We start from the raw sequence: 144179 nt of genomic DNA, 5'->3' as shown, positions 1-144179 counted from the left end.
CAGGCAACCTCAAAAGAAAAACAGGCTGCTCTAGAAAAAGATGGTGTGGTTGTTTTAAGGAGTACAATACGGCGATACTTGAACAAAAATGAGCTGTTTGGTCGAGGTTCCAGAAAGAAGCTTTTACTGCACCAATGCCACAAAAAAGCTCGGTTACAATATGCCTGACAACACCTTGACATGCCTAACCGGGCCTGTTCAGCAATTCAGGTGCAAATCTGATGAGATTTGGCAGCATTCTCAGTCAGTCTCTTTCTCTGTCTCTCTCTTGACTTGGGCCAGGGATGGGAGATAAATAACAAAGCAAAGACTTGCAGAAAACAAACTGTAATTGTGAAAGGACAGATATTGGATTTCCAATCAAGCTTTTGTAGCTACAAATCGCACAGCACTGCACTAAACTCACCAAGGGCCCTTTTTTTAAATCACATCGGAATTGCACTGCATATATGTCAAAGGCCTCCATGGAAACTCATGTTATTTCATGTGGCATGCAATTCCATGCATTCTGGAATGCTTTAAAAATCACATCAGTGTGAACCAGATCCTAAAATATAATTTACTGTGCTAATATTTCAGCACCACAACCATCAACTGTTTTAGCCACTTTCTACGAGCTTTTTGACTAAGGGATCTATTTATCAAAAAAATGGCTGTGCAATTGCCTCTAATATTTGCATGGCCACCATGAATAAACACCTTATTGGGCATATTATGTTTATTTCCTTTGACTGTCCAGTGCATTTAGGGCCATAATGTGGTATGTTGGACCACTTGTGCGGCGATCAGGGACACTGCTGGGACACTTGTGTGGCAATCAGGGACACTGCTTGGCCACTGCGGTGCTCAGAGACACTGCTGGGCCACTTGTGTGGCTATCAGGGACACTGCTGGGCCACTGCGGCAATCAGGGACACTGCGCTGATAAGGGACACTGCTGGATCACTTGTGCGGTGATCAGGGACACTGCTGGGCCACTTGTGTGGTGATCAGAGACACTGCTTGGCCACTGCGGCGATCAGGGACACTACTGGGCCACTTGTATGGTGATCAGGAACACTGCTGAGCCACTGTGGTGATCAGGGACACTGCGGCGATCAGGGCCACTTCTAGGCCACTGTGGTGATCAGGGACACTGCGGCAATCAGGGACACTGCTGGGCCACTTGTTGAACAATCAGGGCCACTTGTGGGGCAATCAGGGCCACTTGTGGGCAATCAGGGCCACTTGTGGGGTGATCAGGTGTCACTGAGGTGGAGGGCAGTTTGTTCTCTTGCTATCTGCTCCGTCTCCTCTCACAGACAGAACTCCGTGTGGGGAGAAGGAGGCGGAAGCCGCACCATGTGGTTTTTGTTTACTTAGGCTGTGCCCTTATTGGACAGAGCTGATCACATGGTATAGGACCGATTTGATTGGTCCTGTACCATGTCACGTGATCAGCCGTGTCCGTCGGACTGGGCGATCATCGGGCTCACGGGTGCACGCTCTAGGAGCCTCATATGCAGGACGACGTTCAAAACCGGCAACCTGCTCCTGGAGGTGTCATGAACAGCGGCCGGATGGGAAGTGGTTAAACTAACTGGAGGAAAGTTCAAAATTAATCTAAAAAAATACTATTTTACTGAAAGAGTAGTTGATGCTTGGAATAAACTTCCAGCAGAGGTAGTGAGCCAGTCAACAGTAAATAGCTCAAAAAATTCTTTAGACTAGCATAGATCTATGCTCAGACAAAAAAAAGTAAACAAAAAACAATACCCCCCCAAATAAACCTTCACAACCCCCCCCAAAAAAAAAAAATTAGCAGATTTGATAGACCACTCTGTCATTTTCTGCCATCACTTTTCTATGTTTCTATAATAGATATCGAATATAGCTTCTATCAAGGAAAAGAGACAATCCCAGGGACAAAAAATTCAGGGATCGTTTTTGGAAAACAGTGGGAATTGGAAGCTATATCAACTAGTTTGATTGGTGATAAATGCATTTTTAATTTCAAATTATCAAGCACATGATAATTTCAGAAGGCAGATTTGAATCTGAATGGTTCCAAAGAAAGACTTTTAATTACATTTTTTCACAGGTGTGTTTAACCCTTTGAGGACCAAGGGACGTATTTGTCCCATGTTTTTAATTGCATGTATCATCTGATTAAGAACTTAAAACTCTTTTTTTTTTGGTTTGAGTCAAAATATTAGTTCTTATCAACAAACAACAAATGGATCTAGCTTTTTGCCAATTATTTCATGAAATGGCTTACTTACAGCAACTGAAGTGTACGAACTTTAAAAACAAAAAAATGTATTCTTTTGGCGTTCCAAAACCTTATGGTCCTCAAAGGTTTAAGAATAGCTTTCCTCCATGACAAGCAAGAGTTCTCAGATCACAAGATTACTGGTAAAAAATGGAATGGTGAAATATGGTGCATCAAATAATGCCTAGATGAAAAATGTAAGAACTTAGCAGGTATGTTGGACTCCTTATGCATATGTATCTTTAACTGTAGACCTGAATTTTGCCTGGAGTGTAGCTTTATTCAAGGAGGGGATCCCTGAGATTTGTTATCTATCACTGTTTATAACCTTTGTAATGCATTAAAACACTAAAATGTATTATTTATTTATTACAGGTACTCATATAGCGTTGTCAATTTACACAGCGCTTTACATATATATTGTACATTCACATCAGTCCCTAACCCTCAAGGGGTGTACAATCTAAGGTCCCTAACTTACATTCACACATACACATACTAGGGCCAATTTAGACAGTTGCCAATTACCAGCTTGTCTTTGGCGTGTGGGAGGAAACCCACGCAGGCACAGGGAGAACATGAAAAATCCAGGCAGGTGGTGCTGTGATTGGGATTCAAACCAATGACCCTAGTACTTCCAGGTGGAAGTGCTAACCATTTAGCCACTGTGCTGCCCTGAATGATATATAATTAAAACTTTGGTAACTATATGATATAGGATGTGCATAAAAAATCTGCAATATATTTTTATTCTACTCAGAGAAGAAGTATACAAAACACACATTATTTTCACTTGTATTTTAGTTTGTCTCCTTTGAAGTTGGATTGCCTGCAATTTCATAATGTCTGATATTATATAAGATTTTCAAGATATTTGTCTAGACACAAGGATAATAAACAATAGGTACAATTGTAGACAATAGAAATATTGCAATGCACTGAAAGTAAAAGTAAAAAAAAAGTTCATTTGAAATTGACAAGATGTTCAAATTGTGACTCTGAATGTAGCCCCGGAGAGAGAAAACAAATTACTTCACAGCATAAGGCAAGTCCATTTCAAGAATTACATAGCTATAACCAGCTTTAGATAAGCCAATTACATGACTAGAAGCTATATTTATAACACCTACTATAAGCCTATACAGTATCTGTATACATAATGCATAGTTGGGGTATATTGAACTGGGTTATCGTATCAGGGGTGCTGTAAACTAAGAGTTAATTTCTTCTGGTTAAAACCCCAGAAAACATACTTATCTTTCCTAGTAAGTAGTGTCAATAATAGGCCTTTTAAATAAAACAAAAAATAAAACATTTAGACATTGGTAATGCTACTGTTTTCATAAAGATTTGAGTGAAGCAAAATGGTTGCATTATCTGCATAAACCAATGGATCCAAGAAAACACATAAAATGGTTAAAAATTACAGGTAAAGTGACTGTCAATAGATGGAGCTGTCCAGTGCTGAAGTCCATTAAATCATAAACAGCAGAAAAGTTTAGCAGATTAATTTCAACATAAAGCAATGCTGTGCCTGACATTGTGTGATATATGCCCTTTACTATTTCAAAAACTTATTAATAGTTCCTTAGGGACAAGTTTGTAATTTCTGGTTCTAATATTTTGATAAGATGGGAGAGGGTTTGCTTATTTATTTCAATAATTCATGGAGATGTGCACTGGGAGTAGAAGAAATACAAATAAACAGTCTATCTAACTTTGGCTAGACATTAACTGAATAGGGGAATATGAGTGCATATTGCTCCTACTCCTGTGTTAGTTTAAACCACCACCCATGGTGATTCTTCAGAAAGTTATTGGTGGAAGCAAAAACTTACTATTTTAAAGTGTATATAAACCCAAAACATGTAATATATTGCAGATGACCAGACTTTAGATGAGATGTCAGAGTTTAGATGAGATGTTTGCATTAGTTTTCTTTTTTCATGTTTTTCCTTTATTTCCTTTTCACCAATAATTCTGCAAATAACATTACCCTTACTGCTGCAATACATCTATGGAGGGAGCTAAAGTTTCACCAGGCTTGACTTCAAACATGTCTGTTTTTGATTGTCTCCACTATATAAAGGTGACTGGATTAGTACATTACAAATGACAGTTAAAATCATTTGGCTTGAAGTTTATCTCAGAGAAAATGACAAGAACACTACATTTCTGGCAAGATCAAATGAATTTTTTCTACTTGCTTAACCCCCTTACAACTGCCTAACACATATATGTGGCAGAAAAAGAGTGGGCTTTAACGCCCTCATTGTGCACATATGCGTAACTGGGCAACCATTGCTTACTGTATGCGCTGAGAGCATGCTCACTGGGTGCCCTCAGCACAAAGACCCAGCTGTTGTAGGCAGTTCTCAGTCTGGGCTACAGATCATTAGCTGGCAGGACCAGCTTCTAATCATGTGACCCCTTGGACAGAGGTCACATGATTGCCAATTTCTCTTGCCCCTTGAACTTTCCAAATGGTTTAAAGGGACATTGGGTTGGGCAGGAAGGGGTTATGTACTTTGCCTGAACAATGAAAATGAAGTCACCAGGTGAGCTGGGTGGCAAAACTGTCAGCTGACCTCCATCTGTGTATTCTTACAGCTGCCACCAGCTGTTAGAATACAATAGCCCAGCAGGGGGGATTCATCCATCTCTGCTATTATCATGAATGGAGGTATCTACTAGATTTTTTACATTCAGCCTCCAGGCTAAATGAAAAAACTCTATCAGTGTATAGCTAGCCTTAGGGTTAAGGTTAACTTTTTGGTAAGGAAGTAAAATATTCGGGGCTACATACTATGAGTTCATTTTAGGTTTAGGCTAACGATTAAGGTAAGTTAGGTGTTAAGAGATAAGAGTAAAAAGTATTATCAAGGGTTAAAGGCTAACTGTTATGGAAGGGTTGTGTGTTAAGGGTTAAGGGCTTGTGGCCACAACAATTTCCACCCCTTTGAAAAACAATATGTGATGGATTGATTTTTAACCACTTGCCTACTGGGCACTTATACCCCCTTCCTGCTCAGGCCAATTTTCAGCTTTCAGCACTGTCGCACTTTGAATGACAATTGTGCGGTCATACAACACTGTACCCATATCAAAATTTTTTCACACAAAAAAGAGCAACAAATTTGAAAAAAAAATTTTTTCTTTGTTTCTATTATAAAATTTTGCTAACAGGTAATTTTTCTCCATCACTGATGTGCATTGATGAGGCTGAACTGATAGGCAGCACTTATGGGCACTGATATGCAGCAATGATGGGCACTGATGAGGTGGTACGGATAGGCAGCACTGATGGACACTGATAGGTGGCATTGATAGGTGGCACTGATGAGCTGGCACTGATGATGCTGCACTGATAGGTGGCACTGTTGGGAAGCACTGATTGGCAGCACAGATGGGCACTGCTGGGCAGCACTGATGGGCAAAGGGGAGTGGCACTGCAGGGCACAGATGGGTGGCATTGATGGGCACAGGTGGGTGGCACTGCAGGGCACAGGTGGGTGGCACTGATGGACACATATGGGTGGCACAGGTGGGTGGCACTGCAGGGCACAGGTGGGCAACACTGCTGGGCACTGATCATCAGTGCCCTGATGATCAGCTCTGATCCCTTTGCTTATAATTGCCAGTTCTCGGCAATACTTTACTCATGCTGTAACAGCGTGATGAAAGTGCAACTGATAACTGGCAACTGTATTTACCCGGTGATCTGCTGTGTCTTTGGACACAGCTGATCACGTGGTAAAAGGCCACCGTGATTGGCCATTTACCATATCGCATGATCAGCTGTGTACGTAGGGCACAGCAATCACTGGTGCCGCCAGGTGCGCGCGGCTGGGGGTGTACAGGTGGACGTGTTCTGGAATGACAATCATGGACTACACAACTGCGCTCTAGCCGTCCTTCAGCTATAGCATGGTTGGGAACTGGTTAAGGGTATTTGGCAGCAACTGTGAGGTAATATGCCACATGCTCACCAACTGTTTTTAGCCTGAAAAGCCCACACCACCATGCCTAAGCTGCATACATTAAATCAATTAAATGGGTCATATTTGGTTGGCAGTACTGCCTACCAATTGTGAAATGGGGTACATTTTTTCCATGAAGCAAAACATCTCATGTAAGGTTAAGACAGGTGAGTTGGGGCAGTAAAACTGCAGCTCAACTGTTCTATTTTACCATCCCCTGGCTGTAAGTGTGAATGAGCCCTTAGAGAGAGGGAAATTATTTGTTAAGGGGTGGTTTGAAACACAGGGACAGAACAAGAGTTGTAGGATTTATACTTGTTTTTGGAGCCAAGAGAGCCACTTCAGAAACTACCAGTACTGAGCTGTGAACACTAAAAATGAATGTACCACTGTTTTATAGATACATATCCAGGAAAACACATCACAAACCTGACAGATAGGGATTCTGGACTTCTTAGTTGTGTGGAAAACAATATGATTACCATTTCTAGATATGTGGGTAGATTTGGTTATTGAAAACCAGACTATTTTTTTCCATTAACAGACATGTTATTAGCAGACTGGGTTTAGCCTAATCTTATTGGAGCTCAACTTGAATAATAATCAGCTTGTTTATGAGTATATGTAAAGTATTGAAAAAAAAACTTTTAAAAAGACAATATTATTAGGTTAGACAGGCTGACCAGTTACTACGGAATGCATTCCTTATCTTACTAGGTAAGCATACTGGAAAATGTAAGGAAACAAAGCGAAATTGTTATATTATTCTTAGAGCATGGCAGGTCACATGTTCTAAAAAGCAGGCAATTATCCTGTGACAATCCAATGATGCGTTCTCAGCTATCTACAGAATACAATACTTTAGGGGAATGTGGAACCAAAGAAACAGGATTAGTAACTGCTTGGCATGTGCTTCAGCAAATAAGCTATAGTGCTACTGCTATCTTGTGGAATGAACTAATTTAAACTACTGATGTAATTAAAACTGCTATAAAAAGACAACTGAGAAGGTGGTAAGACATCATATCTTATAACAGAATGTAAACAGCAATGCGCAAAGCCCAATAGCCCATAGCAAGCAGCCAGATTCTAGTTTCTGAATGTCATATCAGTGAATGATAAATTCTCAGTGGCTGTGATAAGTGATTGTTCCTAGCACATTACTGTTTGTCTTAATGAATAAACCTAATGGAGTGATTACAATTACAAATGTTACCTGTGCCATCCATTAACTATGGAAACAAAGATAAGATGAGTAGATGTACAAAGCAGTCCTGAGATGAACCTATTAGGAACATCAAGTGTCTAAAACCACAAAGCAGCAAATGTGTCTTGTTAAACAATTAAATTATTTCTATGCAACCCCATGAGCCCTTGGATCTTGAGTGCATACTATATAAAGGCTCCAGGCTTTAGCCTTACTTAGAACAAAGCTCTGTCCTGCTGTTTTATTATCCAATGCCTTTATGGCTAGTAGAGGTTCAGCACTGAAATGTTAAACAGCATAGCATAAGAGAGGGCTTAGCTATAGGATCAGAGATACAGAGAAATGTCAGTGCTTTCTCTCATGTTTTGCTGCTTGGGCACCCAGTGCTGTTACATAAGACAAGGAGACAGTTCTTGGCAGTATGTCAGCATCAAGTTCTTTATGTGCATCATTAGATGCAAAATATTATAGCCAGACTGGGCAATAATCTTCAGAAAAAAAAGATTATGGCCACACAGTCCTCATTAATGAAATAATGATTCCTACACATATGACTGTAAAATATGGATCTGCAGTGGGTGGAGGGGGCCATGGGAGAATATGAAAATGAAACCAATGCTAGTAATGCATCACATGTGCAGCAAATTTGAACATTAGAGAGCAAGCAGATTTAAGAGCTGTGGATTTCGAAAGGATGTAACTGGAGAAGTAATGCTTGACAATTCAAAAACAGAGGGGAAGAAAGAAACACTACCACACACCAATTTTACTCGAAAGGCGAATCAACAAGATGGCTTCAGCGCGACTCCACTCAGATCATACCCCCAATGCATTTCACCCCACCCATAGGGCTTAATCATGGAAGTCTTGTTGATTCACCTTTTCGGCTGGGCTGGTGCGCAGCAGTGTTTTTTCCATTTCAATATATGCTACAGAGCCGAAGGACAGGCTCCTTAACCACCTGCACCCATGAGTAAGAGTCACCAGAGCTGAAGGTTGTTTTTCTAGAGTGCCAACCCAAGTTTCTTAGGGTCTAAAACAGAGGGGGTTTCAAATTGGGGTTGATGAAGGAACCAAATGTTACTGCAACCTGGATTACCCATTGAAGAATTGGAAATCTTGTGTACACATTGAAGATTATGGTGTCAATGAATTGATACACGATCGAATACTAACAATAAATGTACTGTATTTCATACACACAGAAAATTCTCCCAGGGTTGTTCCACAGTCAAAAAGCAGTAAATGATCAAGAATGTGCTGCTTTTTCTATGAACAGCTTTCACTAAAGCATAACACATGGTATTTTCTAACTTATAAAGCTGAAATGTTTCTGTAAGTATAATCACATAGATTAGGTGAATTTTCTACATTCATGTTATTTTATAGATTCTAGCAGTATTGTGTATGTAAAAAATAATTCACAAAGATTAATAAAATAGATATCACTGTCTTCTAACGGGTGATAATGATAATGCTCCATTGCTCCATTGGGTGTCTGTTAGGAAGAGCCGAAAAAAGAAAATTTGGGTAAAAATAAAGTTACATGTGATTAATAAGAAATAGAGTTTTGCAGTAGTAAAATAATAGTTTATGTCAGCAACACTGATTCTACAACTAAACAATATTTATGTTAAGGAATTGATCATTTATCAATATTATCATGGACTTAAATAAAGAACACAGTTATAATAAATTTCACAGCTCAGTGTATTGACCCTTATTCCCTGATTTGTTACACAATTGCTAATTTGTGACCCAACAGCTTCTTTTAATGAAACTTGTCACAAGAGAAACATAGAGGCTACCACAGCTTATTTCTCCTGGCATTGCTGGTTGATTTGCTACCATACAAATAAACCTGCTTCATTATCATAAGGCACAAAAAGACATTAAAGCTAAGCCAGTTAAGGAAAAAAACCAGCATTATTATCTTTGAATCCAGTCTTCTCTTTCTCGCAGACGTAAAGTCACCACTGGTCTCCACAATCCTGTATGTCAGATATCTTTTCTGCCTGGCTTAGTTCAACTCACTGGTTGGCTACATCACTAGCTGAAAGACACAGCAATTCAACACACCTCGATGTGTCAGATGTTGAAAACAAAAAAGATAAATTTTTGACCCCTCCAAATTATTGGATACAGGTGTTCCAATCACCTCCATGGCTACAGGTGTTTAAAATCAAACACCTAGGCATGCAGACTGCTTCTACAAGCATTTGTGAAAGAATGGGTTGGTTCCTTAGTTCCAGTGAAGGGAGCTCTTAAGGCATCAGCATACCAAGAAATTTGACAATTTCATGCTCCCAGCTTTGTGGGAACAGTTTGGGGATGGCCCCTTCCTGTTCCAGCATGACTGCGCACCAGTGCACAAAGCAAGGTCCATAAAGACATGGACGAACGAGTTTGGGGTGGAGGAACTTGACTGGACTGAACATAGTCCTGAACTCAACCTGATAGAACACCTTTGGGATGAATTATGGTGGAGACTGCAAGCCAGATCTTCTCATCCCACATCAGTGCCTGACCTCACAAATGCATTTCTGGAAGAATTGTCAAACATTCCCATATACACACTCCTAAACCTTGTGGACAGCCTTCCCAGAAGAGTTAAAACTGTTATAGCTGCAAAGGGTGGGCTAATTCAATATTGAACCCTATGGACTAAGACTGGGATGCCATTAAAGTTCATGTGTGTGTAAAGGCAAGTGTCCAATACTTTAGACAATATAGTATATGTCATGTGTTATGTTAAGTTGTTACATTTTACATGTTGTATGTGTTTTGTTTGCCTATATTTCATTTGTGTGCAGCAAATTTTCTATCAGTGTTTGCTGTGTGTATGTTGTATAAATAGGAGCTTGTGTTCTGGATGAGAATATGGGTGTATTGCGATGAAGTTGTATGTTTGAATGCTCTGGTCTGGGTATGGTATTCAAAAGTGTGTGCGATGGGGGGGTAGGGTCAGTGGTTACTGCTCAGTAGAGAAAGTTATAAACCTAATTATATGTGCCATGCACATTTCATTTTGCATTGACACGGAAATCTCATGCTTCTTGCTTTCTTCCAGCACAGCAGTAGCCCTGATAATATAATCTGCATTAAGTATGCAGGGCTGCCAGATCAGACATTATTTACCCATCTCTTTAATTCATGACATGATAAAAATAAGACTGAGACAAAGTCATTCTGAGGAAATCATGAAAAAATGACATCCCTAAGAGCTGCAAAACTAAGTATGGTTAAAAATCAGCTTCAGCAACATTTTATATTCTTTGGAAAAAAGAAACATTATGGGCCATACAGTATCTATACAGAATCTGATCAAACTCTATATAGCAGCTTCTATTTTGAAAACATAGGCTCCAAATAACATTAATGGAGTTACCCTTCAATTACATCTGCTGATCCCATCATGCTTTTCTGTAACGTCTTTACAAATATCAATCAAACAGCCTACACAGAGAAGGCCTGTTGGTTATTGCTATAAGTCAAAGTTCAGCCTGTGACAGATAGCTCACAAAATAAACAGGGCGGCCCTGTTAATGGCTTAACTGCTGGTGTGCTTTTGTATGTTAGCGGTTTAACAGTGCTGGTTGCAAAATAATTTCAAGATCCCTAGAAAGAAAATAATATATTTATATAACTATTATCCTTAGATACACTTGCCTTTTCATTGAATTATGTTCCCAGGAGTATATTTCTATTATGGGAATGAACAAGTTTAATTTCACAGGAGCTCCCTTCACCACTTTCTCACCCATTGGTTCTCTAATTTCAGGTTATATTGTTCTGGAGAGGAAAGCATGTTTGCGTATATATAGTCAAGTTATTGCAACTTCCAAATTCTGGCAATATTTTTAATAAGTATTTTTTTTTTTGAGATTTTTAAATGTGAACTTCAAACACTGACAAGAGAAAACAAAATATAACAAAGGCCAACATCCTTCAGTCTTTAATGTCCATGTTGTTATTCTGTGTTCTTTTTAATATTATAATCCACCACTCTGACATATACAAATGACAAAGTATTCTTTTTCTCTTCATTTGATATACACTAAACAACCAAATCTCATGAAAATGACCAGGAGTATATGCATATACAAACTACAAACAAGTAAAATACAATAGTGGACTAACTATAAATCATTTGACAACCAATGTTCCGAAAAGTATATATAAAGATGTATCATAAAATATATTTATAGAACAGTATATACTGTATGTAAATAAAATCATATGCAACTTAAGTTTATGATTTCAAGTAGCTAAATTATTGAAATAACTTTTGTGTAATCAGCTCAATAGGTGCTAAACCTGGCACTCATAATCATTGGTCCCACAATGTAAAAACCTTTTGTGAGACACCATTTTTTCTCCTGATAAAAGAAGATTGACTTTATTCCTTTACTCATTGAAAACTCATTGGGTTAGGGGACCCTATGGGGGTGCTATGCTGGTCCCAGGCTGGTGGGCAAGCAGATAATGAAAACATATAGGGAAGAATTCCTAAAAAAGAAGGTACTATAGGTGACCCAGGTACTGTAGTTTGACTAGAAACCACATAAAAATTGCCCAGCATGGAAAACACATTACAAAAATAAATATCCACCCATCACCAATATAAACATAACAACATTGTCAATTAAAAGTTAGGGAGTCCGGACTCAATGTGATTAGTACAAGATGTCAACCGCCAAATAATGCTGTGTCGCATATATTTAATACCTACACTTCAAACCAAGCATACAAATTAAATTGAGCTAAAAACTGGCAAATAAAGAGGTGAGTTCTGGACACAGTATTGGAGGTGAAACACAGATTGCATACCAAAATTGGTCTAGAAATAAATATAACCATACAGGAGGATCAAACATCACTACAAGAGTATAGATCTCTTTCCCGGTGTCAAGATGATATTACTCATTTTAAACCCATATGCAGTCAAGAAGCAAAGCTTGAATAGACTCACCTGTGATGGTATAAGCTGAACAGGAGGATAATGGAAGCTAAATACTTGCTTATAGCACAGGTCAATGCATCAAAAGCAAAGCTGCAGTTGGTCAGTTCATTAATAGATGGTTCATAGCTGTGTTCATAGACATTAAAAAAATGCCCTCTAGCTTGATGAGATACGAACTCACTGTGAGACTTCAATGGAATATAATTCCTTGTCGACCAAGGTGCACAGTTATAGTTACAGCAATCCCAGCTCAAGTGGCTATAGAAAAAGAACATGGGAGAGATGGGAGATCAATGCTCATAAGATCAGACTAGCTGTGGGATAGGTGACTCAATGATTGAAGTAATAGCTAAATCCAAATAGCTGTGTCCTAATAAGAGTGTAGGTGAACCAAGCTGTTAAACTGAATGTAAGATTCCCACTTACGTACAGGATAGTTCGGCTGTCACCATATCTTGCACCGCAAAATAGGTCACAGACCCATGATAAAGTTGGTGTCCACTCTCCCATTCAGTCCATCACCGCTCCTTCCAGAGCTAGAAAGAGGCCACACATGGGTCTTCAGGAAGCACATGTTCAAATCAAGCGGGCAAAATGTGTCGACTGTAGCTCTTGTCTTAGGGTGCTCCAGGACAGTGACTTGCATATCCTTGACCGACCAGCTGTACCGAGCAGAAGATCAGCAAACTTTTCAATGTGCATTTGCGGCCTTCTTCTAGCTCCGGAAAGAGTAGTGATGGACTGAATGGGAGAGTGGACGCTGTTGTTTGGACATGGCTATTTGGATTTACCTATTACTTCGATCCTTGAGTCACCTAGCCAGCAGCTAGTCTGATCCTATGAGCATTGATCTCCCAACTTTCCCATGTCCTTTTTCTAGAGGGCATGTTTTTTGAATGTCTGTGAATACAGCTATGAACTATCTATTAATGAACTGACCAGCTGCAGATTTGCTTTTGCCACATTGACCTTTGCTATAAGCAAATATTTATCTGCCATTATCCTTCTGCTCAGCTTATACCATCACAGACGGGTCTATTCAAGCTTTGCCTCCTGACTGCATATCGGTTTAAAATGAATAATGTCATTTTGACACCAGAGAAGAGATCTATACTCTTGTAGTGATGTTTGATCCTCTTGTATGGATATATTTATTTCTAGACCAATTTTTGTATGTAATCGGTGTGTTGCCTCCAATACTCTGTGCAGACCTAATGTCTTTATTTGCCAGTTTTTAGCTCCATTTAATTTGTATGCTTGGTTTGAAGCGTAGGTATTACATATATGGGACACAGCATTATTTGGCGATTGACATCTTGTACTAATCACATTGAGTCCGGACTCCCAAACTTTTAATTGACAATGTTGTCTTGTTTTTAATGGTGATGGGTGGAGATTTATTTTTGTAATGTGGTTTTCCATATTGGTCATTTTTATGTGGTTTCAATAAAGCTCATTTTCTAGTCAAACTACCTGGGTCACCTATATTACCTTCTTTTTTAAGGGTTCTTCCCTATATTTACATCATTGTCTGCTTGCCCACTAGTCTGGGACCAGCATAGCATCCCCATAGGGTCCCCTAACCCAAAGAGTTTTTGTTGAGTAAAGGAATACATTCAATCTTCTTTTATCAACAGAACAAATGGTGTCTAACATAGAGAATGTCTACAAAATGTTTTACATTGTAGGACCTGGGTCACCTATAGTACCTTGTTTTTTAGGGGTTCTTCTCTATATTTTTTTCATTGTATGTTTTTGGGTACTGTGACCTGCACCAAAGCGGTAAGTTAGTGGACTGAATTTTCTTGGTAATTAATTTACCACCCCTTTTTTTATGGTGTTACTGTCTTAGACAGTTTCACACTTTATATTTTGTATTATGGTGGGCAAGCAGAGCCTGGAATACATGGTGGTGGACGCATGCGTAGGGGGGTGACTGTTAATGTGGGGGGTGTAATTAATCTGGCACCTGCAGAGGTGCTGGACTGCTTGAATCTGACAGCCAGAAGCTGGCTTGTTAGATTTACATGTAGCACACCCATGGGTGGAACTTGGCTAGATATATAGGTTCAGCTCCCACCTGAATCTGGTGACACCTCCGATTATACCCAGAACACTGAGAATATTTTTTATGGGTTTTATTGAAGAAGACAAACCCTGAAAAAGAACTAGCTGATTTAACACAGGAAATGTACATAAAACACAGATACCACTGTGCATAACACAGTTAGTAAGAAGTCACAATGCACTCGCCAAAGACTCCAAAAACTGACTAGTATCACACTGACTAGGGTGGCATATGAAAGTGACATTGACACATGAAACAATAACTGTTAATGAGGTTTAGCAGCTTATTGACATTTGCTATAGCAGTACTATCTAGAGCAGAAATGTCCTACCTAACCACTGGCCAGTGGGATGAAACTTAAAGTCTCTCAACGTTGGGGCCCTTTAATCAATGGAAGAGCGCTCACTCTCTGCATTGGAGAGTATTTGTAATTCAGGGGTAGCAGGATAGCAGTCTCCTTTAAGCAGAATCTTCCAGTGAACATTGCAATAGAAAAACAGCACTTCAACAAAATCTTTACCATTCAGGTGAAATCCTGATATACTGACACTTGCTCAGTATATTCAGAGCAGCAAGCTTCTGTGGGGACTTGGAACTAAACACACTCTTCAGCCACAGCACAAGTTTTGAGGAGACAATCACCAGTAATATACAGAGACAGAGTTCTCTCATCAATCAGCAGCAGGAATACCTAATTCTGAGCAGCTTGGGCTTTCCAAGATCTGTGTCACACTGAGAATTAGAGAGCAGGCTTTTTCATGACCATTCTCCAGAGATGAACAGCAAATGCAGTAATATCAAAATCCCCTTTCATCACAGAGTACTCACTGTTTCTGGATTGTCTTCTAGATAGCATTAGACAGTAGTAGAAATCCTCTCTCTTACAGCAGCTCCAAACTCTGAGAGACACATGCACTTGAGTGGCTGTAATCCTGAGTGTCAGGCAGGACAATCCTTGATTTGCACACTGTCCTCCTGCAACAATTTCTCGGCTACACACTCCCAGCCCAACCCATGGGCTCTAGCAGCACAGAGAGTGAGACTCTTGTGACTTTACACCAGGAGCCCTTGCTCCATGTGGTCCCCTGAAAATGTCTCCTTCCCCACAATGTGTTTCTTCCTTTTTCCTCTCTCCTTTCCTCCACAGCCAATCATAAGTTCAGCTGCAACAGTGCTGCTATGGGTGGATCCTTCTCAGCTGTAGCAACAACCAATCAGAGCACAATCCTGCATTCCCTGTCTGTCACTCACAAAGAGGGAAAAGAAAAAAAAATGCTTTGCAACTGCTGTTTAAGATTTAAAGCAACCAGCACATCTCTACATACACTTTCAGTGTCTACAGCCACTAAGGGCATGTGTAACCCCCCCCCCCCACACACACACATACAAACACACTGTCAGATCCATACAACGTATGGACCTGGCAGCAAACGGGTTAAGAGGGTTGTGGCCTAATGCACATAGGCATATATTATATAGTATGCTACAAACAAACAGGAAGAATGCAATATCAAAGACATCCAGTATAATCATGCAAGAGATTATTGTAGACATGTTAAAGACAATTAATGACAAAACACCAGGAACTTACCTATATGTTCATCTAGCAGGGGACTCAGTTGTTTTCCATTGAGAAATCATCTGAATTTGCAGGTGTCTTATCAATATGCAACCACTAACAGTGCTTGCAGGTTTCATTCATGTTAGAGCACTTCAAATTACACAGAAAGGGTGAGCATGATATGAGCATGGACCAAGCTGTTCCCCGTCAGTTCCCCACTGCTTAACACTTATGAAAGGTGCTTTTTCTGCCTCTGTGTTGGCCTAGCCCTGGATTAGTATAACCTGCAATTTGCATTATTAGAAGGAATGAAGCAATGGAAGCCTGCATATTTGATTTCAAATATATGTATCACAGTTTTAGGTAGTTAGATGCAAACTATAGTTTCTTCAACAGAAATTGCAGCTTTGATTCCTAATTCTCCAAAATCCCAAACTAACTCTGTTCTGCATTTATGAGCATACACATAATTAAGTAACATGTTGCAAGTAATTATTAAATTGTCTCTAGGAGAGCAGAGAAATGCAAGCCATAAAACTTGTAAAGGGTGATAATTTGGACAAATTTCACACTGAGGTTGTAAAGTAGTGAATAATGGTGACATGATTTCATGGTGGTAACAAGCAGTGACATAAATCCCATCAGTTCATTAACTTAGCCGAAGTACAGTTGGCAGCCTAAAGTTGACTAAAGACCAATGAAAACATTTTTAGCCTACACACAGTCTAAAGTGTTAATAACTCACACATTTAAATTAGCATTTTTTTCCTCAGTGAAAAAAAACCTGTTTTTTAACACATAAGTATTTTAGGACAATGATTCAAATGTATAGATTCTTGTAGCAACCTTTTTCTTTTTCACTTCCATTTTGTACTTTAGAGGCCTTAACTAATTTTGGTATTATAACATGCATTTAACAGACTAGCAAGTTTATGAAAGTCCCCCATCCCCCTTAATATATATTTTCTGAAAGTGTATAACCTGTAAAATTAATGTTACTGTCTAATCTCATGTTAGTTGAGGAAATGTTTTGAAAAATATATTTCCATCATTTAATCATTTAAACACAATATATACTCAACAATGCTCACTGTAAAAATATATATAAAAACGGTATTTGCTGAAAATACAAATACATGTAAATTTTAAATCTTGCATTTTACACCAAAAATTTAAAACAGAAGTATGGCTAAAGCTTATTTGGCCATAATTCAATTTTGGATCAGAGAAGTGCATTTACTTCTGCTCTCCTGTGACCCAGAATCATCTGATTCCGGGTCAGCTAAAGCCCGCTGTTGACTGATTCACAGAGCTGGGCCAGGCTCTGGAAGCATTCTGACAATAATATTGGGATCCACCCAGATGCCTGACCTGCAACTGGCTCAGCATCTCAGCAAGCCACTAACGCAGGTTATACAGTATACAATTTTGAAAAAATTGCTTGATTCCCCCATGTACACAGTGAGTGCTAATGGGGGAATCCCTCTCACTCAGCTATTGTATTCTGACAGTGGGAGGTTTCCCAACAATCAACATAGAATGATCACTGCTGACTAATGAAGCCTCCGGCAGTGATCAAACCCATAGATAGATTGAAATTCGTCCAGTTCCTGCTGAACCATCCAAATTTCGATCTTTCTATGGCCAGCTTAAGAGCCTGAGGCAGCTGCTCCTGTTCCCTCCCTGCCCAGTGCTCTAGTAGGGCACTAGAGAGGTAGAACAGAGAACAGCGACTGACAGAGAAAATTAATTTTACAAGAAATGTTTAATATTTTTTAAATCAGCAGCCTCATTAAAATAATAGTAATCATATCATGAAGGCCCTTGTTCAGGCACTTTCTGTACCTGTCTGCCAGTGCTCCTACTCTAAACAGTAACTGTTTCAATGTACAGTAATCAGGCATGGTTCACTGTTGTCACCAGCAGGAAACCCATCTTGAGAAATACCATGCAATCATTGCTGTAATACATGCATTAAGGCATGAAATGGCTGCAGACAGCTGCAGGAACAAAACTGGGCTGCAACACAGTGTTAAAAAGAAATGTGAAAATAGGCATTTATTTTAAAAAAGTCAATCACTTTTAATAGACAGTGCACGAAAAATATATAATGAAATAAAGTCCAAATTTTAATTGATTGAAAAGTCCCCATACACCAATATCTTGTGCATAAGACCAGAAATGAAGTGATCAATTCTTCTTAGTATACCAGCAGTGTTACACCAATGTGTTCGGCTGAATTGTGCTGTCAGGAAAGGACTCACCGCTGGTTGCAGTACCGGGACATACCAGCAGGTGCCTTTTCAGCAGCCAGGATCACCTCCTGCAATCAAGCCATCACCTGAGGCTGATTGCAGGAGGTGTATCTAACCACCTTCCACCCGCCCTATAGTACAATGACGGGCTCAAGGTTGTTCTCTCGTTCTGATAGGACGTCATATGACGTCCTACCATTCTCACTGCGCATGTGAGGCTCAGGGAGCACGCAGCGCGGCGATCGCCGGTGCACTGTGTCCCTAGGACACAGCGGATCACGGAAAGAGCCGAAGATGTCGGCTCGATCATGTGATCAGCTGTGTCCAATCACAGTTTATCACATGTAAACACGGAAATGCTGGTTATCGGCATTTCTCTCCTCTTGAGCTGTCACGCTGACAGCTCGAGAGGAGAGCCGGTAATCGGCTTTCCGCGGAGCGGACATGTACACTGATCATCAGGGCACTGATGATCAGTGTGCCCTGATGATTAGTGTGGCCCCAGAAGTGCCACCTGTCAGTGCCCATCAGTGCCACATGCCAGTGCCCATCAGTGCCTCATCAATACCACATATCAGTGCCTACCAGTGCACACCAATGCCACATATCAGTGCCTATCTGAGCTGCCTTTCAATGTCACCCATCAGTGCCAGTCAGTGCCACCTATCAATGCCAATCAGTGCCACCTATCAGTGCTGCCAATCAGTGACACCTATCAGTGCCAGTCACTATGGAGCACCTTCACAATATCTGTTTAAGCAATCATGTTTTCAAATATAACATTTTAACTTTTCCAGTCCTTTGAAAGCTTAATTGGGACCACTAAGGATGCTGTCAACTCAAATTTACTTTGCTTTTTTTCTTGAGACATAAGACATGCATGAACTAGTATATACAGTATATTGTTAGGGTAAAGAAGACATCACAATTCTGGGGCCATATGACAATAAAATTGTGAGGGCAAGCTCTGAGAGAAAATACGTTGATGCTGGGTACGCTATTTTGGAGCATCTACTATTTTCCCCTCATGCTTTGTGTTTTTGTACATGGAACTGAATGAAGGCGAGCACTGTGAAGAAATTATAATTTTATAACTTCTGGAATTGAAGGCATTTCACCAACAGCATTTCACGAAGAGCAACATAACATTACATTTTTATCACAAAGTACAATAATTATTTATAACACAATGCATATATTATTTGCAGTGAGGCCAAAGGTTCTGTTCATTAATATGTTAATGAGTATCTCAGTAATACTAGTATATTTTTCATCTACACATTGTAAGAAGAAATTCTCTAAAGGAACATTATAGTTAAATGCAGTGTGCACAAACTTATCAGCAATACTTTATGTAGTAATCTTTAACCTTGCATGTATACCTTTTAGCATTTTCTCCTATCCATTGTTAAAATGTATAACCAAATGGCTACAATAAAATTTTATCAACGGGACATTACTGAAATTGTACATTCTGATTACACTGTACCTACTGCACTGTGTGATCTGCCAGAACCAAAGGGTTTATGAAAGAGATTTAGACAGTCTACTATAATATTTATAAATTTCCTATATATGAAATTCTATTGAAAATACTGGTGTTGATTTAATAATAGATTTTTCACTTTGCAGAGTGAATGTTCACTGAGCCTAAAATAAGATAAAGCTGTTTCTATTCAATAAACAAGTCGTGTACTAGTAAAAAAATATTTTTAAATTCCTTTACACATGTTCATGTATTCAAAGTGAATACAAGTTTTTGTTATTTACTATCATCAAATGTGCTACTATTTGTTTAGTAAATCAACCTCACAGGTTAGCTAAGCTTATTCTAACATCTGATTGAATGTGTTCAGGTTACATGCATTCTTTGGAGTGCTATCCATCAGAAGAAGCACTAGCAATGCTTGTTAGTAATTTTGTATCATACAATGCTTAGTTCTCAGAAATGATGTTGAAATAGTTTACATTGCTTGCAAATATCGGGTCATGTATCGACAGGCATACATTGCTTTATAGCATGCATTAAAATAAGATTGGTTCACTAAGTGATTTTGTTTTGCAGGTTCTAGCAAATTCTATACCCCGGGCATAATTGTTAGGACCTGCAATCCAGCAAATTTTCCTTGACCTTTTACCCAACTTCGACCCTAATCCTGACCCTGACACTAACCTATATAAAACCATGATCTAGCAATTTTATCCTCATTTTATTTATTTGCTAGACCCAGAGCTGTCAATGACAACTTGGTTTCTGTGCTGAGCGCGTGCTGTGCAGTGTACACTCAGCACTAACCACGTACGCACGTGTGCAGCTACATGGAAGAAGACTCAATGAGGCTGCATATATGCCTATGCTCAGTGGGAAAAAACACAAAATCCCACACCATCAAGCCATCATCAATCATGTAATCTATTGATACAGATGTTTGTCATGAATGGCAACTGATGCTCGCTGAAACTAAAAAAGACCTGCTCAAGCTGTCTACGCTTGCAGAATGACAGCTTCCCCACTGACAGCTTTATGTAAAAAAAATATTGACAAAATATGGACATGGCTACATTTTGTCAATATCACTGACCAAATTTAGCCATAGCTTTGACCAAATATAACCCCTTTGTTTATATTTCAACTATATGCTGGTAATACACAACTGAATGGGCAAGCAAGATGAGTCATGTTTGTTAGGAAGTCACCACCTCCTTTACAACCATGTGTCTTGCAGAATCTGAAATATTTAGTAGCAGTAATAATACTGCCACTAGATATGACTTTCCAGAACAGTCAGGGGTAGCTGTATGGTAAAACATAAATGTGCAACCAAAGCCTACATATCTCCTATACATACAGTAGAGGGATGAGTGGATGTGTCTGTGTTCAATTTACAAGGCATTCTGAGTTCAATTTAAGAGGCATTTTTTGAACCCATCATAAAATCTAAAAATTGCAGACTGAACCCTATTGAAGGCTATGGGGGAAATTTAATTTGATTTGTTGCTCTCGCTTTCCCCAGTAATATAATGACAGCTGTGAAATTCCACTCTAGGATTAAGAAAGGAGAAGAGCCCTGAATCCCCATGCCTAGACAGCTGATATCACAGTGATCTAGAAATGGGAGCTTCATGTTGTACTCCTCGTGGCTGCAGGATGCTGTTCCAAATAAATCTTGTAAGCGGGCTTCATACAGCAATTGCAAAAATAAATAAATACATTTTAAAACTACAGAAGGGTTAGGGTCCTCTTTTTATGTGACTTTGATGGCAACCAAAACCAGTCCTTTAAACTACATGCCTTTAACTCAGAGGGTTATTAAGTATAGTGTAGATAGCAGAAATATATCTGGGAAACCTATGAAGGTTCTCTATGGATGTCATTAATGTTAAGTCTGCTTGGCATCCAGGAAATTTGAGACAGTCGACCACCTAATTATAAAGATACATTTCTGTATTATGCATCTGATTGTTTGCTGTAATATTGACATGACTCCCTTATGATTGCTCATGTCAGCAATTCACATGGGGCCCTTAGTTTTTCACCAGGCAAAGTCCTTGGCTTCGAATCCTAGGATAAAGATATGAGTGATTTGTTTCGTTACAAATCAAAATTCAAACTAAATTTTCATTATGCTGAGTTTCTGACGTATCTGATTCTTTGAATCACAATACTAAGGAATTTCAACAAATCCAAAATAAATTAAAATGAAAACAACAAATTCATTCATATTAATTTGTTTCATCCATTTGTGACTTCAGAGGTATTAGTAAGTTCAATAATTCTGTCACACAGCAGTATTGTTATGATTGGCCAAATCCAAAGTTGAGCAAAAAAGTCTCAAGCAAGTCACATTGAAATTGCAAGCAAGGCACATTGAAAAGTCACAAGCAAGTCACATTAAAATTGAAAGCAAGTCACACTGAAAAGTTTCAAGTAAGTTGCAAACAAGTCACCAAAATAACATAATGACATAACAAATGAATCCAAATTTTCCATAATAACTTCAGAAAATATGAATCAATTCAGAACAATGAATATATGAAACAAATCTAAATATATGAAACAAATTTTGAAAACAAATCATTTGAACATAATGTATATGACAAAACAAAATGATTGACTTAACAAATACTTTTAAAATTAATCAAATTTTTTTTATTGTTCACATCTCTAGATAAAGGTAAGGTCATTGAGGATGTGTGGTACAGGAGTATGTACAGTTTTGGGTTTATAGGTTTAGCAGAGATGATCCCAGAGAGAGAGAGAATGATGAAGATGGGCAAATAATTGTGCTCCTACCGTTGGCAGAAAGTCACATGAAGTAATCTATTGGTTTTGGGTAAAAGGCAAATGATTTGAATATTTTCCATGTTGGCTGTTATTTTTGGGAATAAAAGTTTGGGAGTTGAGATAACTGTGCTGCATGAAAGTATTTTATTACGTCTGGCTTACCCAAGCCTCCCTTTTTTTGGATTAGAAAGAGTCTGATTATTTGTTCTCAGTCTCTCTTTGCCCATATATATGTTTTGATATTTTCTTTAGGAAAGAAAGAAGATCAGAAATATAAGATCCATGGGAGTATATTCATCTTAACCAAATATAGTCTTCATAACCAGGATGGGGGTGAAAGTGTTCATTGCTCTAGGCCTTATGAAAGTTTTCTGAACAGGAGTGGATAAGTTTGCTGATTGAAGGCCTGGAAAGAAGGAGTTAAATTGGTGCCCAGGCATGGAAGAGCATCAGTTTTCCATCTGAATTGGAAGTTCATTTTTAAACTTTGAAGTGTATGATCATCGATCATATTAAGATTTCAATTTATTTTGAGACCTGAGAAAGTGGAGAACTGGTAGTGTAAGAGTTTATTTAGGATATCATCAGTGAAAAGCACACATTTATGTTTTTGTTTACCACACAAAATTGCTCTAGCTAGGATACTGAAAACTGGGGAAAGGAGCATCATTGACATATTCCCCTATTTATATGCTGACACCCTGTGATTTGTAACCTTTGAGTTTTTGAGCTTTTCAGATTGTGAGAAAATTGGGCCAAATCCCAGCTTCTCTGGGATGTAAAAGATAGCCCACATAAATTATTATTATTATTATTATACAGTGTTTATATAGCACCAAAGGGTTTGCTCAGTGCTGTACATTAGCGAGGGGGACAGAACATGAGACAATACAGTACAATAAAATACACGAGGGGTTCGAGGGCCCTGCTCTTTCGAGCTTACAATCTATGAATTAAATCAAAAGTGTGTTTGAATGTAATCTGTGTAACCCCACACAATTCAAATGGATAGCAGAGATAAGATTTTTTTCTTGCTTGGTCTGAGGCAATCTTCATAGTCTTTCTCTAGTTTTGGAATTATGGATAAATGCCATGTTTTCCCATGAGGGTAGACTTTCTCCATTTCTAATGCTATCAAAAAGGCTGAAGAGATGGGAAACTAATTCCTTTTTTACATCCTTAAAAACTATAGGATCTTTCAGCAGGAACTCATTATTACACCATTGAGCTGAATGAGCTTTGGACCAAAGATTTCTGACTGGAGAAAGATCTGACCAAGATACTTTCAGGAGTTTAGCTGATGGAAGTGGGGAGAGTGTTAATACAGGTATGTGATCAGTGAATGAGTATGTCCTATGTACATGAGAATAATGTTAGGGTTGCATTCTGTCTATGTATATTAGATCATATTGATGTAGTACTGTATTTGTGTTATTTTATGGCTTTGTTTCAGTGGGTGTTTCGTTACCAATTAATTCAGGTCTAACTTATCAAGAATCTATGTGCCTGCTAATCAGGTGCAATCACTTACTTGAGGCTTACATGAAGAGACAGATTGAATGGGTATGTCCTTCATTGAGCCTGTGGAGTTGTTTGGGGTGCTAACAATACAACCTATGTTATATAAAGGACTGCAGAAGTGGAGTTTGCTTAACCTGAGAAGAGGTCAGATTATTTGCTGTCAGTCAATTGACTTTTTTTTTGGGTTGGTGGAGGAATATTGTGCATGATGACCAACACCCCATGTTTTATGTTTGTTTTGTGTGTTTGTTGTAATTGTTGTGCATGTACCCTCAAAAGTAAGTTTTTGTGGGCATTACTTTAATTTTGTGTGTATTTTGCCAGTCTGATCATGTGTTTATGGTTTGTGAGAATCTGCTGACCCTTGTTTTTACTAACAAATGTAATTTGTTCTACTCTTACATTTCCTAACTTTGATACAGTTTGCTTTATCATATAGACAGAAATGCAGCTTTCTGCATACCACAATCAGAAATAGGGGCGGACTGACCATTTGGAAACTCGGCACTGCCCGAGGGCCCAGGGTCAGTAGTGGGCCCCATGAGATCCCCTGGTACCTTTTTCATAGGCTTTTTTGAGTTTGGGCAAGGACACAGGGGCCCCATGATCCCCTATTGCCCGGGGGCCCCATAAGTTGTTAGTCCACCCCTGAGAAATGTATGGGAACTGGCGGTGGGGGTCGGCGTGTTTGTGTGTGTGTGTTTTTTTTTTTTATTACCCTCTTTTGTTTTTGAGAATCTTGCACCTAACAAATTGATGGGGTGAGTGGGTGGGGAGATCTGTTGTACCTTATGGTACCTTTAAAATGTGTTGCCTGGTTAATATTATCCTTATTTTGTTCCCCACTGTACACAGTGAAAGTTAAGTTGTGATTCCTTTTAGACTGTAAGCTCTTAGGGCCCTTCTAACCTTATTATAAAGTGCTGTGCAAAATGTAGCACCATAAATACCGTTATGTCTATTTACAGTCTATTTACACAAATAAATGAATGTACCTGATTGTATTGCCGCTGTCAAAATAAATATTTCTGTATTTGTTGAATCAACAAACCTTTTTTTTTCCCTCAAGTGGAATGTATTGTCAACATTCTAATAAATAGTCTACAAAATAAACATTTTATTCAGCTTACTTGTAAGGTGTTAAATAAAAATAAACAACAACCACCCCCCCCCCCCCAAAGAAAATAAAAAATTTAACCCACTCCAAAGCTGAATTTCAGGGACCATTGAATTCAGCTGGTGGATAGGTATAGTCTTTAACCACTTAGCATCCTGAGGATTTACCCCGCTTAATGGCCAGATCTCTTTTTGCTATTTGGCGTTGCACTATTTCAACTGATAATTGTGCTGTCATGCAATGCTGTACCCAAACGAACTGTACGTCCTTTTTTTCACACAAACAGAGCTTTCTTTCGGTGGTATTTGTTCGCCTATGCACTTTTTATTTCAATAAGAAAAGAACAAAAATTTTGAAGAAAAACAATATTTTTTACTTTCGGCTATAAAAAATATATAGTATATTCAAAGTTAGTTGTAAATTTAGACCAAAATGTATTCTGCTATATGTCTTTGGTAAAAAAAAAAAAATCCCAATAAGTGTATATTGATTGCTTTGTGTGAAAGTTATAGCGTCTACAAACTATGGTATAGATACTGCAATTTAAGCCATTTTTTTGCTATACAGCACTGCACTAGTTTAACTGACGTTTGGGCAGTCATGCAATACTGTTCATAAATAAAATGTATGTCCTTTTTTCCCACAAATAGAGCTTTCTTTCAGTGATATTTAATCACTTGTGTGTTTTTTATTTTTGGCGCTATAAACAAAAAAAAAAGTATTCTGCTACATGTTCTTGGTTAAAAAAAATCCCAGTAAGTGTATATTGATTGCTTTGTGCAAAAGTTATGGCATCTACAAACTATGGTATAGATAATGGAATTTACACAGCTTTTACTTTCTGACTGCCCATCACATTTCTTGAGGTGCTAAAATACCAGGACAGTATAAACACCCCAAATTACTTCTTTTTCAGAAAGTAGACACCCAAGCTATCTGCTGAAAGGCATATTGAGTCCATTGAAGATTTATATTTTTCCACAAATTTTTGGAAAATTCTTTAGGAGGAGCCAACAGAGCGTGATGTCACAGCCGCCAGAGCCACGAGGAAGCCCGGCGGCCATCTTAACTAGGAGGGAGGGAGCCCTGTATCCAGGCTGAGCACCCAGCCATCCTTGGGGGGACCTCTGGACCTAGCAGTTTCACTACAAATCTCCCAAGACTGGATGACCAACCCATAGATGGAAGCTCACCCATTCATTCCACCTACCTAAGAGATCCTGGTGGTTATTGATTATATGCGCATTATCCATGCGCGTCCAGTGAGTGCGCAATTCTATTATTGGTTCTCGCCACAAGCCTGTCTTGGAAATCTGCTATAGAAGTGGATCATCATAATTATATATATATGAACTATTTAGCTTTTGGAGATATATTTACTATATACATCTTATTATAATTTTAGTATTTATTACTTTTTTAGCGCTGCACTTTATTTGCATATATACTAGTGCCACACAGGCACATGGAGAACATGTAATCTCTAGGCACCTGGTGTCATGGTTGGGATATGAACTGATAACCCTAGTGTTGCAAGGCAGAAGTGCCAACCACTAAGCCACTATGCTGCCCATAGCAGCAACTATAATATATAGTAGTACCATGATTCATGATTGAGATATATAATTATGGGCAGCACAGTGGCCAAATGGTTAGCACTTCCACCTGGCAGTACTAGGGTCAATTGTTCAAATCCCAGCCACAGCACCACCTGCCTGTTGTTTGCATGTTCTCCCTGTGTTTGCATGGGTTTTCTCCACATACTTTGGTTTCCTCCCACACTCCAAAGACATGCTAATTGGATCCTGTCTAAATTGGACCTAGTATATGTATGAATGTAAATTAGGGACTCTAGACTATACACTCTTTGAGGGTTATGGACTGATGTGAATGTACAATATATGTGTACAGTATTGTGTAAATTGATAGCACTATATGAGTACCTGAAATAAATAAGCAGATATTATAAGAAAATTCAAATTAGGCATTAAAAATTATTTGTTATATAACAGAGATATAACTGTCATGGATTTGAAGAGGAACCCCATGGCCACTAACACACTCTTATCTGAGCATACAGTCCTGCAGGCCAGGAAAGAGGGGTGGAAGAATGAGCCCCTGCATCTCCCTTTTGCACACGCACACACAATTAGTTCAGGTAATTATAAAGCGCTGTCTATTTACACAGTGCTTTACATACAATCTAAAGTCCCTAACTCAAATTCATATACTAGGGACCAGAATGTCTTTGAAATGTGGGAGGAAACCCACACAGGCAGAACATGAAAACTCCATGCACTTAGTGCCATGTGTTGGGATTTGAACCAGCAACCTTAATGCTGCTAGGCAGAACCAATATATTGCAAATCACTATACTGACTATAATGTTATCTCGAGTTTATACTAGTACCATGACTCAAGAATTAAGACATATAATTATATGTAGACATTATAAGAAAATTTTAATTAGAGATTAAAAATTACTGTATATGTCCTATAACAGAGATATAACTGAAATTTATAGATATATATTTAATATTAAAAAATAGTATGCATTACTCTGTAACATTCATTAAATGCTTTTGTTTGCCGAACATGTAAAAAACACTACAAACAGGAAAGAGAATTAATAATAGAATTAGCATCTCAAGGAGCCAAACAACAAATCACAACTTCCCACTGTTTCTTTTTTTACACACATGCACGCACGCACGCACGCACGCACGCACACACACACACACACACACGATCTTGGCTTAATCCTGCACTCCTACGCCTTCTAGGGACCAAGTTTAGCATTGCCTATTATGTAAATGCAACTATGCTGATTCGACATTTACAAAACGTTATTTGCCTTTTTTAAGTAATTTTTTTCATTCACCATGGCAAGGTCTCAATTGTTTCAATTAGGTTTAATTTGGTGTCTAAAATCTTTGCTTCAGCCTAATCTTGGTAAATCAACCCCTTTAAGTCTGGTATGACTATTAAGGCGGTGTCGCACTCTAAAAAAAAAGAAAAAAAAGTGAGGTCCCCCCCAAAAAAAACATACTAGATCCCTAATCCAAGCTTCAGCTTGACTAGCCAGGAAAGGTTGGATGAACATGCACATCCCCCCCCCTTCTCCTGAACCTTGTATTGTTGCTGTATTGTCTCCAGTTACAGTATATTGTAAAGCACTGAGCAAACTGTTGGCACTATATAAATCCTGTATAATAATATAATAATAATTAAGCTGTCCCTCTTAAGGTGTGCCCTTAAAGCAGTGTAATCTGAAGGAACAGAACAGCTAATCCTTCCAGTCCTCTCCAAGCTGCTCCTGCCAATGGACAAAATCCTGCCTCAAATTCCCAGCGAGTACTTTGAACTTGCGATCAACTCAAATTCAAAGACTATCCATTGTTACCTTTAAAATATTTGTAAAATACATTTGACACCCTTTAAAATTTCTGTTACAGTTAGTGTAACCCAATAAAACTGTATTATAGCTATACAGTACAAGATAGTGACAGCTGAGCAAAATAAGAACACAGCACCCTTATACATCACAAAGTATTGTACATGACTGTTTTGGCATAAATGCAATGCTGCTGTAGAGATTAATGTATAGATTCCAAAGCATCTGTCATTTTAATATTCCTTATTTCACCAGAGATTATGATGGAATATTTACAGTCAAATCCATTTACTTTGGCTCTTTGGAATCATCCAGCAAAAATTTGATTGTTTGCCTTTGCAAGGTGCGCACATGTGATATAGTGCTATGTTTGTACATGATGATTTTGAACTTGAGTCCTACGAATTTGTAATGAATAAAATCTTGACAATATTCCTTCCTGCATTAATCATTTGAAGCTGATCCTACAGGATGCAAGAGCAAATTAAATTCTATTTGCAATTTCATGCATGACGCACAGAAGCGAGGGATGTCTGAGCAAAGCACTTTTTCAGCAAGACAAGCGTGTAAGTTTTTTTCCCCCCATGTGCCAGCACTCTTATTACTGACAAATTTGTAAATGAGAATGTATGAATGGTATTAAATTCACCTTCAAGGATGTGGCAAATTAAAAAGAAGAACTTTATTTTCTGAGAAATGTACATTGGTAAATGTTACGTATGAGTAATGGGATCCTGCGCATAAGTGTCTGCTGCTTATGACCTTCTGTCTCTAAAACAGCCTCCAAATCCATCTCGGTGAAGGAAACCCTCCATATGCCCTGTGCTATTTTGTGCAGCTCAGGCAATGATGATAGGTGATAAGTCTCCTGAATTAGAATGATTGCTTGGATTTCACATTCTCTGCAATCCCTTTCCCTTGCTATCATTAAAGCTGCTAAAAGCTAAAAGTGCATTTTTTACTAGGAGGAACTATGCTCTTTGTGCTTACAGAGGTTGAAAAAAGAAATGAATAAAGAATTCATAAAATGACCAGTTTCTTGTACTATAAAACCTGTACCTTCTTAAGCTTAAAAAAATTATAAACCAGCCTGTGACTAATGTTAAATTAAAATTTATATCACAAAGAGATTCTGACCTTAACATTTCTTTCCTCTAAAAGGACACCTTTATTGTATCAATCTGAGAAAGGTTGTTACCAAGCAACTATTACTGAACATTTTCTGAAGATCCTACACAAGGTCCACCTGGTTCTTTCCAGACTATAAAATCTTGAAATCTCATCCATATGTTATAGAAATTATTAAAACATTAAGAGTTCCTCTGCGATGGACATACACCAAAGAAACACACTTTTGTTTATGAGAAGAAAGACTTAAGTCTTCATGATGGACCTTTCACTAAAGACTCATTCGTGCCACTCCTGGACAACCTTTCTTTATGGTTAAAAATGGACATGTTGCAGCTTTGGCCTGGTTCATATTGATTCTGAATGGAAATACCTCATGTATGAGTTGACACTGTCAGAAATAGGTTCTCTGTGATTATGTAGTATGCCAACTTTTATTATGACTAGCATGATCATTTCCACAAAACTTGGTCACAATAAGCCGTATACCATATTCATTTTGTCTATTTGTCTAAATCTGGGATCCTTCTTATTGGTCAGATTGTAATTATTATATCTACACTAATGTCCTCTTCTTACAAGCAGACATCTGTTTTAATTTGACAGTGTTACAAAGCATATAGTTTTTTCTACTTTTTTTCTTTTGTTTTGTCCTTCAAGTGCTTCCATATGCTATCTTTTCTCACCTCTTCCATTGAGAACACTTTGTTCTAACATACAAATTCACATTTTACTATGCCTCTATAAAAGCATCTGAAAAAAAAAAAGATCTTTCAATTCCATATAGTCATATTCCCTGCTATATACTTGATTGCTGCTGCAAATAGAAGGTCCAGACAACCATCATTTTTGTTAGCAGTCAGGGAGAGGCAAGCCAATCATTGAGAAGTTTGTGTGTAATTCCATGTGCTCCTATTTAGGTCTATACAAAACACAAGCTATTTAGTTGTTTTCACAGCACATAAGTAAAGAAGCACTTTGGGACTGCTTTGGAAGTAGCCCTACAATTAGGAACTACTGACTGCCAGTGATACATATGAAATATCACTGTGCAATATTTCCCAATTATCCAATTAAAAAAATAAATAAACAAATAATTTAGTCCTCAACAATTGTTTTACTTGGTATGATAATTTTTTAAGCAATTTTTATATAACAGTAAATATAGTCTTTCCCTCAGTCTGTCCCTATGTTTTAAGTGCACAGTGGGTTTTATTTACTAAAACTGCATGGTGCAAAATCTAGTGCAGATCTGCATAGAAACTAATCAGCTTTCAGGTTTTATTGCCAAAGCTTAGGCTCACCATACATACAATTTTCGGTCCAATTTCTGCCCAATTTTAGATGTACCTTCAACTATGTAGCGCAAGGGCCTGCCTAATTGGACACAATTGAAAGTGTTGTTTAGGTTTGACCTCATATTACTCATATTATTATATATTACTCCAGAAACCACTAAACAGCTCATCCACTCCCTCATCATATCATGACTTGACTACTGCAACTCCCTCCTCACCGGCCTGCCTCGCCGCTGGCTATCCCCGCTTCAGTCGATCCTGAATACGGCTGCCAGACTCATTCACCTTTCCAACCGCTCCATTTCCGCCACCCCCCTCTGCCAATCCCTCCACTGGCTTCCGATTGCGCAACGGATCAAATTCAAAATCCTAACACTGACGTACAAAGCTGTCCACCATACTGCCCCGAACTACATCACTGACCTAATATCCAAGTACCGCCCAGCATGCACACTCCGCTCCTCACAAGACATCCTTCTCTCTAGTTCCCTGGTCTCCTCCTCCCATGCCCGCCTCCAGGACTTCTCCAGGGTGTCACCCATCCTCTGGAACTCCCTGCCCCAACCCATCAGATTATCACCTACTCTCCTCTCCTTTAGGAGCACCCTGAAAACCCATCTCTTCAGGGAAGCCTACCCCACCCCCTGCTAACTTGCCGACCTCCTCCACTCTTCCTACCACTCCATCCCCCACAGCTATCTCCTCCTGTGCCACTATCCCATCCCTCCTAGATTGTAAGCTCGAAAGAGCAGGGCCCTCGATCCCCTCATGTTTTGCATTGTATTGGTATTGTTCTGTCACATGTTCTGTCCCCCTTTGTAATGTACAGCGCTGAGCGAACTATTGGCGCTTTATAAATACTGTATAATAATAATAAAAATATATGGTTTTCTGTAAATCTAAAGCAAATTTCTCAAGAAAATTGTATACTGTATGGCCAGCCTTAATTGAACAACCTGAAGGTATAAGCTGATTGACTACCATGCACAGCTGCATCAGATTCTGAGTGCACCGGTTTTAGTAAATCTCCCCCATAGTTTCTTGCCATAGAACATTTCAGTGCTACTCTCTTGGCCTTGATGTTTTACAAAACACAGAACTCTGTGTACAATGGACAGAGATCTGGCTGTTTATTCTCCCTGCAAAGCAGGGATAATTTGTAACAAAATAAAATTGTGTAATGTGTATTTAAGTGCTTTAGTAAAGTAAAAGTAAAGTAAAAGCAGCACGTATAACACATATTACACATTGTTAGGTACACAGTTAATGCCTTCCCAGCCAGTTTCATTAGAACAGCGACAGTGTACAGTGTTAGCACTGATCACTGTGTTAGTGTCACTGTTGATGTCAGTGAATCAGCTTCCAGCCAGTCTCAGCTAGTGCCAGATTGCCTACCACACTATCACGGTCCCACTATAAGTCCCCCCCATTACTAGTATAGTGTCATAGCTGCATAAATTCCAGTATAGTTTGTAGGTGCTATACCTTTCACACAAACCAATTAATATACACTTATTGGGATTTGTTACCAGGCATGTGGCAGAATAAAATTTGTCTGACTTTAATGAAGAAATATGATTTTAGCACATTTTTTATTTGATATGGTTTATAACAGAAAGTAGAAAATATTGTTTTTGTTATTATTCAAAATTCTTGGCCTTTTTTGTTGTATATCACAAAAAATAAAAATCCAGTGGTGATCAAATACCACCAAAATAAAGTTCTATTTGTGTGTAAAAATGATAAAAATGTAATTTCCGTACAGTGTTGCATGACCGCACAAATTCCAGTTAAAGTAGCTCAGTGCTGAATAGCAAAAAATGCTGTGGTCATGAAGGGGGTATAACCTTCTGGAGCTCAAGTGGTTAAAGCCATGAGGATATCTGAGCAGAAAAACCAAATGGCAAAATTGTTTGTGGTTTATTGTAGGAACCACAAGCTGCATCATAAATCAGTGAAAATACAATCCCGTTTAATGAACCTAATATCATTGCTTGAAATTGCCGTTTACATATGCTTTCATTAAAATCTTGAGTTTCAGTTGGTTTGTTTAATTTGGTCTTGTCTGTTCATTGTATTTTCCTTTTCAGTAACTCCTCCCATAAAAGTAGCTCCATGTTATTATTGTTATACCTTTATATGTTTGTCTAACCATTTTTTAAATAAGTCCAGAGCCAGCTGAATGCCAACCCATATAGTGTCATGTAAATTTCATTAGAGTCAAAGTGTCAGCCTTATGCAAAATGAGTTTGGCACCTTGACAGCTCTGCATAACACATACATTGTAATGAGATGCATAACATTTTGCATTAGCATTTAATTTATCTATGTAAATGATTTGATAAATGCAGCTCACTACGTTTTTTTCCTCTTTAGGTTTGGCATGGCTTTTTGCTAGGGAGAGTTTGACTTATAGATAATGCATGCCCCCATGTACATTTATATTAATATTCCCACCATTTGTGTACATCAGGGGAAGAAGGTTTTCTGCATTCTTAAATTTGTCAGTGCTGCATGGCACCTTAATATTACTAAATTAATGCATATGCATTGGTAATGAATGTCATAAATAAGCAAATATCTTTTGATCCTCTTATCTGGTAATGTCTCTCATTCACTATCTTTATCCTTTTTGTGGTGTAAAAATCTGATGAAAATTGTGTGTTCTCCTAAGGATACCTTTGTAAGGATACCTTTGTAAGGATACAGAATATAAATATCAGTGCCTATTGAGGTCATGCATATACAGTAAATCAGCTTTTTCCAATATGAGCCCACACACAAAGGTTTACAAATTAAAATAAAACGTGTTTGGCTAAAACAGTGGATGGGAAGCATTTTGTCTTGAGGTCAACCCAGGGAAGGACCGTCAACCCTTTTGCTCAGGGGCAAAAGTGATAGGTTGAACACCCCCTCTTTGGTTCACGGTCGAACATTCGAACCTACCAAATGTTCGACAGCGAACTTCGAACAGGGACAATTTACTGAACGGTATCTTACCGCATCTCAGTATGCAGTAAGATACCGCTCAGTTACTAAAATACTGCATGAGTTATATTATTAAGTAATGCAGTATTTTAGTAGCAAAACATTCATTCATGTTTCAGCTGTCAGTGGGGTTCCCTGCTGACAGCTGAATGTCAAAAGAATTATCGGCATTGCCTGACAATTACATTTAATAAAAAAAAAGCATGGGGTGCCTCATATCCATACCAAGCCCTTCGTGTCTGGAATGGATTTTGAGGGGAACTCCCACGCCAAACTTTTTTTAAAAATGGAATTGTGGTCCCCCCAAAATCCATACCAGACCCTTATCTGAGCATGGAGTCTGGAAGGTCAGGAAAGGTGGGGGGCAAGTGTGCGCCATACCAGGCCACATGCCCGTGACATGGGGGGTGCTTTGGGAAAGGAGGGCTCCCCTCCCAAGCACCTTGTCCCCATGTTGATGGGGACAAGGGCCTCTTCCCCACAACCCTGGCCAGTGGTTGTGGGAGTCTGCTGGCAGGGGGCTTATCGGAAACTGGGAGCCCCTTTAACAAGGGGGCCCCCAGATCCCAGCCCCCCCCATGTGAATGAGTATGCGGTACATGGTAAAGAAGTAGTGTAAAAAATACAGGAGACAGTCTTTGACAAGTCCTTTATTAAAAATAAAAATAAAAAAATGTCCCACTTAGTAGATCCAATGTTAATCACGTTGGCTGCCGCCACTGCCGACCCAAAAAAAGAAAAAAAAATCCACTCCACCCTCAACGCTGAATTCCGCTGTCTGGCAGCTGCACCGTGATGACAGTTCTTAAATAGGGTAATGACGTCACAAGGGGGAGAGATCACCCTTGCCCCCTTGTGATGTCATCATGCCTTATGATTGGCCAAAGCATTGCACCTGACCTATGGTCAGGGTGCAGTGCATTGTTGGGCACCGTGGGCGAATAGTCCGCCAAATGCCCGTACCGTTCGTGTGTTCAGTGAAAACTGCCCATGTTCGAGTCAAATTTACATTTGACTTAAAAATGCAGCCCATACTTACTTTTTACAGTAGAAACACTTTTAAGGCAGTAATGCTTAACAAAACAAACTACCTTTTCATATTCTACAAACATATACACCCTATCCCGCAGTCTCATACTGCTAACATAATGTCCATCATAAAGTCCCACATACAAAAAGTCCAAAAATAATTAAAATGATAAAAATATAAAATAAAAATAAAAAATAAAAATAAAATGTGCAAATAATGATCCTCGCTCTTCAATCTTCCAACTGTGAAAATGTCCAAATCTTCCCTTCAATCCAAAAGTACCTCAAAAAAATATACTAGATATAGTGCATTATCTTTTATAGAAATCAATATACGTGATAACATGCAGCCACACTGGTGACATAAATAAACATCACACATGTGAAGTGAGAAAGCAACACACCACTTGACTAGTGGTCCTGTGAAACCACCACTGCAATGCGTGACACTCTACAAATACACAATTTGTGATCAGTGACAAAATAGTGCCAAAATAGGTGCCACTCTGCATACAGGATAATATACAATTACCCTCTTTAACTTTCAAAGCATACTGGAAATCCTTTGTACCACATACAGTTGCCTTCACTGGGAGTATGCTTTCCTTTATATGAGTAGACAAATGGAATCACTTCCTCATACAATAACGGGCATGACCTCCAACTGACTGGAGGAAAGTTCCCAACTCATCTTAGAAAGTCATATTTTACTGAAAGGGTAGTTGATGCTTGGAATAGACCTCCAGCAGAGGTAGTGAGTCAGTCAGCAGTAAGTGGCTTCAGACATCTTCAGACATTGATGTCTGAAGCCACTTACTGCTGACTGACTCACTACCTCTGCTGGAGGTCTATTCCAAGCATCAACTACCCTTTCAGTAAAATATGACTTTCTAAGATGAGTTGGGAACTTTCCTCCAGTCAGTTGGAGGTCATGCCCGTTATTGTATGAGGAAGTGATTCCATTTGTCTACTCATATAAAGGAAAGCATACTCCCAGTGAAGGCAACTGTATGTGGTACAAAGGATTTCCAGTATGCTTTGAAAGTTAAAGAGGGTAATTGTATATTATCCTGTATGCAGAGTGGCACCTATTTTGGCACTATTTTGTCACTGATCACAAATTGTGTATTTGTAGAGTGTCACGCATTGCAGTGGTGGTTTCACAGGACCACTAGTCAAGTGGTGTGTTGCTTTCTCACTTCACATGTGTGATGTTTATTTATGTCACCAGTGTGGCTGCATGTTATCACGTATATTGATTTCTATAAAAGATAATGCACTATATCTAGTATATTTTTTTGAGGTACTTTTGGATTGAAGGGAAGATTTGGACATTTTCACAGTTGGAAGATTGAAGAGCGAGGATCATTATTTGCACATTTTATTTTTATTTTTTTATTTTATATTTTTATTTTTATCATTTTAATTATTTTTGGACTTTTTGTATGTGGGACTTTATGATGGACATTATGTTAGCAGTATGAGACTGCGGGATAGGGTGTATATGTTTGTAGAATATGAAAAGGTAGTTTGTTTTGTGCACTTTCAAGGGTGAAAGTTTGACTTTTCATGTGGGAAATCATAGAGTGTTGATTTATTATAGTAATGCTTAACACACTTTGAAAAGCTATACATGGTGGATTGCTTTTCAAAAGGTGGTATAGCAACAGCTGGTAGGTATACAGAAGGTGATACTACTACTCTCCTGACACTTTTTTTTTTCTTTTTGGCTTTTTTAAAATTCCTGAATGTTATATTGTGCCACTTTACCTCACTGCAAGCCCAGCATTTGGCTTGTGGTTGCACTGTGGCCACATTAATTGACAAGATTGACAGGTAGCACCACCTGTGAAACTCTAAAGCCTATGTTAAAATTGCTGGGGCCTCAGCATGTGTACAGCACAGTCAGGCTGTAATGTTAGATTTCCGATGGTTGATGGGCAGGGGAGGTGTTAGGGTAGAAAAGCCATGGCTCAGCCACCAGTTTTAACCCCCCCCCCTTCCCGCCACCAGAGCCCTTACACTGCACAGCTCAGCTGAAGCAATTGGTAGGCATGGTTACAGATAGATGTGGTCTCAAAGCGAGCTATATTTACATATACATGCTGTATATGCAGAAAAAAAGTACTTTATGAACTAAACAAGATGACTGATAATTAGAGATGAGCGAAGTATTCAAAAATTCGATTCGACTGATTCGGCGAATTCGTAGAAAAATTTTGATTCGAGTCGAATATATTCGCTGTGAATTTAACTTAAAAAAGGGTGTTTCTAGGCTTCAGAGAGACTTAATATTAGTGCTGAACACTGTACCTTTAATTTAAATGCCCTTGGAGTCTGCTGGGGAAGAGAAATAATACTGTCAGGCAGTATGACATGCAGATGAGTGCCGTCGATCTTAGAATCACCGCACACTTCACTCATTTGGGCAGTCACGGGGCCAAAACCAGAGTGTGGAGCCACAGTGTGGCGGTGGAGGCAGCAGCAATGGGAGGCCATACAGCACCCTATGACAAAAATGGAAACCACCAGCAGTGTGAGGAGACCTGAAAGTGGCACATGGCAGAGTGTGGCGATAGAGACAGCAGCAATGGGAGGCCGTACAGGGACCCATGACACACTCTGGACCTGGCAGCAGCATGAGGAGGCGGTACAGGGGCCCATGGCAGATTACGGGCCTGGCAGCAGCATGAGGAGTCGGTACGGGGGCCCATGGCAAATTACAGGCCTGGCAGCAGCAATGGGAGGCCGTACAGGGACCCATGACACAATCTGGACGTGGCAGCAGCATGGGGAGGCGGTACAGGGGCCCATGACAGATTACGGGCCTGGCAGCAGCATTTGGAGTCGGTACGGGGGCCCATGACACACTCTGGACCTGGCAGCAGCATGAGGAGGCGGTACAGGGGCGCATGACAGATTACGAGCCTGGCAGCAGCAACTTGGACAGGAGGACGTTCAGTTTCTGCACCGTCTGGTGCGTGCTCGCAAACTGTTGTCTCTTGGAAACGGATTCCAAGAAAGACTGCTGACGGAATCCGTGAAGAGGAGTAGCAGGAGAAGGAGCATCTGAACGAGCGGAATATGCCAACAAGCGACAACAGGGGCCCATGGCAGATTAGGGGCCTGGCAGCAGCTATGGGAGGCCCGTAATCTGCCAGCACCCTATGACAAAAAATGGAACCCACCAGCAGTGTGAGGAGACCTGAAAGTGGCACATGGCAGAGTGTGGCGATGGAGACAGCAGCAATGGGAGGCCGTACAGGGACCCATGACACACTCTGGACCTGGCAGCAGCATGAGGAGGCGGTATATAGGGGCCTATGGCAGATTAGGGGCCTGGCAGCAGCTATGGGAGGCCCGTAATCTGCCAGCACCCTATGTCAAAAAATTCTACACACCAGCAGTGTGTGAGACCTGAAAGTGGCACATGGCAGAGTGTGGCGATGGAGACAGCAGCAATGGGAGGCCGTACAGGGACCCATGAGAGACTCTGGACTTGGCAGCAGCATGAGGAGGCGGTATAGGGGCCCATGGCAGATTAGGGGCCTGGCAGCAGCTATGGGAGGCCCGTAATCTGCCAGCACCCTATGACAAAAAATGGAACACACCAGCAGTGTGAGGAGACCTGAAAGTGGCACATGTTTGGGGCATGATTCATGGCGGATTTAGTCAGTTGTGTCAGGAACTGGTGGTTTGAAATCCAGACTAATCCACGCCTGATTCATTTTCACAAACGTCAGTCTCTCCACACTTTGGGTGGACAGTCGTGTCCTCCGCGGAGTTGCAATACCTCCTGCCGCACTAAACACGCGCTCCGATGCCACGCTACTGGCCGGGCATGACAGCCTTTCAAGGGCAAATTCAGCTAGTTGGGGCCAAAGGTCAAGTTTCGTTGCCCAGTAGTCAAGGGGATTGTCTACCTCGGTTGGCAGGGTGCTGTCCAAGTAGGCCTAAGCCTGTTGTTTGAGGTCCTGCTCCAGGTCCACCTGATGCTGCTGCTGCTGCTGCTGCTGCTGTGGCTGGTTAGTAGTTTCCTCACTGCGCTGGTGAAGAAAGCTACTCATCATCGACTGCAGACTGAGGCAGCCGCTGCTGGTGGAGCTGCCACTGCTCCTACCACCCCACCCCTCCCCTGCTGCCATGGCAGCGGAACGCGAGCGCACAGGGCCCACAGTGTCTGAGGATGGACGTTGGCGCAGACAGGCAGAGACCAGCTGACTACATAGGTGGTTTTTATAGTACGTTATTTTGGCCTCCCTCTCAGCAGGTGTGAAAAAGGCCACCATTTTTGAACGGTAGCGAGGGTCCAACAAGGTGGACAGCCAAAAGTCATCCCTCTGTCTGATGGTTATTATTCGGCTGTCGCTACGCAAGCAAGCGAGCATGCTATGGGCCATTTGTGCCAAGGAATGCGAGGGACTCCCTGCCTCCATCTCCACAGCATACTGCCACGGTGCGTCTGGGTCCTCTGTCTCCTCCTCCTCCTCCTCCTCTACCAGATGCTCCTGCTCCTCCACTCCTGTCCGCTGAGTGGAAAAACCACCCATTTCACTCAATAATTCCTGAGCACCAATGTCCTCCTCTACCTCCTCCTCTTCTTCCTGTCCTGCCCCCACAGGGGTCATGTGGCGTTGAGATCTGTGCGCCACGTCTACCGCACCCTGACCAGCCATTGTTAACAGCATTTGTTCCAGGACGTGCAACAGAGGAATGACGTCGTTCATCCCATAGTCCTGCCGACTCACGAATAGCGTGGCCTCCTCAAAGGGCCTGAGCAAGCGCAGGTGTCACGCATGAGCTGCCAATGGCTGACATCTAAGTTACACAGGGGAGTACCTTTATCCGCTTTTAACATCAGGAAATCTGTGATGGCCTTTTGCTGTTCGTAAAGGCGGTCTAACATATGTAGGGTTGAATTCCACCTTGTTGCAACGTCACAGCATGAGGAGTCGGTATAGGGGCCCATGGCAGATTAGGGGCCTGGCAGCAGCTATGGGAGGCCCGTAATCTGCCAGCACCCTATGTCAAAAAATTCTACACACCAGCAGTGTGTGAGGAGACCTGAAAGTGGCACATGGCAGAGTGTGGCGATGGAGACAGCAGCAATGGGAGGCCGTACAGGGACCCATGACAGACTCTGGACCTGGCAGCAGCATGAGGAGGCGGTATATAGGGGCCTATGGCAGATTAGGGGCCTGGCAGCAGCTATGGGAGGCCCTTAATCTGCCAGCACCCTATGTCAAAAAATTCTACACACCAGCAGTGTGAGGAGACCTGAAAGTGGCACATGGCAGAGTGTGGCGATGGAGACAGCAGCAATGGGAGGCCGTACAGGGACCCATGAGAGACTCTGGACCTGGCAGCAGCATGAGGAGGCGGTATATAGGGGCCTATGGCAGATTAGGGGCCTGGCAGCAGCTATGGGAGGCCCGTAATCTGCCAGCACCCTATGTCAAAAAATTCTACACACCAGCAGTGTGTGAGGAGACCTGAAAGTGGCACATGGCAGAGTGTGGCGATGGAGACAGCAGCAATGGGAGGCCGTACAGGGACCCATGACAGACTCTGGACCTGGCAGCAGCATGAGGAGGCGGTATATAGGGGCCCATGGCAGATTAGGGGCCTGGCAGCAGCAATGGGAGGCCCGTAATCTGCCAGCACCCTATGTCAAAAAATTCTACACACCAGCAGTGTGAGGAGACCTGAAAGTGGCACATGGCAGAGTGTGGCGATGGAGACAGCAGCAATGGGAGGCCGTACAGGGACCCATGACAGACTCTGGACCTGGCAGCAGCATGAGGAGGCGGTATATAGGGGCCCATGGCAGATTAGGGGCCTGGCAGCAGCAATGGGAGGCCCGTAATCTGCCAGCACCCTATGTCAAAAAATTCTACACACCAGCAGTGTGAGGAGACCTGAAAGTGGCACATGGCAGAGTGTGGCGATGGAGACAGCAGCAATGGGAGGCCGTACAGGGACCCATGACAGACTCTGGACCTGGCAGCAGCATGAGGAGGCGGTATATAGGGGCCTATGGCAGATTAGGGGCCTGGCAGCAGCTATGGGAGGCCCATAATCTGCCAGCACCCTATGTCAAAAAATTCTACACACCAGCAGTGTGTGAGGAGACCTGAAAGTGGCACATGGCAGAGTGTGGCGATGGAGACAGCAGCAATGGGAGGCCGTACAGGGACCCATGAGAGACTCTGGACCTGGCAGCAGCATGAGGAAGCGGTATATAGGGGCCTATGGCAGATTAGGGGCCTGGCAGCAGCAATGGGAGGCCCATAATCTGCCAGCACCCTATGTCAAAAAATTCTACACACCAGCAGTGTGTGAGGAGACCTGAAAGTGGCACATGGCAGAGTGTGGCGATGGAGACAGCAGCAATGGGAGGCCGTACAGGGACCCATGACAGACTCTGGACCTGGCAGCAGCATGAGGAGGCGGTATATAGGGGCCTATGGCAGATTAAGGGCCTGGCAGCAGCTATAGGAGGCCCATAATCTGCCAGCACCCTATGTCAAAAAATTCTACACACCAGCAGTGTGTGAGGAGACCTGAAAGTGGCACATGGCAGAGTGTGGCGATGGAGACAGCAGCAATGGGAGGCCGTACAGGGACCCATGACAGACTCTGGACCTGGCAGCAGCATGAGGAAGCGGTATATAGGGGCCTATGGCAGATTAGGGGCCTGGCAGCAGCTATAGGAGGCCCATAATCTGCCAGCACCCTATGTCAAAAAATTCTACACACCAGCAGTGTGTGAGGAGACCTGAAAGTGGCACATGGCAGAGTGTGGCGATGGAGACAGCAGCAATGGGAGGCCGTACAGGGACCCATGAGAGACTCTGGACCTGGCAGCAGCATGAGGAAGCGGTATATAGGGGCCTATGGCAGATTAGGGGCCTGGCAGCAGCAATGGGAGGCCCATAATCTGCCAGCACCCTATGTCAAAAAATTCTACACACCAGCAGTGTGAGGAGACCTGAAAGTGGCACATGGCAGAGTGTGGCGATGGAGACAGCAGCAATGGGAGGCCGTACAGGGACCCATGACAGACTCTGGACCTGGCAGCAGCATGAGGAGGCGGTATATAGGGGCCCATGGCAGATTAGGGGCCTGGCAGCAGCAATGGGAGGCCCGTAATCTGCCAGCACCCTATGTCAAAAAATTCTACACACCAGCAGTGTGAGGAGACCTGAAAGTGGCACATGGCAGAGTGTGGCGATGGAGACAGCAGCAATGGGAGGCCGTACAGGGACCCATGACAGACTCTGGACCTGGCAGCAGCATGAGGAGGCGGTATATAGGGGCCCATGGCAGATTAGGGGCCTGGCAGCAGCAATGGGAGGCCCGTAATCTGCCAGCACCCTATGTCAAAAAATTCTACACACCAGCAGTGTGAGGAGACCTGAAAGTGGCACATGGCAGAGTGTGGCGATGGAGACAGCAGCAATGGGAGGCCGTACAGGGACCCATGACAGACTCTGGACCTGGCAGCAGCATGAGGAGGCGGTATATAGGGGCCTATGGCAGATTAGGGGCCTGGCAGCAGCTATGGGAGGCCCGTAATCTGCCAGCACCCTATGTCAAAAAATTCAACACACCAGCAGTGTGAGGAGACCTGAAAGTGGCACATGGCATGAGAGACTCTGGACCTGGCAGCAGCATGAGGAAGCGGTATATAGGGGCCTATGGCAGATTAGCGGCCTGGCAGCAGCTATAGGAGGCCCATAATCTGCCAGCACCCTATGTCAAAAAATTCTACACACCAGCAGTGTGTGAGGAGACCTGAAAGTGGCACATGGCAGAGTGTGGCGATGGAGACAGCAGCAATGGGAGGCCGTACAGGGACCCATGACAGACTCTGGACCTGGCAGCAGCATGAGGAAGCGGTATATAGGGGCCTATGGCAGATTAGGGGCCTGGCAGCAGCTATAGGAGGCCCATAATCTGCCAGCACCCTATGTCAAAAAATTCTACACACCAGCAGTGTGTGAGGAGACCTGAAAGTGGCACATGGCAGAGTGTGGCGATGGAGACAGCAGCAATGGGAGGCCGTACAGGGACCCATGAGAGACTCTGGACCTGGCAGCAGCATGAGGAAGCGGTATATAGGGGCCTATGGCAGATTAGGGGCCTGGCAGCAGCAATGGGAGGCCCATAATCTGCCAGCACCCTATGTCAAAAAATTCTACACACCAGCAGTGTGTGAGGAGACCTGAAAGTGGCACATGGCAGAGTGTGGCGATGGAGACAGCAGCAATGGGAGGCCGTACAGGGACCCATGACAGACTCTGGACCTGGCAGCAGCATGAGGAGGCGGTATATAGGGGCCTATGGCAGATTAGGGGCCTGGCAGCAGCTATGGGAGGCCCTTAATCTGCCAGCACCCTATGTCAAAAAATTCTACACACCAGCAGTGTGAGGAGACCTGAAAGTGGCACATGGCAGAGTGTGGCGATGGAGACAGCAGCAATGGGAGGCCGTACAGGGACCCATGAGAGACTCTGGACCTGGCAGCAGCATGAGGAGGCGGTATATAGGGGCCTATGGCAGATTAGGGGCCTGGCAGCAGCTATGGGAGGCCCGTAATCTGCCAGCACCCTATGTCAAAAAATTCTACACACCAGCAGTGTGTGAGGAGACCTGAAAGTGGCACATGGCAGAGTGTGGCGATGGAGACAGCAGCAATGGGAGGCCGTACAGGGACCCATGACAGACTCTGGACCTGGCAGCAGCATGAGGAGGCGGTATATAGGGGCCCATGGCAGATTAGGGGCCTGGCAGCAGCAATGGGAGGCCCGTAATCTGCCAGCACCCTATGTCAAAAAATTCTACACACCAGCAGTGTGAGGAGACCTGAAAGTGGCACATGGCAGAGTGTGGCGATGGAGACAGCAGCAATGGGAGGCCGTACAGGGACCCATGACAGACTCTGGACCTGGCAGCAGCATGAGGAGGCGGTATATAGGGGCCTATGGCAGATTAGGGGCCTGGCAGCAGCTATGGGAGGCCCGTAATCTGCCAGCACCCTATGTCAAAAAATTCAACACACCAGCAGTGTGAGGAGACCTGAAAGTGGCACATGGCATGAGAGACTCTGGACCTGGCAGCAGCATGAGGAAGCGGTATATAGGGGCCTATGGCAGATTAGGGGCCTGGCAGCAGCTATAGGAGGCCCATAATCTGCCAGCACCCTATGTCAAAAAATTCTACACACCAGCAGTGTGTGAGGAGACCTGAAAGTGGCACATGGCAGAGTGTGGCGATGGAGACAGCAGCAATGGGAGGCCGTACAGGGACCCATGACAGACTCTGGACCTGGCAGCAGCATGAGGAGGCGGTATATAGGGGCCTATGGCAGATTAGGGGCCTGGCAGCAGCTACGGGAGGCCCGTAATCTGCCAGCACCCTATGTCAAAAAATTCTACACACCAGCAGTGTGTGAGGAGACCTGAAAGTGGCACATGGCAGAGTGTGGCGATGGAGACAGCAGCAATGGGAGGCCGTACAGGGACCCATGACAGACTCTGGACCTGGCAGCAGCATGAGGAGGCGGTATATAGGGGCCTATGGCAGATTAGGGGCCTGGCAGCAGCTATGGGAGGCCCGTAATCTGCCAGCACCCTATGTCAAAAAATTCTACACACCAGCAGTGTGTGAGGAGACCTCAAAGTGGCACATGTTTGAGGCATGATTCATGGCGGATTTAGTCAGTTGTGTCAGGAACTGGTGGTTTGAAATCCAGACTAATCCACGCCTGATTCATTTTCACAAACGTGAGTCTCTCCACACTTTGGGTGGACAGTCGTGTCCTCCGCGGAGTTACAATACCTCCTGCCGCACTAAACACGCGCTCCGATGCCACGCTACTGGCCGGGCATGACAGCCTTTCAAGGGCAAATTCAGCTAGTTGGGGCCAAAGGTCAAGTTTCGTTGCCCAGTAGTCAAGGGGATTGTCTACCTCGGTTGGCAGGGTGCTGTCCAAGTAGGCCCAAGCCTGTTGTTTGAGGTCCTGCTCCAGGTCCACCTGATGCTGCTGCTGCTGCTGCGGCTGGTTAGTAGTTTCCTCACTGCGCTGGTGAAGAAAGCTACTCATCATCGACTGCAGACTGAGGCAGCTGCTGCTGGTGGAGCTGCCACTGCTCCTACCACCCCACCCCTCCCCTGCTGCCATGGCAGCGGAACGCGAGCGCACAGGGCCCACAGTGTCTGAGGATGGACGTTGGCGCACAAAGGCAGAGACCAACTGACTACATAGGTGGTTTTTATAGTACGTTATTTTGGCCTCCCTCTCAGCAGGTGTGAAAAAGGCCACCATTTTGGAACGGTAGCGAGGGTCCAACAAGGTGGACAGCCAAAAGTCATCCCTCTGTCTGATGGTTATTATTCGGCTGTCGCTACGCAAGCAACCGAGCATGCTATGGGCCATTTGTGCCAAGGAATGCGAGGGACTCCCTGCCTCCATCTCCACAGCATACTGCCACGGTGCGTCTGGGTCCTCTGTCTCCTCCTCCTCCTCCTCTACCAGATGCTCCTGCTCCTCCACTCCTGTCCGCTGAGTGGAAAAACCACCCATTTCACTCAATAATTCCTGAGCACAAATGTCCTCCTCTACCTCCTCCTCTTCTTCCTGTCCTGCCCCCACAGGGGTCATGTGGCGTTGAGATCTGTGCGCCACGTCTACCGCACCCTGACCAGCCATTGTTAACAGCATTTGTTCAAGGACGTGCAACAGAGGAATGACGTCGTTCATCCCATAGTCCTGCCGACTCACGAATAGCGTGGCCTCCTCAAAGGGCCTGAGCAAGCGGCAGGTGTCACGCATGAGCTGCCAATGGCTGACATCTAAGTTACACAGGGGAGTACCTTTATCCGCTTGTAACATCAGGAAATCGGTGATGGCCTTTCGCTGTTCGTAAAGGCGGTCTAACATGTGTAGGGTTGAATTCCACCTTGTTGCAACGTCGCAGATCAGGCGATGCTGTGGAATTCCGTTCTGCCGCTGCAGCTCAAGGAGGGTGTGCTTTGCGGTGTAGGAATGGCTGAAATGCATGCAAAGTTTACGTGACATTTTAAGGGTGTCTTGCAGTGGGATGGTGGATTTTAAGAACCGCTTGACAACCAGATTGAACACGTGAGCCATGCATGGCGCATGGCACAACCTTCCTTGACGCAGAGCAGACACCATGTTCTTTCCGTTGTCGGTCAACATGGTTCCGATTTTCAGTTTGCGCGGAGACAGCCATCTGTCGATTTCTCTGTTCATTACACTCAGAAGTTCCTCCCCTGTGTGACTACGTTCGCCAAGGCATACCAGGTGCAGAACAGCGTGACACCGTTGCGCCCTGCACATGTGATATGCCGGTCGGGTAATGGGACTTGGCACGGGGGTGGCGGCTGAGGACACGGCGGAAGAAGAGGTGGTAGAGGCGGACATCTTTGCCGGACCAAGGACGTGCAAACGTGGAGGCAAAAGCGGCGTGACCTGTCCAAGTTGCTGGTGCGGCTGTGACGGCACCACGTTCACCCAGTGGGCCGTAAATGACATGTACTGTCCCTGACCATAGTTACAGCTCCACACGTCGGCGCTGCCGTGCACTTTGGCAGAGACCGACATGCTCAAAGACTGGCCCACCATGTCTTCTACATGTGAATGCAGGGCTGGCACTGCCTTTTTGGCGAAGAAATGACGGCTTGGCACTCTCCACCGCGGCGCGGCACAAGCCATCATTTCTCTGAAAGGTGCTGAGTCCACCACTTGGAAAGGGAGGGACTGCAGCACCAGCAACTTGGACAGGAGGACGTTCAGCTTTTGCACCGTCGGGTGCGTGCTCGCAAACTGTTGTCTCTTGGAAACGGATTCCAAGAAAGACTGCTGACGGAATCCGTGAAGAGGAGTAGCAGGAGAAGGAGCATCTGAACGAGCGGAAGATGCCAACGAGCGACAACTCCCCTCAGCAGAGGTGTTGGAGCCTTGACTGGCTGATGGAGGGCGATTGACGTCGGGTGACGGAGCAAGTAACGGAGCGGGTGATGGAGCGGGGGCTGGGGCGGGCAGAACCGCCGTATCTTTATCACGGTTTTCCCAGGCCACCAAATGGCGACGCTGCATATGCTGCCGCAACGCTGTAGTCCCAACATGGGCCCCCTGGCCACGCTTGACTTTCTGGCCACATAGTCGACATACGGCTACGTTTACTTCCTCGGGCGGCTTGACGAAAAATTGCCACACCGCCGAGTAGGAAACTTTGCCCCCGATACTCCTCACTGGCTGACTGCTGCTTCCTCCGTGCACACCGGCACCACTACTGGCCGTGGTGGTAGGCTGCAGTGGAGCTGGTGCTCTACTCCGTGGACGTTTGGCTCCACTGACACTGCTGCGACCCTGCTGCTGTCTCCTGGGCAACCCACCGACTGTTTTGCTCGCTGCCAAGCTGCCACCCTCTTCTCCTGATGATGCGGAAGAAATTGCCTGATGACGACGAGGCTGCCAAGTGCGATCAACCTCCTCATCATCAAGTAGGGTCTCCGCCTCACTACTAGCCCCCTCGGCTGCGTCTGGGTCAGGAGACAGACCTGTCTCTAGACCGGCTACCGAGCCACTCTCCTCGCCACTACTTCTTCGCCTGGCTGCTGAAAAGGCGGATGTCTCCCCCCGTTCCTGACCGCCCTCTGTTAGCTCTTCCTCACTGTACAGTGGGGCTGAGCCCACAGCATGCGATACTTCGCTTGGTGAGGGAACACCAAAGGACAGGGGCAGGTAGAGGACACGTGATTTCAGTGGGCTTGGTCCCGGGCCATGCCAACTAACGGTTGTGTCTGACGTACCCACCGACCGTTGGCTGTAGGTGTCAGAGGTGACCTGGGAAGAGGAAGACGACCGAGCCAACCAATCGACGACGGCAGGGTTGTCGGTGGAGACACGACCGCTGGATGACACCGGGAGCACTGGCCTCTGGCTGCGAATAGTGCTGCCTCGACCCCTTCCTCTGCTGCCACGTCTGCTCGCTCCTAAAACATTGCCTCCTCTGCCACTCCTCTGCATGTTGTCTGACATACTCTTTAATTAAACGATTATGTGTCCCTGAGTAACAATTCTGTGTCCCTGAGTAACAATTCTGTGTCTGTGCGAGTAACAATTCTGTGGCCCTAAGTAACAGTTCTGTGGCCCTCAGTAACAATTCTGTGTCCCTGATTAACGTTTCTGTGGCCCCAAGTAACAGTTCTGTGGCCCTCAGTAACAATTCTGTGTCTGTGCGAGTAACAATTCTGTGTCTGTGCGAGTAACAATTCTGTGGCCCTAAGTAAAGTTTCTGTGGCCCTAAGTAACAATTCTCTGGCACTCAGTAACAATTCTGTCTGTCCCTGAGTAACAATTCTCTGGCACTCAGTAACAATTCTGTCTGTCCCTGAGTAAAAATTCTGTGGCCCTAAGTAAAGTTTCTGGGGCCCTGAGTAACAATTATCTGGCACTCAGTAACAATTCTGTCTGTCCCTGAGTAACAATTCTCTGGCACTCAGTAACAATTCTGTCTGTCCCTGAGTAAAAATTCTCTGGCCCTAAGTAAAGTTTCTGGGGCCCTGAGTAACAATTATCTGGCACTCAGTAACAATTCTGTCTGTCCCTGAGTAACAATTCTCTGGCACTCAGTAACAATTCTGTCTGTCCCTGAGTAAAAATTCTCTGGCCCTAAGTAAAGTTTCTGTGGCCCTGAGTAACAATTCTCTGGCACTCCGTAACAATTCTGTCTGTCCCTGAGTAACAATTCTCTGGCACTCAGTAACAATTCTGTCTGTCCCTGAGTAAAAATTCTGTGGCCCTAATTAAAGTTTCTGTGGCCCTAAGTAACAATTCTCTGGCACTCAGTAACAATTCTGTCTGTCCCTGAGTAACAATTCTCTGGCACTCGGTAACAATTCTGTCTGTCCCTGAGTAACAATTCTCTGGCACTCAGTAACAATTCTGTCTGTCCCTGAGTAAAAATTCTGTGGCCCTAATTAAAGTTTCTGTGGCCCTAAGTAACAATTCTCTGGCACTCAGTAACAATTCTGTCTGTCCCTGAGTAACAATTCTCTGGCACTCCGTAACAATTCTGTCTGTCCCTGAGTAACAATTCTCTGGCACTCAGTAACAATTCTGTCTGTCCCTGAGTAAAAATTCTGTGGCCCTAAGTAAAGTTTCTGTGGCCCTGAGTAACAATTCTCTGGCACTCCGTAACAATTCTGTCTGTCCCTGAGTAACAATTCTCTGGCACTCAGTAACAATTCTGTCTGTCCCTGAGTAAAAATTCTGTGGCCCTAATTAAAGTTTCTGTGGCCCTAAGTAACAATTCTCTGGCACTCAGTAACAATTCTGTCTGTCCCTGAGTAACAATTCTCTGGCACTCCGTAACAATTCTGTCTGTCCCTGAGTAACAATTCTCTGGCACTCAGTAACAATTCTGTCTGTCCCTGAGTAAAAATTCTGTGGCCCTAATTAAAGTTTCTGTGGCCCTAAGTAACAATTCTCTGGCACTCAGTAACAATTCTGTCTGTCCCTGAGTAACAATTCTCTGGCACTCCGTAACAATTCTGTCTGTCCCTGAGTAACAATTCTCTGGCACTCCGTAACAATTCTGTCTGTCCCTGAGTATGAATTCCGTGGCCCTAACTAGCGTTTCTTTGTCCCTAAGTAAAGTTTCTGTGGCCCTCAGTAACAGTTCTGTGTCTGTGCGAGTAACAATTCTGTGGCCCTAAGTAACAGTTCTGTGGCCCTCAGTAACAGTTCTGTGTCTGTGCGAGTAACAATTCTGTGTCTGTGCGAGTAACAATTCTGTGGCCCTAAGTAACAGTTCTGTGGCCTTCAGTAACAATTCTGTGTCTGTGCGAGTAACAATTCTGTGTCTGTGCGAGTAACAATTCTGTGGCCCTAAGTAAAGTTTCTGTGGCCCTAAGTAACAATTCTCTGGCACTCAGTAACAATTCTGTCTGTCCCTGAGTAACAATTCTCTGGCACTCAGTAACAATTCTGTCTGTCCCTGAGTAAAAATTCTGTGGCCCTAAGTAAAGTTTCTGTGGCCCTGAGTAACAATTCTCTGGCACTCCGTAACAATTCTGTCTGTCCCTGAGTAACAATTCTCTGGCACTCAGTAACAATTCTGTCTGTCCCTGAGTAAAAATTCTGTGGCCCTAAGTAAAGTTTCTGTGGCCCAGAGTAACAATTCTCTGGCACTCCGTAACAATTCTGTCTGTCCCTGAGTATGAATTCTGTGGCCCTAACTAGCGTTTCTTTGTCCCTAAGTAACAGTTCTGTGGCCCTGAGTAACAATTCTGTGTCTGTGCGAGTAACAATTCTGTGGCCCTAAGTAACAGTTCTGTGGCCCTCAGTAACAGTTCTGTGTCTGTGCGAGTAACAATTCTGTGTCTGTGCGAGTAACAATTCTGTGGCCCTAAGTAACAGTTCTGTGGCCTTCAGTAACAATTCTGTGTCTGTGCGAGTAACAATTCTGTGTCTGTGCGAGTAACAATTCTGTGGCCCTAAGTAAAGTTTCTGTGGCCCTAAGTAACAATTCTCTGGCACTCAGTAACAATTCTGTCTGTCCCTGAGTAACAATTCTCTGGCACTCAGTAACAATTCTGTCTGTCCCTGAGTAAAAATTCTGTGGCCCTAAGTAAAGTTTCTGTGGCCCTAAGTAACAATTCTCTGGCACTCAGTAACAATTCTGTCTGTCCCTGAGTAACAATTCTCTGGCACTGAGTAACAATTCTGTCTGTCCCTGAGTAAAAATTCTGTGGCCCTAATTAAAGTTTCTGTGGCCCTAAGTAACAATTCTCTGGCACTCAGTAACAATTCTGTCTGTCCCTGAGTAACAATTCTCTGGCACTCAGTAACAATTCTGTCTGTCCCTGAGTAACAATTCTGTGGCCCTAATAACGTTTCTGTGGCCCTAAGTAACAATTCTCTGGCACTGAGTAACAATTCTGTCTGTCCCTGATTATGAATTCTGTGGCCCTAACTAGCGTTTCTTTGTCCCTAAATAACGATTCTGTGGCCCTCATTAACAAGTCTGTGTCCCTGAGTAATGGTTCTCTGTCCCTAAGTAACTTTTCTCTGTCCCCAATTATCGTTTCTGTGGCCCTAACTTTGTCCCTGTCCCTAGTACAGAGCGGTCTGCCTCTGTTCAATAACTGCAGGCAAATGAAGAATTCCAAAATGGCCGCTATTTATAGCTCGACCATTACACAGTGCTGGCACATGTCAGCCGCCATTTTCTGAAAAATTTCGATTTGCGCGTCCGAATTAGGCTATTTTTCGGATTCGGCACGAATCGAAATTTTTCCGATATTCGACTTGAATTCCACTTCGGATACTTCGATTCGCTCATCTCTACTGATAATCTTTAAAAATGACACCAACTCATCTACCTAATGTAATAAAATGCATACCATTCTGTTTCCTTTATCACATAAACATGATACATCTTTCATTATCGTTAGTTGTGCAATGACAAAACCTGGTGGACCATAAGAAGCAAAGCAAGTCATAGAAAACATTTTTTTTTTGCAATGCACTTTTACAGAAGGAAATGAGGTTGATTTACCAAAGGCAAATAGGCACAGACATAGGCAAAGTGAATGTTTTATTTGTAAAGGAGTTCTCTTTTAGCTCAGGTCAATCTCTGCTGACTAGAATCATTCTATCATGTGCAAGCAAAAATATTTTTTTTTAATTTCCCTTGCACATGATTAGGCATTCTTAATTTTTAAAATATAAAAGATAGCGCCACGGAACCAAAAACACAGTGTAAAAATAGCTGCAAAACCTAACCTATAAAAATAGGGTGTGTAAAATAATATATAGGTTGCGCTAAACAAAATGAATAAACTAATCAAAAAAATCAGTGCAGTCAAAAATTAAAATACAATCAAACAAATAATATATAAATCAATAATATTGTGAAGTCCAAAAAAAGTCCAAAGTAATACGTGATGAAATATTTGTTGAACCAAATGTCACCAAAAGTGCGTCCACCACCGAATGAATTGAATAAACTCACCAGAGCGAGATGCTGATCATGTTATAAATCAGCATATAACGCTTTCTGCTCTGGGAGCAATGATCAATAACTTGAGGCTGCAACACTGGGAACATAGTAACTGGTATCCAGGGAGCAATACTCTGCAGGGAATATATATCATCCAGATCCACTTCACTCCTCAATCACCGAATCCTTAAGATGATCAGACCTCCAAGTTTTTTATATGCATTGGAGGTTCATATGAACAAACTGCAGCCAACATAAGAAATAAAGCACATGGCCACAGCATCTCTGAGAGGAAGAGAATCCCAGGCAACCTTTACTTCATTCTCACAGACAAGGTGGCCAATGGAGGCGTCAGCATGTGGTGTGAGCTTTGCCAGGTAATCCGCAGAAAATAAAATCTCGCTCTGGTGAGTTTATTCAATTCATTTGGTGGTGGATGCACTTTTGGTGACATTTGGTTCAACAAATATTTCATCACGTATTACTTTGGACTTTTTTTGGACTTCACAATATTATTGATTTATATATTATTTGTTTGATTGTATTTTAATTTTTGACTGCACTGATTTTTTTGATTAGTTTATTCTTAATTTTTGTTTATGGGGATGGATTTTCCTTTTCTACATGCAGGCTGAAAGAAAAAAACAACAACAACAAAGTATGACCAGCTTTACACTAGGGTAAGCTACACCGTGTGCTTATAGGTGGACCAGTGTTCTCAGAAATCATTCTCAATTAACCTCCCTAGAGGTCTGATTGTGTCAATATTTCTGTGCTCAAAGAGGTACATTTTTTTGCATGGAAATATGTTTTTATTATTGTAGGCCTGTAATTTTTAGGAATAACTCACTGAAATCTGTCCGAACAAAAGTCTAGTAAACATCCCGGGTATGATAAAATTTGAAACACGAAATCATAAATTATAATATAATAAATAATAATTAAAAAAATAATAAAATAATAATAAATTTAATTCAATAATGTAATCAAACCAAAAACACTGAAATTTGATTTAGAGCGCCAATTTCGCACACAAAATCGTTTTCACTCAATTCTGCAAGTGGTTCTAATTTACTGTCGCTGTTTTCTAGCTGGTCTAAAACTGCTTTTGACATAAAGGGACGCTTTTTGGACACCATGGACGTTTCTCAGTTTCAAGGCAGAAAGAACAGTAAAAATGTGGGCAGGGCACAGGACAAAGCACTAAGGACAAAATGTATGTGAAATGGTTTGATACAGTAATGTTTTACTGTGTGATTTTAGTGTATTTAGTGAATGTCACTGTTTAACATTTTTAAATTTCCCGCTGGTTCCATCCCCCGTACGTCCCGTAAGTCCCGTATGTCCTGACGCTCATAGGGAAGCCGGCATCGACCAGAGGAGATGGCTGGGGACGCTGCTGGGGGGACATCACAGGAGCGAAGGACAAGGTAAGAGCAAGAGGGATCCCTGAGCAATGCTGCAGGGTAATCCCGAGTGTAGCTCGGGGTTACCGCTTTTGGTACTGAAAAGTTAACCCTAAGCTACACTCGGGAATACCGCCAGGGAGATTAAATGTGGAGGTGTACAGACTCCTGGGTGGAGGAAGAATCTTCACATATATGTATTAATGGACCTTTATGACCCACTTATAATGTGCTGAATTATCTGTGCTTTGATGTGAGTATTTAAAGTGATTGTAAATCCTTACTTATACCCAGTGAAATGACTGGCCTCAGATGATACAAATCCTCCTACATAAGTTGTATCTGCTTATCTGGAGTCTTCTCATCTCTATATCTGTTTAAAGTCCAGAATTTATAAAGCTTGTCTGAACTGTCAGAAAAAAAAGGGGGCGGGGAGCTGAAGTTACACTCTGTAAAGCTCAGTGAAGAGAGTTCTGAGAGCTGATTGGAGGAAGGAGATACACCCGTCCACACAACTCACAGGAACAGAGCTGAGGCTTTCAATCTGCTGGAGGTCCTTCCTCTATCACCATTTTTCTCTTGGTGTCAAGAAAACTTGTCAAAAGTGATTCATACAGATAGCAGAGGAAGGAAACAGCAGACAGAAATGACACAGTGCTCTGGATTGGGACAAGTACACACTAGACAGGGTCAGATTTCCCATTAGATACTGTACGCACTCTTTATAGAGGGGAACCCGAGAGAGTTCTGCGCCCCTCCTCTCTCTATGGGTTTGGGGGTGCAAGCAGCTGCAGGAGGTTTAGTTATACTACTGCTCCCAGATCTGGCGGGCCCCTTCAGTATATTCAAAAGGGCCCAGGATCTGAAGCATGGAAGGACATTTTCCCTAAAATGGCTTGCAGGTAGATTTACAAAAGCTGCTGGTGCGACATTTGCTGATAAAATTATAGTTCTGGCTCACATTTCCTGCTGGCAGAGTGATATTACTCACAGCTGCTTCTTCACTGCCTGCCTCTTTCAGTGAAGGGCTAAGGGAAGGGTGGGCTTGTGCTGAGATGGGACCAGCAACAATTTGGAAGGTGGCATATGGGTAGACATCACATCATCAGTGCAGCGGGCAGAGACAGCTGTCAGTGTGAAGTAAACACACAGGTACAGGAGAACGCTGAGTGAGGGATCCTCCATCCATCCTCCATTCATCAAGTCTGCAGAGAATTCTGATGTAAAGGACAACTCTGCGGAATATGATGTAAAGGGAAATCTGGGGACTCTTGTGTAAATGGGGGCTATGGTGATCAGAGACCCCCTTTACACTGCAGTCTGTAGTGTTCCCCTTTACATCAAGGTCTGTAGCATTGTCCTTCACACATATATAAATATTTATATAAAAATATTTTATGAAGAAAAAAAAGTTGGTCTTACTGTTTTTTTTTTTTTGGTGGGGGGTGCTTCAGAATTCTCTGCCTATAGGCTCCTGGCATGTAAATCTGGCTCGGACTATAGGGTGTCAAACTGGTGGTGTTCCAGCTGTTGCCAATCTACAAGTCCCATGAGGCATTGCAAGATTGGACAGTTATAAGCATGACTCCCAATGGCAAAGGCATGGTGAGATTTGTAGTTTTGCAACAGCTGGAGGGCAACCAGTTTGACACCCCAGCTATAGAGGGATATACTTTGTTCATGTTTCATGTCTGAGGCTTACAACCACTTTAACACTGCTGATATCATTGCATTATCAGTTTTTGGATATATTTTAATATACCTTTTGTACTTTTAAGGACATTTTTTTTACTGTGCTTAATGAATCATATGTTTTCTTATATTTTTATGTATTATGTCAACTGATTTCATTTTATTACTTGTAAACTGTTGACCTTGTCATGTCAAGTCATGTTTATGTTTCTATTTGTTTCAAAAACTGTATAATATCTGTGCTCAGACCCTTAAAACTACTATAGCAGCTGGCAAAATTTGTTGATCACAAATACAAAACCTTAAAAACAAATGTAGCACTAAAAATAAGTAAATACAGTTTTGTCCATATAAGAAATACAAGGTCCACAAAAAGAATGTTAGAGGAAAGCCCTAACACCATCTTTATTGACTGCAAAAATACACACACCACCACAGTGATAGAGTCAATCCACTTACTCAACCGCAATGACCCTCACATAAAATAGTGGTCAATTGAACATTGAAGAGATTAATGTTTCTGGCCTCAAAAATTCATCTCATCTACACCAGGGCTATCCTCCAAATTTTCACAGATGGAGACACTCAGATTTGACAGGTTTCTCTGATAAGAAAGCAGGATGGCAGATAAAGTTTGATCCCACTGCTACTGAGTTGAGTGATATGAGTGTGTGGCGGTTATTGTGGACACCATGCTGCATCCCCTTAAGAGAACAGCCAGATATATTAGGATCTGAGGGTCTCTATCTGGAATTTTACAGTCATTGAAGGTGTCGGGACTTTCCTCTAACACTCTTTTAGTGGACCTTTTATTTCTTGCATGGCCTATACTGTATTTATTTATTGTTAGTGCTGCATATGTTTTTAATGCTTATATTAGTTGCCCTCTTGTCTAGTCTGGTCTAGTCTAGTCATAGTGTATATACCTAAATTTTATTGGGTATCAGCCTTTTGTAAACCCCCGTGCAAAAACAATTTGACTGGGAGATGGAAGGGCAGTGCTTAGGGACAATCAGATGTGGTGTATGCACATGTGCAGACAAGGAACGTGCAGACAAGAGGTGAGAAAAGAGATGATCTCAGCAGTCCATAATGTATATGAAGAAAATTAGAATTACTAGCTGCTATTCTGAGTGAGAACCTCCCAACAGGATGAAACTGAACAGAAGATTTAAAAAGTCATTAAAACGTCATTAAAAAATGGAAAAACTATTGCAGATATAAAATGCAGGCTTAGTGTTGAAGCTTAACGCTAACTCCTGACCATACACATTCATATGGCAAAAAGGACAGGAATGGGCAATCAAGCTTCTGGCACTATCAGGAATTTCCAAAGCTTTTCTTATCAGAATGGCCCAGCACTGGACCACAGAAGCAAGGGATTAGAGCACTGAAAGAGATGGAGGGGTCACTGGGGTCACAATGGCAACCCATGTGGCCACCCTGTCACATTAGGTTTCAAAGACATTAAAAAAAACTGCTGGCATGTTGGTGCAGTGGGGAGAAATTAGAAGAAACAATCTCCTGAATAGTTTATCATGCGGTAGCTGAAAGCTGCTTCTCCTCATCTCCCTCCTGCAACTTTTAGCTGCTGCATGGAGAGCCATTCAGGAGATTGGTTCCTGTAATTGCCCCCTTCTGCACTGGTCACCCCCTCCTGTCCACTATCAGATTTCCCCACCACTGACTGTGCCCCCCTCCCCCCCTGAGCGCTGCTGGCTTTCCTCCTCTCTTCTGTAGCTGACTACCACATGGGATCTTTAGAATGGAGAGCTGGGTAAGGGCTGGTAAATATGTAATTTGTCTGCCCCTTCCTTTTCTGAATGAACACAGTGAGTGATCATTACCTATCACTCACTGTGTTTATTCATAACTGAAGCATAGTAAACTGTGTTTTCTATGCTTCAATCTATGAATGAACAAAAACCTCTGCCTCCTGTTTATTGGTCTGTAGCTGAGGCTGTAGAGAAAGGGACTGGGAAATGTGCTCCTTAGTCTGTCTCCCTGATAATTCACTAAATGAAAAAAATGCAAGAAAGAATAAAAAACTAACATTTCAATATGAATCATATGTGTTCTTATATTTTTATGTATTATGTCAACTGATTTCATTTTATTACTTGTAAACTGTTGACCTTGTCATGTCAAGTCATGTTTATGTTTCTATTTGTTTCAAAAACTGTATAATATCTGTGCTCAGACCCTTAAAACTACTATAGCAGCTGGCAAAATTTGTTGATCACAAATACAAAACCCTAAAAACAAATGCAGCACTAAAAATGAATAAATACAGTTTTGTCCATATAAGAAATGCAAGGTCCACAAAAAGAATGTTAGAGGAAAGCCCTAACACCATCTTCAATGACTGTAAAAATACACACACCACCACAGTGATAGAGTCAATCCAGTTACTCAACCGCAATGACCCTCACATAAAATAGTGGTCAATTGAACGTTGAAGAGATTAATGTTTCTGGCCTCAAAAATTCATCTCATCTACACCAGGGCTATCCTCCAAATTTTCATAGATGGAGACATTCAGATTTGACAGGTTTCTCTGATAAGAAAGCAGGATGGCAGATAAAGTTTGATCCCACTGCAAGAAATGCAAGAAAGAATAAAAAACTAACATTTCAATATTAAAAAAAAACCCAAATAATGAAAAAAAGGCTCATTCATACAGGTTCTCTTGTCCATACAGTGTATGTGCGGCTGGAGCTCCCATTTTCTCTATGGGAATGCACAAACACAGCCACAGGTCCTAATTTGACAGGTGTGCAGGTGTAGATGGGTGGACCCAAATGCACACTGTCTATATGTGGGCCATGCACATGCATCCACACACATCAAATTAGGACCCATGGTTGTGTTCATACAGCCATTGCATACCCATAATGTAACATAGACTGCCTGCACACAGCTCCAGCTAGACAAACAAACAAAGAAATTTGGGGGGGGAGGGGTTGGCGAATGAGTAAACAGGGGCATGTACCCTTGTTGTACATGTACACTCATTCATGCTGTGGGCAGTATTATGGGGGCACCCTTAATGTTAAACCTTGAGTCACCATTCAGCAAACTCAGAGGGCTTTGGCTGACTGGGCAAGGGCCCACCCAGGCCCATCCTAGGCCCTCTGAGTTTCAGGCTTCACCTACCCAGAGTGATGGGGCAAGCTTTTTCCCATAGCAGCACACTCTCTGCTCAGCCCCCCAGGCCAGCCAAGTACAGTCCCTCCCCACCCTGCTCAGCCCTGTGCCACCATGCACATAGACACAAGGTGGGGACAGGCAGGCCACACTTTGAGCTGCTGGCTGAAAGCAGCAAGCTTGTATGTGAACCTGGAAGTCAGAGGTCCTTACATCAGAACCCACAAGCTTCAAGCTACACCTCTGGACTAGAGCCTGCTGTAGGAATGTGTAAATACCTCTAGGTACCTGCACTTTATACCTGCACTATTCTTATATGAAATAGGCCTTCACACTTCACTTTCATTTGTTGGTACATTTAAAGCCAAACATATGCTTCATTTCCTTAATCTCCTTTAGTATTTTAAGGAAAAGGATGAGCTTGTTTGTTTGTGTGTTTGTGTGTAAGATATGAAAGGAAGAGGGGGAATTGTTATACAGTCAGGGCTGTTGCAGGGTCAGCCAGCTCACAGGGCAAAAAATGCAGCGGCAGGCATCATCCTCGTGTAACTACTCAAAGTCAAGCAACATATCAGTATGTTGCTGGTCCTTATTGGGAATATTTCTAACAGCAAAGAACATGGGCATATGATGAATTGGGTCTGTGGACCAATATGAGTGCAATTCATTCTTTTTTGTAATGTCCATGCTGAGGGTTAGGTCCAAAAAAGCTTTAAATTTAGAAACTGTTATAGGTTTCCATGCAAATTGTCCACCAAGAGCTGAATTTGTGTGGGCGGCAATGTATTGTTGTGTGCATAAATTGCTTTGGCCCACAATCAATTGATACAAATCTTCCATTAAAAACAGCAAACGGGCTTGATCCTGCTAACACTGCATTTTTGGGGACACTATACTAAGGAGGCACTAGTATAGTTTTGTTTTGTGATCAATATGTTGATCCGTACAAAAACTATACTAGTAATGGGGGTGATCAGAGACCGATGATGCCTATCAATACCCATCAGTGTCGCCTATCAGTGTCTCCTCATCAGTGCTTTCTAACAGTGCTGTCTATCAGTGCCCATCAGTGCTGCCTATCCATGCAGCCTCATCACAGCATGTCAGTGAAGGAGAAAAATTACTTATTTACAAAATTGTATAACGGAAACTAAGAAAACCTTTTTTTTTCTGAAATTGTCAGTCTTTTTCATTTCTTTAGCAAAAGGAAAAAAAAAAAACCTAATGGTGATTAAATATCACCAAAATAAAGCTTTATCTGTCTTTAAAAAAATGTACAATTTTTGTTTGGGTACAGTGTTGCATGCTCGCACAATTGTCATTCAAAGTGCAACATTGCTGACAGCTGAAAAAGGGAGTGAAAGTGCCCAATGGGCAAGTGGTTAAATATTTCCATTTGCCATTCAGTTTCCAATAGCCTGACTTTCCCACGTCTGTGCTCTTCCTCCCCACTGACCCTCTGCCTCTTCCTGTGATGTCACACCCTGCCGGAGTGTTCTAGGCTGGTTACTAGGCTCCTTCCTGCACAAACGCCACTGGATCGGCTCTACCACACCACCACTCTGTGGGATTGACCACTACCGTGTCTCTCACCATCTCCATCAGCACAGTTGCTATTGCCCCAACCACCGGTGGCACCTGCAGGATGTTTTGAAAAACTGCCATCTCTCATATACACAGATAAGCTTGTTTTATTACTTCCTTTGTGAGTGTTTTTAATCCTTTGCTATTAAATAGTGTTATTACTACACTCAGATGGGCACCTCCTGTCTCTTTTCTTCTGTCCCAGAAAAGGTTGGGAAGAAGGTGAGAGACAAACATGTTATGCAAGACTACAGCTTAAAGCATTCTCTCAGAAGTGGATTAAGCTAAAACGGGGATCTAAGCAAGGTTGCGGCTTTGGATCCTATCAATTCCATTGACATTGAGTAAAAGTGCAGTGAGCACAAAGGAGCCACCTCATTTACATTGCACTGACATGGTGCACCTCATTAGATACCAACTGCCCATGAGTGCATTCTCCTCATTTTGAAGTGATAGATAGGTGCAGAACTTGACCTATTGTGATATTCGTCTGGTTTACTGCAGGAGCAGAAAGTCGTAGCTGGCTCCGTTGGATATGTACTAAGCCACAGGCTCCTCAATAGGTTACTTTTGGATGATCAGGCTTTGATTAATCTCTCTTCAGTTACTCATTTGCTAAGGACTTAGATGTTTCCATTATGGGCAGAAAAGAGCACAACAAGACCATAGTTAGTGATGAAATGGTTAAACTCTATCGGACAAATACATCTTAAAAAAAAGGGAAAAAAATGGTGTTATAATCTTTTTAAGTGCCTCCTTTATATGGCTTCGGTATTCCCTTAGTATAGTATTCACTGGTTTCTGGAGCTTGTGATATCATTGTAAATGGGAAGTAATAAAGAAATTCCAGGCATGCAGCCTCACATGTGCTGTTTTGCAGCTCCTGATGTATCAGGACTATTTCATACATTTTTTAAACCTGTACAGAGCATCATCTCTGTAAAATTGCCACATCTATCAAGAAAATTATCTGTGCATTGGAGTCAAATTCGGAAACTACACTGCCTTCAAATCCTAACTGTTTAGTGTTTATAATGATAATATGATGGTGATGAAGCAGCTGTTCTCTTGAAACAAACAGATAATGGTGTCACTTCCGAGCCGAGATGTTATACAGCTTGAAGGACTCCACCAAATTTTGCCAATTATTGCTAGCGTGTCATGGAAAGATTGATATAAGCAATAATCTCAGCGGCACATTCACTAGCTCCAATAATTCACCGCTCATAAGGTCATAAATACACTAATATTGCATTGTGTTGGAAGTTTAACTCTAATAGGCTGACTTTAGATGAGCGGGAGCGACCCGGTTACATTTCACTTCATTTACTGCCATAGCTTGATTATACAGTGTATCACATATATATCCAGATATTTAACATCTATTGACTTGACATTTACAATTCAGGGTTATTGCTTGATAAAAGGACTTACTTAGTGTCAGATGAGGTTAAACACTATTAAGTTAGGGATTTTTTTTTCAGTTTGTCAGCACAAGGCAGCTGTGTTAGAATAACAGAAGACCTATAGAACATAATAGTTCCAATCAAAGGATTGTCAGTATTAATCATCATTTCATTTGTCTTTTCAGCCCTATAGCATAAAATGGATACCTGATTTAGCCAAAAAAAAAAAAGATACAAGATATATAGTGTACTAGCTGGTGTGATATTCAATAAAGGTGCGGGAATTGGTAAAGTGTATGTTCTACCTGTGTCTCTGTTGCTGAGTTTCCTGTCTGATAAAACCATTGTCACTGTGAATCATAGAGGACCATTTATTTATTTTTATTTAATCACTTTGTGAATATCTCAGCATTTTTGCAAAAGTCAAAAATAATAATCATAATGTTTGTAATATGTGTGAAATGTCAGTTTCAATTTGTTGCCTTTCGCAGTGCGAATGTAACATTTCCTAACATTCGATCCTGGATCACAAAAGCACTGCTAACGCAAATTGAAATAATTGTAATAAGGGCTAAATCAATAGCGGCAGCAGCAGTATTACTATTTTGCTGATCCAATAAAAAGCAGGCTTTTGGAATATGGCCATCACCATATAGACTCCAACACAATGGCGCTGAGGCATCCCCTATATATAAAAAGAATGAGTGCTGTGCCGTTCAATTATTCCCCCGATGAAACCATGTGTCCCGATGGTGCAACGCGTAGGGGACGGCTTTGACATCATGATGCTCAACGGATAGTGAGAGGTATCATCTGGCAATACGCATGTTAGAAACGCTAACGGCATTGGAAGTGATTGTCTTTTTGCAAACAAAAGCATATTCATATTCTACAAATGTGAGGGGAATCTATTTTATTACAATTACATGCTTGTTATAAGGGTAAAACACTATGTTATGGTTATTTCCATTGGCATTTAAACCAATGGAGGAGAGCAACTAAAGGAGTGAAGGGGATCTAGACCTGTTAGATACCAATCCCATGCACACACAACCTATTAAAGGGATACAAGCTCTATGTCAGAAATGGACTGGCCAGCAATAGTGGGACTCAGCTGCCTTATGAGCTGCAGTACCAGGGCTGGCCAGCGGGTGCTCCCAGCAATCAGAGACTCAACCTTGCAGCCAGTCAAACACCTGGAACTAATTATACTGGTGTATTTAAGGGACATTCAGACCTGCAGACTCTGCCTTGGTGTTGTGTTTCTCTTGGGCCCTGTATCCTGTTCCTGCTCTCTGTTCCTGTCTGATTCTCGGCTGACCCTGCTCTGATCCCTGGCTTGTCTGACCATTCTCCTCTGTCTGACCCTCTGTACCACGCTGCCCGCTACCTGCTGAACCTGGCCTGTGACCCCGACCATTCTCCGCTTGCTCCCCCTGTACCTACCTGCCCGACTGATATTGACCCGGCCTGCCTGACGACGCTTGCATTGTATGTACTGTTATCTGTGGGTGGTTGGTTGGTTTGTTTGCACTGTGTTATGTTTTAGTATTGCACTGCGTTTATGTTTGTATGGTTAGTGTTAATAAATTACATTGTTTATAACATATCTGAAGTCTGCGTTTCCCTGCGTCAGTCACACACCTCTGGTCATACCCGGGAGCCCTGATATTACACCAAGGCCGAGTCTGCAGGTCTGAATGTCCCTTAAATACACCAGTATAATTAGTTCCAGGTGTTTGACTGGCTGCAAGGTTGAGTCTCTGATTGCTAGGAGCACCCGCTGGCCAGCCCTGGTACTGCAGCTCATAAGGCAGCTGAGTCCCACTATTGCTGGCCAGTCCATTCCTGACACTCTATATGACCTCACTTAATGGTTTGGTCATATATATAAGGTGGGAGCACAACTGGTGGGGGTGCACAAGTGTTGATTTAGGTAACAAACACCAGAGGTGAATTGAGGAGCACTTGATTTATTGGCACTACAGTGACTGCAGAGAATCACGGATATAATATGGACATTTTGGATAGATTTGTGTTGGAATATTTTTTCTTATATAGTTGCACATATATTTACAGTTTACTGCAGCATTTTGCTGTATATCTATGCATGTTTTCACACTGAGGCATTACGCTTGTGTTGTGGTGTAAAAACTCCTGTTTGCAACATCTTTGGGGCATGTTTGGTGAGTTAAAAAAACGCCCCAAAAATGCCTTTTCCCATTGAAATCAATAGAAAACGCATGGAAAAAGCCTGAAAAATGCCTTAAAAATGCCTGAAAAAAGCCTCTGAGAAGCATTCTTGTTACAGTTTTTAAGTCATGTGTCCTTTAAAAATCATTCAGAAAGCGTGGTCAAAATGTGGTAAAAATGCCTATTTGTTGCTGTGTTTTTGCGGTGGATCAGTGTGAAATTAGACTTAAGAACATTCAGCGAATACAGAAAATAACCTAAAACTAACACTATTGGCTAAAAACATTCAACCAGAAGAGGAAATAATATGAGGGAGACCTGTGTACAAAGTATATGGAGTTTTCTTCACCACCTACAATGTAATGACTCAGCTACTGCAGAAAGTGAACTGTAATACAGAAATGATACAATGCTGCAAAGATGGAACTCACTTGTATGACAAGTTTGCCTAACTATGGCTAGGTTTCACATCTTTGTGAATCAAGTGCATTTCTGACCCACAGACAGGGGCGGACTGACCATTGGCGAATTCGGGCACTGCCCACGGGCCTGGGGTCAGCAGGGGGCCTCATGAGATGTCCCTGGTACCTTTAATAGGATTTTTTGGATGTGGTTTGAGTGTGGGCAAGGACACAGGGGCCCCATGATCCCCTACTGCCCGGGGGCCCCATGAGTTGTCAGTCCACCCCTGCCCACAGAGAAACATGCACTTTAGCAGATGTGCAGGGTTGTCATTTATTTTTAATGCCACCCCCATGCATCAGCAAATGTGGCCTTATTTTGCACACACTAGACAACATGGTGTTTACCATACAATTCAGAGCAGCACAATCTTTAAAAGGGTCAGAAACTTGTCAGTACAGCAGCCCACTAAAGTGAATGGGTGACTTACATGCCCAAACACAGTTTGTGAACAGAACCGGAAACCTGAGCCTGAGAAATTCCAAAGCGCTTTACCACCAGCTGTTCATTCTCAGCTGCCGTAGGGGGCAGTGTGGTTCACAATTCAGCACATCACACTGCTCCATTTGTTTTGTTTTGTATAAACTTTATGTGAAATGTACAAAACGTACACTTAATTCATGGCAGTGTACGGCGGCGTGATGCACTGGGGTGCTGTATAGTGCCATGCAATTTGGCGCAATGTCTGCATTTTATAGCATGCTTCAGCGCAGCTCCAAGCTGCACTGCAGTGTGAATGGGACAAACAGGAAACAATTGTTTTCTGTGGGTACTTGCGGTGACAGGCCCTGCAATGCAGTGTGAATTTAACCTTTCAAATAAGCAACAGATCGTCTAAGGTTCCGTCTCTGCAACATCATATCAATTCTGTATAGCAGTTCACCCTCTGCAATAGCTAATTTATCACACTGTCCTTGCTGAGCACAGGAATCCTCATACGCTTTATATACAGATCAGAGGTCTCACTGATATTTCCTCTTCTGGAGGAATTTTTGTAGCCTATAGTGTTAGACTATTTTCTCTTCTGGTTTAATGTTCTCAATTTTTTTCTCTCTATCTTATGATTGAACATTAAGAAATGTTATATTCACCCTGCAAAATGCAACAAATAGTAACTGATATTTCACAAATATTACAAACATTATGTGTAATTTACCTTACTTTTGTGTGAATGCTGCAACGATTGCAAAGCAAATATTTTAAAACTAGACCCCTAGGTTAAGAGAAGACCCGTTATACCCCTTTCACACTTGTGGACCATTTGTCCATTTTTCATCCATCTGTTGATGGATGAAAAATGGACGTCAATGCTTCTTTATGTAAAAATGGATGTAAACAAACTATCATCCATTTACATCCATTTATGCCCGCTACCATCAACATACATTTTTTTAACTAATCAAAGCTTTATTTTTCGTCCATCAAAGAAACGGAATGGACAGAAAACTGTAAATGGAAATGGACGACGTCCATTTTTACAACAAAAACATTTAATTTTTTTATTTATATAATTTAAAATATAACCTAGGACCCAATGTGATAGAAAAAGAAGTGATATCCATTGGGACATGCCTGTACATGAAGTCATAGCAAGGAATGTTTCACAGGAGTGTTTTACAAACCTGGTCCATGCCAGGCCAGGATTGTGGGACATATCATGTCCTGAGTATAGCAACAGGTTTGAAAAGAAGAATCTATGGGAAGAAATCTCAACCAGAAGCAGTGTACTAAACATGGTAAGTGGCTGCTTAATATTTGGACCTGTAGCCCCCCAACATTTGACCCATGGCATGCTGAGACCTGTAGACCACAAACCTCTCACACATGGCATGCTGAGACCTGTAGTCCACCAAAATATGACCCATGGCATGCTGAGACCTGTAGTTCACCAACAACTGACCCATGGAATGCTGAGACCGTTAGCCCACCAACATCTGACCCATGGCATGCTTATTTAAAGGGGTACCCTGATGCTAATGAGTTCTCCTGTCTGCAGACCCCACAACCAGTGGGCCAGGGTTGTGGGGAAGATTGTCCCCATTGGCAGGGCACATAGCCTGGTAAGCTACAGGGTGCGGGCGCTGGTTCTTCCCACCCTTTCCTGACCTGACAGGCCTGTGCTCGGATCAAGGGTCTGGTAAGAATTTAGATGATACAACATTTTGGGATGGGGTTCCCCTTAAACGTCCTACCAGGCCTAAAGGGCCTGGTATGGCCTTTAGGTGGAACCCTGCACACTTTTTTTTATATTTCTTACTGTAGGATCCCTCCTAACCTTCCTACTAAACCTAAAGGGTCTGGTATGGATTAGGAGGGGGACCCACGCTATTTAAAAAAATGTCAGTCCTGATACAACAGGTTCTATACATTGTACAGATGTACAACTTTGCAGGTAGTTTAAGGGGACCCCAGGCATGATATATAAAGTATTTTTTTTCTACTTTAATCAATAAAAAATTACTGCCCTTTTAAAAACAGTACTTTTTGAAAATGTTTTTTTCATGGATTCATGTCCCTCAGGGCAGTACCTGAATCCCCATACCCATTTTATGACCAATAACTTGCATATAAGCCTTCAAAATTGACACTTTTGAATTTACTAGTTTGAATCCCATAAAGTTGCATTAAGTTTTAAGTTCATCAGGTTCTAATGTTCGACCGTGAACAAAAACCCTAATCCCAGTCCTTAACTCTAACTCTAAACCCTAACCCTTGCTCTTTACCCTAACCCTAACCCTTAACCCTAGTCCTTTACCCTAACCCTAGTACTGAACCCTAACCCTAGCCCTTAACCCTAGCCCTTTACTGTAACCCTATCCCTTAACCCTAGCTCTTTAAACTAACCATAGCCCTGAAACCTAACCCTAGCTCTTAACCCTAGCCCTTTACCCTATTCCTAGCCCTGAACCCTTGCCCTAGCTCTTCACCCTAACACTGGTCCTTTATCCTAACCCTAGCCTTGAACCCTAACCCTAGTCCTTAACCCAAACCCTAGCCCTTAACCCCAGCCCTTTACCCTAACCCTAGTCCTTTACCTTTAGCCTAGCCCTGAACCTTAAAACTAGTTCTCATCCCTAACTCTAGCCCTGACCCTAACCCTAGCCCTTTACCCTTGACCCAGCCCTTTAACTCTAGCCCTTTACCCTAGCCCTTAACCTTAGCTCTTTACCCTAACTCTGGCCCTTTACCCTAACCCTAGCCCTTAACCCTAACCCTAAAAATAATTGACTACATGTGTGAAAGGGGTCTAGTCCTGTTGTGAATTTGGACACATAAAGTGACACTTTTCTATTGGCACCCCCAAAACAACTAAAAAGGCATCAAAAAAGTCTCCAAAACATTTGTGCAAAAACGTAAAAAACATCAATTGCAAAATGCAAAGGTGGGAATGGGAGGGTTTGGGGGTTGAGATCGAATGTAGAATGTTTTTGTTTAACCACTTCAATACGGGGCACTTTTACCCCCTTCCTGCCCAGGCCAATTTTCAGCTTTCAGTGTTGTCGCACTTTGAATGATAACTATGTGGTCATGCAACACTGTATCCATAAAATATGTTATCATTTTTTTCACACAAATGGAGCTTTCTTTTGGTGGTATTTAGTCACCAGTGACTTTTTTATTTTTTGCTAAATAAACAATAAAACCTGAAACTTTTCTTTATTTCTGTTATAAAATTTTGCAAATAAATAACATTTCATCATAAATTTATATCAAAATGTATTCTGCTACATTTATTTGGTGAAAATACCCCAAATTAGTTTATATAATTTAGTCTGTAGGAAAGTTATAGAGTCAACAAACCATGGTATATATATCTGAAAATCGGTCAGTCCTGATGTACTGAAGGCCCATCTCATTTCTTGAAGCCTGAAGACACCAGGATAGTACAAATACCCCCCAAATTACCAATTTTTGGAAAATAGACAATCCAAGGTATTTAGTAAAAGGCATGGTGAGTTTTTTGAAGGTTGTAATTTTTTGTTACAATTTTTAGGAAAATGTAGAAACTAAAAAAAAAACACAATTTTTAACATATTGTCACCAGTCAAGTACAGCGTTATTATATAACTGGTGTGGCGGTAATCAGGAACACTGACTAGGTGACAGTATGTAAACAAATAATAATAATAATTTGTATTTTTTTAATCACATTTTTCTATAATTTTTTTAGTTTTCACTACATTCTTTTTTCTTTTTTGTACTATTTTTTTTTTAAACACACTGTGACCAAAGCAATACAATGTTACCATGGTAACATTGAACTACTCTGAGCAAGTGATCAGGATTTTTTTTTTTTTTACACATTATGATTGCTAATACTAATGTATTTCATTGATATTTGCAATCATTGTTACTGAATGAAACTGATTCATTCAGTCTTTTGTTGTGATTAGTTGTGATTGGGCATAGCTCATCACATGATTCAGATGGGCTGTGCTTGGCTCTGTCTGTACCATGTGACTGCTTTGACCAATCACAGCTAACAACACAATTGTATACAATGGATAGCATGAAAGGAAGCCATCCTTTGTATACAATTGACATGTGATCTGCTGTGATTGGTCACAGTGATCACATGACTCTGGCAACGGGCAAGTGTAGTGATATGTTACCTATGTTATGTGTCCCGTGGACACAGCCATGACAGATCCAGCAGCTGCGCAGCCCCGCGGCTGAGTAAGTGGCTCCTTTTTGACAAGACGTCCAGTCACAACGACTGTTGTTACTGTAGAAATTTTAAGATAGGACACTTTTTTTAACATTTCGAATTGTAGCATACACAGATCTGATGATCCACACATGTGGCTAAAGTCACTAGGGACACATTTTTAAAAAATACTAAAGACAAAAGTTAACTCGATACACTTCTCATTGAGCAGTCATTATATTTGTGGTTGTAATTTTTAGGTTATCCTCCTACAATGATCAATTTATAAACTGTGTGTGATCATTTTCAAAAATCTTTATTATAGTACCATATCAAACATCTCTGATGATGGAGAGGAACCTGACGATACTGATGTAGAACAGGAAGAAGAGGTGGGAGGTATGGATGTACCAGAGCACAGTCAGGATCAGCCAACATCTGCTCATGTGTCCCCGAATCCTCCAGCTTCACAAATGAGCCATGAGAAGGACAACATGTGCCTAGAAGCATTCACACTATAGGTCTTGTCTTGCTGATGGTCTTGTAGCCCATTCCAGCCTTGTGCAGGTCAACAATCTTGTCCCTGACATCCTTTGGCAGGTCTTTGGTCTTGCCCATGATGCTAAGGTTTGAATGGAAGAAAGAGATTCTTTGGACAGGTGTGTTTTATACACATAATGAGTTGTTGTTAGGAGCACCTTCTTGAATTGACAGGACTAATCTGTGTACCATATGAGCACATAGCCAGTCTGTGAGAGCCAAAATTTATGTTGGTTGGCAGGGGATCAAATACCTCTTTTCCCCACTGTATGGTCATTTTAACATATGGATATCATATCAGAAGGAGAGGAAGAATACAAAGAAGGAGCAGTAGAGGGAGATGGACAATCCATAGAGGAAGATGACCAGTCTGTTCCAACACAGCAGCAAGAACCTTCTGCTGGGGTTTCCTAAGCAACAGGAAGGAAAAGACCTCAAGTGCAAGTAAGAATCCTAGACAACAAGAAACGTTTGAAAATGATAACCTAGGCATCATTACATTGATCAAAAACAATCTTGTGTGCAGTGTGAAAATGTGTCTGCCTAGAACATCAGCATATGGGCTAATTAATATTTTCTTTTCTTCCACAGGCTCGTTATCAGAGAGCAAGCTCATCTAGAACCTCTCACCAACCAAGAAGGGCTCAAATTGAGGAAATGGACACAGACATGATCTCCTTCATGGAAGAAATTAGAATCTCTCACAGAGAGAAGAGAAGGGATCCGTTTCATGATGGCCAGAATCCCAATGCTGCATTTTTTCAAAATATATATCATCTGTTAGATAAAACACTTAGCGAGTCGCAGATGGAAGTCCAAATGGACATTTACAATTATACTGGTGCTTGTGTAAGGGCCGCCATGTCAGGAAATTCTTTACCAACTATAGGTAGAGCTGATCCCCCTCAGAGGCCATACCAGCAAGGTCAATTTGAATGTCCTCTGCTTTAAACTATTCCCTATCAAAAAAGCTATCCACAACTGCACCACCAACAAAGCTATCCACAGCAGCACCAACAAAGCTATCCACAGCAGCATCAGTTCCAGCCACACAGCTCACTACAGCGACCACCTGGTTACTCCTCACCAAGTCAGGCCACCCAGGGTAGTTCCTCCAACCCCCCTCACTGTCTTACGATTTGTCTCAATCCGAAACCCTAGGAAGCTATGGGAGCTCCTCCCATCCTCCCTGTGATGTGACCCAAATTTCTGGTAGAAATAACAGATTAAAAAATCCTGTGTGTGTGTTTTTTATTGAGGGGAGGGGGGGATGCTGTCAACTGATATATTTTGATATATATATTGTAAAAAATATTAACAAAATTAAACATACAGTTACAATCATTATACATTCAATATAGACATATCACATTCTGGTTGATGCACAATAAATGCATACATTTTTACACATGTGTGCACAGTGTCATTTTTAATTTGTTATAAAAACGGAAAACAAAATGGATGTAAACTGGTGTAAAAGTGGATCTAAATGGATGGAAATCAGAAAAAAGCAGATATAAATGGATGCAAAGCGGAACGGAATGAAATGGAACTGTAATGCAAAGGGATGTAGGCTAATGTAAACTGAACTGAGCTGAATGGAAGACGGATTCATAAACAGATGTAAACTGATGCAAACTGATCACAAATTAATCCATTTTCTCCAAAACTAAAGTGACTGAAAGGATGATGTCCATGTGAAAGGACCCAAAGGGAACAAAGTAGCTCAGGATAGTGGTTAAAACCTAACCACCAAATCCTGCACCAAAATATTCAAAACGTAAATAAAAAAATTGGCTTGACATATACTTTAAATACAAACGCCTTCATTTTTACAATGATTTTTTGGGGTGGTTAAGATGAAACATTTAAAAAATAAACAATTTCCATTTTTTTTTAGCATGTTAAAGTATGACTACATAGCATACATTTTATCTGAGTGCAGGAGATGAGAATAGATAAAATCAGAAAAATAACCCCTTAAGCTATGTTTCCACAGCGCATTAAATGACAGACTGAGCTGTGGTTATCCCATATTAGTTCCGCTTATCTTTAGCAATCTTAATCTAATTAAGCAATTGCTACTTAGAAAATGATTACAAAAATAATTATCTGGAAAAGACAGAAAGAGCCATTTACTGCACTTGCATCTGTAAGGGTATGTATGAACTAAGGAAAAACCTCTTACATGGCTGTCTTAAAGGGCTACAAATTACACTAGTGTTCATTTTGCTTGCAAATTGTAATTAAAATAGAACAAAACTGTTTTGTTTCATTTGCCAGTAACTAAAGAGGACCTAGCATCAGATATATTTGCTCATGTTAACTGTATGCAATAACTAATGTGTAAGTATAACACTTTTAAGTATTTATTTACCCCCCCCCCCCCTTATGGCTGTCCTATCCACAGTCAGCATCTCTTTCCTGGACTCAAAGAGAGATGACACAAACATAAAACTGCTTGTGCCTGAGCAGTTCCTGGCTGTGTTTACAAATTCAAAGAAGCAAACCGAAAGTGCACCAGCCTAGTGCATTATCCCAAGGATAGTTTAATAAAAAATGGATGAAAACATATTCACAAACAATGTGGTAAGTCAGACCCAGAGAGATCAGACACCAAAGGGACACCATTCAGGATCCAAAAAGTGGCTCATGCATATTGTGGGTAAACCCTCCTCTTCAGATCCAAGTTGAGTTGAGTTGGCTCTTAAGAAGAGGGTTTACCCTCGAAGTGCATAAGCCACTTCTTGGATCCTGGATGGTGTCCAGCTCAGTGATGTCAGCCAACAGCAGGCTTCAGCCTGCTGTCAGCTGAAAATGGGTCACGGGAGTGCAGAACGAACTGCACTTCTGTGATACTCAGGAGAAGTACAGCCAAAAGACTTTGACTGTACTTCTTTAATTATGTGTAAGCCCTGGTTTCTTGGTTGCCATATTTGGGTCTCAGTCTCAACAGTGGTATATAAATTGATTTGAGAACATTGGAGATAAGTGAATAGGTTGAAAGAAACTTTATCAGCTTCATGCATGTGATAGGGGTTTACGGACTGGCAATTGTACCCGCTAATGTCTAAACCATAGGCAGGAGCCACAGTCATTTTGAAATCAACAAGGTGGTACTCCAGGCTTAAGCCGGCCATATATGGATCGAATCTCGGTTGGTTCAGTAGGGACTGAAGCATCCATGGGCAGGCTGACTGTAATCAAGTCTATCAATGGATCAAGCTGTCAAATTTTTCTGCATGTGATTACTGTGAGAGGCTATAGCCACAAGCAGTAATCATTGTGTTCTGCCAGTAGGGAAGGCTCTCCGTGCCCTCTTCCCTTGACAGCAGAACACAACAGCACTGCAGGAGGCATTCCCCCATCATTACTGATTGTTTTGATGGAAGAATATGTCCTTATCTTACTTTGTAGAAGCTTTTGCTGTACTCTTTTTCCCCCTGAAGAAGATTCTAATAATGAATTGAAATGCATTGGGGTTTACACCTTTGAAAACAATTTCCCTTGTTGTCGCATTATGTATGGTATCTTTTTTACTTATTTTAACAAGATAAGAATAATCAAAACACGATTTTAATAGTTGTTGTTTCAATTACATATGGTGCTGTTAAATTCCCCTTCTAAAGAAGTATGCCTATACAGTGGCATATCATCCATGGGTGCAGGGTGTTCACTGCACATGGATCTCAAGGGTTGGGGGGCCAACTTTGCTGTGAACACCCTGCACCCATGGATGAGATGAATCAGGAGCAAAGTTGAGGATGATCAGTGCAGCAGTGGGGACAGTTAAAAGCCACAATCTCCCTGTATGGCTGCATTCCTCCTTGTTATGCCGCCTGGCAGAGTCTCTAGCAGCCCACCGCATGGACGCCCTCGGGGCGCGGGGTCTAAGTCCCAGCCTGCTGTTCACCAGGGCCCCTGATGGTGGGGATGGACTTGGTGCAGACTGAAACCAGGTCGCGACCCCCGAGTGCGACCCGTGGTGGTAGAGAATACTGACAGGGGAGTGCAGGAACGGAATCTACTTTGGAAGAGGCAGACAGATACACTGGTCTGATCCAAGCCGGATGGATGGATGGATGATCGGGTACGGTATGCGTGGTCAGACAGGCCGGGTCGGTATTATGCGGGCAGCGAGGTACAAGAGGAGCGAGCTAAGAATGGTCAGGTCACAAGCCAGGTTCAGCAGGGTGCGAGCAAATACAGTACCAGGGATCAGACAGAAGAGTAGTCAGGCAAACCAGGGGTTAAACAGGAGAAGAGCAGGATCAGGAACAAGCAGAGGTCGGCAACGGGGTATACAGCAACACAGGAACAGGATACAGGATACAAGACCAAACGGCAACTAACATACCTGTTCCTACGTTTAAATAGCCCGCCTCCCGCTGTCATTGGTGCCAGGCGCGCGTCCGTGATCCTGAGTGCGCATGCGCGAACCCCACCGCTGCCATGCGCGGCCAGGTCCTACCACCCGCCGGGTAGAGAGAGTTGGTGTTCTGCGCATGCACCGCCCGACGCGATGCCGCAGAACACCCGGATCCTGACACTCCTCTCCCTACCGTGGATTTCATCTGCTTCACTGAAAGCCATAGGGAGATTACTGCTTGTAACTGTCCCCACCGCTGCACTGATCATCGTTGACTGTGCATCAGATTTCCCTTCTAGGCCCCCGTATTCTCCTTAAGCCCCCCCCGGTCTCTAATGCCCTGTTTTCTCTCTGACACAGTGCCCAGCTCCTCCCCCCATCCTCCACAACAATAGCAGAGCAGAGGAGACAGCCCAGATATTCTCTGCCTCCCCCTGTCCCCACACTCCAGTTTGTGCAGCTTCTGAGAAGGAGATGTGTGGGCTGGAAATTGTGTACAGCTGTGCAGAAGCTATTCAGAAGCGGTGTGATTTCTTTCCTTTCTCTATAAATTCTCGACCCCCCCCCCCCCAAAAAAAAAATAAAATTTAAATATCAAAACAATATTTTCGATAGAAATACACTAAAATCATTATTAGTGGACACAAACATAAAATAGCTTACACAATTTCTACTAAATCTAGGTATATGGCTCCAGACACAGACAGTATGCATTCAGGATCACTCACCCACACCTATCACATTAGGACCTACAGCTGAGTTCATGCAGCTGCTAAGTCTTCATAGAGTAACAGATGGCAACAAATTTCTCATTCACACTGTATGGGTTAGAGAACCTGTGTGAAGGAGCCCTTGTTTTTCAAATAAAGTTTTATAATTTTTAAAAATTATGTTTTACAATTTAATTTTTGTTTTACAATTTTTAACAATTATGTTTTACAATTTGTTATTTTTTACAATTTTTTTAATGCTGTTGGGGGCTTTGGTAAGCTATCAGGGGTCTAAACAGACCCCTGACATCTCATGTTGAAGACAGAGAAGGGAATTGAGGACATAGGTTCTCCAATTCCTTTTTCTGCAGTAGCGATGGATCGAACACCCCCTAATGAACGATTGACTGCGAACTTCAAACTCAATGCAAGTCTATAAGACTCGAACTTATAAATTCAAAAGTGCCAATTTTGAAGGCTTATATGCAAGTTATTGGCCATAAAAGGGGTATGGGGACTCAGGTACTGCCCTGAGGGACATGAATCAGCAAAAAACATTTTTCAAAAAGTACTGTTTTTAAAGGGGCAGTCATTTTTCTTTGTTTAGAGTAAAATAAAATCCTTTAACTATCATGCCAGGGGGATCCCCTTAAACGACCTGCAAAGATGCACATCTGTACATTGTATAGAACCTGCTGCAGCAGGACTGACTTTAAAATAAAAACAAAAAAGATAATTTAATTCCAAAAAAAAAACAGTATGCCCCCCAATCCATACCAGATGTCACCACTGATATCACTGCTAACTCCGCCCAATTGTTCACATCTGCCTGGTAACTGTCATGCCTGTCATATTGAGGCAAGTGCTCGGCGGAACCGGACGGGTGGATGGGCATCTGAGTGTTTATTTATTTTGGCGAGTTGGCATCGTCGAGACAACACTGGATGCTGTGATTGACAATGGATTATATCAATGGAATTTGGGTTCTTTGGGACTTTTTGGCTTTTTTTTAAATTAAAGGACTTGTCAAAAACTGTTGTTTTGTTTTTTGTTCAATTAAAGGAATTTTTCAAAAGTCTGGCATCTTTATTTTTTCCTAAATTTAACCCTTTAATGAATGGGTAGGGGTACAAGTACAAGGGGGGAGCATCACGGTGCCCCATTATTTAAAGAAGTACCCTGATGCTAATAAGCCCCCCTGCCCTTAGACCCCCAAAACCACTGGGTAAGGGTTGTGGGGAGGAGGCCCTTGTCCCCATGCCGAGGGCATGTGGCCTGGTAAGCCATGGCGTGGGGGAGCGCTTGATTCCCCCCCCCCCCTTTCCTGTCCTGCCAGGCCTGTGCTCAAATCAAGGGTCTGGTAGGAATTTAGAGGGAAACCCACACACTTTTGACTCCATTTTGGGAGGTGGGGTTCCCCTTAAAAGTCCTTTAAGGCCTTAAAGGGCCCAGTATGGCTTTTAGGGGGAACCCCATGCACTTTTTTTTTTCTACTGTGAGGTCCCTCCTAACCTTCCTAGTAGACCTAAAGGGCCTGGGACTGAGGGGGGGGGGGGACCACACTGTTTCTTTTTTAATGTTTTTTTTTTTATTATTATTATTATTATTTATTAGTATTCTCCCCTCTGTCTTTGTCAGTGTCCTCCTCTTCCTCCCATTGTTTTGCCTCAAGTGCCCTGTCCATGATTCCACGCAGTGTGTGCTCCAGCAGGAAGACTAAAAGATGCATGTATTGTCATGGCTCACCATCCTTGTGGCCTCCTTAAATGGTGACAGGATAGTGCATGCATCCTTTATCAGCAGCCACTGGTGTGGGGAAAAGAAGCCAAGCTCCTCTGAGCCTGTCCTTCTGATAAACTCACACAGGTACTCATTGATGGCCCTCTGCTGTGTGTGCAGCCGTTACAGCATTGCCAATGTTGAGTTCTACCTGGTGGATATGTCACAAATTAAGTGGTTGGTGGGCAGGTTGAATTCCCGTTGAATGTCAGCCAATCGAACACTGGCCATGTGTGAAAATGGCAACAGACTTTTATGGTCTCAGAAGATCTTGTAAGCCTGGGTACCTGTTCAAGAAACACTGCACCACCAAATTCAGGATGTGTGCCAAGCATGGAATATGTGCCAAGTTTCCCTGTTGGAGGGAGAAGGATGGTGCCATTGATTGATTGCCATACAATCATTTCTATCTCAAGCTGCCATGGCATCAACAACCTCTGAGTCTGTCCCTGCAGAGCTGACAGAATCTCTGCCCTGGAGTGGCTCCTGTCCCATAGACAGAACAGCTGAAGCATCGCATGACGTCTTTTAGCCTGACTGCTTGAGTAGCCCCTTGGACACTTAGGGAGCACTAGATTCAGAGGACAATTCAGCAGAAAAGGCCATAGAGGAAGAGGAAGAGTATGGGATAGAGCAGACAGATGTAGCAGAATCACCACCAGTTTTTGGAGGCGTGGTGTCAAAACAAGCTCCAGCACTGAGCCATGTCCTGCATCCTTCCCAGCTGCCAGCAGAGTTACCTAGTGTGGCATGAAGGACCACGTGTCAGCAGTAATGTGGACCTTGCTGCTGGCTGCCCAATCCCACGAGGTCAAAACATCACCTTCCAAAGAGCTAAAATGGCCTTACATGAAAATAAATTTTGTTTAGGAACCTGCCACTGTGGTACAGCACATTCCGCAAATTCATGGAAGGGTGCAGAGTCCACTAGATGGAAAGGCAGCATTTGTAACACTAGCAATTTGGTCAAGCTAGCGTTTAGATGCTGAACATGAGGATGGGTGGGACAGTTTTATTTTAACGGTTCAGCAACTGGAGTAGCAAACGTTGCCTGCTGAAATCAACAGTTGGTGTTCTTCTAGCAGATTTGGTGCAAGGACATGTGACACCCATTGCTATACCATTATCCATTTCAGTGGAGGCTGTTCATAAGAATTGAGGTATAGTAGGGGCAGAGATCCCAAATGAGGAACAAGGAGAAGTCTGCACTTTTTTAGGATGTGGGTCATTCAGTTGTTGTTGCCAACGGGCCACATGGAAGATCGTCATATGTCTTGTCAAGCATGTGGTGCCCAAGTGGCTGGTGTTTTGGCCACGCTTGATACGCTTCAGACAGAGACTGAAAACAACAATGCTGTGGTCTGCTGCACGTGTTGAAGTCAGAGGGGAGTCAGCAGAGCCCTGCACCTGTGAAGTGTGATGCAATAGACTGCCCTTACGCTTACTTCTGGAGAACATCCTGCCTCCATGGAGTTTTGCCTCCTCCTCACTTTCCTCCTCTGTTCCCTTAGGCACCCAAGTACAGTCAGTAACCTCATCATCCCCTCCCTCCTCATCACTGGAGTCAACTTGGCAGTATGCTTCAACTGGAGGAACATGACTGTCAATTTCTTGTCCGTCATTGGCACACCCTCTCTCTAGACTCACATCACTTCCTTCCTCAACCTTGGAATCAACATAGGAGCATTGAAATTGCTGAGCATCCTCCAGAAGCTTGGAACTGACACTATGTTCGAATAATTCAGCTGACTCATCTGTGCATGATGTAGGGGCTATGAAAGAAGTAGCTGTGAACAAGGAGCCTGTGGAATAGGTCGCTTTGATAGCTGCAGTGGACAGCAAACTAGTATGAGCCTGGGTGACAAAGGATGAGGAGGATAAGGATAGCTTAGTTATCCACTCCACCACCTCTTCTGCATGTTGTGGCTTAATAACACAGCCAGCACCAGAAAAAAAAAGGACAAGCATGCCCTGCCTGCAAAGGATGCACCATGTCCATGACCACCACTTTTCAATGTGGACACAGAGTCTGCTTGCTCTCTTTTAGCTGCCTGTGAGTGTCTCTCCTTGTTGGCATTTTGGACGTGATGGGGATTTTTTTCGGGGATTTTAATAACTTTTTATTTTAGAGTGTGGGATGGGACCTTGGTGCTTGGGTGCAAGCTGTCACATTCATCCACACCAAGCACCATAAATGCTCAGCATATATATGAATGCCCACAAAGCTAGAGTTTGTTTCAAACTTAAAATTGGACCAAACACTGAGTTCATCCCTAGTCAACAGGCAATTTGGATGTGTATTACCTGTGCTTGTAGATTAACATTTGGCTGCCGCTATGGTTAGAGCATCTCAAATAACTCAGAATTCTACACATTCTTCCAGGACCTCATGACATGAGCCAAGGCTTAAAGGATAGAGATTTTTTGGGAGGCAGATTTGAGTCCTTTAAACGATGTGTCCTGGGAAGAGTGTCTAACAAAGCCCCTGATTAGTCTACCTGAAACTTACAGATAAGCTGACCTTTTATTTATACTTCCTTGTACCTATTTGATACCAATTTGTTTAGCAAGATATAAACCTTCTTATACTCATTATAACCTACATTTTCAGGTGCCATGACTCATTTTCCCACCTGTTCTGATAATGCTCAGAAATGCAGCCCTACTGGAAGAAAATAATATTTTTTTTCCATGATGCCATGTGTTCCCCAGTGCAACTAGACCCTTGGCTATGCCTGCTGGGTCCACATGAGTTTTAAGAATTTAAAATTTTTCTACAGTATACACCTTTTTGTAGGAGGTATTGCTTACTGCTAAGAAACTAAAATCTGGATTCAAGCTGGGGTGAATACCTGTAAAGCAGAGAGTATTTGAATGCTTCCAAATAAGAAACTGAATTAAGACCACCTAGGTTAACCCAACAAAAATTAAAAATTTGGGGTTGTGGCAGACAGAATTTTCTACTTGCTTTTCATTAGACACAGCTTTTACATTGTACTTCATTTTGACTTGTGTGTGTCCAATGTATTCTGGCTGCAGTGCCATATTCTCATTTGTGATTTGTTATGTCTGAGAATACTGCTAAGTTCCAAGTATCCCTATATATGAGATAGCATAAAATACTTTTTTATTTTGGTTTCATAGTTTCTCAACTGATTGCATTCAATATTTGAAATCTGCTATATTATTTTGCACTTTTTAGTGCAACGTTCTGTGATTAGGTCTCTCATTTTATTTGTCTTCAGCAATTTGATAACTTACCAATTGTCTGTGTAAAGCATACCCCCTGTGTATGCTACATTGCAGAGACCTTGCCTCGTTTATTCAATTGACTGAGTATGTACAACATAGGTGCATGACTTTGTCAGCATTGTCTTTTCAGCATGTTAAAACATTATATGCTTTAAAGTGGCTCCAAAAGCTAAAGGGTTTTTTACCTTAATGCAATCTTTGCAAGAAGCCTCCCCATATCCCCCTTATATTTACTTGAGCTCGATCACTTATCTCTCCACTCTCTCCCTCCTCATAGGCTCAGAGACAGCAGAGGGAGCCACCAGGTATATTACATATTGCCATGAACATAATAAAGAGAGCAATATTACTGGGGCCATCATTGATGGTTAACTCAAAAATCATAACTGATAAAGGCTTTTTTAAAGCATTGGCTACAGGCACTTTTGGGTACCAAAACGCCAACAACCCCAACTCCAGACCACTACGCTTCACCACACAGTTCCACACCCACCACCTCAAAAAGGAACGCATTTTGCGCAAACATTGGAGTATCCTCATTGAGGACCCACATTTCTAAACTTCCATCCCGCTAACTCCAAAATTCTCCTACAGATGGGCTAGGAATATTAAAAGCAAACTAGCCCCCAGCCAGCTAAAAACTGCCAAAAAACCCAACACCAACCCCATACCCACCTTTCTGTCCATCAAAGGCATGTACCATTGCAAAAAACCCAAATGCCTAACCTGCAAATTTGTCCTACATGGACAAAAAGAATTCACCACCCAACGCAAAACCTACCACTTAGAAGAATTCTACAATTGTTCTTCTGAATTCCTCATCTACTGTATATCCTACCTCTGCAACTTTCTGTACGTCAGTCGCACCATCCACATACTTCACCAAAGATTCGGTGAGCACAAACACTCAGTAGATGATGGCAGAAACAAACTCAGCATACCAAAACACCTCTCAGCGTTTCACTCCCAATCCTCAGACTACATGAGAGTATAAGTTATAGAAACCATCCCCAAAGGCCACCCCCCGCAAGCAGAGTGCTTCAAGCACCTCTATCAAAGAGAGACTTTCTGGATATATACCCTTAACACACTGGCACCTGGAGGCCTCAAGGAATTGGAATTATCCACCATACTATAGTTTGTTCCTCACTCCCCTTCCCCAACCCCCCACCACCTCTCCATGTCCTTCCACCCAGCCCCTATATCTACCTACAATCACAGCCCAATCACAGGCCAATAATAAAGTACTTCCTTTCTTTCTACATACAATATTCTCCTTGCCCCACACATCATTGTATTTTTTTCTCATACAATTTTTATTTTTATTTTTAATCCTATTTTTACCCTCTTTGTTATCTTTATTTTTTGATGTTTATTTTTCATTTTTATTTTTATTTCTATTCCATTTCCATTGTTATAACCATCTTTCATTACCCTATATTTATTTTATTTCTCATATAATATTTTCGATATATTTTCTATATTTTTTATTTCTCATCCCCCCCCTATTTTTCCATATTTTGTATATATTTGTTTCTCAGTTTTAGACCACTGCCCAACGGTTCCATATAGTTTCGTTATATGTACTTTTTTTTTTTTCTTCCCCATGGTCTTTACTTTCCAAAGTTTCCTTTATCTCCCCCTCACTTTTTCCCCCCAGCCACCTACTCCTGCTGTGAGTATTACTGGCATATCCTTTTTAGTTTCATGTGTATATATCCTTGTCTTTTAAGCATGTTGTTTAAGCTTTGTAATCCCCTGATCCGGCGCTCTTAGTGTTAATCACGGCACCCCTGTTGGCAGAGGACAGCAAGGTGGTAGAATCTGTGGTTATTGGTACTTCAGTCATGAGTACAGATCATGTTTTGTAACCAGTTTTGCAGTTTGTTACAAAAGATACACTTATATTAACAAAAGTGCCTAACGTTTAAAGATCAAAGCACAGCAAATGATCTGCTTCCTTTTTGTGACCATTATGGTGTAATTAAACCTGTTTATGAGCATTATCTGCCTTGTCAGCTGCTGCGATATGCTCAACAATTGGCCTTTAGGTCAACAAGAAAGCAGCATATCCCACAAGGCCAGTTCTCCTGGGTAATTAATAAATTTACCACATTACCTCATCAAGTGAGTGATAACATTAGAGGGATTAAGTCAGAAGGAGGAAGAAATTTTAAAAAGAATAACAGTGCTTCTGGCTGTCATATTGTGAACTATTTAATAACTACTGTACCAATTACAGCAATTGGAACATTAAGCTTGACAGATCGATGTGTTTATCAGCCTGTTATATTGTTACTGTGAATGCTACAATTATTTTAATTGAGTTTCATCCATTAACCAATATCATTTTTATAGTTGACAACATTAGGAATATAGGTGCCAAATTAAATATGAAAAATATGAACCTGCAAACATAACACAGAACCACATTTAGGTGCTTTAGACATTGACTTGAATATACTGTACATTAAAGAAGCAGTTATTTGATTTAAAAAAAAATGTTTATGTGTATATTCCTACTTTAAGGTTCCATGCACACTGGCTTAAAAATCTCTGCTTCTACAGGAGATTTGTGTTTTGCTTGTAGAAACAGCATAATGTTATCCTACATGTCCATGCACATTTGGACATTTAGAAGCATATTTTAAGCTCAGCGTTTAGATACAGGAAAAAAACCTTTCTGGTTTGCATTTTTGATTGTAGTTTTCTTGCAGAAAAAAATGCTAAATACTTCCAAATGTGCCTAAACATGGTATAAAAAAAGCTCTATATGAGCATTTTTTTCTTCCTAGAGAACTGTCATTTTTATTTAAGCCCAGTGTTCATGGAGCCTAAACACTATATTGGGAAATATTTGTGGACACTTGCCCAACACATATATGTATGAGTTTGTTGGGTATCCCATTCAAAAACAATGGACATCAATGTGGAGTTGTTCCTCCCTTGCTGGCTATAATGACATCCACTCTTCTGGAAAGCATAACAAAAAATTAGAACATGCCTGTTGTAATTTCTGCTCATTCGACCAAAGAAACATTTGTGAGGTCAGACACATATGTTGGATAAAAAGACCTATCTCACAACTGGTGATTTAATTCATCCAATAGGTGTTCAGTAAATCTGGGTGCACACTTTTTTTTTTGTTCAACCAGCGAGTTGAGTGAAAAAACTGACAAATCATTGCATCAATACAAGCGATGTTGATGCAGAGATCTCTTCCACTGAGACATTGTATTCTGAGGGGACTCACCCCCACAAAAATACACTGGTTAGCGCTTGCATTGGCTGTGAGCACTGATGAAATGCTGGTTTTCCATCATGTCCATTCATCAGAAGCCAGTTGTTAGACCGACTTCTGTAGAACAGACAGCTGATCACATGGACCAAAAGTGGGCTGATCATTGCTGAACTGGACGATTTTTGGCCTGTGTGTACAGGGTTGAGGTTAGTGCTTTGTGCAGGCCATTCAAGTTTCTTGACACTAAACTTGTCAATCTTTTGGACCTGACTTTGTGTATATGAGTGCAATCATGCTGAAACAGAACATCTCATTTTCCAAGCTGTTTCTGAAAGATTGCAATAAAACCAGGTGCTAAATGCACTTGGACCCTAAAAGGTTTAAATGAAAGCATTTACAAATAGGAGAGTTAACTACCCAATATGGCACTGGGCATTAAATCTACTAGAGCACGCACGCTTACAGTAAATCCCAAATCTAGATAAGCCCATTCAACTTATTTGTTGTGAAAAAAAAGTGAAAAAATACAGAAAAATGTGTACTAATTTCACCACTCAACAGTCAAGACGACTTTCAGAGATTTCCTGTTAGTCTCCCCTCCCAGTACAAACCCATGCATGGTACTTTGTATTATGTTTGACCTTTTTATTCTTTTGTTTGAAAAAAAAAAAAAAATATATATATATATATATATGCCTTTTAAGGTGGAAAAGTCATATAAATAGCTTGTTATAGCACCTGCTAATGATTTCTCCAGGGCTTTTCTGCAAAGTATTATACCTCTGTATAATTACACTGATTGGTTCCCATCTCTATAGTTCTCTGTTTTTTGTGATGTTTTACAATTTAGAGTTTACTAGCAAGATCAACTTAGCCACTTGATTTACTAAAGCAAATACAGAATAGCATGGATAAATTACAATGGTACTCTTTCATATACACAGAGAACTTGATTCCTGCAACTATTTAGCTAATTGCACGGTATTGTTTAATAAAACTGTGCTCGTTGAACATCCAAATAATGCTGCTTTTTGTGCCTTTTGTTCCAATAAAGTCCAATAGTGTGGCAACATTATACCTGAAAAATAAAATTGATCTGGCTCACTAAGCAATTAAATGCACACATGCCAAGCAAAGCAGCAGGTCTAAAAGACCTATACACTACACGCTGCTGGAGTGAGAAAAGCAATACACAGACATTAACAGCCAAAAGATAATATTTTGGAAAGACAATTCTAATACCTTTTCATATATGCAGAGAGATGGGGACATACTGAACAGAAGGCCTTTACTTTTCATGTTAAACTGAATGTATTTTGCATTTTAAAGCCCAATAGAACTTTCAGTTTAAATAATCTAACTACATTCCAGATACATCCAAACAAAATTGTACAATGTCTTACAGTTTGTAATCTTTAGAAGCATTCACAGCCTGAGAAAAACTTGCCCTGTGCCAGCATGTAGAGAAGGACCTCTGCCCTTTGTGTAGATGCAGTGGCCTACCTGCGGGATTCCAGAATTTTCCTCCCTGCTGAGATTATGCTCCTTGGTAATAGGGGAGCTCTGGGTCTAACTCAGCAAGGGATGTGTTGGACCACTGCAGAGAGACCACTGCTTACCCACAGAGACCAAGTATTCCACTTTGCAGCATGTTGGCAGGGAACATAATTCTTTACTCATGATTAAGCTGTTTTCTAAAGGAATCAAACTGTAAGACTTTGTACATCTTTTGTTTTAATGCAATTCCAGTGTATTTAGCTTATTAAAAAAAAAACCTTCAGTTGAGCCTAAAGTTGTGAACATTGTTTTAAATTTTTGGGTTTAGCTACCAACGGCAAATAGACTGTTCTTTCACTTTGCAAAGAACGTTGCACTTTGCAAAGGGAATCTTCCCCAGAGTTTAGTGATTGAGATTAAGTTCTGCTGACTATGTGCAAACAGAAATGCACATGATTGGGTATTCTTTGCAAGTGAAATTCACCACAGATCTGGGGTATATTCCCTTACAAAGTGCAACTTCCCCTGCAAAGTGAACTACCTATTTGCCTTTAGTAAATCAGGTCCATTGCTGCAATGTTTACCTCAATTTATTTTTTATGTGACTTCAATGGATGTATTAATTTATCAAATATAGAAAAAATCTAGTCCAAGGCGGCACAGTGGCTTAGTAGTTAGCACATCTGCCTTGCAGTAAATGGGTCATGGGTTCGATTCCTGACCATGGTGCCTCCTGCATGGAGTTTGCATGTTCTCCCTGTGCTTGTGTGGGTTTCCTCCGGATACTCTGGTTTCCTCCCACACTCCAAAGACATGCTGGTAGGTTAATTGGATCCTGTCTAACTTGGCCCTAGTATGTGTATGTATGAATGTGAGTTAGGGACCTTAGATTGTACACCCCTTGAGGGTTAGGGACTGATGTGAATGTACAATATATATGTAAAGTGCTGCGTAAATGGACAGCGCTATATAAGTACCTGAAATAAATAAATAGTCTAGTCACTGGAAGTGATAAAATTGCTATCAGTGTAAATTTGATATAACATTAACATATACTTTCTTTAGCCAAGTGGCTTTGTGTTAAGGGGAATAAGAATAAAAAAACAGACAGTAAAGGCTTGGACACCAATTATCACTGTTCAACAGGTAAAAAGTTTTGGGCATAAAATTAGCTAATCTTACATAATTTTGGGGTGCTGAAAACGAAAATGACCCTAAAAAATGTTGATTGGCTCTAGTTTCCATAATATATTCACCCATCTAATGACGTAAGCCATTCAAAATTATGATGCAACTTCAGCTGCATATTGCGCAATTGATACTGGTGACCAATAGAAAATTGCATGTATACTGAGATGATGGAATATTAGCCTTTAATTGCATCACTTCACTGCATAAAAGCTTCAGTATCTGTAGCTGATTGTAATTCGACAGCGTCTTTACATTTCGTTTTATGCTTATATAGGCTACTCAGTAATGCCTCGAACTTGTGTGAATAAAGCAGATCATTTCTGCTATATCTGCGGTGAAATAACTTTTATCTCACAAAAAAGGAGGATAACAGGAATGATTAAGAAAGCCTACAACTTGTATTTTGGCTGCAAGATAGGAGACCAGGACAAGAGCTGGGCACCACATATATGCTGCAATTCTTGTGGGACGGCACTGGAGCAATGGTTGAATGGAAAAAAGGCATCTATGCCTTTCGCTGTGCCAATGATTTGGAGAGAGCCAACAGATCATGTTAGTAATTGTTACTTTTGTATGGTGCCTCCAATTGTAAAAGGGCTAAATAAGAAGAAAAAGCCAAGAGAAGCAAAACCGACACAAACTGAAGACAAAACTAGTGAGAATCCTAAGTATTAAAATGATTCAACTTAGCTTATGGCTATAATTTTTCTTGGTAATCCTATGCAATATATTATGCCATTTAGGCTTTGTTATGTAGTCAATATCACTTGCTTTATATTTGTGGAAAGACATCTATCTATATAATTATTGTGCATTATGTAGTCATTACGCCTATAGTAGAAAACTTTCCGTTTACAGAAAAACTAGAGCCAATTGACAAATTTCATTGTTATATTTGAACTCAGAATGTGAAATTCATTAAGAAATGGATCCTTTTGTTTCCAAAACTGGCAAAAAATAAAAATTTGTTGAACAGTGAATTATTGGATGACTGCCTAAAGGTCCTTGGCACATTGGCTCATAAAACTCCCTGGTGGTATCTATGGCTCATGCCAGTTCGATATTGCTGCATTCATGCTGAGGGGGAGAAACATGAGATTTTGCTTTCATCCTGTGTAATCATCTGCATAAAAATCAACTCAAAGCCCAGTACAGAGGACAACGATGAACACATGTCTTCTTGGACTTTTTCCTCAAGGATGTGATTTTCTCCATATTGCAAATAGGTGCAGTTCAAGGGACATTACTCTGGATGCATAAGGTTTTTTTTATTAAGCATGGGAGAAGACCCCTCTCATATCCCTTTTTTTACACCTCATCTTATCTCTTCTTTTCCTCTCCCTTGCCTTATTTTAAGAACCAGTTTTCCCTTATTAAAATCAAGTCACCCCAAACAGAACACATTTTACCCCAGAAAGTTGGAAAATTCTAAAATCCAGGCATTTCTCTTATGCAGTGAGCATTGAGCAGGTTTCTTCCTGGAGGTATTTAAACATGACACAGGAAGTCTGTAAACAACGTTTATGAGTACCAGTTTTTACAATTCAATAAAGGATTTTAAAGGTGTCACACAATGCTTGTACATCTTCTGCTTGTTCTATAATGTTTTATGAAGAATACCAGTCTGAAGGAAGCAACAGAGCCATTGATATTTTGTATTAGGAATTAAAAAAGCAGAAGCTAGTATTACAACCACAGCAATAACTGAGAACATTTATTATAGAGATATATTCCAAGGTTTCTCAGCAGCAAGATTGTATCCTTTTTTTCCACTTGTGTGCTTAATGTCCATTTTAAGAGTGTAATTTGAAACATAGCCACAATCTTTCCAACCCCCTCAACCCCCAGTTGAATTGCAGGATGCTTTCCCACAGGGCCTAGTTCATTTCTCCCCCAGCACACCTGTATTATCAATTTATAGAACCAGGGCCGTTCTTATTGCGGGGCAAAAGGGGCAGCTGCCCTGGGCCCAGTCATTTTTGTGGGGCCCAAAGCAGCTGCCCCTTGAACCCACAACTTGGGGTCCCATGACAGAACTGCACAGCACATCAGGTACAAAGGAGACAGCAGCGGCACTCTATTGCCTAGCCAACAGGGAGGAGGTGGCGTCGGGTGCTCAACTGCCACTGACATTTTGACCCAGCCCCATGCAGCCTGAATTCTTGGAGGCTCGGAGCTGAGATCAGAGTGGGAGCACTGAGAACCCCGCCCCTGGACCTCTGAGAGCCCTGCCTCTGGACCTCTCAAAGCCCCATCCCAGGACCTCTGAGAGTCCCACACCTGGACCTCTAAGAGATCCGCCCCCGGACCTCAGAGAGCAGGTGGTGAACCCAGCTGTCTAGGTACAGTAGGTCCTTCTTTCTATAGACTTATCCCAAGCCCTGACCTGTTTTTCACTAACTGTAAATCTGTGCATTAAAGGTAGAATTTGAAAAATGGCTATCTAGTTGCTCCTGGTAGTTGTTGCAGAGCCAATTTTATATGCCAAAATGGTTTACATACAAGGGACAGTTTCAATATATATATATATATATATATATATATAAAGTTGCCTTAAGATTGCTGACATAGTATATATATATGATCATCTCCTGTGGTACATCCGCAGTCTCTGATTATCTCCTGTAGTACGTCCGCAGACTCTGATCATCTCCTGTAGTACATCCTCAGTCTCAGTTTTCTCCTGTAGTACATCCTCAGTCTCTGATCATCTTCTGTAGTACATCCGCAGTTTCTGATTATCTCCTGTAGTATGTCAGTAGTCTCTGGTTATCTCCTATAGTACATCCGCAGTCTCTAGTTATCCCCCGTAGTACATGCTCAGTCTCTGGTTATCTCTTGTAGTACGTCCGCAGTTTCTGTTTTTTTCCTATAGTACGTCCGCAGTTTCTGGTTATCTCCTATAGTACGTCCGCAGTTTCTGGTTATCTCCTATAGTACATCCGCAGTTTTTGGTTATCTCCTGTAGTACGTTTGCAGTCTCTGGTTATCTCCTGTAGTACAACTGCAGTCTTTGGTTATCTTCTGTAGTATCATTTGTCACCACGTTGGGCCTTTTTATGTAGGATAATGACCATCTAATGCCTATAATGTCACCCATATTTCCCACTCTTGACTGACCACTTTTAGTAGGGGGTCATAAGCCTTCCTGTAAGCCTTGCATAAGAATGGATGGTGTCACTTTAGCTATCTCTGGAAGTTTCCTGTTTCCATCACGGCATGTGGGACTGATCAAATCTTGATTCTTCACCATCACCATTTTCATGGACACTGTATAATCACAAAACTTTCACATGATATAGGATATTTAACTGTATAATTTTTATTTGGTTAATATATAATGAGTTGAGCGCTGCACGTTTTTGTTGTACACGTTATGCTAGCAGGTACCTGGAGGAATTATGGAGCAGTGGAAGGGTGGTAAGGCTAGACAACTGGATTTGTGACAGTTTAATTGAGCCTGGGGCACCCTGTAGTGAAGAGCTGTGTGCTGTGACTGCTGAGTCTGATTATTTTGAGGTGATGAGTGGATTTATACACAACAAGTGCAGCAGCATGTTACTTTTTTCTGGAGTAATCATTCAGTAAACTAAGTTGCATCATGCTTTGCTGGGGTCTCTGTCTGCTCCTCCCTTGCTTGCCTGCTTTTTGCTTAAAATATGCAATATATTTGGACTAATAGCTTGAATAATGTGCTGCTTTACTTGCTTATTATCTGGGATTGCTCCACTTCTCAGTGAGTGGTAATTATGTGTGATAACCTCTAGCAACCAATCAGTGAACAGAAGTGAACAGGGGGGGTCAGGGGGGCCCCAAGAAAATGTTTTCCCAGGGTCCAATCCATATTAAAGGTGGCCTTGCACAGAACCATCACAGTACTCTTTAAATGGAAATCTCATAACTCACCGAGGCAGAAGGAATCTAAAATCTTAGTGAAGTGTGATGATGTCACTGCACTTGTAAGTTATTGATTGCTTCCTCAAGCTCCATAACGGTAGGTCTGTACCTCCACACAAACCTAAGACTGGGGGAAGAGCCTACAGGAGCCTATGAATTACACCCAAAATGCACTGAACATGATTCCAGTGCTCTGCATGCTCCACTGCTAAAACCTAAATGTGTTATTGTATCGACATGAGTGCATTTATTTGTTTTTTCCATAAGGTGGCCTCTCCTATCAAAAAGAATACCTCCGCCAAGTGTCATTAGTGTGCAGATGAGTTTCTTAAAGTTAATTTAAGGTATTATTGTCCCAGAATCAACCACATAATGACAATCTGCAGAATAGGTAGTATACAAAAATGTAAAGAAAAAAAAGTTGCTGACAAAATTGCAGTGTTGCTCAGTATAGCTAAGTAAAAGGGAGAACAATGAAGTGCAAAAAGGGTCAAGCTTAGTCAAGCTTTGAAAATGTATTGGGTCCCAGCACAGAAAAGAGTCCAAAAAGTGTTTGCAAATAATACAATGATCAGGAGCCTTCAACATACCCATTCCTATTCTGATGATTCAGCCAAAATATCCTATCCTAATATGCATCTTTTCCCCATTGACCAAAGTGTTGAACAATCTGATTGCTTGGTTTTATTAGCATCTTTGATCCTATGTGTTACAAACAATGTGTCTTGGCCTAGAACAGCTGCATGCATAGATTTTAATTAAAAAGTTAAACAGATATTCCTTGTCTTGTTTATGGCAAAAACTGCAATGTTTAACATCCTTGTGCAAACATGGACAGGATACCCGCTTTGAAATTCTCTTCACCATAAAGAAGTAGACTATGAATATTTAGGACCCCTTAAATCTATTTACCATATACTGTACTTCTCGTATTGTTTAAGGGAAAATGTTTTTTTTTTCTTCTTGCATAGCTAGACTCCACCTCTTTAAAAAGGCTATTCCTCGTAAACAAGGGCCCCATGAATATTTATGACCCTTCCAAGTCTAATCAGACAAACTTGCATTTTACAATGCTGGTAGATTTACAAATAACCTGCTCTGACCCCCCCCCCCCCCCCCCGTCTTTCCACATATTAATCCAAAAACCTTTTGCATAAATTAACACTGTAAGGAGTCCTTATTCTATACTTTTGATATGAAAAATGCAGTTTTGTTGGGTCAGTCATGCGTGCCAACTTCACATACATAAATGTATATACAGTGCATTAGATACAATATATATATATATAGAGAGAGAGAGAGAGATGATACACACATTTTATATGTTTACATAAAGCAACATTATAAAATCCACCCAGGCATTCACCAGTGCAATCACAGTACAGGATAGACTTACTTTCTAGTGCTCTAGAGGCTCTAGTGTAAAAGTACCGTTTTGGTGAAATGTCTAGCTATAACAGTAGAAGTGTACACTTATGTCCTTAGGGGCAGACAGAGGTATTCATTTAAACACATGAAGTGGCATAAAGGCGGCACTCTCCATTAATGGATGTCACTATTTGCTTTAAGGACATTTAATTTGAACTCTTTCTTTGCTCTCAAGCTGTTTTACTCTACAACAGAATGTTCCTGACTTCAGATCATTATCATACTTTGTCACACTTCTGAGCTGGTGCAGAAATTCTGGAAGCATTTCTGCACCAGACACTCCTTGTCACAATTCTCTTTATCAATGTAATTACATTTCACTTCATTTATAATTGAACTCTTTTAATTCCCTTCACCTCAGCATAATACTGCTTATTCTCCGGGAAGCCCAACAATGTGCTTTAGTTACCAAGGTCTCTCTCTCTGCCTGTTCCGTGACTTTAGGGCCAGGTCAGGTTACCACAGTTGGACCTGATATTGGAGTACCAGCCAAGGTCTCTCTCTCTTCCTGTTCCATGACTTTAGGGCCAGGTCAGGTTACCACAGCTGGACCTTAAATTGGAGTATCAGCCAAGGTCTCTCTCTCTTCCTGTTCCGTGACTTTAGGGCCAGGTCAGGTTACCACAGTTGGACCTGATATTGGAGTATCAGCCACTAGGTAAGGAATTTAGCACACTAGTCTCTTCACTGTACTTCATTGTATCACTTCACTGTACTGTATCTTCATTTTGCAAAGTCTTTCACATGGTGTACTGTGTTCTTTGATATACCTTACATGCACCTCTTTTTTATCCTTGAATAGACTTTTGACCAGGCAAAGTCATTAGCTGCGGAACTCTTTACTGAACATACTCTTCAAAGTGATGTGCCTTCACAGTCCCAACAGACATTGACATAGGTTCCACCAGGGTCCCTACCCATTATCAGGTTCATACTTTCTAGAGTTTGAGAATCATTCCAGTAGGAGCACAACGTCCATTTTCTGGAACCCCAATCAGGTTCTCACCAAGAAGACTGAGTAAGTGCCAAAGTCCAATTACATGTTCACACAAATCCCACTCGCTCCCTTAAAGGGAAAGTTCCACTTTATGCCATTCTCCCCCTTCTGTTCTACTTTAGGTACTTTTTTGGGAAGAGGCCGGGAACCTGGTTTTGGCAGGTGTCCACTCCCACCTCTAGTCAGATCGCTGCAGCAATTCCATCAAAGGAAATTCTGCCTCCCCCACAACCTTCTGGAACACATCATACATCCCAGAAGACTGCGGAGCCATTCACAAAGCACAGAGATGCTTGTGCATGCTCAGTGGGTGGCTACCTGTGAAACTGCAAGAAATTACAACTGGCTTCCCACAGTAAACATGCTGGCACTTGGGACCCAAAGACTGGCAAAGAATTGGCCTGGGTGAGAACAACACTGGATCCCTGTAGCTGCCGACTTTTAATTTTTCTCAAATAAACTGAAGCTCCTCTTTAACTAATATAGGACCATGGCAAGAATGGTGTAACTGACAAATTCTTTCACCTGATCTTATATTCAGTAAATATCCAGTAATCCATACTGAAAAACATAGCACTAACTATCAATTTTTTTATCCGGACATTTCCAGTGGATCTTTGGGTAGATTTTAGGTCTTTAACCACTTGCTTACCGGAGGGCACTTTTACCCCCTTCCTGCCCAGGCCAATTTTCAGCTTTCAGCGCTGTCACACTTTGAATGACAATTACTCAGTCATTCAATACTGTACTCAAACAAAAAATGTTTTTTTGAGACAGATAGAGCTTTCTTTTTGTGCTATTTAATCACCACCAGGTTTTTTTTATTTTTTGCTAAACAAACTAAAAAAGACAAAAAATTTTGAATAAAAAAAGTTTTAGTTTCTTTTATAAAATTGTGTAAATAAGTAATTTTTCTCCTTCACTGATGTGCGCTAATGAGGTTGCAGTGATAGGCACTGATAGGCGGCACTGATGAGGAGGCACTGATGGGCATTGACAGGCATCACTTGTGGGAATTGACAGGCATCACTGATGGGCACTCAAAGGCAGCACTCATATATGGCACTGATAGGTGGCACTGATTGGAATTGTTAGGTGGCACGCATTGGAACTGATAGGTGGAACTGACTGGCACTGAAAGGCAGCTCTGATGGGCACTGATGTGGCATTGATGGGCACTGGTAGGCACTTATATGTGGCATTGATGGGCACTGGTATTTGCCATTGATGGGCACTGACAGGTGGCATTGATGGGCACTGACAGGTGGCACTGATGGGGCTACACTGATCATCAGGGCACTTACCGACTCTCCTCTCCTCACACGCTGTCAGCATGAGGAGAGGACTGCTGATAACTGGCATTTCCTATTTACATGTGATCAGCTGTGATTGGACACAGCAGATCACATGACAGAGCTGACATCATCAGCTCTTTAATCGGTGATCCGCTGTGTCCCAGGGGCAGTCAGAGTAGGAGGACTTCGTATGATGTCCTCCCAGAACGAGAGAACTGCCACCCTCCTATCATTTCCTTATATGGCGGGCAGGAGGCGGTTAAATGTCCATACCAGATGTCTCTTGCAGTACCTATTTTACACTTTTTGGAATTCACAATGTAAATTAGTATATCACAATGTTCTCCAGCCTGTTATAAACCTTTTGGTGTGGACTCAAGGTATTTCTAACTTATGTGTGGCATACTCAAACAGTATGTTTGATTGCCATAATTGATGCCTGAATTTGACATATTTCTTTTTGGAATCATATAATGTATAGCAAGTAAAGACAATCTTTAACAATCTATAATTTTCCCTTTGGCTTATTTGCCAGTATAGTTTAGAAAAAATTTTTATAGTTAGAATTATTAGCCAAGTATAAGGTTTAATTATGTGATGGTTACGGATGAGCAGAACATACTTTGCAGAACATTATCAAAGTCAGAGCTGAATGCTCATAATAGTAATGGTCATTTTCTTTGCTAACAGTCAAGGGATTGTCAAACAAATAGTATGGGGAACATTTACCAAAGTAAAATAAATAAATACTATTTTTGGCTGGGAAAAACTATATTAATAATGCTTAAGGTAAAACAATCTAACATTCTAAAAAATTCTATTAAATTATATGCTAAAAATGATGTTTGGCGGATGCCCTTAACCTGCCTGTTAAGTGGTGCATCAATACATTGTATACAACCTACTGCAGCAAAACTGACAATTGAAAAGAAAAAATGCTATTTAATTTAACTGCTTAATTACTGTTTTCAAGCAAATGGAATTCTCTTTATCTATACTAATGTAGTGCTACACTTGTGAGGACCACTGTGTTTCTAAGTCCTTCTAAGCTCTGCACGGCCAAGCAACATACATTTTCCACACTTTCATCCACAGTCAGTGAACAGTCCGTGAGCTTGGTTTTTGTTATTTTATTAAGGGAAAATAACTTGGATAGGGTAATAGGGATTATGGGATGCCCAACTTGGCTGAATCAATGCACGGGGACAACTTCCTTCCTATTTACAGAAACAGATCCTGTACTGTTCTTTTCCTTGGTCAGAGGGACTCAGAGGCCCTCTGAAAAGCAGCTTAACTTGTAAACTACACGCAGAGATGTCTCTTTCCAGGCCACCAACAGTTTCCTCAGCATGCCACTTCCACTTGACTCCCTTGCCAGCCTGACTATCTCATATTTATGTGTTGTCCCACCACTAGACCAGGGCTTCCAAACTTGGGATTGGCCAGACTTCCATAAACATTCAGATGAGGTCTCCACCTCTTCCACCCACTGGCTTCTAGAAGGTTCTATGGTCCTCCAGAGCCAGATGGAGGCAATAGAGTCCCAACCTGTTAAGCCATCAAGCTTGACTTGCAGTAACCCACCCTTAATCACAGATTCGCAAAGTTATATAAGACACACACAATAAATTTATCTACATTACATTACACTAGTAGCACAGTAGAGGGTACTACTCCCCCACTCTAAAAACAGCCATGTCCCCATTGGCTTGAAAAATATATACAATAAAATGGCTCCTGAGCCCAGGAGCAAGGACATCCCATAAGAAAAATGGAGGGGAAAAGGGTGCAAACTTAAATAATCAAAATCAAAATTAGAAAAGTGTACACAAGAATATATCTATTTTTTCAAAATTTATATATATAGCATATATACATTCTGACTAGGGATGGTCTATATGTTCGAGTCGAACGTACATTCGACTCGAACATTGGATGTTCGTGTGTTTGCTGAACGCACAAACACCTTGGGTATTCGGCGGCCTTTCACCCGCGCTTCCCATAAAGCAATGTTCTCTGGGGGCGCATTGTAATTGGCCAAAGCATTGCACTTGACCATAGGTCAGGTGCTATGCTTTGGCCAATCACAGCTGAGTTCACAATAAGAGCCATGAGTCTCAGTGACTTTGGCCAGTCATGGCTATGGCAATTGGGCGAAGCTAGCGGAGACGTCACCGCTACCTCCAACCAATTGTTAATGACAGTTATGATAGTTGCCGGTAAAACGTACACAATTGGCCGGAGCTAGCGGTAACATTACAACTAGCTCTGCTCAATTGTTTACATCTGACTCGCAAATGTCAGGTTGTGGCAAGTGCTCAACAGCTGCGCACGGGTTTGCGGGTGTCAGGATTTTTTTTATTTCTGCGAGTCGGCGTCGCCGTGTCAATGCTGGATTTACGAAGGATTACAATGCTGGAACCATTTGTTTTTGCCTTTTTTTTTTTAATAAAGGACTTGTCAGAAACTTTTTCGTTTTTTGTTCAATAAAGGATTTTTTTAAAAGTCTTATTTTTTTATTTTTATACCCTTTACTCATTCACAAGGAAGGCAGCATCAGGGTGCCCCTTTATTTAAAGGGGTACCCAATGCTAATGAATCCCCCTGCCCATAGACTCCCACAACCAATGGGGCTAGGGTTGTGGGGAAAAGGCCGAGGGCCGAGGGCTCATGGCCTGGTAAGCCGTGGGGGGGGGGCACTTGATCCCCCCCCTTTCCTGTGCTCAGATCAAGGGTCTGGTAGAGATTTAGGAGGGACCTCCAGGCTTTTTCCTTCCTTTTTTGGGGTGGGGTTCCACTTAAAAGTCCTACCAGGCCTAAAGGGTCTGGCTTTTAGGAGGAACTCCACGTACTTTTTAAAGATTTCTTTTTACTGTGGGGTCCCTCTTCACCTTCCTACCAGACCTAAAGGGTCTGGTACAGATTAGAGAGGGACCCCACGCTGTTTTTTTTTTAAAAATAAAAATGTCATTTTTTTTTTAAATGTCAGTCCTGCTGTAGCAGGTTCTATACATTTTACAGATGTGCAACTTTACAGGTAGTTTAAGCGGACCCCCAGGAATGATATTTAAAGACTTTTTATAACTTTAAGCAATGAAAAATGACTGCCCCTTTAAAAACAGTACTTTTGAATTTTTTTTTCACTGATTCATGCCCCTCAGGGCAGCACCCGAGTCCCCTTACCACTTATATGGCCAATAACTTGCATATAAGCCTTCAATATGGGCAGTTTTGAATTTACAAGTTTGACTCATTATGTTTGATGTTCACGGTAGAACCTTCTTTAGGTTTGAATGTTCTACCGGGAACCAAACACGGGGCATTCAGACCATCACTAATTCTGACTACAGGTCCCCATAGCCAGCAAAATTACCAAATCAAATCAGGAACATATGTACAGTCTAACCACAGCTTCCTGCAGCTAGCAAACATTTTATATTATATATATATATATATATATATATACTGTATACCAGTGGCCTGCTGGAGGTCATTTTGTAGGGCTTTGGCAATGCTCATCCTGTTCCTCCTTGCACACAGGAGCGGATACCGGTCCTGCTGATAGGTTAATGACCTTCTACGGCCCTGTCCAGCTCTCCTAGAGTAACTGCCTGTCTCCTGGAATCTGATCCATGCTTTTGAGACTTTGCTGGGAAACACAGAAAACATTTTGGCAATGGTATTGATGTGCCATCCTGGAGACGTTGGACTGACTGTGCAACCTCTGTAGGGTCCAGGTATCTCTTCAGGCTACCAGTAGTGACACTGACCCTAGCCAAATGCAAAACTAGTGAAAGAAAACTAGTCAGAAAAAAATGAGTAGGGAACAAAAATGTCAGTGACCTCCATCTGTAAAACCATTCTTGTTTGGGGGGTTATCTCATTATTGCCCATCTAGTGCAGCTGTTTTAATTTCATTAACACCAAAGCAGCTGAAACTGATTAACAACCCCCTCTGCTATTTAACTGACCAGATCAATATCCCAGGAGTTTAACTAACTTGATACTCTGATTAAAAAGTGTTTCTTTAATTTTTTTGAGCAGTGTATATACACTAAATTGCCAAACGAATTGGGATACCACTCAAAATCATTGGATTCAGGTGTTTTCAATTACCTCTATGGCCACAGATGTATAAAGTAAAGCACCTAGACATGCAGACTGCTTCTACAAATGTTTGTGAAAGAATGGGTCGTGCTCAGGAGCTCAGTGAATTCAAGCATGCTACAGTGATAGGTTGCTAGCTGTGCAATAAGTCCATCCATGAAATTTCCTTCCTTCTAAATATTCCATGGTCAACTGATAGTGGTACTATGACAAAGTGGAGCAACTGGGAACAACAGCAAATCAGCCACAAAGTGGTAGGTCATGTATAATGACAGAGCAGGGTTAGTGCATGCTGAAGAGCGCACGGTGTGCATAAGTCACCAACTGTCTGCAGGGTCAATAGCTACAGACCTCCAAACTTCATGTGGCCTTCAGATTAGCACAGCAACAGTGCTTACAGAGCTTCATGGAATGGGTTACCATGGCAGAGCAGCTACATCCAAGCCTTACATAACCAAGTGCAATGCAAAGCATTGGATGCAGTGGTGTAAAGCATGCCAACTCTGGACTCTAGAGCAGTGAAGATGTGTTCTCTGGAGTGACAAATCACACTTCTTTGTCTGGCAATCCAATGGACCTGTCTGGGTTTGGTGGTTGCCATTAGAGATGAGCGAATCGAAGTAGGCGAAGTGGAATTCGTTTCGAATATTAGGAAAATTTAGATTCGCGTCGAATCCGAAAATAAGCAGACTTCGGATGCGCAAATCGAAATTTTTCCTAAAATGGCGGCGACATGTGCGGCGACGGAGCGGGGATGTCTGGGAAGGTGCGCAGACAAGGCGCGCTGACCCATAATGCATTCATTCATGACAAGTGATCGCATTAGCCAATCAGCAGCCAGCCAGCCAGCACAGTGTAATGGTCGAGCTATAAATAGCGGCCATTTTAGAATTCTCCATTTGCCTCCAGTCATTCAACAGAGGCAGACCTGGCTGTATGCAGGGAGAGAGTTAGGGACACAGAAACGTTACTTAGGGACAGAGAAACGTTAGTTAGGGCCACAGAATCGTTACTTAGGGCCACAGAAACATTTACTTAGGGCCACAGAATCGTTAGTTAGGGCCACAGAAACGTTACTTAGGGACACAGAATTGTTACTCAGGGACAGACAGAATTGTTACTGAGGGATACAGAATTGTTACTGAGGGCCACAGAATCGTTACTTAGGGCCACAGAAACGTTACTTAGGGCCACAGAATTGTTACTTAGGGACAGACACAGAATTGTTACTGAGGGACACAGATTTGTTACTGAGGGCCACAGAATCGTTACTTAGGGCCACAGAATTGTTACTTAGGGACAGACACAGAATTGTTACTGAGGGACACAGATTTGTTACTGAGGGCCACAGAATCGTTACTTAGGGCCACAGAAACGTTACTTAGGGCCACAGAATTGTTACTTAGGGACAGACACAGAATTGTTATTGAGGGCCACAGAATCGTTACTTAGGGCCACAGAATTGTTACTTAGGGACAGACACAGAATTGTTAGTGAGGGACACAGATTTGTAACTGAGGGCCACAGAATCGTTACTTAGGGCCACAGAAACGTTACTTAGGGCCACGGAATTGTTACTTAGGGACAGACACAGAATTGTTATTGAGGGACACAGAATTGTTACTGAGGGCCACAGAACCGTTACTTAGGGCCACAGAAATGTTACTTAGGGCCACAGAATTGTTACTTAGGGACAGACACAGAATTGTTACTGAGGGACACAGATTTGTTACTGAGGGCCACAGAATCGTTACTTAGGGCCACAGAATTGTTACTTAGGGACAGACACAGAATTGTTATTGAGGGACACAGAATTGTTACTGAGGGCCACAGAACCGTTACTTAGGGCCACAGAACCGTTACTTAGGGCCACAGAAACGTTACTTAGGGACAGACACAGAATTGTTACTGAGGGACACAGATTTGTTACTGAGGGCCACAGAAACGTTACTTAGGGCCACAGAATCGTTACTTAGGGCCACAGAAACGTTACTTAGGGCCACAGAAACGTTACTTAGGGCCACAGAATTTTACTTAGGGACAGACACAGAATTGTTACTGAGGGCCACAGAATTGTTACTGAGGGCCACAGAACCGTTACTTAGGGCCACAGAAACGTTACTTAGGGCTACAGAAACGTTACTTAGGGCTACAGAAATGTTACTTAGGGCCACAGAATCGTTACTTAGGGCCACAGAATCGTTACTTAGGGACACAGAAACGTTACTTAGGGCCACAGAAACTTTACTTAGGGCCACAGAATTGTTACTTAGGGACAGACACAGAATTGTTACTGAGGGATACAGAATAGTTACTGAGGGACACAGAACCGTTACTTAGAGCCACAGAAAAGTTACTTAGGGCCACAGAAACGTTACTTAGGGCCACAGAATTGTTACTCAGGGACAGACACAGAATTCTTACACAGGGACAGACACAGAATTGTTACTCAGGGACACAGAATTGTTACTGAGGGACACAGAATTGTTACTCAGGGACACAGAATTGTTACTGAGGGACACAGAATTGTTACTGAGGGACACAGAAATGTTACTGAGGGACACAGAATTGTTACTGAGGGACACAGAATTGTTACTCAGGGACAGACACAGAATTGTTACTCGGGGACAGACACAGAATTGTTACTGATGGACACAGAATTGTTACTGAGGGCCACAGAACTGTTACTTAGGGCCACAGAAACGTTACTCAGGGACACAGAATTGTTACTCAGGGACAGACACAGAATTGTTACTCAGGGACAGACACAGAATTGTTACTGAGGGACACAGAATTGTTACTGAGGGACACAGAATTGTTACTGAGGGCCACAGAATTGTTACTGAGGGCCACAGAACTGTTACTTAGGGCCACAGAAACGTTACTCAGAGACACAGAATTGTTAATCAGGGACAGACACAGAATTGTTACTCAGGGACAGACACAGAATTGTTACTCAGGGACACAGAATTGTTACTGAGGGACACAGAATTGTTACTGAGGGACACAGAATTGTTACTCAGGGACAGACACAGAATTGTTACTCAGGGACAGACACAGAATTGTTACTCAGGGACAGACACAGAATTGTTACTGAGGGACACAGAACTGTTACTTAGGGCCACAGAAACGTTACTCAGGGACACAGAATTGTTACTCAGGGACAGACACAGAATTGTTACTCAGGGACAGACACAGAATTGTTACTGAGGGACACAGAATTGTTACTGAGGGACACAGAATTGTTACTGAGGGACACAGAATTGTTACTGAGGGCCAAAGAACTGTTACTTAGGGCCACAGAAACATTACTCAGGGACACAGAATTGTTAATCAGGGACAAACACAGAATTCTTACTCAGGGACAGACACAGAATTGTTACTCAGGGACACAGAATTGTTACTGAGGGACACAGAATTGTTACTGAGGGCCACAGAATCGTTACTTAGGGCCACAGAAACGTTACTTAGGGCCACAGAAACGTTACTTAGGGCAACAGAAACGTTACTTAGGGCAACAGAAACGTTACTTAGGGACACAGAATTGTTACTCAGGGACAGACACAGAATTGTTACTCAGGGACACAGAATTGTTACTGAGGGACACAGATTTGTTACTGAGGGACACAGAATTGTTACTAAGGGACACAGAATTGTTACTCAGGGACAGACACAGAATTGTTACTGAGGGACACAGAATTGTTACTGAGGGACACAGAATTGTTACTGAGGGACACAGAATTGTTACTGAGGGACACAGAATTGTTACTGAGGGCCACAGAACTGTTACTTAGGGCCACAGAAACGTTACTCAGGGACACAGAATTGTTACTCAGGGACAGACACAGAATTGTTACTCAGGGACACAGAATCGTTGAATTAAAGAGTATGTCAGACAACATGCAGAGGAGTGGCAGAGGAGGCAATGTTTTAGGAGCAAGCAGACGTGGCAGCAGAGGAAGGGGTCGAGGCAGCACTATTCGCAGCCAGAGGCCAGTGCTCCCGGTGTCATCCAGTACAGTGAGGAAGAGCTAACAGAGGGCGGTCAGGAACGGGGGGAGACATCCGCCTCTTCAGCAGCCAGGCGAAGAAGTAGTGGCGAGGAGAGTGGCTCGGTAGCCGGTCTAGAGACAGGTCTGTCTCCTGACCCACACGCAGCCGAGGGGGCTAGTAGTGAGGCGGAGACCCTAATTGATGATGATGACGCTGATCGCACTTGGCAGCCTCGTCGTCATCAGGCTATTGCTTCCGCATCATCAGGAGAAGAGGGTGGCAGCTTGGCAGCGAGCAAAACAGTCGGTGGGTTGTCTCCATCACCACACTCTGCCATGTGCCACTTTCAGGTCTCCTCACACACTGCTGGTGTGTTCCATTTTTTGTCATAGGGTGCTGGCAGATTACCGGCCTCCCATAGCTGCTGCCAGGCCCCTAATCTGCCATGGGCCCCTGTACCGCCTCCTCATGCTGCTGCCAGGTCCACAGTGTCTCATGCCATGTGCCACTTTCAGGTCTCCTCACACACTGCTGGTGTGTTCAATTTTTTTGACATAGGGTGCTGGCAGATTACGGGCCTCCCATAGCTGCTGCCAGGCCCCTAATCTGCCATGGGCCCCTATACCGCCTCCTCATGCTGCTGTGAAGTCCAGAGTCTCTCATGGGTCCCTGTACGGCCTCCCATTGCTGCTGTCTCCATCGCCACACTCTGCCATGTGCCACTTTTAGGTCTCCTCACACACTGCTGGTGTGTTCGATTTTTTTGACATAGGGTGCTGGCAGAATACGGGCCACCCATAGCTGCTGCCAGGCCCCTAATCTGCCATGGGCCCCTATAGCGCCTCCTCATGCTGCTGCCAGGTCCAGAGTGTCTCATGGGTCCCTGTACGGCCTCCCATTGCTGCTGTCTCCATCGCCACACTCTGCCATGTGCCACTTTCAGGTCTCCTCACACTGCTGGTGTGTTCCATTTTTTGTCATAGGGTGCTGGCAGATTACGGGCCTCCCATAGCTGCTGCCAGGCCCCTAATCTGCCATGGGCCCCTGAACCGCCTCCTCATGCTGCTGCCAGGTCCACAGTGTCTCATGCCATGTGCCACTTTCAGGTCTCCTCACACTGCTGGTGTGTTCAATTTTTTTGACATAGGGTGCTGGCAGAATACGGGCCTCCCATAGCTGCTGCCAGGCCCCTAATCTGCCATGGGCCCCTATAGCGCCTCCTCATGCTGCTGCCAGGTCCAGAGTGTCTCATGGGTCCCTGTACGGCCTCCCATTGCTGCTGTCTCCATCGCCACACTCTGCCATGTGCCACTTTCAGGTCTCCTCACACTGCTGGTGTGTTCCATTTTTTGTCATAGGGTGCTGGCAGATTACGGGCCTCCCATAGCTGCTGCCAGGCCCCTAATCTGCCATGGGCCCCTGAACCGCCTCCTCATGCTGCTGCCAGGTCCACAGTGTCTCATGCCATGTGCCACTTTCAGGTCTCCTCACACACTGCTGGTGTGTTCAATTTTTTTGACATAGGGTGCTGGCAGAATACGGGCCTCCCATAGCTGCTGCCAGGCCCCTAATCTGCCATGGGCCCCTATAGCGCCTCCTCATGCTGCTGCAAGATCCAGAGTCTCTCATAGGTCCCTGTACGGCCTCCCATTGCTGCTGTCTCCATCGCCACACTCTGCCATGTGCCACTTTCAGGTCTCCTCACACTGCTGGTGTGTTCCATTTTTTGTCATAGGGTGCTGGCAGATTACGGGCCTCCCATAGCTGCTGCCAGGCCCCTAATCTGCCATGGGCCCCTGAACCGCCTCCTCATGCTGCTGCCAGGTCCACAGTGTCTCAAGCCATGTGCCACTTTCAGGTCTCCTCACACACTGCTGGTGTGTTCCATTTTTTGACATAGGGTGCTGGCAGATTACGGGTCTCCCATAGCTGCTGCCAGGCCCCTAATCTGCCATGGGCCCCTGTACCGCCTCCTCATGCTGCTGCCAGGTCCACAGTGTCTCATGCCATGTGCCACTTTCAGGTCTCCTCACACACTGCTGGTGTGTTCAATTTTTTTGACATAGGGTGCTGGCAGTTTACGGGCCTCCCATAGCTGCTGCCAGGCCCCTAATCTGCCATGGGCCCCTATACCGCCTCCTCATGCTGCTGCCAGGTCCAGAGTGTCTCATGGGTCCCTGTACGGCCTCCCATTGCTGCTGTCTCCATCGCCACACTCTGCCATGTGCCACTTTCAGGTCTCCTCACACTGCTGGTGTGTTCCATTTTTTGTCATAGGGTGCTGGCAGATTACGGGCCTCCCATAGCTGCTGCCAGGCCCCTAATCTGCCATGGGCCCCTGAACCGCCTCCTCATGCTGCTGCCAGGTCCACAGTGTCTCATGCCATGTGCCACTTTCAGGTCTCCTCACACACTGCTGGTGTGTTCAATTTTTTTGACATAGGGTGCTGGCAGAATACGGGCCTCCCATAGCTGCTGCCAGGCCCCTAATCTGCCATGGGCCCCTATAGCGCCTCCTCATGCTGCTGCCAGGTCCAGAGTGTCTCATGGGTCCCTGTACGGCCTCCCATTGCTGCTGTCTCCATCGCCACACTCTGCCATGTGCCACTTTCAGGTCTCCTCACACTGCTGGTGTGTTCCATTTTTTGTCATAGGGTGCTGGCAGATTACGGGCCTCCCATAGCTGCTGCCAGGCCCCTAATCTGCCATGGGCCCCTGAACCGCCTCCTCTTGCTGCTGCCAGGTCCACAGTGTCTCATGCCATGTGCCACTTTCAGGTCTCCTCACACACTGCTGGTGTGTTCAATTTTTTTGACATAGGGTGCTGGCAGATTACGGGCCTCCCATAGCTGCTGCCAGGCCCTTAATCTGCCATGGGCCCCTATACCGCCTCCTCATGCTGCTGCGAAGTCCAGAGTCTCTCATGGGTCCCTGTACGGCCTCCCATTGCTGCTGTCTCCATCGCCACACTCTGCCATGTGCCACTTTCAGGTCTCCTCACACACTGCTGGTGTGTTCATTTTTTTTGACATAGGGTGCTGGCAGAATACGGGCCTCCCATAGCTGCTGCCAGGCCCCTAATCTGCCATGGGCCCCTGTACCACCTCCTCATGCTGCTGCCAGGTCCAGAGTGTCTCATGGGTCCCTGTACGGCCTCCCATTGCTGCTGTCTCCATCGCCACACTCTGCCATGTGCCACTTTCAGGTCTCCTCACACTGCTGGTGTGTTCCATTTTTTGTCATAGGGTGCTGGCAGATTACGGGCCTCCCATAGCTGCTGCCAGGCCCCTAATCTGCCAAGGGCCCCTGAACCGCCTCCTCATGCTGCTGCCAGGTCCACAGTGTCTCATGCCATGTGCCACTTTCAGGTCTCCTCACACACTGCTGGTGTGTTCAATTTTTTTGACATAGGGTGCTGGCAGATTACGGGCCTCCCATAGCTGCTGCCAGGCCCTTAATCTGCCATGGGCCCCTATACCGCCTCCTCATGCTGCTGCGAAGTCCAGAGTCTCTCATGGGTCCCTGTACGGCCTCCCATTGCTGCTGTCTCCATCGCCACACTCTGCCATGTGCCACTTTCAGGTCTCCTCACACACTGCTGGTGTGTTCATTTTTTTTGACATAGGGTGCTGGCAGAATACGGGCCTCCCATAGCTGCTGCCAGGCCCCTAATCTGCCATGGGCCCCTATAGCGCCTCCTCATGCTGCTGCCAGGTCCAGAGTGTCTCATGGGTCCCTGTACGGCCTCCCATTGCTGCTGTCTCCATCGCCACACTCTGCCATGTGCCACTTTCAGGTCTCCTCACACTGCTGGTGTGTTCCATTTTTTGTCATAGGGTGCTGGCAGATTACGGGCCTCCCATAGCTGCTGCCAGGCCCCTAATCTGCCATGGGCCCCTGAACCGCCTCCTCATGCTGCTGCCAGGTCCACAGTGTCTCATGCCATGTGCCACTTTCAGGTCTCCTCACACACTGCTGGTGTGTTCAATTTTTTTGACATAGGGTGCTGGCAGAATACGGGCCTCCCATAGCTGCTGCCAGGCCCCTAATCTGCCATGGGCCCCTATAGCGCCTCCTCATGCTGCTGCCAGGTCCAGAGTGTCTCATGGGTCCCTGTACGGCCTCCCATTGCTGCTGTCTCCATCGCCACACTCTGCCATGTGCCACTTTCAGGTCTCCTCACACTGCTGGTGTGTTCCATTTTTTGTCATAGGGTGCTGGCAGATTACGGGCCTCCCATAGCTGCTGCCAGGCCCCTAATCTGCCATGGGCCCCTGAACCGCCTCCTCTTGCTGCTGCCAGGTCCACAGTGTCTCATGCCATGTGCCACTTTCAGGTCTCCTCACACACTGCTGGTGTGTTCCATTTTTTGACATAGGGTGCTGGCAGATTACGGGCCTCCCATAGCTGCTGCCAGGCCCCTAATCTGCCATGGGCCCCTATACCGCCTCCTCATGCTGCTGCCAGGTCCAGAGTCTGTCATGGGTCCCTGTACGGCCTCCCATTGCTGCTGTCTCTATCGCCACACTGTGCCATGTGCCACTTTTAGGTCTCCTCACACTATGGTGTGTTCAATTTTTTGACATAGGGTGCTGGCAGATTACGGGCCTCCCATAGCTGCTGCCAGGCCCCTAATCTGCCATGGGCCCCTGTACCGCCTCCTCATGCTGCTGCCAGGTCCAGAGTCTCTCATGGGTCCCTGTACGGCCTCCCATTGCTGCTGTCTCCATCGCCACACTCTGCCATGTGCCACTTTCAGGTGTCCTCACACTGCTGGTGTGTTGAATTTTTTGACATTGGGTGCTGGCAGATTACGGGCCTCCCATAGCTGCTGCCAGGCCCCTAATCTGCCATGGGCCCCTGAACCGCCTCCTCATGCTGCTGCCAGGTCCACAGTGTCTCATGCCATGTGCCACTTTCAGGTCTCCTCACACTGCTGGTGTGTTCAATTTTTTGACATAGGGTGCTGGCAGATTACGGGCCTCCTATAGCTGCTGCCAGGCCCCTAATCTGCCATGGGCCCCTATACCGCCTCCTCATGCTGCTGCCAGGTCCAGAGTCTCTCATGGGTCCCTGTACGGCCTCCCATTGCTGCTGTCTCCATCGCCACACTCTGCCATGTGCCACTTTCAGGTCTCCTCACACTATGGTGTGTTCAATTTTTTGACATAGGGTGCTGGCAGATTACGGGCCTCCCATAGCTGCTGCCAGGCCCCTAATCTGCCATGGGCCCCTGTACCGCCTCCTCATGCTGCTGCCAGGTCCAGAGTCTCTCATGGGTCCCTGTACGGCCTCCCATTGCTGCTGTCTCCATCGCCACACTCTGCCATGTGCCACTTTCAGGTCTCCTCACACACTGCTGGTGTGTTCAATTTTTTGACATAGGGTGCTGGCAGATTACAGGCCTCCCATAGCTGCTGCCAGGCCCCTAATCTGCCATGGGCCCCTGTACCGCCTCCTCATGCTGCTGCCAGGTCCAGAGTCTCTCATGGGTCCCTGTACGGCCTCCCATTGCTGCTGTCTCCATCGCCACACTCTGCCATGTGCCACTTTTAGGTCTCCTCACACACTGCTGGTGTGTTCAATTTTTTGACATAGGGTGCTGGCAGATTACGGGCCTCCCATAGCTGCTGCCAGGCCCCTAATCTGCCATGGGCCCCTATACCGCCTCCTCATGCTGCTGCCAAGTCCAGAGTCTGTCATGGGTCCCTGTACGGCCTCCCATTGCTGCTGTCTCCATCGCCACACTCTGCCATGTGCCACTTTCAGGTCTCCTCACACTGCTGGTGTGTTCAATTTTTTGACATAGGGTGCTGGCAGATTACGGGCCTCCCATAGCTGCTGCCAGGCCCCTAATCTGCCATGGGCCCCTGTACCACTTCCTCATGCTGCTGCCAGGTCCAGAGTCTGTCATGGGTCCCTGTACGGCCTCCCATTGCTGCTGTCTCCATCGCCACACTCTGCCATGTGCCACTTTCAGGTCTCCTCACACACTGCTGGTGTGTTGAATTTTTTGACATAGGGTGCTGGCAGATTACGGGCCTCCCATTGCTGCTGCCAGGCCCGTAATCTGCCATGGGCCCCCGTACCGACTCCTCATGCTGTGACGTTGCAACAAGGTGGAATTCAACCCTACATATGTTAGACCGCCTTTACGAACAGCAAAAGGCCATCACAGATTTCCTGATGTTAAAAGCGGATAAAGGTACTCCCCTCTGTAACTTAGATGTCAGCCATTGGCAGCTCATGCGTGACACCTGCGCTTGCTCAGGCCCTTTGAGGAGGCCACGCTATTCGTGAGTCGGCAGGACTAAGGGATGAACGACGTCATTCCTCTGTTGCACGTCCTGGAACAAATGCTGTTAACAATGGCTGGTCAGGGTTCGGTAGACGTGGCGCACAGATCTCAACGCCACATGACCCCTGTGGGGGCAGGACAGGAAGAAGAGGAGGAGGTAGAGGAGGACATTGGTGCTCAGGAATTATTGAGTGAAATGGGTGGTTTTTCCACTCAGCGGACAGGAGTGGAGGAGCAGGAGCATCTGGTAGAGGAGGAGGAAGAGGAGACAGAGGACCCAGACGCACCGTGGCAGTATGCTGTGGAGATGGAGGCAGGGAGTCCCTCACATTCCTTGGCACAAATGGCCCATAGCATGGTCGCTTGCTTGCGTACCGACAGCCGAATAATAACCATCAGACAGAGGGGTGACTTTTGGCTGTCCACCTTGTTGGACCCTCGCTACCGTTCAAAAATGGTGGCCTTTTTCACACCTGCTGAGAGGGAGGCCAAAATAACGTACTATAAAAACCACCTATGTAGTCAGCTGGTCTCTGCCTGTCTGCGCCAACGTCCATCCTCAGACACTGTGGGCCCTGTGCGCTCGCGTTCCACTGCCATGGCAGCAGGGGAGGGGTGGGGTGGTAGGAGCAGTGGCAGCTCCACCAGCAGCAGCTGCCTCAGTCTGCAGTCGATGATGAGTAGCTTTCTTCACCAGCGCAGTGAGGAAACTACTAACCAGCTGCAGCAGCAGCAGCAGCAGCATCAGGTGGACCTGGAGCAGGACCTCAAACAACAGGCTTAGGCCTACTTGGACAGCACCCTGCCAACCGAGGTAGACAATCCCCTTGACTACTGGGCAACGAAACTTGACCTTTGGCCCCAACTAGCTGAATTTGCCCTTGAAAGGCTGTCATGCCCGGCCAGTAGCGTGGCATCGGAGCGCGTGTTTAGTGCGGCAGGAGGTATTGCAACTCCGCGGAGGACACGACTGTCCACCCAAAGTGTGGAGAGACTCACGTTTGTGAAAATGAATCAGGCGTGGATTAGTCTGGATTTCAAACCACCAGTTCCTGACACAACTGACTAAATCCGCCATGAATCATGCCCCAAACATGTGCCACTTTCAGGTCTCCTCACACTGCTGGTGTGTTCCATTTTTTGTCATAGGGTGCTGGCAGATTACGGGCCTCCCATAGCTGCTGCCAGGCCCCTAATCTGCCATGGGCCCCTATACCGCCTCCTCATGCTGCTGCCAAGTCCAGAGTCTGTCATGGGTCCCTGTACGGCCTCCCATTGCTGCTGTCTCCATCGCCACACTCTGCCATGTGCCACTTTCAGGTCTCCTCACACTGCTGGTGGGTTCCATTTTTTGTCATAGGGTGTTGGCAGATTATGGGCCTCCCATAGCTGCTGCCAGGCCCCTAATCTGCCATGGGCCCCTATACCGCCTCCTCATGCTGCTGCCAAGTCCAGAGTCTGTCATGGGTCCCTGTACGGCCTCCCATTGCTGCTGTCTCCATCGCCACACTCTGCCATGTGCCACTTTCAGGTCTCCTCACACTGCTGGTGGGTTCCATTTTTTGTCATAGGGTGCTGGCAGATTACGGGCCTCCCATAGCTGCTGCCCAGGCCCCTAATCTGCCATGGGCCCCTATACCGCCTCCTCATGCTGCTGCCAGGTCCAGAGTCTCTCATGGGTCCCTGTACGGCCTCCCATTGCTGCTGTCTCCATCGCCACACTCTGCCATGTGCCACTTTCAGGTCTCCTCACACTGCTGGTGGGTTCCATTTTTTGTCATAGGGTGCTGGCAGATTACGGGCCTCCCATAGCTGCTGCCAGGCCCCTAATCTGACATGGGCCCCTATACCGCCTCCTCATGCTGCTGCCAGGTCCAGAGTCTCTCATGGGTCCCTGTACGGCCTCCCATTGCTGCTGTCTCCATCGCCACACTCTGCCATGTGCCACTTTCAGGTCTCCTCACACTGCTGGTGGGTTCCATTTTTTGTCATAGGGTGCTGGCAGATTACGGGCCTCCCATAGCTGCTGCCAGGCCCCTAATCTGCCATGGGCCCCCGTACCGACTCCTCATGCTGCTGCCAGGCCCGTAATCTGTCATGGGCCCCTGTTGTCGCTTGTTGGCATATTCCGCTCGTTCAGATGCTCCTTCTCCTGCTACTCCTCTTCACGGATTCCGTCAGCAGTCTTTCTTGGAATCCGTTTCCAAGAGACAACAGTTTGCGAGCACACACCCGACGGTGCAGAAGCTGAACGTCCTCCTGTCCAAGTTGCTGCTGCCAGGCTCGTAATCTGTCATGCGCCCCTGTACCGCCTCCTCATGCTGCTGCCAGGTCCAGAGTGTGTCATGGGTCCCTGTACGGCCTCCCATTGCTGCTGCCAGGCCCGTAATCTGCCATGGGCCCCCGTACCAACTCCTCATGCTGCTGCCAGGCCCGTAATCTGTCATGGGCCCCTGTACCGCCTCCTCATGCTTCTGCCAGGTCCAGAGTGTGTCATGGGTCCCTGTACGGCCTCCCATTGCTGCTGTCTCCATCGCCACACTCTGCCATGTGCCACTTTCAGGTCTCCTCACACTGCTGGTGGTTTCCATTTTTGTCATAGGGTGCTGTATGGCCTCCCATTGCTGCTGCCTCCACCGCCACACTGTGGCTCCACACTCTGGTTTTGGCCCCGTGACTGCCCAAATGAGTGAAGTGTGTGGTGATTCTAAGATCGACGGCACTCATCTGGATGTCATACTGACTGTCAGTATTATTTCTCTTCCCCAGCAGACTCCAAGGGCATTTAACTTAAAGGTACAGTGTTCTGCACTAATATAAAGTCTCTCTGAAGCCTAGAAACACCCTTTTATAAGTTAAATTCGCAGCGAATATATTCGACTCGAATCAAAATTTTTCCACGAATTCGCCGAATCAGTCGAATCGAATTTTTGAATACTTCGCTCATCTCTAGTTGCCATGAGAACGGTACTTGCCTGACTGCATTATGCCAAGTGTGAAGTTCGGTGGAGGGGGGATTATGGTGTTGGATTGTTTTTCAGGGGTTGGGCTTGGCCCCTTAGTTCCAGTGAAGGGAGCTCTTAAGGGGTCAGCATACAAAGACGTTTTGGACAATTTCATGCTCCCAACTTTCTGAAAACAGTTTGGGGATGGTCCCTTCCTGTTCCAACATGACTGCACAAGCAAGGTCCGTAAAGACATGGATGAATGAGTTTGGGGAGGAGGAGCTTGACTGGCCTGTACAGAGTCCTGTCCTCAACCCAGTGGATTACCTTTCGGATGAATTAGAGTGGAGACTGCGAGCCAGGCTTTTTTGTCCAACATCAGTGGCTGACCTCACAAATGCGCTTCTGGAAGCATGGTCAAACATTCCCATAGACACACTCCTAAACCTTGTGGACAGCATTCTAAAAAGAGTTGAAGCTGTTTTAGCTGCAAAGGGTGGGCCAACTCAATATTGAACCCTACGGACTAAGACGGGGATGTCATTAAAGTGTTACTAAACCCATTATCCTGCATTCATTACATCTGATCTCCCACAGTAGACAGAACATGGAAATGCAATTATTGTAGTAAATATAAACTGCTAAATGCCTTTTCTTATCAGCAGTACATAGCAGTCTTTTAACTTTTATCAGTTTCCAGCAGAGCACAAGTTAATCTTGTAGGAGTTTTCATTCTCCCCTGATTGTCCTATGAGGCTGCATGATCCCTGACCCTCTGTCTGATTGATCCTGTGCTGATCACATGCACCCTCTCAAAGGAAAAAAAAACTCTCTAGAAATACATACATAACTGAGCATAAACAGAGTGCCCCCAAGGCTCTGTTCTGTCAGGAGATGGCTATCATCTGGTTTCTTCCACATAGGTAGTAGTGGGTACCTGACTGACTGTAGGCTTCGCTCCACACACCTCGTGATCTCAGGATTCTAACTGGGATTCCTCCTTCCTCTCTACACACAGTCCCAACTTCAGGTCCACTAAGTAGATGACCGGTGGCAGGTTGCTGGGCACGAATGTCAGCAGCAGTTTGTCACAATGCCCACACCTTAACTAGGCTCCGATCACTTCAGTGGGTCTCCGGCAGTTAGGACACAGCAAACACAAGCATTCCATTCCATTGATTGTGCAAAGAGCAAATCCCCCCAATGTTCCAATCTCACGGCTGCATCCACCATCCAGTCATCTGGTACCGGTCCTGGTAATTCGGCAGAACTTGCTATGTTGCATTTGGTTGCTAAATTGCAGGTAACCCACCATGTTGCTGCTCTCTCTCAATTTCTCTCTATGCTGGGTGTACTGAGCAGACTTTAAGGTGTGGTCACGCCCCCTCACTCGGACTTGTTGGTGCCAGTGGTACTGTTTTGCAGGTGCTTTTCCCCTGCTTGTGTTAACTTCTGCTCAGCCGAAAAAACATGTACTGACTGGGTTTCAGGCTTAAGGAGCAATGTTTACTGGCAGAAAATTTTCTAAACATGATGCTTGGCCCCAGCTGTGGTTGGGCAAATGGGCATTTGTATACCACAGAGAGATGCTGGCCCACTGTAGTTGCTAAGGGCAACAGTGTATAGAATCAGGCAGCAGTCCCTGACCCCTGTTGCTGTTGAGCGGCTAAGGGGTATTTTTAAACCACATAAAGGTTATTGCCCAACAGCATGCAGAACAACAGGACAGTCCCCTTTAGAATAAGCAAATTGTAAATTAGCACAGTCCTTCATTCCGGCCACCTGTTGGGCAGCAGGATATGAATGCGGCAGCCTGCCATGATTGCTACTGGTGACAGCATACAGGACAACAATACAGGTCTCACTGACATAAGCAAGTAGACAATTAGCAAAGTCTTTAACTCCAGCCACCCGTTGAGCACCAGGAAGAAATTTGTACAGGCCCAACATGGTTGCTATGGATGATAGCATGGACAACAGCATTTGCGTAGCATAGTCACAGTCATGGCATTGCAGCACAATTCCACTTTCCTGCTTGATATTTGTGATCACTTTACAGCTCACGATGGTTCTCTGGCCTGATTGCAGGTTACTAGGAGCAATGGCTGTGCAGGTTACTACAGGGATATCCCAGATGAGCCTCCAAATGTAGTGTTACCATCATGAGGGACGGTGTTTTTCTAGGTCTCCCTAAGCTCTGCACAGCCAGGCAACACCCATTTTCCAGACTCACATCCACAGTCAGTAAACAGTTCATGAGCTTGTTTTTATTGTTATTTTATTAGGGGAAAATAACTTGGATAGGCAATACAGCACAATTCCACTTTCCTGCTTGATTCCTGTGATCACGTTACAGCTCACAATGGTTCTCTGGCCCGATTGCATATTACTAGGAGCAAAGGCTGTGCAGGTTACTATAGGGATATCCCTGATGAGCCTCCAAATGTAGTGCTACCCTCGTGAGGGCCGCTGTGTTTCTAGGTCACCCTAAGCTCTGCACAGCCAGGCAAGGCTAGAGCTTGTAATTCAATGACTATATTGTTAGGGCACTATTTTATGATTCGTTTTCCTTCATTAAAATTTAGGCACACCAAACAGAGCACATCACACAACCAAGAGCTGTTATATAGGAGTTATATAGGAGTAAACTGTTTGCAATGAGTCATCCAACGTATATATATATATATATATATTTTTTTTTTAAATATTAAAACATATTAATAAAACCACATTCATTAAACTAATTTCCAATTGATTTATAAAAAAAAAAAATCATTGAACAGGCTATATACAGTATTCCCTTCCAAGACAATGACTGACTGAGTGTGTTATTGGCACTGCCAAAAGAACAATTACTTATAACTAGCAACTGAAAACTGACATCTTTGTGACAAATGACAGCAAACTAAATTCGATACATGGATGCAATGTCTGGCATTCAATGATACTTGGAAGGTTGATATCGTTTGCAATGACTGAGTCTTTGTAATGCATGTACCGAGTTATAGTTACAAAGACTGTGTTTAGGTGGTCTTTATTTTCCTGATGCACCATTGCATAACTGATCAATCAATGGATTTGTAGAGGTCAAAAACTGCTGCCTTTGTACTCTTGAAACTATCCATGTCTAAATCTGCCTTTATAACAACCCTTTTCTGTCTTCTCGAGTGCAATTTATTTTATTACACGATACTAAAGTCCTGCTTATTGTGCAATAGGGCAATTGAGTGGAAAGGATCAGTGCTGTATCCTGTGAAATGTTGGGTCATTGCTTTACAGAGGGACTTGGTCACAAAGGCATTGCTGTGAGAAGTAGTCCGGGCTCTTCATTTAGTTCATTAGTGAGTGATGCTTGCTGTTATTGGAGCTGAAAGCATAGCCAACAAACTCCCTATCCATGAACTTTTAATGGCTGAGTTTGCTTTTTTTAACTGACAAGATGCTTTTCTTGCATTTTCTTCTTGTTTCAACTCGATGTATATTAATATTTTTCTACATAAGACAATTTATCTTTTTTGGTATATATGTTTTACAACCCCTAAGACTTTTATGTAAATCTGCATAAAGTGATCCTAAATTTCACCTAAGTTATAAGAAAAAAGGAAATTCTGTTTAAAGTGGGAATTTTTAAAATGTCTTTTAAAATCCAGTCCAAATCAACTAAATAGTTTGCTAGAATATATTAGTTGTTTGGGTGTTTGCAAAGATTAGTCTAATCATCTAACAATATATCTAACGGTATATAAAGATCTAGGGAAAACTTCTGCAAAAACATATTTTAAGGGTATGGAGAGAAATAGTTTTACACCGATTTCTAGCAGCCACAACCCAAAGTGGATCAATAATATTTCCAAAGGCCAGATGGTAAGGATCAGACGAAACTGTGATAATACAGTGAATGTTATACAAAAACAGATATTTTAATGTGGATATTTATACAGAAAATTTACAGTAAAATATTTTTGGAATCTATTCTGAAAAAAAGTAGCTAATGTAGAGAGGAGTACGTTAAAATGTTACTAAACCCAGGACCATGCATTCTCTATATCCAGTCTTCCACAGTACACAGAACATGGAAATGCTATTATTTTAGTAAATGTAAATTGCTAAATACATTTTCTCATCAACAGCTAGAGCAGTCTTGTGACTTCTATCAGTGTCCAGCAAAGCACTGGTTACAGCTTGTAGGAGGATGCAGGACCCCTGACCTCTGTGTTGACAGTGCTGATTGGCCCTGTGCTGATCACATGCACTCTCCCAAGAAAAAAACTTTCTAGAAATACACACCAAATAGAGCATGTGCAGAGTGACCCCGAGCCTCTGTTCTATCAAGATATATTTAGGAAACACTGGAAGAAGGGGAGGACCAGAGAAGAGAGGATCAAATATCTTTTTTACACAATAAATAACCCCTTAGGTTTCACAATGAGTATAACAAGCATGCTTACTGCATATACAGACACATTTTACTGTTGTGGGTTTAGTAACACTTTAAATGAGCAAAAGAAAGTTAGAAAAGATAGGGAAGGTTTTGATTTTGCATTCATCACAGAATTTAATAGTATTTATTAAAAAAAACAGGGTTTTTTAAAAACATTGTTACCGGATAAGCCCCCCCCTCTTTATCTATAGGGAGGTTCCTAATGTTGGAGATAAGGTGGTCAAGGAAATTTCAGATCCACCTAAGAAACAAGGGATGTTTTGGGAAAGAAAAGATTTATGTGAACAAATGCGTGGCTTGTAGGTAGGTAAAAAATACATTAAGGGGTATAACTAATTTAAAGTCTTCAGCAAATGGAAACTAATTTTATATAGCTCAAAAAAAAGAATAGGTGAACATCTTTATAATATTTTAATTGGATACAAGTATTATAGTGTTTCCTTGCATTTAAGTACTGTCCGTGATACTTTTTTTATTTGCACTAACATACAATTTTGAGGACAAGCTTTCGGGGAACAAGCTTTCGGGGAATGTCCCCTTCTTCAGGTCCAAGCAGTACTGCTTGGACCTGAAGAAGGGGACACTCCCCAAAAGCTTTTTCTCAAAATTGTATGTTAGTGCAAATAAAAAAAGTATCACGGACAGTACTCAATTGTTTCTGTCGCCGATGCACTAATACGGCAAAATCACCTCTTGCATTTAAGAAAACATCAAAACAGAAACCCCTCTGGTTTGAAATTGTGGGGAGTAGAACACATTCCCCAGCTGTGGAGAGGGTCAAATAGGATGAGGGATTTGTCAAAAAGGGAAAAAAAATAGATGTACTTGACAGATTCATTAACCCCAAAAGGTTAATGACGAAATAGACACTAACTGCTTTATAAGTGATTAGCAAGGATTTGATTTGTGATCATCTCTGACTTTGCATCCATACTTTTCAATTCATAATTTTCCACCCATAACTTTCTATCCATAATTTTCCATCCATAACAAATATTCCAGCCATAATTGATCTGTGTCTAGGCACAATTTTAAAACATCATTTTATGAAAAAAAAATGAAATTGCATTTAAAACTTTATAAGTAAATTGTTAATTACAAGTTCTTGTTTTTTGGTTTGAGGTGATACAATATATGTTATTTCTGTGGTGTTGCCGACATGACAAAGGGATCCATCAGTATCAATGGTTTGTGTATGGATGGTGAAAAGTCATGCATGACTGTTAATCCGTACAATTACCACATTTTAAAATGCCTTTTTCTAAACAACCACTAGATGTCATCTTATTTATGTTGAAAGAAGTATATAGTTATTTATTTATTTCAGGTACTTATATAGCGCTGTCAATTTACACAGCACTTTACATATATATATTATATATTCACATCAGTCCCTAACCCTCAAGGAGCGTACAATCTAAAGTCCCTAACTCACATTCATACATACACATACTAGGGCCAATTTAGACAGGAGCCAAATAACCTACCAGCATGTATTTGGAGTGTGGGAGGAAACCAGAGTACCCAGAGGAAACCCACGCAGTCACAGGGAGAACATGCAAACTCCAGGCAGGTGGTGCCAGGGTTGGGATTTGAACCAGCGACCCTAGTACTGTGAGGTGGAAGTGCTAACCATTTAGCCACTGTGCTGCCCTAAGTCTATATGTGCATGAAAGATAGGAATGGTGATCAAAGGGTTAAGTCCGTGCCGACGCCACCTATAATGGTCCACCTCTCACGAGGTATGGTCACATCCTCAGAGGAAGTTGTAATGATGAAACCTGTCAGGGTGTGACCATACATAACACAAGTATGTTGACCAGAAGGGATGACGGTCCACCACCCGTAAGTGACGCAGCAGGCTGCTCGCAGGACTGTGTTGAGATGCCGATCATATCCTGCATGAGGTTTAACTGATATCTTTTTAGACTATTTATTTATGTGAAAAGCGCAATCTTATATACACTTGTAAGTGCATTTTAATGGGGGTTGCGGTGATTTAAGAAGTTCTAAAACAGGACTACGCTATAGCCCATTTGTCTTTCCCCTTATGAGTTTAGTGACCATACCAAATCATTGAGCAGATGAAATACCAAGGATTAAGTGACCATTGGGCAATTATGTGTCTATGCCAAACAATTAACCATTTTTGGTGAGTAAGGTGTCTGGAAGGGAGAGCGACTCACGGATGGCACTGTGGTGGTTTAAGTGGAATACCTGAAGTTGAAGTCTACTGTAGAGGACTTTTACTTATATGTGTGGGAGGACATTTAATAGTGGACTTTTGCACCTTTGCTCACCTGGTGGTGGATAACATAAGAAGATTTTTTAATTCAATTTTTGTTTTATACTGATTGTTGTATTTATTTAGTCTTAGGTGTGAGAGCGCTGTCATGTGAAAAATTGCTTAATGTTATACAGTGGGGCAAAAAAGTATTTAGTCAGCCACCAATTGTGCAAGTTCTCCCACTTAAAAAGATGAGAGAGGCCTGTAATTGGCATCATAGGTAGACCTCAACTATGAGAGACAAAATGAGAAAACAAATCCAGACAATCACATTGGCTGATTTGGAAAGAATTTATTTGCAAATTATGGTGGAAAATAAGTATTTGGTCAATATGAAAAGTTCATCTCAATACTTTGTTATATATCCTTTGTTGGCAATGACAGAGGTCAAATGTTTCCTGTAAGTCTTCACAAGGTTGGCACACATCTTTTTAAGTGGGAGAACTTGCACAATTGGTGGCTGACTAAATACTTTTAGTAATACACTGTATATTCATACTATATATTATTTTTGCTTCTAGTTGACTAAGATGGCTTAAGATGCAGTAATAGTGTAGGTATATTAATACATTAAAAATGCTTTATATTGCACCTAAATCTGGCCATACATGATTATTATTACTATTATTATACAAGATTTCTATAGCGTTAACAGTTTGCTCAGCGCTTTACAATATAAAGGGAGACAATACGGCAACAATACAGTTCAATACAAGAGGGATAGGAGGGCCTTGCTCCTTGAAATTTGAGCTGTTCAGCAGGCACCGGTCAACTTCAATCCATGTATTGGCAGGCCGATTGTACAGAAGTTGATCTACTGATTCATTTCTGTACAACCAGCCTGTTGGGTTTTCCTTACTCTAGCAATGCTGCAGGCTATAGCCAGCAGTGCAAATCAGGGTATTCTGAAGGCAGGATGTCTCCCCAATGTCAGAATACAATAGCTCAGTGGGGAGGATTCCCCCATTCACATTTTCAATGCGCATGGGGAAATCCTTCCTACTGAGCTATTGTATGCAATGAAAAAAAAAAGATTAATCTATAGGCTACTTAAAGGAATATGGACTCAGACCACAACAAGCACACATTGACATTCTGTCACCTTTAGGGAATTGTTTATATTAAAAAATACATGGCAATTTGTATAATTTTGGGAAACTTTGCAATGTTTGAGAAGCAATGAAGATTATACATGTTTGGAGTCATGGCCTGTTCATCAATGGGTAGCTCTCTCGCACGAAAAAGTTGAAAAGACAAGCAGTGGGGCGTGGCTTGATGATGGTGGCATGAGGATGCTCTCTCTGGAGCTCTGCATGGACTGGGACTGACAGACTACCTTATCAGCTTCACTGCACAGCCGTTTTCACATGCCCGGGGTCCGGAGACTTCTGCAGTCAACCGGGACCACACAAGGGGGTGAGATCACCCATTACTTTCTCCACCCGCACACCCTCTCCTCTCCCGAGGCCTCCCCTAAGATGGCGCCACCACGGCCTAGCTCCGCTGCCACGGCCCAGGCCCGTAGACCTATGCAGTCAGGCGGTGTTCCCCCTGCAGTGGGGGCTCCGGCTCCCGCCGGGCCATCCTCCCCGATCTCCTCTCCCACCTTTCCCCAGGAGGATAAGCCACCACCCTCGGACCGGGAGGAGGAGGTAGAGAGACCTCATGGCGGACTTTCCTACCAAAAAAGACTTGCAGGCCATGGCTACCTCCATTGTTAATGCCCTCACCCGGGAATTACATTACCTATGCTAACAGGTTGACAGTGGAGGAGCGGGTGTCTGTTCTGGAGGGTTCCTCCATCACTACTGAAGCTAGATTATCTGCCATTGAGGCTGACCAACAGGCCTTCAGACGCCATCTTATAGATGTTCATCTTCACTTGGATGATGGGGAAAACTGTAATCGCCGCAATAATCTCCGTCTTTGGGGTATTCCTGAGGCCACTGCGGGGTTGAATCTGCATGCTACTGTAACCGCTATCCTCAACCAACTTCTTGGAAAACCCCCCTAAGCTGAACTGGAGCTTGATTGGGTGCACTGGGTTCTGGGACCCCGCCAGTCCTCTACATCTTCTACTGTTAATATCTCTCTTTTGTCTCCCAAAGACGTTCTCTGCCGGGGCCATTTTTACATGACAAAGGAAAAAAAACTACGCCGTGCTTGGACTGCTGGTCTAATTGACTTTGATGGAGCCATGATCCATACAAACCCTGACCTTTGCTGGAGGTAATTCATGAGGCTGGGGCAACATACTAGTGGGGCCATCCATTCCATCTCATCATCCGTAAAGAAGGGACTGAGTTTCCTCTCTTCTCTCCGGACCAACTACCCGCACTGTTTGACCTCCTGGGCAAGTCTGCTGTTGAGGTGCCAAATTGGTTGGACTCTCTACTGCATCCAGATGCTTCACGTGCTTCATTTCCGAGGCCACAGAGGCTCAGGAGGCCCTGTCCAGAGCTTCAAGCCAAGGCTCTGCCAGGAGGAGATTCCCTAGGCCTATGCCTGCTGCTGCCAAAGATTGATTGGCCCTTTTGCTTGTTGCCATCTGAGTTTCATTGTACCAGGGGCTGCTAAGGGATAATAGGGGGGGCTTTGTGCTTCCCTCTTCCCTTGTCTCCTGAATGTTGGGTGACTCTTTTTTTCTACTCATTTTTTGTTTTTGACTTGGACACCTGATTTTTGCATCTAGGGTGATGACCTCTGTTTTTGATGGCTCCAGGTGCTGGAAAGGTCGCTACTGTAACCTGAGTTTTTTTAAGGACATCTGGAGCTTTGTTGTTGTTTGGTTGGGGGGGCTCCCTTCTCCCCTCCCTGCCCCTCTGGCCTGGTTCTGTTAGCTTGGTATTATGCTGGTATTATCTCTCTAGGCCGTTCGGTGGGTTATTGTTTTGCTCCTCCTCGCCTTTCGGTGTTGGGGATGCCTCCGGGGGGGAGGGGGATGTGACCCTCCTCTTGGCCATCTATGTGGGTCATACTGTTGGTATTATTTGATATCCTGCTGCTACCTTTTTCATTATTTGACATTGTCTCACCTGCCCCTGCATATTGTTAACTGCTGTTTGCTTGGGGTGGGGGTGCATCTTACAGTTTCCCGATCCCCCTGCGCCTTTGGATTGGGTACTGGCTACCCCGGATTTGGGTCCTCCTCCTGCCGGTTTCTCAGGGCAGATTGGGGGTGCCCTCTCCTCTGCTCTGATGGTGGTAGGGGGACATGTATGTGGTCTCCCAGTGTTTCTCCTCACTGGATCATAGGGGGAAACTCTCTTACCTGTGTATGTTATACTGGTATTTTTTGTCCCTTGCTCATGCAACTCCCTCTCTTTATCTTTTGTGTGCCGTTTCTGACTTATCTCTTCTCTTCTGACCTCACGCGCCTGCTGTTTTGTTTTGACTCCCCATAGGGCTAATCCTTTTGAAGGTGCTCCTCTCTCCTCCCAGGGACTTCAGTTTGTCCACTATTGTTGATATTTCCCATTCCACTTCCCTTCTTTTACCCTTTCTCTTCCCCGCTTTCCCTTCTTCTCACCCTTCCCTCTCATTTCCTCCCCCCCTCCCTTTTTTTTGGGTTTCTCTCCCACCCGGGAGCCCCATCTTGCGCCTCTCTCCTTGTTTAACAGTTTCTCCTGGCCTCCTTCCATCATGGGTTCCTTGAAGATAACCACTCTCAATACTCGGGGTCTCAACACCCCCCAAAAGCGATCGCTGCTGCTGGCTGAGTAAGACTCAAATTGCCTTTCTACAGGAAACACACTTCAAATGTGATCATATTCCAAAATTAACTAATAAAGACTTTTCGTGGGTGTATCACAGTTCCTTCCCCATTTCTAAATCCAAAGGTGTTAGTATTTTGATCGGCAATGCAGTGCTGTGGTCGTGTGTCTCGTTGCGGTCGGACCCGTTTGGCCGCTATCTGTTGCTTAAGGGCACGATTCAGGGAGTGCAGTATACCGTCATCAATGTCTATTTCCCCAATGTGGACCAGGTTAAATTTTTGCATGCTCTGCTACCCATTGCTACCCATTCTCTTGGGCTTTGTCGAGGGGACCTCAATTTTTGGGGGATCTTAATTTTGCAATGGATCCCTTGTTGGATGTTTCTCAGGGCTCCTCTCATCTTTCTTATGCTCGTCTCCGATGCTTGAAGGGTGACTTACAGCTCTTTTGCTCAGTTGACCCGTGGCATCTACTGAATCCTGAGGGTCATGACTACTCTTTTTTTCTCCCCTGTTCACCATACCTATTCCCATCTCGACTATCTTTTGATCTCGCACTCAGCTCTCCCTGCGGTGCTCACCTCACAGATTGATGTTATCTCCTTGCTCCGGTTCATATTGCCCTTCGACTGGACTCATTGACCCGAGGCCCCCCCTCTTGGAGACTGAATGAGACCCTCCTTCAGTCCCCAGATACCTTCAATGCCTTGCGAACAGCTCTAGTGGAGTATTTTGCGACTAATACTGATTCGGTGGCCAACCCCCTCGTGGTTTGGGAGGCCCACAAGCCAGTGATTCGGGACCTTTTGATTTGTGCAGAAGCACATCTCAAGCAAAAGCGTTCTCGTCAGGTTGACAGCCTATTGCAAGACCTTGGCAGGTTGGAGTGCTCCCATAAAGTGTCTTTGGCGCGGGCCACCAATCTAGAATTCTCCAGAGTTCGCAAGGATTTGTGATTCCTTCTCTATCTCAAGACCAAACAAAAATTGGCCTGGGCCCATCGCTCTGTGTATGAATTTTCATATAAACTGGGCACTTTGCTGGCGAGGGCTCTTTGGGGTCCCCAACCCCGAACTTACATTTCACATGTCCAAAATTCTTTGGACCAGAAGTGGACTAAGTCAGCCAATATTGCTGCCAAATTTCATAGATATTATTGTGATCTCTACAATTTAGGCCATTCTTCAGCAAGAGTCTCACTCCCAAAGGGGGCACCTTCGCCTCTCTCCTATATTTCAGCCTCGGGTGTGCCGTCTCTTACCCTGGAGATTTTTGCAGAGTTGGAGGCCCCTTTTACTTCGGAAGAACTTGGAGTGGCTTTGGCTCAGTCAAAGCCCAAGAAGGCCCCTGGGCCAGATGGATTTACTCTGACCTATTACCGGACCTTTCTTGATGTCCTCTCTCCCCATTTTGTCTCGGCTCTAAATTCCATTGTCCAGGGACACCCTTTGCTTTGTGATACCCTCAGAGCATACATCTCTCTGATACCTAAAGAGGGCAAAGACCCTTACAGGCCGATTGCTCTGCTGAACTCGGATCTGAAATTATTTGATAGGATTTTGGCAAACAGGTTGTTATCACACTTATCGTCTCTCATTCACTGGGATCAGGCTGGGTTCGTCCCTCTACAGAAACTGAGAGACAACACTACAAGAGTCCTTAGCCTAAACCATTCGGCCAGAACCTCCCGCCGCCCCCTTCTTCTGCTTCAGATGCGGAGAAGGCCTTCAACAGGGTCAGTTGGCGGTTCATTATGTCCACTTTGTGTCATATTGGCCTGGGACCAGCTATGATATCTTGGATTTCCTCTCTCTACTCTTGCCCCTCTGCGGCCATTAAGGTCAATGAGACTAGGTCGGACTTTTTTGACATAACAAATGGCACTCGGCGGGGCTGCCCCCTTTCTCCATTGATTTTCGTGCTTTCCTTGGAACCTTTTCTCTGCACGATTCGGAGAGATCCAAATATTCCTGACTTACTCAAGCCCTCTGGGGCTCATAAGGTGGCTGCCTTTGCAGACTATTTGATATTTTTTTTTAACTGACACGTTTACCTTCCTGCCGGTCCTGGTAGATGCTTTCCATGTCTTTGGTTCTCTGTCCTTCTTTCAGATTAACTTATCCAAATCTGCTGCCCTCAATATTATGACTCTGGATGCTGTGGTGAGCCAGCTTCGTCCTATGTTCCCCTTTCGCTGGGCATCTGAGTCTATCTGTTATCTTGGGGTCCATATTACTCCTGACTCTGCTGCTCTTTACTCGACCAACTTTGAACCACTTCTACAGCGTACGAAAACAGATTTATTGCACTGGCATTCTCTTGCTCTTACATAGTTTGGGCCAGGGAAAGACTAACAGCTCATGGGGCAATAGGGGATCATGGGGCCCCTGTGTCCTTGAACACACTCTAAGCACAGCCAAAAAAGCCTATAAAAGGTACCAGGGGCATTTCATGGGGCCCCCTACTGACCCTGGGCCCTCGGCAGTGCCCGAGTGCTCTATTGGTCAGTCTGCCCCTGGTTTGGGTGGTGTAGTGCCCTCAAGATGACGTTGCTCATCTGAATCCTCTACGTCCACCAGGCCCTCCCCATTCATTTGCCTCCTTTCTTTTTTAAGAAAATTCATGCTCTCTTCTGAGACTTTGTTTGGTCTCATCGGAAACCTTGTCTGCAATTTCGGCTCTTACATTTACCTAAGCGTCTGTGGGTCTCCCGGATGTCTTATTACAGAGCAGCTCACCTGATTAGACTGGTGGACTGGCACTGTCATGCGGAGACGAAGCTCTGGGTGGCTACGGAGTTCAGAGGATTCAGGGGGCACTGCCAGAAGCTGGCCCTGGATTCGGTGAAAACTGCCTAAAACCTTGTTGGATCACCCTACTCTGGGAGGTACTTTGCTGGTATCCTGCGAGACTTTTCGTAACTCCTCCCTCTCCCTGCTGCCCTCTCCTATGCTCCCTGTTCTGGGAAACCCTGAGTTTTCTTCAGGTTTGGAGGACCCACAGTTCCGCCGCTTGGAGGCCTCGGGGCATTCACATTTTTCGATTTCCTGGATGCTGATGATAATCTTGCTCCTTCTGCTTTCTTGACAGCTGCGGATCCTCCATTGGCCTTCTGGCACATCCTGAAACTCCATACCTTCCTCCGAAAATATTCTCATTCTCCGGGGATCAGTCGTCGCCTTATGCTCTTGGAAAATATCTGTCATAAGAAGGAGCCCATTAGGCATTGTCTTTCCATTTTTTATTCTACCTTGATCAATCCACAAGATGACTTTCAACATTCCTTTCTCACTCACTAGGAAGCTGATTTAGGTCTTAGCCTTATGGCAATGCAGAAAATGAAGATTCTACATTTTGTACAGAAGTCTTCCATTGCATCCAGGGTTCAGGAAACCAGTTATAAGATTTTAACCTGATGGTATAGGGTCCCTATGAACCTTCACCATATTTTCCCCCAGGTTTCGGATCTATGCTGGCGTTGTGGGCTTGAGCATAGTACGATGTTTCACATCTTCTGGACTTGCTCTAAGATCCAACCTTTTTGGCAGATGGTAGCTGATACCATCAGGGGTCTGATGAGTGTTGACATGGCCTGCGACCCTGCGGCATGCTTGCTGCACCTTACTGATCATCCTATCAAAAAATATAAGGTTTCCTTGACTATTCAACTGTTGAATGAGGCCAAGGCTTTTATCCCTCTGTGTTTTAGGCCTGTTCATCCACCCATGAGGTCCCTTTGGTTCTCTAAGGTCAACAAGCTGCGAGATATGGAGGACCTCACGGCCTCTCTGTATGACCATGGGGAGGTGTATAGAGATACTTGGAGGCCCTGGCAATATTTTTTCTATACTGATGCTTATCTTCGGGCATCCCCTTGATTTGGCTCGTGTTGGCCTGACATGCCCACTCTCTGAGTGGTTTGGGGTCTGTCCAGGCCCTTGGGTGGTAGAGCAGCTCTGCTTTGTCATGCTGTCCTTTTTTGATCCCCCTTTCTTGTATTGGTCCTTTTCCATCGGGGGGGGGTATATATATTATTTTTTTCTCTCTCTTTTTCCTTTCCCTTCCCCTCCCCTCTCTCTCTATTTTTTTGACATCTCCTTTGTGCAATCGCAATTCCCAACGTTAACTTCTAATTGACAGGGATATTTTGTATTCAAACTGTTATTTGTTATTTGAGTTTGTTCCCGGGGACCTTGCTGGGGCTTCATCTCCCCAACTTTGGAAACCGGGAAGGTCTGGATCTTATTGTGACCTGTCCAATTGGATATCTGTCTGTGTACCATTATGTTTGGTCTTTTCAACCTGTATATTGCCATTTCTTCTATAATCATTTTACATTTCTATGTTGCTTTATTTTTCTCTGCCCATTATGCCTTAACTGTAAAATGCCATAAATAAAGGAATTACAAAAAAAAAAAGAAAAGACAAGCAGTGAAACGTGTTTTTCTTTTTATGTTAATTCCACTACAGGAACTATTTGCAAAGTTTAGCTCTAAATTGAGTAAAACACTTTCAGAGACAAAAAAAAAACATTTCCTTTTCTAGGGAGAAAAAACATGTAAGAACAATGGTTTTCTGCATGTTGTTCTCAGTGTATAGCTTTCAAGACTCTGTTCAAAATCACAGGGTACAACATTTCCTTGACACATCACCTGCCTGCTCACTAATAATATAACTCTAAAATGTATCCCCTCCTTTACTCTTAATTCTAACACCTTCAACCCCAAATCTGACACAATTTTTAAGCTAGCCATACATGGATCAAAATTTAGCCAGTTCAGCAGAGAGCCATCTAATTTTGATTCAAGTATGGGCAAGGCAATTGAACATAAGTCAATCTACCAATCAAGTTTTGTACAACCAGATTTTCCCCACTGAAGTCTCCACACTGACAGAAAACAAAGACTCAATGGGGGGGATTCCCCCATCCACACTGAGTGTGTGGATAGGGGAATCAAGCCAGTTTTTTTTTCACTCAACCTACTGGTTGAATGAAAAAAACAGATTCATCTATGGGCTGCCTTAATGTGCCATATCCCTCAAAATTTGCCATAATACTTCACCCTAAAACTAAACATCAATGAAAGTGATGCTAGGATAGATCACACTGTGTGCAAATTCCATGTAATGTACTGATAGTCATAATCTCTTTTAAAGTTGAACTCTGGGATTTTTGGATTAAATATTTTGCAGTGCCCCCTCTTGCGCCCTCACACTGCAAGGGTTAGCTGCTCATTATATGTATGTGTAGAATAGCGAGCCTAACATATTGAGTTCCAGGTACCACCAGCAGAATCTTAAAATACACTGCTCAAAAATAAATTAAAAGAACACTTTGAAAACACATCAGATTTCAATGGGGAAAAATATCATGCTGGATATTTATACTAATATGGACTGGGTAATGTGTTAGGAATGCAAGGATGCTCCATCCCAACCTACAGAGGACTGAATTCAAAGACACCCCAAAAATCACAGTAAAAAAATTATGCAGCAGGCTAGTCAATTTTGCTGAAATTTCATTGCAGCAACTCAAAATGGTACTCAGTAGTTTGTATGGCTCCCAACGAGACAACAGATGTTGTCCTGGGGTATTTCCTCCCAGATCTGGACCAGGGCATTACTGAGCTCCTGGACAGTCTGAGGTGCAACCTGGCAGTGTCGGATGGATTGAAACATGATATCCCAGAAGTGTTCTATTGGATTTAGGTCAGGCGAGCATGGGGGCCATTCAATGGTATCAATTCCTTTATCCTCCAGGAACTGCCTGCATACTCTCGCCACATGAGGCTGGGCATTGTTGTGCACAAGGAGGAACCCAGGACCTACTGCACCAATGTAGGGTCTGTCAATGGGTCCAAAGATTTCATCCAGATATCTATTGGCAGTCAGTGTGCCATTGTCTATCCTGTAGAGGTATGTGCATTCCTCTATGGATATGTCTCCCCAGACCATCACTGACCCACCTCTAACACAGTCATGCTGAATGATGTTACAGGCAGCATAACGTTCTCCACGGCTTCTCCAGACCCTTTCACATCTGTCACATGTGCTCAGGGTGAACCTGCTCTCATCTGGGAAATGCACAGGGAGCCAGTGGCGGGCCTGCCAATTCCGGTGTTTAATAGCAAATTCCAATCAAGTTCTATGGTGCCGAACAGTGAGCACATGGCCCACTAGAGGATGTCAGGCCCTCAGGCCACCCTCATGAAGTCTGTTTCTGATTGTTTGGTCAGAGCAAACAAAATCCATAACCTAAAACCTGCAAAGCTACTGAAAAACAGTCAGAAAAGATGAGGAGGAAAAAAAATATTAGTGGCCTTCAATTGTAAAATCATTCCTGTTTTGGGGGTTGTGTCATTGTTGCCCATCTAGTGCAGCTGTTAATTTAATTAACACCAAAACATCTGAAACTGATTAACAACGGGCAGCACAGTGGCTAAATGGTTAGCAGTACTAGGGTCGTTGGTTTGAATCCCAACCACAGCACCTCCTGCCTGGAGTTTGCATGTTCTCCCTGTGCCTGCGTGGGTTTACTCTGAGTGCTCCGGTTTCCTCCTACACTCCAAAAGACATGCTGGTAGGTTAATTGGATACTGTCTAAATTGGCCCTAGTATATGAATGTAAGTTAGGGACCTTAGATTGTATGCCCCTTGAGGGTTAGGGACTGATGCGAATGTACAATATATATGTAACGCGCTGCGTAAATTGATGGCGCTATAGAAGTACCTGCAATAAATAAATAAAATAAATAAACAACCCCCCTTTGCTACCTAACTGAACAGAACAATATCCCAGATGTTTATTCGACTTAATGCTATACTCTGATTAAAAAGTGTTCCTTTATTTTTTTTGAGCAGTGTATTTTGACATCCTTAAGGTAACTCTTTGGGCTCAATATTAATCGTAAAGGACACTTAGGTATTTAACTCTGTTATATAGGGTTTTTCACAGTCTGCTCCAAGTTGGGTGGTGTCTTCTTAGACATCTCCCCACGGGCTAGGATCCCCAGGCACACATTGTCATATATATGAACAAAAGGTGAAGAATATAATTACTATCTTGAACAATTTATCAATTATACATAGATATGATATTTTCTCCACTTTTTTTCCTCTTTCTCATGATCCAGAGTGGGTATGTTTCAACTAGATGTTGGTATTGCCATAACAACAATAATAATTTCTATGTCATGTAAGATTTAGGTGAGATTCTCTATAAAAGATGAAACTGTTATATGTTTCCTGATTATAATTTATGTATAAATCTTGTTTCAGCCACTATATAGTGGGATTCAAGGTCCTGCAAAAAACGTGTTGACCACCTATGAATATGATCTCATGAATATATACTGAATATAGCTATACTAGTTGGCTATGATGTTCACATGTGTTTAAACCTTTTATGGATTTTTGTGATATATGTAAAGTAAAATAATGGTTTTATATTGATATATCTTGACTATATTATACCCTCTGAGGCACATTTAAAATCCCAATTTACATTTTCTCTGAATTGCATAGCTTATTGATATTGGGTGTCGACATACAGGGTGTGCCCTGAAAAGCATCCACTAGTCAGCTCAGCAGGGTTGCATGTCGACACGTGATTCCTCTGGTGTGCACATCTGACAAGCAGACTCTTACCTGTCAGATGGAAGCATTATTGTGGCTGTGCTGCTGCTCGATTGCTTCCACATTACCCGGTAATGTGTGCCCCATGCTATGCCAGTCCCAGGCCTGCTTGCCCATATGTGGGCCTGGGACCAGCATAGAGGGTGCTGCCAGGTAGAAGAGAGAGAGAAGAGAGGACACATGTCTGCTCTCCTCCTCTTCTTGTTGCTGGCCCAGAAGCGATGTGGAAAAGTCCTGTCCGTTTTACATGTGCTAGCTGTCTGTGTGCTAGCCTTTCTTGTGCCATTTTACTGGATGCATCCTGCTTTATCCCAATAAATTAGTTTTACAGTACTTCACTATGGGCATTTTTTTCTTGATCCCTTGTGGGGAGCATTTTTTCTAGATATCGTTGATGTGCAGTGGAGGAGTGGTGCTTTTCTTTGGTGGAGCCATGATTCCTTTTTCTGCCATCCAGTGGATTTATTCTGAGTACTGTATTCATCGTGTGGACCTTCATTGATCAGGGGAATACATCTACCCTCTTCATGCTGAGGACGGCTTTCTGAACTCCATCTTTTCTACATTGCACTATTTATGTGCACTTCTGGTCAGTGTGCACTGTTACCCTAGGTCAAGTTTATTGGGACTTTTTAATGAATATTTAATCTTGTGTCACATTTATATTTAAGCGCTGCACTTTATATTATATTTTCATGTGAGGATTTTTTTGGTTATCCTGTGTGTTTCAGCTGCTTGTCTATCAAAAAGCGCTCACTTTTTTGCTCTCTGTTCGACGTGGAAAATGTTGCTTCCGGGTGCCCATGCCAGTGTCCCTGGCCAATATGGCCAGGAAAGAATTGAATGCAGTGCGATCTGCACTGCATTGAATTCAGTGGAGCATAACAGGTGTTTCAAAAAAGGGAACCTGCCAACAAAAAAACATCACATAGAGAACTTTTTTTTTCTCAGGTGATTAAAAAAAGTTAAGTAAACTAAAAAAATTAAAGTTACACCCAAGCACATAAAAATCCCCCCCCCCAATTTTTTGAGCCCCCTCCATCCCCACATATATGCACGTACCAATGTAAAAGCATACGTTGGGGGCACCTAAGCATTAAAATGTCAATTGCAATACACATGATACAGACCTCCTCTGTAATGCCAAACTGATGACCTTTAGGGGGCTTTTAAAGAGCCGCCTATGGAAAATATGGGGTACTGATATTTGACACCATTTCGAGGGCATCCACAAATTTAAGGTTTGACACTTTGGATATCTATTTACTCGGTGCAACCTCATCTTTCATAAATTTTTTTAATTTTATAAAATGTTGAATTGGGCAATTTATTTCAGGTTAAAACCCCCTACAGATCATCAATTTAGAGATAACCATGAAAATCAGCCCTAGAATTATTGCTCTCACTTTGGTATATGATGATATGTAACATTTGTATTACAAGCAACATTTTCATATGTAGGCACCAAATGGGTGCATTTAGGTTTCTGTGTGCATATGTGATGGGCAGGACAGGCTTAACATTTTTTTGAGAGGTTTTAAGTGATTGGGTGTAATTAAATCAGGATGTCTCACCTGCCTTTCATTGAAGCTTGAGAGCCAAGGGAAACCTGAGCCAGAAACTGGAAGTGTAGTTTTACATCAGTTCTGGGCAGGAGCGTATTTGCCACAAGGCAAACAAGGCACTTGCCTAGGGCAGCATTTTTCAGGGGGGCAGCACCTCCTCTCAGAAGAAGGGACACGCGTGCCATGGGAACCAGGTGGGATCCAAGAGAGGCTGCGGGCTGCTTGATGGTGTATGTAGAGCCTGACTCTCGTTCCCAGGGATGTCTGGAACTGTGAAGGTGTGTGCCTTTCTATCGCTGGGAGGGGTTAGTGGAAGGGTCTCCCAAGTGGCGTACAGGACTGTTGGTCAATGTCAGGCTCTTTCCGTGGAAGGGGTGGTGGTGTTGGCTCGTGTCTGTGGGGACAGACGATCTTTGTGTTGCCTAGGGCAGCACAAAACCTAAATACACAACTGCTTCTGGGTTAATTTTACCTAGGTCTTTGCTGGTATTCTTTCCCTCCAACGAACAATACCTGCATTGCTGGTCCAGGTTGGAAGCATGGTAGGGATTGTCATGCCATGGGTCACACTCGGGGGGTCACAGAAAACAACACACTTACCGAACTGCATCAATTAGAAAGACGACAGTTGACTTCTTGAGTACACACGCACTCCAGATGGCTGCAGGGTGCAGCCTTCAGGGGTGTGTGTTAAACCCCCCACTGTGCATTTTGAGAGTTAAATTACATGCTTACCTTTAAGCTTTATGTGTTCTTACTGAGCAGTACAAGTTTCACAGACAGTATCAGCACATAATATTTTGGATATGTAATTGATTTCTTAATGTTTGCAATTAGCTTGGCTTAAATACAGCCGCAGTACCTTAACAGTTCTTTAGGGCTACTTTTTGTTGTGTGTGTCAGCAACAAGTGTAGTTGCTGTTAACCCCCGACACACACACACACCAACCTGAATTACCTTTTTCTTTATCTTATTGGGTTTTAGCTATTTTTCTTACTTCATAATGATCCATACAGTGTTAAATATTTTGCTAGGAGTTGGAATTTAGGGTTTTAGAGTTGGTTAACACCATGCCTGCAGCTGAATTACACAGGAATGCACATTGCTAAAATTGCAGTGCACCAAAAGTCGTGCATGCACTACTTGTTAAAACATACTACAACAGGATATGGTACAAAAGTACTGGTGCGGGCAGATACTGCCAAATGCACTGCATTTGCAACCTGTGTTATTAACTTTTTATTGACACCAACTGAAGATCACAAATATACTACATTTTGAATGTGGTTTGAATAGCACGGGAATGCACAGCACGCTCCTATGCAATTTAGCTGCAGGCTTGGTATGAACTGGCCCTTAGGGCTTATTTTTTTGAAATATATGTTGTTGTTTTTGATAGGACTCTTTTTATTTCTGGGTTCTCAGTGTATACTACTTGCTGACACTGACAAAGTGCTCTTTATTTGCAACATGTCACTGCATACTCATGGAGTAAAGTAGCTTGTACCAAGGCACCGTATATTACTCCTATTGCCATAAAACATAGAGGTTCTTTATGCAGAGGTAATAGGGGGCAAGCAGGTTCTCTGCAGAGCACAGCGGTCATTGAAATGTACAATCCTCTCATAAGGTCATTCTGTAGAGCCTCAGAATGGGCAGTAGGTTGTTTCCTTTACTTCTGCCTCCCAGGAGCAAAGCAGCCAACTGCTGTTAATGCAGGGACTTCTTCCTCCTCCTCCTCCTCTACTAATTCCATCATAGATCTTCAATCTGGTAATGACGTGTTGGCAGAATTATTAGATCACACAATCACTGACTTGCTGCAAGAGAATGATCTTGGTCATTGTCAAGCATTCCTTCTTTTAGGTATTGACGATAAGGATGATAATGCCATGGCCACAGAGGACAAGGACATAGACAAAGAGCAGCAAGATGCTGTAATATTCCAGCAGCTGGCTCTTACTGAAAAGTGGGCTCCAGCAATGGGTAGAGGTTGGAAATGAGGTGCAGGCTGTTTGTGGGTGCAACCAAAAGGACAAGAGGAGCAGCACTGAGGGAGAATTTTGTCAAGGGGCAGGTGCAGCTTGCAGAGGACTGGAGCAAGCAGCCTTCTTCAGTCGTCTGGTGGCACTCCCCCAAAGGTATAGGCCACAGTTGTCCCCAGGGATGGTGCCTTGAGCTCTTCAGTGTGGGCCCTTTTACCATAGCAGTGATTTTGTTTGCAGCCTCAGCCTGCAATGTTTTAGCTATGGTAAAAGTACCAGCCATACAGATCTACATAAATCACTATTTGTGTGTGTGTGTGTGTGTGTGTTTTTATATTTTTTTATACAGCCATTGTTATTTGTCTTTGATCTTTCTGAAATTTTGGTAACACGTAATATGGTCATACAATTTGCTTATCTGGAACTGTAAATAAAAAGGTTTAAGAACCCCTGCTCTACAACAAAATACTGTAATTCGCTGTAGGATGGTTATATTTTTTGTTGTAAAATAAGAGCCAGGAACTCAAGCCTTGCATTGTAATTGTACAATAAATGTAGTGCTCTGCTTAATTAGAATGAGAGGGTCGAGAAAGTCAGCAGGGAGCTGGCACTCCAATGTTACTGTCTGAAATGTGTAATGTTTTTAGAATGTAAGGCAAAGGGAAACTATGATCTACCACCCTGCTAGGCAGATGTAATTAATCCACTCTGATTGCATAAATAACATTTCTCTTTGGGTACGGCTTGCATAAAACAGTAATGTTATTCAAGGAAAACAAAACTGCTTAACTTCTCTCATTGAGCAAGATTCGATTTTTATCAGATGAGCTTTGATTTCCTTTTTGAAGTTAATGGTATAGTCAACCTCATTCTCAGCAGTCTAAATGGGCTTTTAGCAAGGCCCCAGAGTGTCTAGCCATTTTGTCCTAAAAGCCTGTTCTTTGGTTGTGATTTATAGTTAGCTTCTGACCTGTTAAAGCAATGACCCTTCATTCCTTCAAGATTAAGTACATATGTCAGGTCTGAAAGAGGTTTGTGTTGATCATTTCACATGCTCCGCTGCATTAAGGTTTGGTACCCAGAGCATCTAATAAAAGCAATTGTATCAAGGATTGCAAGCGTTCATGAACAGAACTCTCTCTGTCACTTGGACCAGGTTTTTATCCCCATGCCAGGTATAGTACATTTTATTTGCATAGTGCAAATATAGTTTTCAATGCAGTAAGATGTACTGTATATACTTGTGATCCCTCCTAGTGGAGCTCACACAGATTGAAAGCTCCACTAGCAAATAATACATTAGTCAATGTTCAACTACATTAGTCACTGCACAGCTAAATTTGCAGTTTATGCCCCTGCACCAATTACACACACACACACACAAACATGTCATGAGTATCTACTTTTTACTCATGTTTCTACTACTTTATAACCTCAAACCAACCAAAGAAAATGTGTATTACATTTATGCTAAGCTACACTTATATATTATATATATATTTATTTTTGTCCAATCCCATTAATCCACACCCATTTTTTTACCATACATTACTAATCACACTCATAGTTAAATAGTTAGTCTGGCTGAAAAAAGATAAAAGTCCATCTAGTTAAAAAAAAAAAAAAAAAGAACAGTTATAATCATATACCCACAGTTTATCATTGATCCAGAAGAAGGCAAAAGGCAAAAAAAAAAAACCAGCAAAGCAAGATCCAATTTTCTCCTGCAGGGGAAAAAAGCCTACCTGATCCCCTGAGGGGCAATCTGATATTCCCTGGATCAACTTTACCTATAAATGTTAGTATCCAGTTATATTCTGTGTATCTAGGAAAGAATCCAAATCTTTTTAAAATAATCCACTGAGCTGTCCAGAACCAACTCCTGAGGGAGTCTATTACACATTTTTCACAGCTCTTGCTGTGAAGAATCCTTTCTGTATTTTGAGATTACATCTCTTTTCCTCCAGATGTTAAGAGTGCCCCCTTGTTCTCTGTGATGACCTCAGGGTGAATAGCTCTACACCGAGTTCACTATATGAACCACTGATGTATTTATACATGTTGATCATATCTCCCCTTAATCTCCTCTTCTTAGGAGAGAATAAATTCAGTTTCTCCAATCTTCCCTCATAGCTGAGCTCATCCATGCCTCTTATACGGGTTAGTTACCCTTCTCTGCACTTTCTTTTTGTGAATTGGAGCCCAAAACTGAACTGCATATTCCAGATGAGGTCTTACTAATGATTTGTACAGGGGTAAAATTATAACTCTCTCTCTGGAGTCTATACCTCTTAATACAAGAGAGGATTTTTCTCACTTTATAAACTGCAGCTTGGCATTGCATGCCATTACTAAGCTTGTGATCTACCAGAACTCCCAGATCCTTCTCCACCATTAATTCCCCCAGTTCTACTCCCCCTAGTATGTATGATGCATGCATATGCTTAGCCCCCAAGTACATAACGTTACATTTATCAACATTAAACCTCATTTGCCACATAGTTGCTCAATTAAACAGTGCATTGAGGTCAGCTTGTAAATTGGAGACATCCTGTAAGGACGTTATTCCACTACACAGCTTGGAGTCATCTGTGAATTTAGGGTTTTAGACTGTGTTAAAGACTGATATAGGATTTTTAATCCCAGACCCTGTATTGTTTATAAATATATTAAAAAGTAAGGGTCCCAACACTGAACCCTGGGGTACACCACTGACAACCCTAGACCATTCAGAGTATGAATCTTTAATCACTACTCTCTGAATTCCGTCTTTCAGCCAGTTTTCTGTCCATTTACAAACTGATTTTTCCAAGCCTGTAGACTTTACCTTACACAAAATCCAAGTATACCACATCCACAGCCACCCCTCTGTCCAAGGTTTTTCTCACCTCCTCATAAAAAGAAATCAGATTTGTTTGACAACTTCTCTCTTTCATGAATCCATGTTATCTGTTGCTTAAATATTTTTTTCCAGCAAGAACTCATTTATGTGGTCTTTTATTAAACTCTCCAGGTCTATAATTACTTAGTAAAGATTTTGGTCCCTTTTAAATATAGGCACAACATTGGCCTTATGCCAATCCATATTGGCCAGTCATTAAAGATTCCCTAAAAATTAGAAACAATGCAGGGCACTTTTACCTACTTCCTGCTCAGACCAATTTTCAGCTTTCAGTGCTCTCACATTTTGAATGATGATTACTCAGTAATGCAACACTGTACCCAAATGAACTTTTTGTCCTTTTTTCACACAAATAGAGACTTCTTTTGGTGGTATTTAATTAGCACTATTTTTTTATTTTTTGCGCTATAAATTAGAAAATAATGAAAAAAACCTAATTGTTCTTCGTTTCTGTTAAAATTTTTTATAAAATAAGTATTTTTTCTTCATAAATTTGGTCCAAAATGTATACTGCTACATTGCTTTGGTAAAAATAATCCCAATCGATGTGTATTATTTGGTCTGTGTGAAAGTTATAGAGCTTGCAAGCTATGGTGCCAATCATTGGAAATTGATTACACCTAATCAAACCTGATGAACTGATCTCATTTCTTGAGACACTAACAAGCCAGGACAGTACAAAGACCCCCCCAAAGACCCCTTTTTGGAAAGTAGACATTCCAAGGTATTTAGTAAGATGCATGCTGGGTTTTTTGAGCCTGTCATTTTTTTTTTCTCACAATTCTTTTTCACACAATTGTTATATTAACAGGTTATTCCTCTCACATGACATATTCATACTTGCAGCTTCACCCCAAAACACATTCTGCTGCTTCTCCTGAGTAAAGGGATACCACATGTGTAAGACTTTTCTACAGCCTGGCCACATACAGTACCTACAGGCGTCCTGGAGGCATAAATTAAACATCTCATTTCCTGATTACCTATCACATTTTTGAAGGCACTGGAGCACTAGGGGAATGGAATTACCCACAAAATGACCCCATTTTGGAAAGAAAACACTTTTGAACTTGTCATTTTTTTCCACAAGTTTTCAGAAAATGTGGAAAGAAAATTATAAATGGACAACTTTGTGTAAAAAAATACATTTTAACTTTCTTTCCACATTTTCCGAAAACTTGTGGAAAAAAATGACATGTCCAAAGACTCATTATGTCTCGTGTTTTCTTTCCAAAATGGGGTCATTTTGTGGGTAATTACATTGTTCTGGTGCTCCAGGGCCTTAACAAATGTGATAGGTAGTCAGGAAATGAAATGTTTAATTTATGCCTCTAGAACACCTGTAGGTGCTACCTGTAGGTATATGTGGCCAGGCTGTGGAAAAGTATTACACATGTGGTATACCCATACTCAGGAGGAGCAGCAGAATGTATTTTGGGATGTAATTTTTGGTATGTACATGCTATGTGTTAGAAATATCTTATAAATGGACAACTTTGTGTAAAAAAAATAAATTTTAAGATATTTCTAACACATAGCATGTACATAAAAAAAATTACATCCCAAAATACATTCTGCTGCTCCTCCTGAGTATGGGGACACCACATGTGTAAGACGTTTCCACAGCCTGGCCACATACAGAGGCCCAACATCTAAGTAGCACCTACAGGTGTTCTGGAGGCATAAATTACACATCTCATTTCCTGACTACCTATCATAATTTTTAAGGCCCTGGAGCACCAGTACAATAGAATTACCCACAAAATGACATCATTTTTTAAAGCAAACACCCCAATGTATATTCTATGAGGCACAATGAGTCTTTTGAACATGTCATTTTTTTCCAGAAAGAAAATGTGGGAAGAAAATGAAAGTTTATTTTTTTTACACAAAGTTGTCCATTTCTAAGATATTTCTAACACATAGCATGTACATACCAAAAATTACACCCCAAAATACATTCTGCTGCTATCTTCTGAGAGCTTTTACTCACCACTGCAATACTGGTGGATGCCTGCTCCTCCTCAGATCTCAGGAACCTCTTTGTTTGGACTCTCTCCTCCTCAGAATCCGTTGCTGACCCACTGCTTTCAACTAGCTAAAACTCAGAATCTGAGTCTGACAGAGAGAGTTCCCCGTTTCTCTTGTCCGTAATACTCAGTATCTGGAAAGCCTCCTCACTGGTGGTCTAATTGTTTAGACATGTTTATGCTGCACTGCTGGTACAGATGTTTATTACTGGTACAGATGTGGATTTGACACTGATACTCTGTGACAGATATCGATCACTGGTACAGGTGTGGATTTTACTCTGGTATACTGTGAAAGATGTTATTCACTGGTACTGATGTGGATTTTACACTAGAACTGTATGACAGATATTGAGCACTGGTAAACTGTGACAGATGTGGATTTGACACTGGTAGGCTGTGACAGATGTTGATCACTGGTACAGAAGTGGGTGATCAATGGTACACTGTGACAGATGTGGATTTGACACTGGTAGACCATGAGAGATGTTGATCACGGTACAGAAGTGGATGACCACTGGTACACCGTGACAGATGCGGATCACTGGTACAGATGTGAATTTTACACTTGCACACTGTAACAGATGTGGATCACTGGTACAGATGTGAATTTTACGCTGGTAAATCGTCACAGATGTGGATCACTGGTACAGATGTGAATTTTACATTCATACACCGTGACAGATGTGGATCACTGGTACAGATATGGATGACCACTGGTACGCCATGACAGATGTAGATCACTGGTACAGCTGTTAAATTTTGCACTGGTACACTGTGACAGGTGTGGATCACTGGTACATCTATGGATGACCACTGGTATGCCGTAACAAATGTTAATCAGTGGTACAGATGTTAACTTTACACTGATACACTGTTACAGATGTGGATCACTGGTACATATATAGCTGACCACTGGTACACCGTGACAGATGTGGATCACTGGTACAGATATGGATTTTATGCTGGTACACCGTGAAAGATGTAGATCACTGCTACAGATGTGGATTTTACGCTGGTATGCCATGACAGATGTGGATCACTGTACAGATGTGGATTTTACGCTGGTATTCTGTGACAGATGTAGATCACTGGTACAAATGTGGAATTTACACCGGTACACTGTGACAGATGGGGATCAATGATGCAGATGTGGAATTTACACTGGTACACTGTGATAGATGTGGATCACTGGTTCAGATGTGAAATTTACACTGGTACGCCATGAGAGATGTGGATTACTGGTACAGATGTGGATTTTATGCTGCTACGTTGTGACAGATGTGGATCACTGGTACAGATGTGGAATTTACGCTGGTACACCATGACAGATGTGGATCACTGGTGAAGATGTGGATTTTACAATGCTACACAGTGACAGCTGTTGATCACTGGTACAGATGTAGCATTTACACTGGTACTCTGTGACAGATGTGGATCACTGGTACAGATGTAGAATTTACACTGGTACTGTGACAGATGTGGATCACTGGTACAGATGTGGAATTTACACTGGTACACCATGACAGATTGGATCACTGGTACAGATGTGGATGGCCACTGGTACTGTGTGACAGATGTTAATCACTGGTACTGTTCTGACAGATGTGGATTACTGATGCACTGACAGCTGTGCCCATATGGAAGAAAAATATATTTGAAATACATTTTAAAATTATCCTCACTAAAAATATTGACATATATTTGAAATACTACAATATTGGCCATATTCAATATATATATATACATACTGTATGTTGAAATGCGTTTTTATTACAAAATGAAAAATATTTTTAAAAATACATTTCAAATATATGCATTTACAAATATATGTAAAAATATATGTTAAAATTACTTTTTTATATGTTAAGAAAATCTGAAGAATACATTTAAAAAATATATATTTTTAAAAATATTTTGTGATACATAAAAAACATTTCAACATGCAGTGTGTGTGTATATATATATATGTGTGTATATATATATATGTGTATGTATATATATATATATATATATATATATACAGTTGCAAGAAAAAGTATGTGAACCCCTTGGGATTACGTGGAGTTTTGCATGAATTGGGCATAAAATGTGCTCTGAACATCATCTAAGTCACAACAATAGAAGAACACAATCTGCTGAACATAATACTACACAAACATTAGATGTTGCCATGGTTTAATTGCACATAACATGTAAACATTCACAGTGTAGGGAGGAAAAAGTATGTGAGGCCCTAGCTTAATGACTTCTCCAAGAGCTAATTGGAGCCAGGAGTGAGCCAACCTTGACTCCAATCAGTGTGATGATATTGGATGTGTTGCTGACAGCTGTCCTGCCTTTAAAAAACACACACCTGTTTTGGGTTTACTGGTTTCAAGAAGCACTGTCTGATGTGAACCATGCGTCGCAGAAAAGAGCTCTCAGAAGACCTACGATCAAGAATTGTTGACTTGCAAGAAGCTGGAAAGGGTTACAAAAGTATCTCCAAAAGCCTTGATGTTCATGTGTCCACGGTAAGACAGACTGTCTACAAATGGAGAAAGTTTAGCACTGTTGCTACTCTCCCAAGGCGTGGTCGTCCTGTAAAAATGACTGCAAGAGCACAGCGCAGAATGCTGCATGAGGTAAAGAAGAATCCCAGAGTGTCAGCTAAAGACCTACAGAAATCTCTGGCACATGCTAACATTTTTGTTGACACATCTACAATAAGGAAAACATTAAACAAGAATGGAGTACATGGGAGGACACCACGGAGGAAGCCATTGCTGTCCAAAAAGAATATTGCAGCACGTTTGAAGTTTGCAAAAGAGCACCTGGATGTTCCACAGCACTACTGGCAAAATATACTGTGGACAGATGAAACCAAGATTGAGTTGTTTCGGAAGAACACACAACACTATGTGTGGAGAAAAAAAGGCACAGCACACCAACATCCAAACCTCATCCCCACTGTAAAACATGGCGAAGGGAGCATCATGGCCTGGACGGATTGTTGTCATTGATGGGAAAATGAATTCCAGAGTTTATCAAGACATTTTGCAGGAAAACGTACGACCATCTGTCCGCCAACTGAAGCTCCGCAGAGGATGGGTGATGCAACAGGACAATGACCCAAAGCATACAAGTAATTCAACAAAACAATGGCTGCAACAGCACAGAATACGCCTTCTGGAGTGGCCCAGTCAGAGTCCTGACCTCAACCCGATTGAAATGCTGTGGCATGACCTTAAGAGAGCGATTCACACCAGACATCCCAAGAATATTGCTACACTGAAACAGTTTTGTGAATAGGAGTGGTCCAAAATGACTCCAGATCGTTGTGCAGGTCTGATCTGCAACTACAGGAAACGTTTGGTTGAGGTTATTGCTGCTAAAGGAGGGTCAACCAGTTATTAAGTCCAAAGGTTCACATACTTTTTCCTTCCTGCACTGTGAATGTTTACATGTTATGTGCAATTAAACCATGGCAACATCTAATGTTTGTGTAGTATTATGTTCAGCAGACTGTGTTCTTCTATTGTTGTGACTTAGATGACGTTCAGAGCACATTTTATGCCCAATTCATGGAAAACTCCATGTAATCCCAAGGGGTTCACATACTTTTTCTTGCAACTGTATATATATATACAGTTGTGCTCAAAAGTTTACATACCCCGGGGAAAAATTTTGAAATTTTGGCATTGATATTGAAAATATGACTGATCATGCCAAAAAATGCTCTTTTATTGAAGGATGATGATCATATGAAGCCATTTATAATCAAATAGTTGTTTGGCTCCTTTTTAAATCATAATGATAACAGAAATCACCCAAATGGCCATGATCAAAAGTTTACATACCCTGGAATGTTTGGCCTTGGTACAGACACACAAGGTGACACACACGGGTTAAAATGCCAATTAGCGGTTAATGTCCCACATCTGTGGCTTTTTAAATTGCAATTAGTGTCAGTGTATAAGTAGTCAATTAATTTGTTAACTCTTACGTGGAAGTCAAAAGTCCTGCGTAACAAGCAGGGGTGGACTGACCATTTGGAAACTCGGGCACTGCCCGTGGGCCCGGGGTCAGTAGGGGGCCCCATGAGATGCCCCTGGTACCTTTTTCATAGGCTTTTTTGAGTTTGGGCAAGGACACAGGGGCCCATGATCCCCTATTGCCCGGGGGCCCCATTAGTTGTCAGTCCGCCCCTGGTAACAAGGTAATGGAACTTTATAAAGATGGAAAAGGACATATAAAGATGTCCAAAGCCTTGAATATGTCAATCAGTACTGTTAAATCACCTATTAAGAAGTGGAAAGTTCGGGGATCTCTTGATACCAAGCCAAGGTCAGGTAGACCAACAAAGATTGGAGCCATAACTGACAGAAGAATTGTCTGGGATTGAAAGAAAAACCCACAGGCAACCTCAAAAGAAATACAGGATCATCATCCTTCAGTAAAAGAGCATTTTTGGCATGATCAGTCATATTTTCAATATCAATGCCAAAATCTCAAAATTTCTGCCAGGGTATGTAAACTTTTGAGCACAACTGTATGTGTATGTATATATGTATGTGTGTATATGTATGTATATATATATATATATATATATATATATATATTAGGGGGACAGTTCATTTTAATGCTTGTATAGTTGCTGCAAAATGCAGCTTGAGCTGTAGTAGCTGAGCTGATTGTGAGATTTGATGTGAAGTTTCTAATATTAAAGTATTTATGACATTATATGTTTAGTTATTACAAATATGTAAACCAATAATAAAGGCCGCAGCCAAAGTTTTTCTCCAATGTGTTTTTGTTGCATGTCAAAGAAATGGCTGCTTGCAGTCCCATGAACTTTACCCCCATAAAAAATTATAGGGTTGATTTACTAAAACTGGAGAGTGCAAAAGCTGGTGCAGCTCTGCATAGAAACCAGTCAACTTCCAGGTTTTTAGTAAATGCTTAAAGTGTAACTAAACCCAGGACCCTGCATCCACTATATCTGGTCTCCCACAGTACACAGAACATGGAAATTTAATTATTTTAGTAATAAATATAAACTGCTAAATACCTTTTCTTATCAGAAGTAGAGCAGTCTTATAGCTTTTATCAGTGTCCAGCAGAGCACTAGCTAAAGCTTATAGGATGCATGTTCTTTCTGCTCTAGAAGGATGCAAAACCACTGATCTCTGTCTGGTCAGTGCTGATTGGGCCTGTGCTGATCACATGTGTCACAATCATGCACACAGGGAGAGGTGCGGCTCTCCATTTTGCTCCAAACTTCTGAATTTTGGTATTTCTCTTAAATTCCAAATCAGTCTCCCTCCTCCGATTTCCCCCCTCCCTTAGGAATGTGTTCAGCGTACCTTGCTAGTCCCTACCTTTATACAATCCTTTTACCAAATAAGGCAATTGGCTTACTGTTGTAAGAAGATACCAGTTGATTGTGTTTAGAAAAGAGGCTGTTATGTTTGGTGTGTAGACAGAGAAGTGAGGACCTTCTGCGTTTTAACATCTAGCAGACAAAGAGCAAAGGAGAATCTCGCTGTAACAATGAAACTGAGTGCGAGACCAGAAATCCCTTTTTAGCTCATCAACACTTGAAACTGCTTAACCCCAGGCATCTTTGTGGGCAAGTACTTATTTACCTAAACTTCTTTCTGTTATCCGTTTGCTGTGCTGCCGTGCTGTTGTGCTCTGTATATTTATATATATAAATATTGGTTACATCTTTTTTCTGTAAATATTTCTACTGCACCCTTTTGACCTTAAATCTTACTTTCTGAAATTGTTGAACTGTTTCTATAGCTCTTTAATGTGACTTATGAATCCCTGCTGCTGAAGAGCGCTACTATGATTGTTTAACCCTCTGTATAACCTGTCTGTGGAGATAGCGGTATAGCTATGATTAACCAATCATCCTAGAGTATTGCTGAATTTCCTCTTTCTCTGTATAAAAAGGAGGTGGTGGCAGTGTGAAGGGTTAATTGCGGAATTAACCCGACCCAGTAACAAATGCTCCCAGACTGCAGGTACATCGCTTGTGGTCCAATTAGCTGGAAAATCGTTGTGCAGGGTACAGCTGGGCGTGGCATTGTTACGCCCGTGACATTGCGGTGTTGGATTGGCTAGTCCTTCGGTCACGAGTTTGGTGAGAAGGTCAGGGGTCTGATGCCACGCCCGGCACAACATACATTCTCCCAAGAAAAAAAAAAACCTCTCTAGCAATATATACCAAACTGAGCAACCAAGCAACTCATTCACTCCCTCATTATATCACGCCTCGACTACTGTAACTCCCTCCTCATCGGCTTACCTCACTGCAGGTTATCCCCGTTTCAGTCTATCTTGAATGCTGCGGCCAGACTCATCCACCTTACTAACCACTCCGTATCCGCCACCCCTCTCTGCCAATCCCTCCACTGGCTTCCGATTGCCCAACGGATAAAATTCAAAATGCTAACATTGATGTATAAAGCTGTTCATAACACTGCCCCAAACTACATTACTGATCTGGTATCCAAATACCACCCAAAACATACTCTCCGCTCCTCACAAGAACTCCTACTCTCTAGTTCCCTGGTCTCATCCTCCAATGCCCATCTCCAGGACTTCTCCAGGGCTTCCCCCATCCTCTGGAACTCCCTACCCCAATCCATCAGACTATCACCTACTCACCTCACCTTTTTCTGAAAACCCATCTCTTCAGGGAAGCCTACCCCGCTCTCAGCTAATTACTGAACTCCTCCACTCTTCCTACCACTCCATCCCCCACAGCTATTTCCTCCTGTACCACTATCCCCTCCCTCCTAGATTGTAAGCTCCAAGGAGCAGGGCCCTCAAACCCCTCATGTATTGAATCGTATTATTACTGTACTGTCTCGTGTACTGTCTCCCATTATAATGTACAGCGCTGAGCAAACTGTTGGCGCTATATAAATCCTGTATAATAATAATGTGCAAAATGCCTACGGTTCAGTTTGTCTTATCAGGAGATAAGATGTGGTTGCTTGAAAAAGGGGAGAAACAGAGAAGAAAGGATTAAACAGCCTTTTTACACAATGCAGAGGATTAACCCCTTAAGTTCCACAGTGAGAATAAGAAGCATGCTTTACTGCATATACAGGCTAATTTTACTGTTGTGGGTTTAGTAACACTTTAATTGAACAAGATGAAATTAGAAGCTAATTGGCTACCATGCACCTTTGAACCAGATTTTGCACTCTCCAGCCTTAGTAAATCAACCCCATTGCTTATGAGGGAAGATAAAGTTCATTACACATTCATCTCCTTGCTTGCAGTATGGTTGGACAGCATTATGGAGAATAGGCAAGCTGTTCAACCATGTTGCTCAGCTCCAGCACCACCTAGAAAGGACAAAGAACTACATGCTGCCAGCAAATGCAAAATGAGTGCTGTCAATTACTGTCAATTGTATGGGAAAATAAGACAAGGTGTCCTATGCCATACATTTTAGT

This window comes from Staurois parvus, unplaced genomic scaffold, assembly GCF_062004578.1.
Source record: "Staurois parvus isolate SC_StPar_1 unplaced genomic scaffold, SC_StPar_1.0 ptg000258l, whole genome shotgun sequence".
Lineage (NCBI taxonomy): Eukaryota > Metazoa > Chordata > Amphibia > Anura > Ranidae > Staurois > Staurois parvus.
This window is presented reverse-complemented; position numbering follows the sequence as displayed.